Source organism: Juglans regia, chromosome 13, assembly GCF_001411555.2.
Source record: "Juglans regia cultivar Chandler chromosome 13, Walnut 2.0, whole genome shotgun sequence".
Classification (NCBI taxonomy): Eukaryota; Viridiplantae; Streptophyta; class Magnoliopsida; order Fagales; family Juglandaceae; genus Juglans; species Juglans regia.
In genome coordinates this window covers 22,690,339-22,812,428 of record NC_049913.1, presented here as the reverse complement: position 1 = coordinate 22,812,428, position 122,090 = coordinate 22,690,339, and the positions used below count along the sequence as shown (strand labels likewise).

Genomic DNA, 122,090 nt, shown 5'->3' with positions numbered 1-122,090 from the left:
GCCCCTCCGTTGGTATCAGAGCCAAGTGGCTTCTGATAGATTGATTATTTCTCTTCATTCTACTTGTTGTGTTATCAATCAAAGCTCTGCTTCGTGCCTGTTCATTCCTTCTTAATTCTTAATTTTGTTGGTGCCACCCCGTTTGCAATTGACTACCTAGGACCGTGTCTGTTAGGTTCGTTTTGTTGTGAGAGCACGTAGGGTAGGAGAGGGTACAAGGTTGGACCAAGGGTATGTGTTATGAAATGCAATAGACCCATAAGTGAGGATAGGTTTAGTTAGTGTTGAGTTTTGTTTTGATTGATTTCATTATGAATAGAATGTTTAGATCTAATTCGTCGATTAGTTCAACATGATTCAATCTTCTTTGTTCAGTGGTCCTATCCACTTTGATTGTTTTCCTGATTTAACTATTATTTTGGATGATCTTAATATTTTGAAAGTTTTGACTTTAAATATTTTAACCTCTGGTTATAAAATGGAAGAAGGTGGTAAACCTCTTGCCATTGTTTACCGAATTTATTATAGGATTTTGAAGACTAATTTGAATCCTAAGACTATTTTGAAAACTTTAGGAAATAAATATTATTTAATACTAAGTATATTATTAGTAATTTGCTATATATAAATAATTATATATTATCATTATAGTCTATAGTATTAATAGTTATTGTTAATGTAAAAATTTGTTGGTTAGGATTAGATGATTAGGATCTATTTGAATTATTGGATGAATGTAATATGTCTTTATCTTTATCTATGAATATTTGAATTCTAAGATAAGTGGTTAAATAGATAAAGGTTCAAAAGACTTTTGATCAAGATTGAATGTTTGAAAAGATAGGAGATATCAAGTGATATAGATAGAATATTCAAAAAGAAAATATCAAGCAGAAAGAAGTTCAAACTATCAAGAAGTTATCCATAACAGAAGTTGAACAGAAATCAGTTATTGCAGAGAAGAGTTATCCCGACATGTCAACAATTCTTCAGGAGACTTCTTCGCGACAGATTCTATCCGTCAACAGAAACCTATTGAAATTGGAACTCTTTCCAGATAGTTTATTTAAGGGATTCTACTGGTTAAGATTTTTAGAGATTCAGATCTTTATATTTTCTAGAGCAGTTTCCAGTGCATATTTTAGTAAGAAAATTCATTAGAGAATTTTTATACTATTTCTCTCAGAGAGTGGTATTTGAGTGTGCGAAAATTCTAGTGTTTTATCTCTTTCTTTTTAGTGCGTGCATGCTCCATGTTGGAGAATCGATTGGTCGAGTTTCAGTCACTGGAGTTTTAGGAGAAAAGCTAATGTTTGAAGATCGTTAGAGGTTATGACTGCTACTGCGGTAGAAGACAAATAGGTCATTTGTCTGGTCAAGTAAGAGTGTCAATTGACAAAGGTTTTGTAATTGAGTTTTACTTGTAATTGATTTTCAAATAATAAAATTGACTTTTCTGGGTTTGGCTGCCCCGTAGGGTTTTACCTTTAAAGAGTTCTTTAAACGGTTTTCCTTCGATACCAATCTTGGTGTTACGTACTTCGTTTATTTTATGTATTTGATTGTTTATCAAATTAATTGCATGCTTGACGACTAACCAATTTGTTCAGTGAATTGGTAGATATTCCCGCTACGTTACAGGAGTACTTGGGTAATTTCAATTATACTAATATTATATCACTATATATTATAATATACTATAATCTATATAGTATATATATAGTATATTATATATATTATATATAGGGATGTAACCGAACCGAAACCAGTAATAACGGAAGTATCAGTTTAAGAGTGTAATCGGTGCGATATCGGTTCTTCAAATATCAAAACCGGTATATACCAGTTTGGTTCTAAAATATGTCTAAAACGGAACCGAACCAGACCGGTTACACCCTTAGCGATACCTAATTGCATGGTTATGAGGTGGCTTAGTACAATAGGAGTGTGTTATATTAGCCTTGGTCTTTCTCTGTTTTCGGTTAACAAAAAGAAAGCATATATCTAATGTAAGGAAAATGACTCACTGTAGTTTTTGGGAAAACCCTGAAAAACAAGACAAGATCCGTGTGTTACATATGTGTAATGTGTAATACCTCGATACGAGGAGCTTACCAATTGTTCTTAGGCGGCGCACAGATGAGATCTAGCAACGCTTGAAAACAGTGTGTCTTGCAGTGAAAGAATACCCGGTTAATAGCAAGTGGTTGTTTGGCTATTAATATTTTTTATTTAAAAATTATTTTTTAATTATAAAATAAATCTATTATTTAAAAAAAAATTAACACGTGATATTTTATAAGGGGTCCTTCTACGTCCATACACAATATTTATATCAATTTCTGAGCAAGTATGCTCGACATTTCCAAACACTTTATGAACTTCCGAGCCTGAGGTTCCAACATGATACTGACAAATAACAGTATCGTGTTAACGTATAACTTGTTTTTATAGAAAATTTGTGTAAACATAGCATTTTTCCTTAATTAATTAGTCAGTGTAACGTTAATTAATGATAATACTATAAAATAGACATAGTGCATATTTGGGATTGCGGTGAAAAATATACCTTATAGTTTTAGGACATAGAGCTTAAGTAACAAATTCTATTATTAAAAAATTATTTACTATTTGATAACCATATGTTTAGAACACTTTCAGATTGTTACATTTGTTTGAAAGCAAATTTAAAAAGTGATTTCTGAGTTAGAAATGACGATTGTTTTATTTTTTTAAAAGATTATTACCATTACTTTAAAAGTTTGAAAGTTGTAATTATTTGAAAGTTGTATGGATGTTTTTTTAAAATTCAAATTACATTCTACATTATCCAAAAAAACGCATTTGAGAAAAAATATCAAAATGATATTTTTTTCAAATGTAATTTTTAGTTTATTTGTGATTAAAAAGTACTTTCATATGTAACATGATCCAAATAATCTAATGAATGTTTGAGATTATGGTGAGAAATATAACTTATAGATTTAGGGTTTATAGCTTATAATTTAAGTAATAAGTTATACTATTAAAAAGTTATTTACTATTTGATAACCATATATTTAAAAGACTTTCAAATACATTACATTTGTTTGGAAACAAATTAAAAAAGCGTTTTCTGATGTAGAAATGATAATTATTTAAAATTTTAAAGATTATAATCATATTTTTTAAAGTTTGAAAGTTGTAATTATCTGAAAGTTGTATAAGTATTTTCTTCCATTGATATTTTTTTAAAAATTCAACTTACGTTCCATATTATCCATATTTTTTAGCTTATTTGATAATAAAAGTGCTTTAATATGTAATTCTCAAACAATCTAATTTTTTATTAAAGAACTTTTAAAGCTATTTAAGCACCTTTTACTCATACCACAAACCCAAATAGATCCCTAATTTTTTTTATTAAAAAACTTTTAAACTATTTAAACAATTTTTAAAATTTCTAACACAACATCACCCGTAATATCCTATTTCTAACAAATGCTTTACATACGCATTAGTGCTAAAAACAATTTGTAGTGGGTGGTAGATCTCTCAAATAAGAGAAATTATATTTATCATCTTCTATACCATATACTAACATGTGATTTATGGTTTATTTATATATTTATAAAAATATATGTATTTAAATAAAATGATAAAAATCATAAATTACATGTTGGTGACATGGTGTTAGGCTTAGAGATGATAAGTACAAAGTAAGACTGTTCAACTGGGCCGGGTTTTTTCCCGGCCCGGTCCAGAACCCGGAAAACCAGGATCCGGTTCCGGGTTCCAGCCCAGATTTGATCCGGACCGGAACCCGGATTGAAAAATCCAGACCTTTCCGGCCCGGATACGGGTTACAAACCCGGGTACCGGGTCTTTACTCATCATAAGGAAAACCCCCCCCCCCCCCCCCCGGAAATCGAATCCGTCTCTGTCACTCTCTCTCTCTCGTTACGCTTGCAAGAAACCCTAAGTTCCGTGCCTCTTCGTCGCCGCGACCCCATTGTCGCCGCCGCATCTTCGTCTCCGCATCTCCGTCGCCGCCGCATCTTCGTCGCCGTGGGCCTTTCCCTAAGTCCCTGCCTCCATCGTGACCTCGTGAGTCTACTCTCTCTCTCTTTCTCTCTCTATCTCCCTCTCTCTCTCCATTGGATTTCTGGGTTTGGCTTTCCAAGAGAGATTTCTGGGTTGGATTCCTGTGATCGAGTATCTTTTGTTGAGTTTGGATTTCTGGTTTCTCCGTGTGTCTGACTTTGTTTTTATTTGAAAATTATTTGAATATCTTTTGTTGTCTAATGGATAATGCTTCCTCTTCTGCTCAAGTAGTGCTGATTGATTTCTATATTGTTGAGTTCATTGAACATAATCATGTATAAGGTGGGTTTATATGGCAGTGATCGTGTAATAATTTCTATATTATTATCTAGGGTGTGATATTATGTTACTTTCTTGTCAATGTGAGCAACTAGGAAGACACAGTTCATTTTTTCCCTTAGAAGACATTATTTATGTTTGTTTTTCCAAGCAGGTTTTCAGTTTTTAGTTTCAAAGAAACAATTTTCAGATTGTGTTACAATTCATCCTACCTACCCATTTTCATAAAACTTGATAAAAAGCACCTCCAAAACATTTTTATTGGACTGAGTTGCACCTCCAATTCATCTAACATGCTTGTAGTTTAGCAACAATTATTTTTAACAAGTATTTGATCTAAAAGAATTACAAGTTATTTGTATTATGGTATCACTCATTAGTTAGAAAGTTTAAAATGCATAAGCACATATATCCAGCAGAAATCACTCCCTAAAAAAGCCAAGTAATATACCGTAACATATCACAAACAAATGCCAAGTCATGAAAGCAAAGAAGCCAAGCAAACCAAAGGGAATGTAGTTCGCCTATATGTTCATAATAGTTCCAAAAAAACCAGATATGTGTAAAAACCAGATTAGCTTCAGAATTGCAAGGATAGGAGATTTCACATAATGTTCATGTACTCAGATATTTAAGTGCAATTTGCCTTATTGAAAAACTAAAACCAGAAAAGGAAGTTTGTAATAATAAGCATATTAAGTTAGATTATTTATTCTTCTAGAGTTTGAACCCTAAACAAATAGTTTGCTTAACAATGTAAATTGTAATAGACAGCCTCTGTTTTAGTCTGTTTTACATTGCATTTTGTGTTAATCATACGGGGGACATAAAGCAATCTGAAGACTAATAAGTTTTATGTTGACGATATTAGACACATATTACCAATTTGGGTAGTAGGGGCCTGGTGCCACTACCATATATGGAATGTTGAGATTTTTTTTGGTGGGTCAAGTCTGCTTTCTGTCAAATCCAAGGATCAATAAAATGGGTTGAAATATTTGGACTTTTATTTATTTATTTTTATTTTTTTTATCAAGAAGAAGAAGAGGAAATCTTTGAAATCTTTGGACTTGGAGCTCTTTCTATTCTGTTCTTTCATGCATATTTTGGAAGCTTTTGATTGATATCTAAATGACTAGAAAGGAAAGTTGGAGAGGAGCCATCACAATAATGCTGGCTGGGCAAGATTTGATGCCTGAGGTACGAGTCTAGCAGATGCTTAATATTGAGGTACGAGTGCATGGATGGTAACTTCTGGAATCAGGAAACTCCTTAACACGTTTTCATGTTTTGGTCATCAGTGCTTGATCCACCCTGGGGAATAAAGCCTTGGTTTGTCGCATGAATGTGGCTGTTCATATTCTTTCTTCTCCATGGGCTTTGACTTTGTACCATGGTATCAGTCTCAATTTGGTCACTATTGTTACGGAGATGTGATTTGGGAGATTTTTACTATTTTTGGTCATACTTTCTTTTATGGGTACATTGTATAAAGTTGTCAATTAGGATGTAAATACTTACCTTATATAGCATATTAGTGGTAGATAGTTTGTATGTGGTTGCTGTTTGTGGCTGCATATTTTGGGACTGTTTTGTATCTTGTGGTTGTATTTGTTTTGGAATTGTAGTCTATGTTATTTTTTATTTTGTAATGTAATGTAATGTATAAATACTAAATAATGTAATATGTAGAGAATTGCATTGTGTTGCATGCATTTTAAATATTATATTTCTTTTTCTAGGTAATTAGTTGTTTCTAAGTTTAGTAATTTCTTACATAAAATTTAGCTTTCCATTTTCATATATTTTTATTATTGTGGACAATGTTAACATACTTATTGAAAACATTTATTTTATAAGATTAAACAAATAGAGTTTGAATGTTATATCAACATTTATTTTTTGAAAAAATGTTCAAAACAAGTAGGCCTTTTTGTTAAAAAAAAAAAAAAGAAAAAAAAAACCGGGTTTAACCCGGAACCAGGAATCCGGGTTTTTAAAAACCCGGATTCATCAGGGTTTCGGCCCGGGTATGACCCGGGAAGACCCGGCCCGGGTTTGAAACCCGGGTTCCTGTCTGGGTATACCCAGTTTCCCGGGTCGGAACCCGGATGAACAGTGCTAGTACAAAGGGCTTATTTGGATAGAGAAACGATCTCATCTCATTTCATTTCATCATTATAAATTTTTCAAATTTTCGCATAAAAATATAATAAATAATTCAACTTTTTCAAATCTCAAAATAAGAAGAATATTAAAAAATAATATTATAACAATTTTTTATTTAACTCGTCTAAAATCATCTCATCTCATCTCACTATCTAAACAAACCCGGCTAGTTTGGGGAGTGAGAAGAGATGAAAATGTTGTGAATAATAGTAAGATAGTTTGTGAATAGTAGTGATATAGTTTGAGTTGAGTATTTTTTGGATTTTAAGAAATGAGTGAGAAAATTTTGAATAAAAAATATTATAAAGTTAAAATATTGTAAGAATATAGTTTCATAACATTATTTTTATTTGGAGATTTAAAAAAAATTTGTGTTAACATCATGTTTCGCACACCTTTAGGCCAAGCTTCGACAGCTCATATCTTTCGAAATGGGCCAGCAAAAGATAGGAGAGAATGCAATTAGGAGAGGACGACATTGGGGCCGGAGAGTCTCTGATGCCAAAGTTAATAAGTATTCTTGGACGTTTGTAAATAAGTGCAAGAGTTTAGGGATTAGAGAGCCTATTCTCATACCTAGGAGCTGCTATTTATACTATAAGCCTGGAGTGCAAATCGTGTCTGCCCCTATGGAGTTTGTGTCCTTCATATTGTTCCCTGTGTTAGAGTCATTTAATGCGGTATGGCTCTGATCCCACTTTTTATTGTGGCAGAGGATGGGGTAATTCATTGGGGGAGTCGTGAGGCTGATCTCGCTCTCTATTGCGGGAGGGATAAGGCAACCTTTAGGCCTACCTTTCCCTATAGTATCATGCAGGGAGGTATGTTGTTCGGACATTTCGTGACTAGACCCGCACCCGCCTGTTGACGCTCTCAAGGAAGGTAAGCTTTTGTCTTTGGGCCACACTCCACCGCTTTAAGGCAACACTTTGGCCTACCTTTCCCATTGGTATTCCGCGGGGGAGGCATATGGGGTTTAGGATAAGCTATTCGGGCTGCTGGGGGGCAAATCTCGCTCTCCATCAAGGGAGGAATAGGGTGGCCTTCGACGTAGCCCTTCCCTTTGACCCCGCATGAGGTATGTTGTTCGGGTAATTTATGTGACGCCCCCAGATTCCGTTTGGGATCGGACGGACATTTGAAGCGTCGAGACATGCAACACAAGGTTACATGCCCCCGTTCATGACATATAAGATGCAATATTTCTAACATGCATCTAGCAGTTTATGACCGGACCCGCTCCCACCTGTTGACATCGTAGGGAAGGTAAAAATTAATCCATTGATGGCTTTGTTGTTGCAGATTTTGTTAGTCGCAAAGTTTGAAGTAGACGTTTTGCACTGTCCTGAAAAAGCACATTTTTCATTAAATATCAAGAAATTACACATTTGAGAAAAAGATATTACAAGATAAAAGGGAAATGAAGTTTTCGACAAGGGAGGTTGTCGTTCGTTCTTCCTTCTGGGGTCATGCACCCCCTACTCCCTTTCGAGCCCAATAGGGCAAGTCGCAGACAAAGTCCTTCCAGGACTCCTCCAGTTGTGTCGTCTGAGGTAAGCCCACCATTCTTCTGCTTCAATTCTTAGACGTATCATTCTCTTGCCAAGACTTGTTCGCCTCGGACTTCTCCCACTCTTTGGGGAGTTGGGAACTTCATCTTGAGGCTGTAGGTCGACGTGACGGTCCACAAGTTGTTGAGGGTGGGCCTTCCAATAATGGTGTTGTATGATGACAGAATCCTTACTACCAGGAAGTCGACCATGTTGGGAGCTGTGTAAGAGCCGCTGCCAATGAGGATCGACAGAGTGATGGTTCCCACATGTTGAACCATACTTACGGTATGGGTGCTACTCGGCCACCCCTTCCACGCCCCCTGCCCCACACATGGGCTAGGGTGAGAAATTTTTTTCCGTACCTCGCCCTCATCCCTGTGGGGGCAAGTTATCCCGTCCGCTGCTCGGGGATGCGGTGGACCTCCATCCTTCCGCCCTCCCCCTACTGGACCTCCTGCTCAGTTCAGTTATCTGGACCCTAAATGACCCATATTCTATTTTTGGGCTCAAAATATGTTTTTAGGTCACTTTGGGCCCATAATTTAACTAAAAAAAGTAAATATATTTAAAAAATGAAAACAAAAAATAAAATATATAGATAGAACTATTAACTATATAAATGTAAAAAATAATTAAGGGACAAATTGTGCAAATCACGATAATGGTGGGTCGAATACACACAAAGTTATACTGCATCATATGTAGCTGTAGACGCCATCTCATGTATCATAATGACTATAACAATTAAATTTGAAATAAATACCGATTAAATAAAAATAAATAAATAAAAATTAGAAATTACAAAATGAAATTCAAGTGTCACAATTACCAGATTTAGGCTAATCACCACCCTCCTCCTCGATGTCGGCCTCCTCATGCTCAAGAACATCTGAACATAAATTGAAATTTTCTTAATCCAATTCTGCATGCAAATCAAAACCTCCAAAATGGTAGGAGCTAATGAACTCCGAAATAAATCCAATACACGCCCTCCAATGCTAAAAGCCGACTCTAATGCTACGATACTAATAGGATGGCCAAAATATTGTAGGATATCTCTCCAAAGACGGGATACTTCACGGCAATAAACTTCCACCAATTTAATATATCGAAATCTCGTGAAAATGGTAGAAGTTCCGTTGCTAAGTATATGTCTATCTCTGACTAAGCCTCTATAGAACTATGGATGAAGGGGGTCTGCTTCAACCTCTCACCCAGTCTAATCTACGTCTTTTCCAAATATTGGCTTTTGAAACTTGTGGGGGGTAGGTGTAGGTGCCGCAATATTACCACACCGCAGGACGGTAAACTCATCAAATAATCTACTAAGCGTTTCCCAAACCCTTGTTGCAATAAGCTCCGCCCATGCTTGCCCGTATACAAAGTCCAATCCAAATACCATGCCATCCACCTTAAACCGAAGGTCAAAGATGACAGCTACATATAACAAAATATTAGCCCTCCGAAAATCTCCCTAATTCTTGTTGTACTTTATCCTCACAATCAATGTCATCTCCCGCAACCTAATGTGACCACCTACAACCATGTCATCTAATTCTTTTTTTCCCATACATATTTGCCGACAGAATTGATGGGATGTAAGGTACAAAGTTCCAGATAGCATCGTTGTGACCTCGTAAAAAAGCCTAAAAAAATCTACTAAAATAGATACAATTTCTCAATCATCACTATGGGTTTCCCCAATCCCTCGTTATCATTTAAATATTTAACATATTGGATTTCTTCGTCACCCAATAATGCAAATGCCAGCTTATATTCTTGTACAGCCTCCAACATAAAAAATATTGAGTTCCATCATGTAAGCATATCAGTACAAAGGTCCTTCTTGGATGTTAGGCAAGCAGACCTTCCATCAACCTTGAATTTCTCCAACCTCGAATGAGAATATCTCACCCATCTCACAGCAATCCTAACCCGAGCAATCACGTCATGAAGATCCCTCAAACTTTCAGAGACAATAAGATTCATAATATGTGCCGCACATCTCACATGCAGACACTCACCATCCATAATTTTTTTATTTGCTTCTCTAAGATAGGTTTTCAGATGTCCCAATGCGACATCGTTAGACGAGACATTATCAATTGTGACTGTAACAACTCGGGTCAAGCTAACTCCTTTATTGCGACCTCTAAGGCCTTCCCAATTATCTCACCTTTGTGATCGATGATTTGACAAAATTTTATAATTTTCTTATACAATGTCTAATCACAATCAACAAAATACACAGTCAAAGACATATAATTAAAATTTTAGACCGATGTTCAATTATCAGTGGTAAGGCAAACAAATTGACCAACCAATTATCCTCTCAACTTCTATTTTTCAGACTAAAAATATTTTTTTACATCATTTGCCACTATGTAGCGAGAATGAATATTAAACATTGGTTCAAAGTAGTAAGACTACGCTTGGAACCATTTCTCATCAACAACTTGAAAATGTAACTCGTCCATGATGACCATCTAGCTAGGTGTCTTTTACACTCATCGAGATCTTATTTAGTATACCCCCTCAAAGTTGCACCCTCCCTACTTTCATCCGCCATTTTTTTAAGTCTAATTTCTAACCTAGAGTGGCTTTTCTCTTGTAATGATCTTAATATTAGATTTTTTTTTACATTGCTATTATAAATACACCTTTAATTGTGAGGTGTCATGTTTCCTATAGTGGCATCCATAAATTTTCTCATAGTGGTTACACTTGACTTTGGGGTTATTGAGATCACCACCCTCTAGTTTGGTGAAATGAGTCCAAACTATGGAAGCAGGTTTCTTGCTAGACTTGGGGGCAAGGCAAGGTGTCGTAGGGGTAGGAGTAGGAGTAGGAGTAAGGATAGGGGTAGGGGTACCCTGGGCTTGGAAATGGGAGTTTGCACTAGAAACTGGCGGCATATCCATGAATTCAAGCAAATAAGAAATATGAAGTTATAACAAATATAGTAACATACCAAACAATTAACATCCAAGCATTAATTATGAAAATTAACTTCCAAACGATTAAAATCCGAGCATTAACATATATGTTGAAAGTTGAAAGATGGGAGAAATGATTATGAAAATTAAGGAAATGGTATCGAGAAATTTGTCTTAAAACAGAAAGTCACTTATTTCATTATATTGATCCTCTATTCTGAGTTGAAATTTTTGAACCATATATGTATATATATATATATATATATATGTATAAATTTTGTGATAAATAAAAAATTAAAAAAAAGCAGTTCAAACATAAAAAATAAAAAAAAATGAATTTTAGAGCTGTGAATGCAATGGATATCGAGTAGGCAGTATATATATATATATATATATATATATATTTATTTATATTTATATAAGAGTCAGCTTGTATGGTTAATCTTTTTTTCTTTTTAAGCAAAGTTTTCAAACCTAATCCAAATTAAATTTAGGGTGTTCCGAAATACTCTAAATTAATTTAAGGGTTTCAATCTCTACATTAATTTAAGGTATTTCGAAACCCTAAATTAATTTAGGGGTTTCAATCTCTAAATTAATTTAGGGTTCCAATCCGAATTAATTAGCCACAAATTCACTATCAATGATTCACTATCATATATTCAATCATCAAAATTCAAAACACATCACATAATACAAATCCAAAAAAATAAAAAACACACGGACAAATTCACACACAGTCACACATCGTTCATCAATCATAAACGATTCAAAACACATACACAATCAAGTCTTCACAGCACACAATTCACAAAATCCAATCATCCATATCCGATTAAACCCCATCCCTTTTCCAATATTCATTCCATAAATCACAAAAAATAAAAACTTTAACATCGTTTCTTACCTTTGGCAACGGAGATAAAAACGGAAGGCTACGGCAATGGTGAAGTTTGCTTGTTCTTTGACGGCGATGGAGATTCGAGAGTCAGAGATGCAGAGATATATATATATATATATATACAGAAATACTTATATAGTTATATATATATAATTATATATATTATATAGGGTGGGGTGGGGTGGGGCAGGGCGGGGGTAACCCCTATCCCGCCCCTGCCCCCGCTTTGGGTGTCAAATGCAGGAGGGGCCACCCGCCCCTCGCATCAAGCAGATGGGGTAATCCGCCCCGCCATAAGGAGGCGGGGCGGGGCGGGGCAGCGGCCCCCGCTGCCCACCCCTAACTTTCGGAGAAGCCTTTCAATGGCATGAGGGCCGGTTGCAACCAAGCAACATCTATTCACATTCTAGTAAAGGCCGCCCAAAACAGGATGTCTGCAGAACTCTCATTGTCAATGAGGATTCTGCAGGTGGTGAAGTTGGCAATGAGCATAGTGACCACCAATGGGTCGTCGTGGGGGTACAAGACCCCTACCTCCTCGGCCTCTGTGAAGGAGATGATAGGGGTAGGGTCACCCCTTCGATGCTTGGTAGGATAATACTCCGCCGAGTACACCTCGTGGTACCGTGCTCGCCTGGCATGTGCTTTTCTACTCGAGGAGGAAACACCCTCACCCGTAAATCTTCCTATTATGGTTCGAATTTTCTCATGTGGAGGCCCCTCCCGTGGTGGAGAACAAGGATGAACTTTTTGTGGTTTCTGTGCCAGTGGTGGCCGCCGGGGGCTATCTTCCCTCCTATGCCAGTTGCCTCGGTCCCTACTCTTTTCTCTCGACCTTTCCCTTCTTTCTTGCTCCAGTCTCTGTGCTGAGGGATGGCGTTGTCTTTCCTGCTTCGCATATTAACTTCCCTCGCTGGGAGAAGCAATCCTCGATATTGTGTGAGGTGGACCTGTGGTATGTGCAGTAGCGGCGCATTATACCCCAATCATCCTCTCTTCGGGCAATGGAGGTGTCGGCCTCGTGGATAGTGAATGTGGGCCGGTCGAGTCAAGGTCCCGGTCCCCTTGTCAGGACTTCCTCTCGCCTCTTATCTTGGGAGCTCTTCTCCGGCTTCTTGTGGAGCTTAACTTTAGCCAGGGCTTTTGCTCTCTTTTATGCTCGCTCCAACTCCTTCCTTCTTGGCTCCGCCAACGCCAGAATAGTGTCTTCCGCGTTGATAAAGTTGTCGGCCTGGTCCATGAACTCTCGCAACATCATGGGAGTCCTCCTTACTAGCTCGACCATAATTTGGGATCGCGGCCAAACTCCTCCCAGAGGGGCTGCCAAGGTTATCTTCTCTTGTCTTGATCGTCGGTGGTTATGCGCTCATTGTTGAATATGGCTAGGTAGGACTTTAGGCTTTCGTTCTCTACTTGTTTGATGGCGAGCTGGTATGTCGCCAAAAGCCATTGCGACATGAACTGAGTTAGAAACAATTTGGCCAACTCGCCAAAGCTATCCACTAATCCAGGTTCTAGAGAGCCGAACCATATGCGTGCGGCCCCCTTCAGGGTTAGTGGAAACGCTCTGCATGCTACTTCGCCTGGGAAGCTATGCAACGTCTTATGAGCCCTAAAAGTTTCCAGATGCTAAAGAGGATCATTTCCTCCATCATATATTTCCATAGCTGGGACCCTGAACTTTGGTGGTAAGGGCATCGCCATCACCTATTGTGTGTAAGGTAGGCTAGTGCTTGTGAGCAACTGGTCCACCGTTGATGATGTATCCATCTTCCTTGCTATCTCCTCATACTTTCCTTTAAGACTACGGTGCTCGTCTACATGTTCTTATGCTCTTCCTCCTTATTCGGTCCAGCCTGTGTGTTCCAGGACCCCGCATATTCACTATCACTGGATTCTGCTCCGCCGTCTCGTTCCTGCTAAGCTTTCTGAGTTCCTTGTTTTCCTTACGAAGTGTTTGCACTTCGTCAGTTAACTTCATCACCCATTCCTCCATATTTTTTTATCTTACTTCCATGGCGTCTCTCATGTCTCTCCTGAGTTGTCCGGAACAGGTTATCGTAGACATGAGAATGATACGTAAGATTTACAAGAATCCCACAGACGACACCACTATTAATGCCGTGTTTCGCACACCTTTGGCCAAGCTCCAACAACTTAGGTCTTTTGAAATGGGCCTGCAAAAGATAGGAGAGAATGCAACTAGGAGAGACCAACCTTGGGGTCGAGGAGTTTCTGATGCCAAAGTTAGTAAGTATTTTTGGAAGTTTGTAAATAAGTGAAAGAGTTTAGGGATCAGGGAGTGATGGGCACCAAGATAGACCTAGTCTTAAAGATCTTTTGCAAGTTCCAGATGGGACAATTAGATGGTCAAAAGCCAAGAAGATCAATGAGGCAATGCAATGATTGGTGCAATCCACTTGGGACGAGTCTAGCAAGAGCTCAACATTCAAGATGAGTTTGAAGGATGAAGATCCAGTTTTGATTCATTTGATACAAGCTATCGAAGAGGGTAACAACATGACTTAAAAGTTTTGGGTACTTGAAGGCTTTCAACTTATTTAATTAATTTAAATGACTTATTTTATTAGTTCACAATAATTGAATTTATTATAAGAATGACTTAAGTATGGGCACTTATTCAAGGGCATGTTGGGAAAGTGGTTATTTTGTTGAACTAGGGTTTGAAGAAGTTATTGTAGCAGTGTGACTGTAGCTGCGTCACTATTCACTCAGGGACATTTTTTGAAGATGATGATTTATTTTGGTTAGGGTTTTAATTAAGTTTTGGTTTAAATACTCTTTGTACCTTCATTTTAAGAAGTTTTAAGAAATTTGATGAATTTATTCATTGTGAGTTGAGTTTATATCTTCTTGTTCTTAATTGAATTTTTGAACTTATCAAAGGTAAATCACAACTTTTGTGCTTTCTTCCTTGTAATCTGGGTTCTTGAGATAAGTTTTTCAACGGGTCTAGATTTTAATATTATCTAGGTTCTTGAAACGAGTTCTCAATGGGTCTAGGTTCTCCATCCATTGACTTGATTTTGACTTTCTTAGATGAGTTTTCAAATTGATTGTGGGTTCAAGGGATTCCATTCCAACAAATTCATATCAGAGAGTCTATTCTCCTAGCTGAGAGCTATTATTTATACTATAAGCCTAGGGGGACAGATCATGTCTGCCCCATGGAGTTCTCGTCTGTCGTACTGTTCCCTGTGTCAGAGTCCTTTATCGTGACATGGCTCTGTGACAGCGTTATTAATGTGGCGTGTAGCCCGGATAGTAATGCCATTAATGCGGCGTGGTTTTTCGATTTCATTTTCCCAGACAATATCTTTGGTGGTCCGTTGATGTCTTTCTGGTAAGAAGATCAAGGGTTTCTCATACATTACGCCTACTATGCAGACGACACTTGAGAGCTAAACACTATTCGAGGGACCTTCAGATCGACGAGTCTCATCCCCTACAACACCCTCCCTTCTGCAAGTTGCATCTAGAGGACCTTACCCATGGGTCGGGTTGGAAAATTTGTTTGTTTTAAGTTGAGCCTTTGATTTTAATTCCCTTAACTTTCATTCACATGCTCGTTGGCCTTAGAAGGGAAAAATCTCCTTATAATTAGAATTGTTTTTTATTTTTTTATTTAAAAATTTAAAAAAATTATAATGATTAGTTTGAAAAAATTATAATGATTAATTTAAAAATTTTATATTTAAATTATGTTTGAAAATAAGATGAGATAAAGTTAAATTAAATAAAAAATTTTGTGTCTCATACGAGGCTCCACCAAGCCCTAAGTTACATTTCCATCGGCCAAAACACACTAGTGTTTCTCGTCTGTCGAAGATACTCATCGGTAATTAAACAAGCAGACCTACTCCCTCTCCCTTCTTTGAGTTTCTCGGAAAGTCGAAGATCCACTCCCCTTCTCTTAACTTACAACCACGATGAGGAGCCTAATTTCAAGAGCTAGACTCCTCGCCGCCACCTTATCGGCCGGGGGATCAGCATCGACGTGGGCTCACCAACCGGTGCGCAGGTACAGCCTTATCCCTATGGTGATAGAGCACTCGTCGCGAGGCGAGCGCGCCTACGACATCTTCTCCCGCCTCCTCAAGGAGCGAATCGTGTGCATCAATGGCCCCATCTCCGACGACACCTCCCACGTCGTCGTCGCCCAGCTCCTCTTCCTCGAGTCCGAGAACCCCTCCAAACCTATCCACATGTACCTCAACTCCCCCGGCGGCGCCGTCACCGCAGGTCACTCGTTTCTCTATTTCCACTCTCTTCTATTTCGGACTTGATGAAAAATCCCACTCTATTATTTAAATGAGTAGCCTTGTTCAAGAGATTAAATTCGCAGACGTTCAATTACCGATGATCGTGCTAATGCGCAAGTTACCTGATTTAGGTTACATTTGATAATCCAGAAAATTGGTCGTATTGTACAATGAAATGAGAGTTTGTTTGAAATGTTAAACTTTAACAATGTGAGCTGTTTCAATGGGTCGCTTGTTGTTTTGGGAGCTAATGGCATCTCCTTCTGATGAACAAGAGGTCGTAGAGAGTGAGGTGTTTGAGTTGTATTTACCTACAAAGATGACGGGGCGTAATTTCCAAATGTATCAGTTTTATAGTGATTTGTTTGGTTTAGTAGATCCTAATGAACTGGATTTAAGAGATCCAAGCTAAATTTTCTAGGTCTCATTTTTTTCTTCGATAGAATTATACAGGTCTTGCCATTTATGATACTATGCAGTACATCCGGTCTCCAATCAATACAATTTGTTTAGGCCAAGCTGCATCGATGGCATCTCTTCTTTTATCAGCAGGGACCAAGGGTGAAAGAAGATCTCTCCCGAATGCAACAGTTATGATTCATCAGCCTTCTGGAGGATACAGTGGGCAGGCGAAGGATATGACAATTCACACAAAGCAGATTGTTCGGGTTTGGGATTCGCTAAATGCACTGTATTCAAAGCACACGGGGCAGTCGATAGAGATAATTCAGAAGAATATGGATAGAGATTACTTCATGACACCAGATGAAGCCAAGGAGTTTGGGATTATTGATGAGGTTATTGATGAAAGACCAGTGGCTTTGGTGACTGATGCTGTTGGAAATGAAGGAAAGGACAAAGGTTCAAGTAAGGATTAGAGAGTAAGAACTTGACAAGAAATATGTTGTTTTGAGATTTCTTGTTAACCTTCATTATAATAATGTGGTAGTTCTCGACTTGATTTTTTGTCTTGTTTATGAAGATTGTTAGGTTTGACAGTGCAAAGTATGACTGCTATTTGCTTGGTTTCAGTTTAAAGAAATCGTGCCTTTTTTATTAAACTTCACTCACGATTGGTGGAGTTTGCTTTTTTTATTGAAAAAAAGAAAAAAAAAAAACTGACGTATATATCAAAATTGTTGACTTGTGAAATATATGTGTGTACCAATTGAAAGTTTAAAAGGAAACATTAATCTGAACTAGATAGTCTCTGCAATTTGTTTGACACAATTGGTTTCCTTAGAAATTTCTAGTTTCTGAGCCTAAAGGGTGAGTTTTTGGTAAATGGTTTTGGAATGAAAATAGCGGCAGCTTCTTCAATTTAGTTTTTAGTTAATTTTTGTAACGTTATTGTGATTCCCACAACATGGTTAATGTTCTTTTCCTGCTTGAGTATGTTTGATCATGACCACAGGGCACATAATGCCTTTTGATTTCCTCTTCCCCTCTCCTTCTCCCCCCCTCTCATATTTTACTTTAACTTTGATTTGAGATTTTTGGCTGTGTTTTCCTTATTAAGATGAAAGCTCATCCCCCCAACCTCGGTCCCCTGGAGAAAGCATCAAGCAAATGGATTACCGAAGATAATTTGGTTAGGCAAGGATCCTTCTTGAGCTTGAATATTGGCCTCCATGCATATCTCAGGGGTTTGATGTGTGATTCCATTGACAAAGCTGGGAGGGGAGCATTTTTCTTCTGAGTGGAAGGGATTCATTCTGATGTCCACCACTGGTAGCTGGCACTTGCTGCCCATCATTTCATGTTCGTACATAATGGGTGTATGTGATTAGTTTCACAACTGTATGGACTGATTTGTTTCAACTTGTGAATATTCATTAAGCTTTGATTTTCATTAGCGGTACTTTAATGGAAATGTAACCATGAGCCAGTTGCTGTCTTGGTATTTTAGGTTTGGGAACTTGTAGATAGGAAGTTGTTGGAAATGTTTCATGATCCTAGGGCAAAAGTGTTGGCTGTTTGAGTCAACTTGTTGGCACTTATATTGGAGCCTTTACAATCCACCATAATTATCAAGTGCATTATAGAAGCTCTCATTTCATGGAGAAATGTTGAAGGAAAGTACCGTATCCAACCTCTCCCACAACCCCATTTAGATGGAATCATTACTGGGTAAAGGACCTTTTATTTTGAGATGGTCGATACTTCATATTGATATTGGATGGATGTTTGGTTTTGAGTTCTAGTTAATAAATTGAGTAGCAGAGAAAAGGGAGATTTAAGATACGCAATTCTCCACAAATTTCTCCCTGATCTTTTTTGTTCTTTTTTTTCTTTATTCAAAAGGAAGGTGCATGTTGTGAATGTATGGATTATGGTGCTAGAACATCCATCTGATCATTAAGGCTGTCATTATGGAATAGTCTCTTTTTTTCTATGGAGTGAGAGGGGGTGGGTTTTTGTTACAATCCCACATCTACTAAAAATGAGATTGGTTGATGTTTTATAAGCCCCTAGGCACCCTTCCCTTGTAAGTTGGTTTTCAAGGGTGGATTCTACCTTGTGGGTTCATAATAAATGGTATCAGAGCCATTTGTTATGGTCCCGTGTGAGCGCCGGGACCGCCATGGATGTCGGCTGTGGAGTGTGGTGGTGGTTACAATCTCACATCGACTAAGTATGGGATTTGTTGGTGGTTTATAAACCCCTAGGCACCCTTCCTTTGTAAGCTGGTTTTCAAATATGAGTTTTATCTAGTGAGTTCATAATAGTTTTAGAGAGAGAGAGAGAGAGAGAGTGGAGAATTCTTTTAGTCGGCATGTTTACATTTTTTTCACCTATAAAAGTATCCCGTCACTTATTCTTGTTTATGTTTCATCGCCGTAATTGTTGCTTGCCTTATGGAGAAATTTTAACCACTTTAGAGAACGACATTGGAGGAGGAATTGCTTGACTGCTTTGATGTAGTTATCAGCTTTGATGTAGTTATCAATATTAGAGTTGTATTTCTTCTATTCCTGAGTTTTTGTTGCAATAATTAGAGCCTACTGAGAAATTGTTGCTTTAGAGACACAGTTATATAGAAATCATGTTGCTAATGAGTTTCACTGTTGTTACTTGTTTTCATTATATTTCTCATTGAGAAACTTGCTGTTTTATAAGGTTCTGTTTAAATTCCTGTACTCCCTTTATCTTGTAAGTTAAATAATTCTAAACACTGGTCAATACACTACACTCACTGCTTTAGATTGACTTGTCTCAGAATTATTAAGTAAACTGGAGATCTGAAAGCACTTAGTTTAATGTTCAACACTCATATAGTTTCCCCATTTTTTCAGAACTTTCCAAAGCAAAAAAATAAAATAAAAAATGGAAACGTCTTTTAAATACCAAAAGGGTTTTCTATTTATTTATTTTTTTTAAAAAAATTCATCTAGTCATTTGTCTATGCTTTCATGGGGAAAAAAAAAAAAAAACACCTCATAATAAATGTTTTTCTGTTAACATTTAAAATCAATCAATGAATGTCGTAATGATAAGGATTGAACTGAATTGTGAATAAAATAATTGGAATATTTTCCCTCACCTATTTTTTAAGTGATTTCATATTGTACCTACCATCTGTCCTAAATTCTGAAAAAAAAAATTGCAATGTACATCGTTATATTGTACGTACACTCTCCATTTGGATCAAATCTTTGTAAGATCATGCTCATTCATGACCCCTTTTCGCTCGTCTTAAAGCTTTAGATCTTAATCAAATTTAGGCATACAACTTTTTTATAATCTCGGTTAAATATTACAAAATTAGTGATAGTTTAGAATTATAATTCCTACTTAATTCTTTAAAATAAAATAATGTGATAGATTACAAAAACCCTCAAACCCCCCCCCCCCCCAAAAAAAAAAAAAAAAAAAAAAAAAAAAAAAAACAAAAACAAAACAATCCATGTTGATTTTCCTATTTATGAAAAAACTAACATAATTGGCTTCGGCTTAAAAGAAAAGAACAAAATCGTTAGTCACTTCATTGACCATGGGAGGTAAAATGGAAGCAAAGAGCGAGCACCCATGGCGAGCACCGTGAAGGAGCATGAAACACACCACCTTGACTAGTATCATGAAAGGGAAAAGTGCTCACCACATAGATAAGCACCATAAGGGGTAAAAATGCTAACATCCTAGGCTTACATTGCGAGAACAAAAGTGTTCATAACCTCGCCGAGCACAATGAGAGACAAACTGCTCGCACCTCAGGTGAACCGTGATGGAACATGTAGTTGGCCACCTCAGAGAGAATCGTAAGGGAAAGTATCCGCTTGAGGAGCAAAAGTATTTGCTACCTAGGTGAGCATCATGAAGAACAAAAGTACTTGCCCTTAGGCTAGTATACTATGGATAGCAAAATTACTTTCCACCTAGACAAGTACTGAGAGAGCAAAAGTGCTAGCATTAGAAGAGCACTATGGCACTTAGCACGATGGGAGGCAAAGTGCTTCTCATACAAGCAAAAGGGTCCATCCCTTAGTTGATCTGATGCATGATGATGTTGTAGTCCATTCCTTAGTCGACTTATACCCACTGTGGCATTGTGGTCCATCTTTGAGAAAAGCTTAGACCCATGATGTTGTTGTGGGCCGATACCAACATACAGTGCAACTGTTGTCGGGGGTCTTCGCACCAGAGACCCATGGCGTTGTCGTTGGTCTAGTATTTCATAAACTTTGTGTAATTCAAATTAAATAAATTTAGAATAATCTAAAGTTGAGAATTTTAATATCACTTTTTTTATTGATATTTTATATTACCATTGAGATTTCCGAATTAAATACTTAAGGAAAAAATGTTTATATTTTTTCAACTTATAACTAAGAATTATAATTGTGTATTCTATATTGATAATTGATAAAAAATTTTGAATTACAACAAATGACATAAAAAAAATAACTTATAACTTTTCGTCACTATAATTGAAAGTTACAATTAGCTAGGGGTGTAAATCTGTTCGGTATGGGAGGAGGTTGAACCGAGACTTTTGGTCCATCATTTTCCTAGATTGGACCAGACCGATCACCCCTAGTGGAACCAAACCGAACTGTTAGCTATTGGTCCAGGCTAGTTTCAAATGGGGGTCCAATCATACAAAAAGTACGTCATTCTTGAAGTATATAAAAAAAAGGCGCATTATGTATTTTCGGCCCATTAGTACAAAAAAAACCCATAATGTTTATAATTTTGAATAATACAACTATTTAACTTTATTTGCACATTTTTTATTTAAAAATAACCTAAAAAAAGTTGTTCAAATTATCGAAATTGATAATTATACATTAGTTAATTGATATTAGTTAATTAATAATTATATATTTAATATTTTATTTTGTCAATAGTCATAGGTTAGATGAAAATGACACAATTCACTTATATAACTACTATATAAAATAATATATGTAATTTATAAAAAATATTTAAAAATATATATTTGTAGTTCGATCAGTCCGGTCTAGTTCGGGGTGAGAAAAACCCACCTCGGGACTGGACCAAAACCCATTTGGTCCTACAAATGGAGGATCTAAACCAACCAAACAAGTTTTTGATAAGGTCTGGTCTAAACCGAATGGTTTGGTCTAATCGGTTTTTTTGGTTTGGACTGAAATTTTACATCCCTACAATTACCTAATAAATAATATGCTAGTATGCCCCTCATTTTGTACCCTTATTTTGACCACTTATACATTTAATTTTTTTTAAAATTTGTTTTTGCTTCCTGATTGAGGAAATGATTAATATATTAATATTTTTATTTTTATTTTTTAAAAATGTTTAAACATGTTTAGAAAATATTTGAAATACAAAATAAAAAAAGAAAAAGTGCAATTTACACTAGGGGTACACCAAGTGGACAAATTGAGGGGGTATAGTAATACTACCCTTAGCTAAGTTTTGGTGGGACCACTTATAATTCAGAATTTTTGAACCAAATAAATTTAGATAAAATTAGCGTAGGTAATTTTCTAATCAATACTTGATAATTAGAATGACATATTTTATAAAAAAAACTGATAGTTTTGAAAATTATTGAATTATATAAACTCTGAAAATATAGAAAGTTTAATTTTGGGATTTAAATATATTTATTGATATTTGTTAAAGGAAAATATCTTAATAACTATTACTTAATCATTGCAAACACTTTCCAATAAATAGTGAGACCTACCGCTTTATCAAATCTTCATCAAAACTTAAAATTATCTCATTTCATTTTTACATTCAAATATACATATTTTTATAAATCAATTCATCTCATTTTAACTCAAACTATTTTACTATTATTTACGATAATAATAATAATAATGCTACATACAATCACATATTATTACTATTATGGATTTCTTAAGAATGAGTAATGTTACATATAATCGTAAGTGACGTAAGTATTGCGTCATCGTTTTAAAAAAAAATTAAATTTATTATTAAAAAATTAATTTTTTTTATATAAATCCTACATTTTCTTATTTTTTTTAAAAAAATTATATTATATTTATATATTTAACCACTACAAATATCACTTTTCAAAACTCATAGAAAAAAAAAAAAGTTTTTGAGCAAATGGGCTAGAAGCTCCAAAGCATCAGAACGCAAAGAAAGCCCTCAAATACTGGACATACCTAAATACCTCAAGGAAATCTCAAAAATTACCACTGCGTCCCCAACCCCAACCTCAAGCCACCCCCCTCTCCCACAAAAATCAATACTCTCTCTCTCTCTCCAACCGCCACAATCCCTCTCTCTCCCTCTCTCTACGATTCCACAGTCTCCGTCTCCGTCTTTGTTTCTTTGATTCAATAATTAAACAGTCTACGATTCTTCCGATGCCCTAGCACCTCCAGGGCCGGTGCCACTCACCTCCGGCGGCACCTCCGTTTGGGACGACTATTGGTCTTCTGGTTAAGGATTTCTCTAGATTTTCTTCGTGGGGTAAATCTCACAAATTCGATTCGATCGTGAGGGGGCACACTCTTGAATTTAGGGTTTTTGCGGCTCCAGCGAGCGCCATGGCTCCGGCGCGTAGACGCGGAGCGAACAACAAAGGCAAGGACAAGAGCCAGTTGAGTCTGGGCGATCTTGTCCTCGCAAAGGTCAAGGGCTTCCCTGCCTGGCCCGCCAAGGTCTTCATTTTTCTTCTTCCACGCTTTCTATATATCTGAATCCTGATTTTTTTCTTAATACTAGCTCTATGGATGTCAGGGTTTTTTTAGCTCTTTATTATTACCTTACTAAATTTTTCATTACTATGTTCTTTTTATATGATATTCGTTTGTGTCATGCGTTTGACTATAGCCAGTTTGTGTGAAATAGGGTTCTGTGTCCTTGGTAATGGTGCTTTTCTCTTTACGAAAAGAAGAAACCCAGTTGTTGCTGTTGTTTGCCTCTTATTTATAGTTGATAAATTGATGCAAGCTAGGCTTTAGAGGGTGTTTTACATATATGTATGTATTGACTTATTTCTGTATGTATGCATTTATATATATATATATATATGTTTATGTGTAAGTATGTTTGATGTATGTAAGCCCATATTTATTTAATGGATTTACAGATGCCATACATTGTTTGGTTATTTAGTGGTTTGGTCGGTATTTGAGGTAGATTTTATTGATTGTGTTCACAGATTAGCAGACCTGAAGACTGGAAGCTGTCACCTGACCCCAAGAAATACTTTGTCGAATTCTTTGGAACACGAGAAATGTAAGTATGCTAAACATTTATGAATGTCCTGAATTGTGCCCGACGTATGCGAGCTTTTAAAGCCACTAGTATACTGAAAGTCAACTCGACAATTTTTCATGGAAACTCTTTCAAGGCATTGGCTTAACCCTGATGGTCGTTGGCACATTAACCCTGATATATTATTGTTTGTAAACTGAACAACCTACAAACTCATTTAGAACAAACATCACTTGTCTATATGAGTAAGAAAATTTTATTAGTTGTCAATAAGACAATCTTAATACACAGTGTATACGATAGATGCACCTGGTTAGCAAGAGCAAAAAGATTCAAAAAGAAATCTGTGTTTGTTCTAGATGAAATTGTAGGTTATCTATTGTATTGTGGGATGGTTATCCAATCCATTTCTCTTTGCATGCACGTTTCTTATTTGTCTTGTTGGTTAAGTTGGCTACTGGTACTATAACTTCTTTCTTTGCCCTTTGGCTATTTTTTTTTTTTCATTCACAGAGGTTTTGTTGCCCCTCTGGATATTCAGACCTTCACTAATGAGGTTAAGAGTAAATTATTAGCCCGGTGCCAGGGTAAAACAGTTAAGTGCTTTGCTCAAGCTGTGAAGGAAATCTGTGTGGCATTTGATGAGTTGCAAAAAAAGAAATCAAGTGGTTTGGGAGATCATACTGATGGATCAGATGTTGGGCCTGATGCTCCCTCTGCTAATGGGGTAGAGGATGATGGGGGTGAGGTTGACTTAAAGGGTGAGACTGGTAAGATGACATACAAAGGAGAAACACCGAATGGGGCTGTAAGTGATTCTGGCTCGAAGTTGGACCACTGCTCACAGAGACAAGGTGGAGCTGAAAGTCAAGAAGTAAAGCCATCTGTCCCCTGTCGAGAAAATGATCATTTGTCTCTGATTATGTCTCCTCAGAAAAATAATAGAATATCTGATGGTGCAAAACCAAAGGAAGTGGTATCACCGACAACCAGTCCAGATAATTCTTTATTTCTAAAGAAAGAAGTGACTGTTGGTAAAAATGTTGAAGATGATACCTTTTGCACCAAGCAACGTGGTGAGGCACAGAAGGTATTAACAAATGGTCACAAGTCGAAGAAGATTGGTGCTTCAAAGAAGAGATGTGGGAGTGAAGTTGGACTAAACAAAACTAGCACGTCTGCTTTAACATCGTTAAAGGTTGACAGTGAGGGTCATTCTGTTGATTCCTCTGAATCACTTGAGCGATCAAAAGATGGAGTTAAGGTAAAAAATGACTCTGGTAGAAGCATGCGCGAGTTTTCTTCAAGCCCTCTCAAAGCAGATTCTGGTATCAATGCAGGAAAAAATTCGAAAGATCTGCTAAAAGCAAAAAAGCAGTTCAAGGTCGCTGATAAAATGCCGGACTCTGGTGTTGATCCAGATGAGCAGGCCAAGGAAAAACCTTCTGGCAAGGAAAAGAGGGCCCAGCATGGACATGGAAAGCCTAACCGTGGAGCAAATGATGTTTTACATCCTGCCAAAAAGTCAAAGTGCGAAGATATGGGTGATGTTGCCACTCATGGAGCACATGCTAGAAGAATTAAGAGTGACTCTCCTAGGCCAAATGCTATTGACAAGAAGGCATTGAAGACGCCAGAGTTCAAAGGCTCATTATCATGTGTCAAAGCAGAAACTAATCTGGCTTCCAGAGGCCAAAGTTGTAATTTTGGATCCAATGCTTCTGGTGATGAGGCTGCACTACCTGTAACAAAGCGTCGACGCCGAGCAATGGAGGCTATGTCCGACTCTGAGACTCTTCCTGCTGATGATAAAACAGAGAGAAAATCTGTGTCAGTGAAGAATGATGTATCATGTTCTAGTGGCATTAAGGTTACAGGAATTCAACAGCACAAAAAACGGAGAGCTGTTTGCCTTTTTGATGATGACGACGATAATGACCGCAAAACTCCGGTTCATGGTGGATCTGCTAGAAACATTAGAGCATCTTTGTATGTTTCAGATGCTACCAGGAGCAGTGAAGCACAGAATGATTGTTCTAAAGATGCTCTGCATGTCGGAGTTTCTACTGGACTTGAGGATGGCCATTCAAAAGAGTTTTCCTCTGAAGTGCAAAATGAGTCTCTGTCACCAGGTGAATGTCAAACTGATGTGAAGATGCCTGAAAAGGAAATTGCTACTCATATTTCGTGTAGTCCGAGGAAACTATACTCTGAGCAGTTGTCATCCAAGGAATCGAAGGAACAATCGTCATTGAAGGAGGCAAAATCAATGTTGATTTCCCCAAGAAAGTCTCCTCATTCAGGTCCTGTGACCAGACCAGTGGCTGAACAGCATAAAGTGGCTGAACAGCATAAAGTGGCCAAGGCTTTGATTAAAGTTTCTGCTACTGTTACTCAGAAGAAGGTTCATGCTGGGTCTGCTAAGGGTTTGGGTGTTGTTTCTAATGGCATGAATTCTTCTCAGAATCAAGAAACAACTCAAAGAAACAGACCTTCTTCAGGAGAAAGATCTAAAGCCCCTCCTAAATCAATCTCAAGGATCGGTGAATCTACTGTTTTGATTGATAATTCAGTAGAGTATGATTCTTTGCCCAGTGAAAGGTGTGTTCACTTTTATCTTGTTTTTTTTTTTTTTTTCATCTTCCTGATTAACCTGCTTATTGCTTTTTTTTTTTCCCCTTTTTTCAGAATGGAAGCTGTTAGGGAAGATAAAAGTAGTTCTCTGGCTGATTCTAAGACTCCAGAATCTGTTATGTCCATGAAGCATCTTATTGCTGCAGCACAGGCAAAAAGGAGACAAGCTCACTCTCAGAACTTCTCTCTTGGAATTTTCAGTTCTTTTGTATCTGCACCTGATGTCCCGGGAAGGAGCCCCAGTCCACCCACAGTGCAGTATCTTTTGACTGGTACTAGCAATGTGCTGCAGGAAGATTTGCAAGGATTACATTATCCCACAAATTTGGATTCTCCATTAAATCATGGTCACCAATCTCCATTGCGAAATCAATTTGACGTTGAAGAAATTGAGGAAAGAAGAGTTAGTTCAGGGCACAGGACTGCCGGAGGCTCTCTGAGTGGTGGTACTGAAGCAGCTGTGGCTCGTGATGCCTTTGAAGGGATGATAGAGACTTTGTCCAGGACTAAGGAAAGTATTGGACGTGCTACTCGTCTTGCTATTGACTGTGCAAAGTATGGAATTGCTAATGAGGTAGGTTATATAGTATGCTTATTTTTTTAATCTTTTTTTAATTGGATCATGCTAAAAGGTGTTTATTGATCTGGATTGTATATTAACTAAAACATTTCTTGAACTTGCGCATTCATTGCACTTTTTTAGTCAATGTAACCATTTTCACAATTCTTCTTGATGAGATGTAGGTCCAAGCATCTAGAGTCAATTTGTTTTATTACTAACGTGGCTTTTTTATAATGCGGGCAAAGTTTTATTTGAATTTGAAGGTGCCATTTCTGAATTCAAGTTCTCTTATGGGTCACTTGTTAAACATGTACTCCATGGTTGTTATTGCTTGGATGTGGCTAAACTAGTATGAAATTAAAAAACCCGACTTCCTTAGTTCAAAAATTCACTGTATTATGCGCCTTAACTGTAGTTTTGATCTTCTATCTATGTTTTTTTCTGACTTATAATGCATATATGGGGAATCTTTAGTTGTGGTTTTGCCTGCCACTGCTTATTTTGGTAATTTTAATTGTGTTCAGTTGTTTTTTTTTTTGGGCAACTGCTCACAGACTCTAATATGCTTCTTTAACTGGGTGATGCACCTCTCTTCCTAGTCTTTTGACATTTGGGCTTTGGCTCAAGCAGCAATTATATGGGATTGGTAGAGGTCTTACATTTCAATATCGTAAAGCAAATGGACAAAACAAGGGAGAAGAAAAATAAGAAAAATAAAAAAGCTCACTCTTTGGGTTTTTGCAACCTGTACTGTTAAGATATGTAGGCTATGCTGCTTGTTCTCCTTGTTCATTTTAATGTTCTATAGTTTATGGATGAGTTTTAATTTTGATGATATAAGGAGCAAGCAGTGGCCCTGTTTTTATGCACGAACCTTGTAAAATATGATAGGCAAATGTTCTGGAGATTATTCAGAGTTAAGGTGCCATCTAAGCGAAGTTGTAACGCCCCAATGGAAGGCCCAAACCACATGGCCTATACTCTAAAAGGACTAGTCAATGATACAATTAGAGCCCCATTGGAACCTTATAAAGAGCAAGAACTTCTCCTTCCCAAGCAATGTGGGATCCCATACACCACCTACCCTTATCCATATCATATGAGGTATCACAATCTACCCCTCTTAAATTCCCGACGTCCTCGTCGGGCCTGTCTATTGTAGATGGTACGGCTCAAGTCCCACATTTCTGGTTGGGATAGGCTCTGATACCATTTGTAGCGCCCCAATGGAAGGCCCAAACCACATGGCCTATACTCTAAAAGGACTAGTCAATGATACAATTAGAGCCCCATTGAAACCTTATAAAGAGCAAGAACTTCTCATTCCCAAGCAATGTGGGATCCCATACACCACCTACCCTTATCCATATCATATGGGGTATCACAGAAGTTGTAGCCTATTAATTGCTTAGGGTTACTATCAAGTGAGATGTTTTGTTATTTTTCTTTATTTGTTTTGTCTGAGCTTTTTTCTTGACCATGATGCTACCTGTGGAGAATATATTCTTTTTTACCAATATTATTTAGAAAGAAATTATTTAGAAGAACAATTGTTTTTTAACATAATATAATTAGGTATCAATATAACAGCATTAGGGATGATACCAATAAAAAAAAAAATAACAGCACTAGGGATGATGTTATTGGATCTTATAGTGCATGGTTGTTGTTCGGGGGTTTTTGCCACCATATTTGATATGTAGTTATCTTTTTCTTTTTAATCAATGAATGGTATGCTGGAGTGACAGAAAATAAGAACCCATTTATGTTATGAATGTGTTGGTCTTAATGACAGGATTTTGGGAGTCCCCACGTAAGGCCTTTTTATTGGTTCTATGTAGGTCGCTAGGTTAATTATCCAAGAGAATGATAGGTGATAACATTGACTGGAAGAGGTGCTATGCCTTTAGGCAAGACTTGAAAGTTTGAATTTAACATTATTTGCAGGTGGTGGAACTTCTCATACGGAAGCTGGAAACTGAGGCCAGTTTTCATCGTAAAGTCGACCTGTTCTTTCTTGTAGATTCCATTACCCAATGTTCGCATAGTCAGAAAGGTACTTATTCTTTAGAAAGGTCCCCTTTTCCATGGTTAGTCTCTCAATTTTTAGCGAGTGAATCATGGTTTCAGAGCAAGATTGTTTAGCTAGGATTGTAAATAATGTGCAGGCATTGCTGGTGCTTCATACATTCCAGCAGTTCAAGCAGCATTGCCACGTCTTCTTGGTTCTGCTGCTCCACCTGGAGCTGTTGCCCGTGAAAATCGTCGTCAGTGTCTCAAGGTAAACTTACATTGATCTGAACCCTCATGTCGCGTTCAAGTTTAATGAAGCTATATTCTTTATTAGGTTTTGCGGTTGTGGCTTGAGAGGAAAATCTTACCTGAATCTATTCTTCGGCCTTACATGGATGACATTGGGGTTTCAAACGATGATACGTCCACCGGTCTTTCGCTGAGACGTCCATCACGAGCAGAGCGAGCTGTAGATGATCCATTAAGAGAAATGGAAGGCATGCTGGTTGATGAATATGGCAGGTCTGTAATATATTTGTTTTTCAGCATTTTATGAACTCTCACTCTCCTACTTTCCTACTCTCCTTTTCATTTCTTGTTGATTGTATGATTATTAGCCTTTGAATAATGACTGCACATTGTTCGACAAGATTTGTCAGTTATTGCTGCAAGACTATGTCGTATACCATGGACATGGAGAACAGTTCTGATACTATATTACCTTCCAAATCGAATGAAGAAAAATAACAATTTAGACACTGAACTTATATAAAAAACAAATAGTTCTATATAACTATTTGTATAAACACACTGGTACCGATTGCCAAATTTAATTCCTTGGAATCTGTCTTTCACCCCCTCCCAAAAAAAGTAAGTAATAAGATGCTAAGTAATAGATAAATATGACCTGTCTTCTGTTCCGCATCTTGCTTTATTATTTTGACTTATAGAGTGCTGTGAAGTTAGTTTAGGTAAATAACATTCTGCACTTAGTTTGATAAATAACTTTCTGTGGCATTGTTGAAATGCTTATCTAGTTGTGAAACCGATAGATCTAAATGTGAGCCTACAATAGCAGTTCAACATGAGAAATGATGCAGGCAAACAAATTGAAGATTTATTGAATTTCATTGTTTTTGATAAGTAATAGAACTTCATTAAAAAATGCAAAACACACAATGTGTATACAAGAGAGTCACCTATCTAGATATTTATTGAATTTCATGATAATTGACTTTTATGATGGTGTCATTAAATTACTTATCAAAATGATGGTATCATTAATCACTTATCAAAATGATGGTATCATTAATAATTTTCTGTAGAAATTGAATTTAGTTACATGTGAACCAGCACTTGGTTATTCATCAAAAAAGATTCTAGTGTAATTTGTTGTTAATCGTATTTCCTATTCACATAATCTTGCTATCTTTTATCATTTTTAACCATATCCAAACTAAACTTGTTATAATCGTACATAGAGCGGTTAAGGAAACCTACCCGCATGTGCTTATGTGTTGGCGTTGGACTTCCTAATAACATTTTGTTTTCTCTTGGTGGTTGTATCAGTAATGCTACATTTCAGCTGCCCGGTCTATTATCTTCCCATGTATTTGAAGATGAGGAGGATGATTTTCCAAGCACTTCAGTCAAGGAAGCTGGTGATGCACTAGTAGTGGATGCCGATGCCGCACATGCATTGGAAGATTCAGAAACACATACAATTCCTCCAAATGACAGGCGCCATTGCATCTTGGAGGACGTGGATGGTGAGCTCGAAATGGAAGATGTTTCAGGACACCTGAAGGACGAAAGGCCCTCATTCATAAATGGTTCTCTTAAAATGGATTCACAACTACAGAGCTTAAATGGGACTTTGGAATTTGCTTGTAGTAATTCCACCGAGTTGCCCCCACTACCGGAGGGCTCTCCACCATTGCCTCTTGATTCTCCTCCTCCACCACCACCTTTGCCTCCTTCACCACCTCCACCACCCCCCCCATTGTCTCCATCACCCCCACCTCCACCGCCTCCCCCATCACAGCCAGCACCTCTTCAGTCACAGTTACCGCCTCCTCCCCCTCCTCCTCCTCTATCACACTCTGGTGCTCCACCATTGTTGGTTGCTCAATCTTCTTTACCAGCCCAGTCTTCATTACTCTCCCAACCCTTTTTACCACCCCAATCATCAATACAGTCTTCCCCACAGTTGGCATATCAACCACCTGTACCTCATGAATACTGCAGCACTTCTAGTGTAAGACTTTTGCTCATCATTTTCTTCCATTCTCTTGGTTATATTTGTTTGTCTATCGTATCAAATTATTTTTACTGTATACAGGGCAACCAACTTGTTCAAATGGCTGGTCATGGGGGTCATATTGATAATACACAGAGAAGTGAAATGTTTCCACAGCAGTCATCGTGTTTTACTTCAACAGGAGTCTCCAATTCTCGCGAACCATCTGGATTTAATTCTTCAAGGCAATTAGAATATGGACACAATGATATGTATTTAAATCCACAAATTTCTCAAACCAACCAACAATTTCAACAAGGTGATACCTCTTTTACACAAAGACCCATACACCCTGCCCCGCCTCACAATCAGCCCAGTCATTTTTCTTATACAAAACCGACGATTCAGCAACATGCTCAGCATTCATATCACCATCCGTATTCCTTGCCCTCCCTTCCGGATGGCCAGAGGCGATTTGTTGCTGATGAACAATGGAGGATGCCCTCGGGGGATTTCAAAACTGAACATCAGCATGGTGGGTGGATGAATGGAGAGAGAGCTCATTTGGGACCTACCTTTGGCCAGGAAGGTACTCATGCTTATTTTCTTCTTAAGTTTGTGTTTTTAGTCTTATCATTTGCAAACTCCACATTTCAAATTGAAAAGAGACTTTCTCTAAACCTTGAAAACAAACTAGTAATTTTATACCTATTTTAGACGTTCTTGTTCTGTGTGCTGTTTGAGTATGTACATGCTTTATTTCTGATGTGAGAGATAAAAATATTTACTGAATTTTATAATGGTTTTAAAGCACATTCCCATGGCAGGTTATTTTCGGCCACAGGCAAATAATATTGGTTTTCAGCGTTCAGCCCCTAATAATCTACCAGCTGGGGCTCCAATATCAGGTGACCTTCTATTTCTATAAAAACGCTGCCCATATGTTTTTTTGGAAGCAACCTTGTGTACCATAAAAAAATGCATGGGCATGGCTTGATTTTGGGTTGTACTGTGTCCTATGGAGAGGCACAGGAGATTTATTGCTATGCTGTAAATGCATGTTGCATGCATATTTTAGGTGTCAACCATTTGAAATCATCTGTTACAGGTTTGGATTCTGGTCCAAACATGTTGATCTTCTTGTAATATTTATTAAGGATAAAGCTAAAAACTACTTATAAAAAAAAAAGGATAAAGCTAAAAACTATTTATTAAGAATCTTGTAACAGTAAGAAGATTGTGCCGCCTCCCACCTCCCAAACAAAAAATAAAAGGAAATAATGAACAAAAAGGGAACTTTATTCACTTCTGTCATGGTAAGAATATTGTTAGTCTCAAAAGAATATTCAATGAGAGAGAGGAAGATAAAGAGAGGAAAGCTGTCAAGTTTGACTTTCGATTTCAGCCTTCATTCTGTGTTCCTTTTTTTTTGAATTAGGAAAGATTTTGCACGGTCATAGTGTTTTTGTATTGTTGAATAAATCAAGAGTCATGCACTTCGTTGCTTGAATTGCATACCACATATGGATGACTTCCTATATCCTTTCTCGGTATCCCTGCTAACTTGCTAATTAGAAATTAGTTTCTATCGCAGACAAAATTGTTCCTAACTAGGTGTAATCACATGTATACTTCTTGTGTACTTGGGCTATGCCTATTTCTATATCAATAAAATATCTTCTTACTTATAAAAAAAAAAAAAAAAATTATTTTGGTCTTCATTTTCACCAGGTCCTGGCGTTTCCCAGATGTTTCCATGTAGACCAGACATTTCTGCTCTTAATTGCTGGAGGCCAGCTTGATCGCCTCAAGTGAGAACAGCAGTAAGTTCTTGGTTCTTTGCAGCTGTTTTAATTAAGCCAAAATGGTTTATTGCTCTCTAAATAAAGTGGAAGGTCACCCCATATGCAGTGTGACGTGACAAATCTCTCTTTATATTAATTTTTTTTCTCTCTTTTAAAATTACATTACTGGGAAATCCTTATCATATTTTAAATAAACATTTTTTTTTTGATAAGTAAGATAAGTATTATTGACAAAAAGGCAACAACTGCCAGTTACAAAAATGTATGCCCTATTTACAAAGGCATGTTAGAAACTAGGAAATCATGAAGTTCCATGCCATTAAAGTCCACATCAATGGCCCAAGTACAAAGAGTCCTAAAAAAGAAAATTTTTAGTTCTTCCATCGATCTCTCCTTGTCTTCAAACGTCCTCTCATTTCGCTCTTGCCATAGGCACCACATGATACAAATAGGAATCATCTTCCAAATCTCTTTGATTTGATGCACACCTCGAATAAATGTCCAACACGCCAATATATCTACCACGGATTCCGGCATAACCCAAGCAAGATCCATCCTTTGAAATACCTCATTCCAGAGCGCCCTAGCTACCTCACAATGCAAGAGTAAATGATTTACCGCCTCACCTCCTCCTTTACACAAACATTTTAAATAAACATAGACGACCTTAGTCAGTTATTCTCATAAGTTTCTGCTTTAACAATTAACCAAAAACATTTAGGACTGATCAATTTGTAAATTCCTCTACTCGATTCCAGTCCGGTGAATTCAACATGGCTTATAGAAACCTTCTTTTATTTTTATTTTTATTTTGTCTGAAGGGGTGCCCTTCATTGAGCTAATTTAACTGGGATTCTCTCTCTTCCCCTCTCAGGTGATCAATTTGTCTTCTCTTCTTTGGGTGGCACCACAAGTTGCAATGGTTAATTACATAGTTCCTCAGAGTAAGATTCAGTCTCAGGAAAAAAATCCATCTACCACTTGATGGCAGTGTTTAGAACTAGTGGAGGCTCTTGGCAGGACTCTGTATATTGTAATTTTTCCTGACAAATGTATCCCGAGAACATTTGCTTCAAGTGTAGGCCCATGTTTCTGACTTGGTTAGTGCATCTGTTTCTAACTCTTGTAATTATTTGAGTATCTTGTACATAACAATCAATTTCTACACCAAATTTGAGATTGGTGAATTTATATTATTTTTCATTTCCGGCATTACTCTCTGATCTGTTCCTCCATTACATACTTGTGTGACATTCTTCTCAATTTGGATGTGTCGTTCTCAACCCTTGTTCCCTCATTCTACTTGAGATATGGGTCTTGGTGGGGGGTGGTGTTGTAAGTTACATCTGCCATTGGATTACATGGTCTCCCACCTCCATACTTGCAAAACAATGAGATGATTTGAGATTGAACACTATCTCAGCAGTAAATGTTCAAATCTTTGTCTCATTTTTTTAAAATAAAGGATTGATTTAAATAACATCTAAAGTTAAGCTTCATATGGATATGAAGTTAAGCTCCAAAAGTTTTTGTGGTGTAACATTAGCAAAAACCTGCACTTGTCAAAAAACATTAGCAAAATGTTTTTTTGATTCATAACATCAGCAAAAAGTTAAACAAACTATAAGTTGAACAGACTGTTATACAGACACACACATATACATTTGTGAGTTTGCATTTTCTAATTGGTGATGGTGGGTTGCATGAGAGCTGTAACCCTATAGAGTTCCAAAATTCTTCCCTCCCTTAAATTGTGGACTCCTTTTCTCCCTCTCTTTTAAAGTGGGGTGGGCATTTGTTGGCTACAAAGGCCAGCGACAGGTTTTCCCTGGCTGTAGTTTGTGATATCCCATGTGATAAGGATAAGGGTAGGTGGTGTATGAGATCCCACGTTGCTTGGGAATGAGAAGTTCTTGCTCTTTATAAGGTTCCAATGAGGCTCCAATTGTATCATTGACTAGTCTTTTTGGAGTATAGACCATGTGATTTGAGCCTTCTTTTGGGGTGTTACAAATGGTATCAGAGCTTCTTCCAACCAGAAATGTGGAACTTGAGCCATGCCACCTTCAACGGACAGGCCCAATGAGGACGTTGAGAATTTAAGGGAGTGAGATTGTGATACCCCAAATGATAAAGATAAGGGTAGATGGTGTATGAGATCCCACATTGTTGGGGAATGAGAAGTTCTTGCTCTTTATAGGCCTTGTGGTTTGAGCCTTACATAGTTGCTCTACAAGCAATCAATTGCTGAATTTCTATTGTATAACTTCTGATCTTTAATGCTTAGAAGGTGTGGTATTGCTCATTTATATTTGAAATTCTTGTCCCCATTTTGACCAGCAGGTTAGTAAGCAGGATTATGCTTGTTCTGCCTTACCAGGCCTGCTTAACTTGTTGTCGTCTTTCATGTTTAAAGTTGTGGTGAGGCCGCTGTTAGTTCAAGAAGTTAAGCAAGACTTTTTTTGGTGGGGCCTCTGTCATGAATGTTGTTGTGAGAGGATTGTGGTATCATTCGAACCTTCACAGATAGAAATGTGTTACATGAGTGGGGTTATGGTCTTTCCTTATGTGTTATTCGAGTCTTGTTTAGTTCATAGGTTTTTATGTGGGGCTTTTCACTTAGTCTAGTCATCAAATAGGAGTTAATCCAATTGGGACAAGGTTAAGTTAAATTGTGTGCATACATATCATAGTAAATTGAGGAAATTAGAGTTGACTAATTGGTATTTGGAGGTATGCATGCCCTTGGTTGATTTTCTGTGTCTTTCTTCTCTTTTCCCGTTAGTGTTTAATTGATTTTTTCATTACACTTTTGACACATCTATAAATATTTTCCTTAGATTTTGGATAAAATTATACTTTTTTTTTCCTCCTTTAACATTTTAGCCGGGAAATAACTCATCAGCGCAACCTGCTTCTTTGTTTTTGATAGGTAGCACAAAACCTGTTCCTTTAAGAGACCATTCCTCTTGCTTTTACTTCCCATCCTTTCGTAATTGTAGTAAATAGACAGTTATGAAAAAGTGGAGTTTTGAAAACTTTGATTATAAATGAAATGGAGATGGTTAGGGCATGCTTGGGTAATGAGATGCAACGAGAATTCTGTGAATAATAGTGAAATGGTTTGAGTTAATATGTTTTATTGGGTTTTGGGAAAGGAGAGAGAAAAATTGAATAAAAATATTATAAAGTTAAAAAATTGTTTGAATACAAATTTTAATATTATTTTTGTTTTGAAATTTGAGAAAGTTGTATTTTTTTTATTGTGTTTTGTTTGGAAGTTTGGGAAAGTTGTAATGATTAGATGAAAAAGTTGAAGATTTGAAATTGAAAAGTGTTTTGTGTTTGAGTGATGTTTGGGAAGGAAATTATAAGAAGTTTTGAGATGAGATGAGATAGTCTCCACCTTTATTCCAAGCAATTCAGTTGGCAGCTCAAGTTGAATGGATGAAACAGTGTTGTTAAAAGTGCGCTTAAGCACAAAACACCAAGGGTTAAGTGCCTCACTTACTAAAAGTGAAGTGCATTTTGAACATCGCAATTTAAGTGTGCTTTTTGCGCTTGTAGTGGTGAGCTTTAAGCAAAAAAAGCATGCTTCGTTACATTTTAATGAAAAAAGAATTTCTTCCAGTTCTTAAGCACGTGACTCTATAGCGAGGCACCAAAAGTAATAAACATATACACATGGTTTAATAAAATAAACCGGATGATTATACACTCTAGGATTGCATTGCATTGAGTATACTCCCAACATTTTTTCTGTTCTTTTGGGCATTGGCTTTTGGATGTATTTTGAATTTTTTTCCAACTATATACTTATATTTTGATTATGGCTATCAAATATCATGGTTGTGTATATTTTTTATGCCACAATTGAACTATATATATATATATATATTTATAAGAAGATAAAATTTTATTGAAACTAGTAAACAAGCATTGCCCAAGTACACAAGGAGCATACGTAAGAGTACACCTCTTACACGTTAGGAGCTAGAGAATGATACAAGAAAGTCATGAAGAGTATATAAATTTTTATGTTTGAATTTTATATAATTAGGTGATCACTTAGTTGTATGTTGCATAATACTCTAATATAGGAGTGAATATGGTAAATATATTATTATATTGCCTCTTTAACCTTTTTTTATTGTATTTTATCATTTAAAAAAATGTGCACTTTACTTCGCTTAGGCATGCACTTTGGGCCTAGGCTCTTGGTGGTTTATGCGCCTAAGTGCACCTAATGCTTTTAACAACATTGGGATGGTATCACATTTTGATTCTATAGTTGTGGAGGAGGCCCAGTGGACGGAAAGGGAGTTCGTGGAGACCGAGGTCCTTGAGGTGTTGATATCTCAACAAGGCTCCAGTTCAAGATGGGTTCTCTTTTGCCCTTTTTCAGACCTGCTGGGAGGAAGTTGGCTTGATGAATGTCTTTGGGGAGATCTACAAGCAAGGGAAGTTTGAAAAAAATCCTCAATGCCACCTTCACAACCCTCATCTCGAAGAAAGCTGGGCTGTGAAAAATGAAAATCAAGGATTTTCGGCCTATTAGTCTTGTTGGAGTTGCTTACAAGCTTATCTCCAAAGTTCTAGTTGATAAAATAAATATAGTGCTGGGAAATGTTATATTTCATACAAAATTTGCCTTTATTAGGGAGAAACAGATCCTCCTTGACCCAGTCATTGCTAGTGGGTGCCTCGACAGTAGACTTCCATCTTGGGTATCGGGCGTGCTTCATAAGGTGGACTTAGAAAAGGCATTCGATCACGTCAATTGGGACTTTTTGTTATTCCTATTATGGAGATGTGGTTTTGAAGAAAAACGGGTTGGATGGATAGTGCATGGCATCTCTCCATTGCGTTTCTTTTTGGTGCTTGTGAATGGCTCACCCCTTCAGTTTTTTTAGTAGCCCATGGCTTTGAGGCAGAGGGACCCTTTTTCTCTGCTATCGTTTATAGTTATCATGGAGTCCCTGAGCAGAATATTGGCAGCTGCTGTGGATTGTGGTTGCTGTCAGGTTTCTTGTTGCTATAGGAACCGTAATAGGTGTAAGTTTCGCACCTCTTTGATGTGGATGATAATTTGATTTTCTGTGAGGCGAACCTAGGATATTTTTGCTGCTTACAATGGGTTTTCCTTTGTTTTGAAGTTGTTTCAATTTTGAAGATTAATCTAGCCAAATGTATATTGTTTCCTATAGGACATTGCAAATATAGGCAATTTGGCCAACATTCTTTGGTGTAGAGTGGCAGCCTTACCTATGAAATACTTGGGACCAACTTTGGGGCACCATATAAAGCCAGAAAAATTAAGATGACATGCCGTTGAAGATGAAGCATAGATTGGATAAATGGATGGAATTGCTCTTACCTGTTGAAAGGTGGCCTGCTCACCTTGATCAAAAGGACTGTATCCAGTCTATCCAGTTGTTATTTGTCATTGTTCCCTATCCCACTGAGCTTGGAAAATCACGTAGAGAAGCTTTGGAGGGATTTCTTGTGGCGTGGTAATGGGAAAGTAGCCAAGTTTCATCTTTTCGGTTGGATTAAGATTCACACCAGTTCCCACAGGAGGGTTGGGAGTTGAAGTCGTTTTGGTGTTTAATTGCACCCTACCAGGAAAATGGCTAAGACACTTTGCCGTGGAAAGGAAGGCATTATAGTGTTCAATGATGGAAGTTATTGTATGGTTTGTATGGTAGTGTGTGGGGTGGATGCTCTCTCATGAAGATGGAGGGTCTTGAGATCTTGGGGCATGGAAATTCATAAGGAAGGGGTGGAGGGAAGTTCTCGTCACACTAGATTTGTGCTGGGAGATGGTGCCAAGAATAAATTTTGGTATGATTTGTGGTGATGAAATAGGGCTCTCAAGGAAACTTTGTGATGTGTACACCATTGCACGCTCTAAGATGGAGATATCTAGTGCTTTTGCTCAATGGAATATTAGCTTTATCAGAGTGGCCTGTGATTGGGAGATGGATACCTTAATCGCATTCTTTAATCTGCTATATTCCTCTAGCTTGAGAGAGGAGTTGACAAGCTTCACTGGGCCCCTGCCAAGAGAGGGATGTTTAATGCCTGGTCTTTTTATAATGCATTATCATGAAAACAATCGCTTTCCTCTGGACTAAGGTTCCCACAAGGGTTGCCTTTTTTGCTTGGACAGCCTCTCTAGGCAAGATTCTCTCCGTTGGACAAAAGGACACATTGTAGCGATTGATTTGTGCTACATATACAAGTGGAGTGGGGAGTCCATGGATCATCATTTTCATCATGAGATTGCTAGTGCTTTGTGGAGCTTAGATCATGCCTAGAAGAATATGGATCTTCGGTATTCTTAGAGAGGGTTAGGTGGCATCCCATAAATCGCAGCAGTGTTGAAAATGGTTCCTACTTGTCTCCTATGGTGTATTTAGAGGGAAAGGAACAATAGAAGTTTTGAGGATCGGACTTTGGAAAAGCTTAAAACTTTCTTCTTCAACATTCTCTTCTTTTGGACAGCTAACGTAGACTTTAACGGCCTTAATTTTTCTGATTTTCTTGCATCTGTTTAGGTGAATTTCTTGTCCTCATTCCGTGTACTTGGTTGCACCTTTTGACCCTTTCGATGAAGTCTTAGTACTTCTCAAAAAATAAATAAGCCTACAAAGTATGAACATATTATCCTAAATCTCTGGCCTTCGAGCCATAAAGTTTTTAGAACATAGCAAGCATTCAAGCATTCATAGACAGGTTATCAGATCCATCCTAAGCAAATTTTTTGGGAAGTTTATGTCTAGGGTAGCACCTAGGAGATTTGAAGCTAGCAAAAGGATTTCCATAAATTCTGAAGGATGGTTTAGAACATTTTAAATGGGGCTTAAGTAGTGTAGAAAATCCCAAATTCTGACTTATCAAAAAAAAAAAAAATCCCAAATTCCTCTGTTTTGGGCTACATATATGAAATGCAAGGTATTTTGCAAATTTAACCCTATCAAGCGTTGTTAGAAACAGACCTTGGCACTCTTAGAGCACAAAGTGCCAAGAAAAAGTGCTATCTCAACGGCACAGTTAAACTGCAGTTAAATCACATGCCTTCTGGTGAAGTGCCCTGCCCCAAAATGTGCTTTTTCTTATTTTCCACAATAGGGGTGAGGATAGTATCCTTGGGGATTGTTTTACTTACTATTTTACTGCTTTTTGATATTTTATTTTCAGGTATACCATGTAACAAGATGTGTTTGATTTTGATATTGCTTTCTTAGTTGCTTTTTATCTTGTATTGCATACAAAAATATATTTTTTAAGCAGAAGACGATAGTTGATATTGTTATATTTAAATGCCATATAAATAGATGATTGCTTGCCATTTGATGGTGATTATAATTAGGGAAATAACCCCTAGGGGTTGGCTCAAGTTATAACGGCCTTGATCTTGGGGTTTTGGTCCCCCATGTCTAAGGCTCAAACCCTTGGGTGCAAACAATTTCTAGGGGTCACACCCGGTTAGCGAATAGCCGATGATTTAACTGATCCGTGTGGTGTGCATGCGTTATACACATCCGGGGTTTCGTTGGTTTAAAAACTTGTTGCATTAGCACAGTTTCTGGGATTTTCGACATTAAAAAGAAAATTATTATCTAGAAAATTATTAAATTTAATTAGGATATGGACCCAGCATCTTGTGCAATGGTGAAGCCTTCTAACCACTTGAGTATCAGGCTAAATTTTTGTTGGAGATCAGCCACTCCCTTCAACTTCAGTTACCTTTGTTGACCATTTTGATTGTTTTTTTCCTCTTTTGTTACCATATATTATGAATTTTTCTTTTTGGAAATGTTGATACATGTTATTTGAGAAAAGTGAACATCAGGTAGACATTTGTGCTTTGCACCCTGGACTTCATGATGCCTTTGCACTTAGGCGCACCTTGAGCAACAATTTTTTTTTTGTGGCTAATAAAGGGTGGTGACATTAAAAAGAATTTAAACCCAGAAGCTACAGGATTGCATCTACTGGTATGATTATAATCTGGAGCAAGATCTTGAAATGGATTGAAATTGTGGTTCTAGATTTAAATAGAAGTTTTAAAGCTGTTCCTTATGTTATGTTTGCTTGTGTTTGTTTTTTTAAAATTTTTGTGTGGTTAGTTAATCTGTATGGGGATTTTTAAAGGAGTTGGAATGTTTTAATTGTAACAGTTGAATAGAAGCTTAGAACTGTGTCTTCGGCTGTATTTACTATATTTTTGGTCTGGCATTTCGTGGCCACAGTAATTTGGATGAGGATATTGAGGGGATTAAAATCATCAATATTTCTTAGAGTTTAATGGAAGGATAGAGTTGTCTCTTTGCTTCAATTTACTAGCATTCTAATTTGTTGATGGAGAGTTTTCTTGTAGGTCTCTTTTTTCTTGGTTGGTATAGCTGTGCTCCCTTCTCTCCTCCCCTTTCTTCTTCTCTTCTCTTCTCGTAGTGTAATGTCTTGAAGCTATTTTGATACAATGTTGCTATTTGGTTAATCCATGTTTCATACCTGTCTTTCTTTCACATCTAACTTTGCTTCAATATGAATTGGATACAGCCATCCTTATTCCCTTAAATTTACCAATTGCAAACTCTATTTTTGTATCTGATTTGAGATAAAGATGTGTGGCACAGTTGTGGAAGTAAAATGTTGTGAAAGATCCTCTCTTTTGGATGAATTGGTTCCTTTTAAGCATTTGTCCGTGGGAGTTTAGCAGGGGGATTGTTGTCTATATGACTGACGGACTGTAATTTTCATACATCTATGATATATGCTTGAAATATGGCCCACTTGGAGTCTATGAAAAGCAAAAAGAACACTGAATAAAAAATAATGGAATACTGTGATTAGATAATGATAGTGTGTTATATGCTTAGTCTTTTGTCTTAGTTAAGTTCAGAATACATGGTAACGATATATCATATTGTTACAGGTTATGCCCACCAGTTTTTGGGGTTTTTGGGTCTGATCACCCTTCAACTAATTAAAGTTTGATACATCATGGCAGGTGTAACTACTGCAAAATTTTGAGGTAAATATTTGACGTAGATTTTGGACAGGACAATTCTAATAATTAATTATCTGCTATATGAGTACACTTCTTTTGCAAGACTACTTCTACCAGTGTACAGATAGATAGTTCTCTTACATGCTCATCGTAGTTGGTGCCTTTGTTAGCCATGCCTTTTGATTTTGTGGTTTATATGTGATTTGTTTCGTTCTGTCACACCCAGCTGAGTATATTTTCTGACAATGAGTTCGATAAATGCCTTGCTTGCTCTAATAACGTTACACAAAAATTGGTTGTTGATTACTGGGCCATTCACTTCTTTATGTTATCGTCTTTCACAAAAATATTATTTACTGGGCCATTCACTTCTGTTGTTTCCTCTTTAAGAAATTTTCTTTACCATGTCTCAAGTCTCGTACAAATAAATCTTTCACGGACTGATTTTTTTTTTGTTTTTTGTTTTCTATAATCGGTGAAACACTTTACATTAAATGAATTTTAGTTCATTTTGCAAGACCTACCTTGGGGTTCAATGTTGAAAATTTTGGTCAATAACTCTGTTCTGGGCTAGGTTGAGATTGGCCCTTTGGTGGTTTTTTTTTATTTTTGGGTCCAATGGGGTGGCAAAAAATGTAATATATTTTTTAGAATTTTAATTTCATTTTTGAAATAAGAAAAAATAGTTTTGCATGTGACAAATCCCGGTGTCCCACGTGTTTTTTTGTTAATTAGGACCGACAAATCCAAAATTTGTCATAGCACAATGATGCGTTATTCATTAAAAAAAAAAAAAAAAAGAGTATAGGGCGGGGGTAATGGATCAAATTTTCTTCAAATGTTCTCATGCATTTGGAATTTCCATTGTTAAACTGACTGACGTTTCTCTTGGATGGCCTTTTTCATTTATAATAAAAGCTTCGTAAGCCTGTGCTTCTACTACAGATAGTGGGAGGTGTTGGGTGTTCTCTGAATCTCTAATGCCTCTGTGAGTGAGATATAGCTGGCCTTGGATGCCGGCCCCGGTCCTTAGACAATGAGGTATTTGTACGCTTTTTCTGCCCACTTGGTAACTTGTACAATCTCTTAGCAAAGAGAGTTCTGTTACTCATAAGATATCATGTAAATATACTGTTTATTATGAGATAAAAAAGTAGTCATAAAAATACTAAACATTTTTTAATACTAACTGATGCGGCAAAGCTTTTAGATCATCATGTGTTTAACGCGTCAGTGAGCTGGCTTGTATATATTTTGCAAGATGATATTGAGGATACCTTCTCCTCCTTGTGGCTAAAATGGTTGGATTTGATTTGTAAAGAGAACTTAATTTTTTGATTGGTTGTCTCTATTATGTGTCTCAATTGAGGATTGACAACTGGGTTTTTTTTTTTTTTTTTAAATATAACCGCAGTGTGTTTATGAACAGAATTTGTATATGCATGCCTGTGTGCCTGTTGCAATTTGCAAGCCCATTGAAGAAGAGTCTGGTTTACAAAGGAAATAATATGAAATGCAAACAAGCAGAGACATTGGTAAAAGATGTAGCAGCAATACATTAAATGATAATTGAGCCCAATCTCCAAGTTCCGATCTGAATATACAAAAGATCAAGACATAAATAATATTATGAACAATTTTTCTAACAGTCGGGAGGAGACCAAAAAAATCTAATATACATTCTCTAAAAGGAACCGTAAAAAAATGCATACAATTCTCTCGTTACAAAAAAATTTAATACATAAACGATGTGGCAGGAACGCATCTGAACCATACACACGCACATTAGCTGCTTCTTTGATCCTCCATTCTTTGCTGTTCATGTCAGTTTCCTTTAATTACAATGTAAAATCTCCCCGGGAGACGATCGATGCAACATTTGACTAAAGAACTCTCACATATTACGAGCCTGGCAACGAATGGCCCTGAAAAAAATTTATATCGACGTGAACTTAGTCAAGTGCGGCTTTGTTTCTACGCCCCGACGTAGGCTTAGGCAAGCCATCAAAAATTGGTCTTGCAATGGCTGCAGTTGAAAGAGCCTGCAAATCTGGTTTCAAACTCCACCTTGCAGTAGTCCAAATGGATGAAGAACTACTGCTGCTGTCCTGATCCTGCAAACTTGATGTGCTTGATGACTTCCTCACCCCAGAAGAGCCATCAGCAACAACAGCATCTCCCAAACCAATTGGTATGGAGTTCAACCCACCCATTTCAGCATCACTTGTTGAGGTAGTTCGGCTTGCTGCTTTGGGTCTCAAGGCTAAGCCCCCCTTTCCAGTTATTGCCAAAAACCCACCATTGTTGCTGTTATTCTCCATCAACATTTCTGGCGTGTGAGAAGTAAAGTCAGTTTCAGACTTCTGACGCCTTCTGAGAACTTTCTCACTCCATTTGTCAGAATCATCGTCCCAAGCTTCTGTGGCAGGCAGGGTGTGTGCTAGTTCACCATTCCCATCCAACAAGCTTTTAGATTTTCTGTGATGGCTCAAAGGTGGGTTGGAAAGTGGTGAAATGCTGGGAAAAGGCCCATCTTCTAAATAATGAGAGGTTCCTCTTTTGTAGACTGCCATTTCAAAACCTTCAGGTGTAGTCTTCTGATCTCTTGGTTTGAGTCCATAGTAACCTTGTAAAGAGTTCATGGCTGGAGAGACCTTCCTATGGGGGGACTCAACTCTCAGGGACTGAAATGATTCAAAAAATTCATGGTGCCTCCGCCGGGGTGGGGTGTGTTCACAACTGCTCTGTCTGCATAAGTGTCAGCATGGTCAGCTACCAAAGGGTTCACATGTTAAAAATAATTGCTATTTCTTATTCAGAAATATGTAAATGTGTAATTGATCATAAAATCTAAAGAAATATTGAAGAGAAAGTAAAGAGTTTCAAGGAAATGAACCTTATAACTAGTATGTATAGCAGATCATACAAAACATGAGTATCATGAGTATTCGTTATTACAAATACCAAATGTCATTGAACATACTACTCAAAGGATTCTTATTGAGGCACATTCATCCAAAAAAACCATTTCCCTATAGAATCAGAGATTTTAAGTGCCAGGCTGTTGCCATAAAAACAGCTGTGGTATATGGAATTGAAGCAGGATAGACTCTGGAGTAGGCTGTGTTGCCGAATCGGATGAGGATATTTAGAAATCTAATGCTATATTAGTTTCTTTACCCCTTAGAAGATTTAGTAGATGTTGTTTGATGTCTAAGGAATTTGAGGCTGTCTGGTATTAAACCGGTGTCTAGGCAAGCAAACCTAGGATTCCAAAGTAATCACACTTTTGAAGGAGAAAGTGATCACACCCTCATATTCAAGAAAAAGGTGATCACACTGTTTATAGACTATTCCCAATCCTTCTCATGAGACTCCCAAGTAAAAACTGAAAAACAATTTAAAATCTCGAGAAATTACCAGATTACACAAAATTAACTAAAACATAAGACTTCATAGGATTCCATGAATATCAAGATGCCTAATACCCCGGTCCCACAATTGAAACATGAATAACCCACAGAGTAATAGTAGGTTATAAAGGTGTCATGGGCTACGAGTCCCACATTGGTTACTTACTAGGTGAAACTGGTCTTTAGAAGTGATTCCATGGAAGTTTCAAATTAAATAGTCTTTTAAGGGTTATGGTGTAGATGTGTGGCTAGTTAGTGTTTTCCATTGATGGTTACATATGATATCTGAGCCACCTAGTAAGGTTAGTGCATGACATGGCCTTGATGAGGATTTAAGAATTTTAGGATGAAGAGTTTGTAATATCCTGTTCCCACATTCGAAATAAGGATAACCTACCTAGAGTAGGTAAGTTATAAAGGTAGTCTTGGGTGCTAAGTCCCCACATTGGCTACCTACTAGGTGAAACTAAGCTTAGTGGTTCTGGCAAAACTTCAAATTGATTACTCTTTCTGATGCTAGGTACAGATGTGATAGCGTTTTCCTAGAATCACTCATGACTTGGCACTCATGACTACTTTTATAACCTACCCACTCTACGTGGGCCATTCATATTCCCAATGTGGGATTTGGTGTCACAAGATGATTATGAAAGATTTTTCCTTTCAAGTTTGTTCTTCTGGGATCTTCTTGCTGGTTGAATCAGGAATGAGGGAGAATGAAAAATGAACTTGCCAAACAGTTGAAAAGTACGAGCAAAATGCTTTGAAGATGTACATTCTACTTACACTTAGAAAGAAAAAGCCTGCTAGCCCCATTCATACCTGTCAGGGCCCCTTGGCCTGTTCCTTTGTTAGTACACTTGTCATTTCAGCAATGAATTACAGAATAGCTATGTTGTAAACCTTCTATTAAACTTTGACCCAAGGGTTTTCTTCTGAAATGCAATTTTAAAGGCAAAAATATATGCCATATATGGGGCATGTCATCAAGGACACCAGCTTGTTTTAATGGGTATGCCCCTTGGCCTGTTCCTTTGCTTAAATATTCGTCATTTCAGCAATGAATTACAGAATAGCTATACTGTCAACCTTCTGTTAAAACTTTGACCCAATGGTTTTCTTCTGAAATGCAATTTTAAAAATATATGCCATCAAGAAGAACACCATCCTGTTTTAATGAGTGTGAAAACTGCATTCCCTACCCTCCCTCCCCCTCCTTGCCCCATCAGGTAAAACGTCAATTAACCGATTAACAAGAAAAGAATAAAGGAGTGAAAGCACAGGAGCATGTAGTGGGGAAAGGACTTTTTTATAAGTAGGAAAAGGGGACATTGTTAATAAACAATTCCGTCAAGTTACTTCTTCTGTTTTCTGATGACTTTCCCTTTTTTGTTTTCCTGGCGTGGGCAGGAGATTATTTTTTTTTTGATAAGTTAGAAATATATTAGGCACAATGTAATAGGCGAAGCCCGAGTACACAGGAAGTATACAAAAGAAACACCTAATTACATGCTAAATCTTTAAAATAACGAAGACAAGAACACGTTTACAGCCCCACCCTTGAGTACAATAGCAGAGAACCAGCTAAGTAAAGTACTCATAAAAAACTTCCAAAATGCATCCCTATTGCGTTCCCGGTCATTAAAACACCTCTCATTTCTCTCTAACCAAATGCACCACATAATACACAAAGGCATCAATTTCCATGCAGCTGCCACTTGAGAGCAAGTATGAAGTTGAAAGTTGGTCCAGCTTGCTAGACAATCAGCCACTGCTTCTGGCATAACCCAACACAGCCCAACCCTTCCAAACACACCATCCCACAGCACTTTAGCCATTTCACAATGGAGTAATAAATGGTTCACTGATTCCGCTTCTTTCTTGCACATAAAGCACCAATCCAAAACAATCATTCCGCGCTTCCTCAGATTATCTATAGTCTGAATATTCCCTATTGCTGATGTCCATACAAAAAAAGCCACCTTTGATGGAACATGGACCTTCCAAATCCTCCTCCAAGGAAAACCAGTATGGTGCTGATTTAGTATCACCTTATAAAATGACCGCACTGTAAATTTTTTAGAGGCTGTTTGTCTCCAACATAGTTGGTCCCTACCCTGTCTTCTTATCTCCATTGAGTACAACTGTCTAAAGAAGTCAGTAACCTCCTCTACTTCCCAATCCTGGGCAGATCTGGATAAGCCTACATCCCAAAGCACCTCTCCATTGGAAAAACCCATCACCTCTCAATAACCAGCGTCCCTCTTTTTTTACCCATACTTCTGTCCATTTTCCAACGAATTTTATTTTCTTCGTAATCATACCCCACAAATTCTCCTCTCCTAACCGAACAGTCATGGAGGTTGGTTCGCGGTTGTATTCAGTTGGTTTTGGGGGGGAGTGGAGATAGATGCAGAGACAGAGATAGGAGAGACATGATTGGATAACATAATTGGAAGGAAAAAACTTTGTAGGAGAAATTGAACAAAATGCTATAAAGATCGTTGATTGAAAAGAAGCCAAAGAATGGGTCTTAGAGCCTGTTTGGCACAGGAGGAGGTTTTTAATTACAGTAGGGATGTTTTCACCATGCAGTTTAAATTTTTTCAATTTCTTACCAAACATATAAAACTCTAAAAAACATCTCACTCAAAAACCTTTTCACTTCTTCAATTAAAATAACATTAAAATTAATAAAATAGTATAAAAAATGAAAAAATTTCCAGGTCTGGCCACCACCCTGTTGTGGCTCAGGACTCAAGAGTGGCCAGTTGCGCCACCCTCGGCCACCCCGAATATGTTCTATTATTATTGTTATTATCATTACTATTATTATTCTTACTATTATTATTATTATTATTATTATTTTTAATTTAAATAATAATTTAAAAAAATCACAAATTCATTATTAGAACATCACTTGCCTCAATCTAGAAGTGGGCCAAAGCAAGAGGGTATTGGCAATATAGATGATAAAGCCATGACAAAACAGACAAGTGATTGTGAGGCCGACTTCAGCCCAATCATGCTCCCCACGCATCACAACTCATGACATTGATGTGACCATCAAGAATGTGAACCATTGTGAACACCACCACGACGATAACTACTGCTACCATAGCATCATCATTGCTACCACTATGATTACACCAGTTCACCTTCCAACATGCCCTCACTCCATCCCAAACCACAGCATCACAAACGCTACCAGGAACCTCCAAAGTCACAGGAAATACCCACAAGAAACCCTTACCCTACTACCACCGCTATCATCAAATACCCTTCTGTGGTTTTACAAAATACCATCATCACGATGCCATCTTTTCAATGTTGACCTTATTGCCACGGATTTCTTACCATCAAAATAGCACACACCCACTGTATCACCACCCAATGTCAACACTAGCTCAAGTCCAGATATGTTGAAATAAAGAATTATAATTAGTGTCAAATTAATAAAATTACGTTCCTAAATATTTCCTCTCTTACATTGTCAATTGAAAGAGAGAGAGGGAGAGAGTTTATTTAGTGCCATATAACCAATATTTTTAGCAGAAGATATTTCACAAAGAGGCTGGCTGATGATTTTTTTTTTATAGGTAAGAGGCTGATAAATTTTACCTTTACAAACTAAAGGAAACTAAAGCAAAGTGCAATTAAATGACACTAAAAGGAAAGAAGGAAAAAGAAAAATATGGGTGACCATTATGAGAGTAAAGTCATATAAATTCACAAAATGGTGCATACTTTCATAAAACATCATGGAAGAGAAGTTCGGATAAGGTTCTTGAGCAATCGCGTGAGAACATTAATGAAAGTACTGAATGGAACAATGAGTGAAATGTAAATACCCGGGAGTGATGGAACCGTTTGATAAACAAGGAGATGGAGGATGCCTTCCAGGCAGTGGAATCTGGAGATACTTGAGAGCAAACATTTGGAGATCTGTAACCAAGCCATTCATCTTTTTTATGTCGGCCACCTATAAGACCAAAGAAAACAAAAATCAGCACCAAACTTAAGTAAGTTTTCTTTTTTCTTTTCCTAAAAAACAGAAAACATCATCAGTAAAAACTGGAAACAGGAGTAAACAGAAAATTCACAACATATTTTTTAAAAACTCCAAGGGCGCTACTGATAGATTTCTTTAGGTCGTGTAGTAAAAAATTCACAACATAATAAATCGCCAAAAGCTCTAACATCAATCCCCATGATTAAGGGAAAAAAAAAAGAAAAGAACATTTGGAAGTTAAGTCAAAACCGGTGTACAGTTCAAAACTGCAATTGACTATCTTGGTGCTAGGTTTATGTTATTAAAATAATTGCGCTTGTCTCCAACGTTTACCCCATTTTCCAGCTCAGTCAACAGATGCGACTCGTAATCCGTGATGATAGAATGCTCAAGTCTTCCGTGCATAAGATATGTAGCTATACAAACATCTAAAGAAGAAAATTAGCTTACAGAAAAAAGGAAAGAGAACACAGCAGCCAGCCAGTCCTGGATTCGTTCTTTTTCTTCTCTTTATTTTACCCTCGCTATATATTGCATTGACAGTTGTATAAGAATATCAGTCAGATTTTTCTCAGCCTTGACTTTATTGCTCTGTGTTCCTTATAAAGGAATAAGTCAAAATTCTGACGATATCGTAGAAGGAAACGAAAAAAATCAGTATGCATACCTCGACGCCGATGAACAATCATCAGTGTTATACAATGGATCATAAGGAATTGCATAAGTCAAAATCACAAGGAATTACTTGAGGCAAAATCAACGTTAGTCTACGAACAATTATCAGTGTTGATACAATAATTACATCCAATTACAATCAAACAGATAAATGTTAGTGTATAATGGAACAAGCATACCTCGACGCCGTACTTGATGGCGATGCCGGCGAGAGTATCCAGCTTGGATACGGGGTGTTCGATGTAACCAACAGCAGCATCGGACTTGAGCACAGATGGAGGCGAAGAGATCGGCAGAGACTCTCCATCTGTATCTCTATTGCCTTGGTTACCATACACCGTATAATTGTGGTAATTACAATTGCCATTCCTATTTTCCATCCGTATCGAACTCAATGCCAGATCGATCTCGAAACCTCTACCCGATATCAATCATCGGAAAACATACAATAATCGAATCACGTAGGGGCTGATTGCGGAGTTGGATCCGAGAATTGGAAAGGTTCGGTGCCAAAACAAAGATAAAAACCTCAGATCGGAGTATCTATTGTTCTGGATCGACGAAAAAGATGCGTACTTTTTTCCCCCCAAGAGAAAAGAATGAATGGAAGGACGGAAACTGGGTGGGTGCCCTCTCTCTCTCTCTCATTCAATTAATGGTAAATCTAAAATATTCAGTATTTATAGCGTGATCAGTTCGGTTCGGTCAACTCAAAATATAATTCAAAAATATAATTAATACGTTGAAGATTAACGACATAGACACAACTCCATATTCTTGTACATTAAAAAAAAAAAAACTTCATATTCTTGTATGTAAACCTCAATAAATTTGTAAAACAATGATATTCCTTCTTCATACATTTTTTCGACGGGTTGGAGCCCATAATACGGTTAAATGGCCCATAAATTTGTAAAACAATGATATTCCTTGTTCATACATTTTATCTATGGGTTGGAGCCCATAAATACGGTTAAATGGCCCACGATGATAGTCCGGACGTTGATACAGTGCTCGAATGCTATCCGAGAAATAAGTAGTAAGTAAAGCATATAAACTGTAAATAAATAAAGAGAGAGATTTACGTAATTCTGCATAAAAACCTACTTCAACGGGTCGTTAGAGGGTGAGATCCACTATATTCTGTGGTTTTACCGTCTCTTATGATCTCTCATAACTCTTAATACAGTGAAGAGAATAGAGTTTCTAGAAGGTTGAAGATGTCTCCCTTTTAGAGAGAGAGTCCCCCTGAGATGGTAAAGAAGCATTTCCTTGTAGAGTTATCTGATCCCCTCGTTCGTATTGTTCACTTTTACGGAGTTTTCCTTCCTTCTCTGGACTAGTTGAGTCATACTTGCCTTATATCACTTTCATCCATCAACTTTCCTTTTATCCTTGGTAATGGGCTTCCAATGGGTTGGATCTTAGTTCATTTCATAACCAACAAATGTCCATGATTATGGAGGTGACCTGCTAGCAGTGGTTATGGCGAAAGAGGCAGCCTCGGTCGCATGCGCATGCCTTGACACTTCTCGCTGAGGTAACAGGAGGCCTGCTCGACCACACTATTGTGGTAGAGGTGTATATATGCCTTATTTTTCGGAGCTTAGCCTACATGCTGCTAGGCTTGGCTGTTGTGGCAAAGGCCTATGTGTGCCACATTTGCCATGGCGAAAGGCTTGCTCGACCACGCTATTGTGGCAAAGGCGTATGTGCCTTGTTTGCTAGAGTTCAGTTTGCATGCTGCTAGGTTTGACTATTGTGGCGAAGGCGTATGTGTGCCATGTTTAGCGTGACGAGAGGTGTGCTCGACCATGCTGCTGTGGCGAAGCTGTATGTGTGCCTATTTTTTTGTGGTGAGAGGCGTGCTCGACTGCGCTATTGTGGCGAAGTTGTATGTGGGCCTTGTTTGCCGAAACATGGTCGTTAAGGTTTGTGTTAGTCTTGATAACTAAAACATGGTTGCCAAGGTCTGTGTTAGCCTTAGTCGTCGAAACATGGTCACCTAGGTCTGTGTTACCCTTGGTTGCCAAAGCTTAGCCTGCATGTTGTTAGGCTTAGCTATCTGGGTGTGGGAGGCTTCCTCGACTGCTATCACAATGAGAGGTATGCTTGACTGCTATAGCAACGAGAGGTATGCTTTCGTGGGGAAGGCATATGTGTGCATTGTTTGCCTATTTTGTAGAGGGCCCAAGTGCTTGACTCTAGGGAGGCTGACTGTTTTGAGAGTTTTTCACTAAAAAGGAAACTGGTTAGTGCAAATAAACCGATCTACGAGTTTGAGGCTTGCAAACCTGAGCCAAGTGGCTTGACGTTTGGTAAGAAATCAATTTCAATAGTGCTCAAGTATAGCTCAACCCCGTTGTTAGGATTTTTCCTCTCTTTCTTTTTTGCTAGAGTGTGGTGAGGGCTCGAGGCACCCAGGCGAGGCTCGAGGGTGGCCCTGCTTGATAATGAAGATTTGGCGCACTCGAGTGAGTGCTCTAAGGCTATTTGTTATGGCAAAGATAGAAAGCTAAGGTGCCCAAGTAGCACGGTCCTTTGTTGCTTGGGGCAAGCATCATTGCTTGGTGAGTTTTTTTGTGTCTTGAGAGATTATTCTTACTCAGGAGAGCTTCATTGCTCGGCAGGAGCGTTGTTGGTTGGGGCAACATTGTTGCTCAAGAGAACCTTATTGCTTGAGAGAGCCTTGTGTAGCTTGGGAGAGCATTGTTGCTCGGGGAGACCTTTCTTTCTTAGGGGAGACCTCCCGAGCATTGTTGCTAGGGAGGTCTTTGTTGCTCTGAAGCTTGGGGTGGGCACAACTTATCTCTTTTGTCAATTACATGTGTTTTTGTTTATTCATTCTCTTTTAGAGCCTTGGGTGAGGGCGAGTTTTAGTGCATGTTGCCTAGCTAACCGGTTGCTCGGGGGAGGGTTGGATTGCTCGCCATTTATCCGCCGTTGCTCCCCTCTTGGTTAAGCTTAAGTGCTCAAGTTGCTTTGTGTTTGGTGGGAGACTCCAATGCTAGTCTTGGTGTTCCGAGCATTGGTGGCGACTTATAGTGTTTGCCCACGGGGTGAGCAAGGTGCTTGTAGGTTGCATGCCCGCGACCCAAGTTTGTTACCTACCTTTTGATATACTCATTGACTTTCATTCTGTGTGTTTCCTTAAGAGTCTCGTAGAAAACTGAGGAACTTTATGGGGAGAACATCCAAAGTTCAGGCCAGAAATGGAGCTTCATTGCTTGCCCAAAATGCTCCTATGTGAACATATTAAGTGCCTGCCTTGCTTGCATTTGCTAATACTTGTGAGAGCAAGCTAAACGATTATAGTTGAAGCGAGCATTATGGTTGCTCATCTTGATTATTTGTCGAGCAGGCTCATTGCTCGCCCAAAACTTTCTATGCTTGGATTTGGCTAATTGCTTGCCTTCACTAATCATTGCAAGGGTGGGCTAAGCATTTGGAGTCCAGGTGAGCTTCATGGTTACTTGCCTTGAGTGTGCAGGCAAGTTCATTCCTCGCCTGAGGCTTTCTATGTGCAGGTAGGTTAAGTGCCCACCAGGCTTTTTTCCTAGGCTCGCCCAGAATGGTTCGAGCACTCGACTAGGAGGTCTGAGACTGGCGTGGTCGGTACCTGCAACGCTTTTGTCCCAGGTGAGTTGCATTGATCACCCAGGATTTTCTAAGAGATTGCTCAGGTGTTCCAAACGATGGTCTGAGATTCCCAATGAATGAATAAGCATGAATGAAGATGAAAGATGAAAGATAAAGAGAAACACCAGTCAGACTTATATGTCTTTGTCATGTAAAATAGGGGTTGCGGTGTGACTAGTTTTGAGGTGTTGTGGTGTTGGGAGCTTCTTGGATGAAGGTGCTCGGTGTGGACTGGGTTGCCTCCATGATGGACGAACAAGAAAGTTTGCTTTGCTTCGGTTGTTAATTGGAAAAAATATGTCTATCTTTGTTAGATGGTGGCTGGCTAGGTGGGTCTTGATGTCCGGTGGTGGGGAGCATGAATTGATAGCCTCTGAGTGAGATGGCAACACTGGCAATGTGAGGTAGTTGGGAGTAACAAGGGCAACGCGGGGCATCAACTTTACTCTGTTTCGAGTTCCATTAAATAAATGAGTTTAGTGGCTTTTGTTGGTTGTTTATGGTGGAGCTCCTGGGTAGTGAACGGAGTTTGTTCACGGTGGCCCTAGCTTCTTACAGTGTGTGGACCAGTCTCCAGGGGACGAGCTAGGAAACAACTGGGACTTTATTCCTCCTTTCCTGCTATAATGCTACATTGAGTGTAGCACCTCCTTTGTGTTGAACTAGGTTTGTTGGGTCATGCAATTGTTTTGAGAGTGATTTGTCGAATTTTACATATGGCGCTAAATCGTTGATACATATTTTCAATAGGGTCAGAGTCCAGCAATATGGTTGAATGGCCCATGATGATGGCTTTGACGTTGATATAGTGCTTGGATGTTATATAAGAAATAAATAGTAAATAAAACATATGTAGTGTAAATAAAAAAAGAAATATATGTGGTTCGGCATATAAGCCTATGTCCATTGGTCGTTTGGTGGCAAAATCTACTATATTATATGGTCTTATTGTCTCTCATGGCCTTTCATAGCTTTTAATTAGGGATGACAATTTGGGTTTGCGAGTTGTGTTCCTGTTTTGTTAAGTCATGAGTATTAGATTGTATGGGTCAACCCAAACACAATCCTAACACAATCCATTCAAATAACGGGTGATACAATACCCGTTTAACCCATTTAATAATTTTGGACATGACCCATTTAACCTGTTTCAACCATTTTAACTAATTTCAACATGTTCGACCTTTTTCATATAAATGGGTCGAGCTAACCCGTAATTCATTTTTTACCCAATTAATATAATTTCATATATATTACAATGGTAACTGTGAGGCAACAAATCGTGTTCGGTTTGTTGTACCCAGATGTAAATGATGAATAGTTGGTGCTATATAATATTATTTGGGAAATAACAATGACATATGGATATTTTTATTCTTAATGGACGAACCTTTTATCGCTTTAGACCTCTGGTACAATTAGCGTTTAGTCTCTAACTAAACCTCAACTTATTCTACTTCGACTTACTTTACTTACAGTGTATCCGACCCATGATTATTCACCTAGATCAGACAGTAACACTAGGTTATTGCCGACTAGTTGGCATCCCTTAGCACCACAAATCATCGCCACGCTCTTTATCGAGGAACGAGGTGCCACAATAATTATATAAAGTCATTTACAATTACAATTAGATTCATGATAAAATATTTTATTATCATTGTCCAAACCAATAATATATTAAAGAAATTAATATTTTCATAAAATAAAATTACATATTAATAAAAAATAAAAACTCAATAGTTTGAGTTATCGAATCCCCTCGTTCATAGTGGTCCCTTTCTTTTCTAGAGATTTTCTTCATTATTTGGAGTACATATTTGTCTTATATCATTTTTGTGAGTCAACTTTCCTTTTATCTCTAGTAATGGGCTTTCAATAAACTGGACCATAATTCATTTCATATCCAACAGTCCTGCAAACTACAAATTGTTTTACAAAATTGCATCTATATTATTTGAAACATTTTTCTTTATCCAAAATTTTGTCATCTCAAATCACATTTTTTAGGTATCATATTTTAATAGTTACTATTTAAGTAGTTGGTATATAAAACTATTTAAAATATATCGCATTAATAAATATGATTGATGATTACAAGATTTAGATTGAAAATAGCATTATTCTATTTTTTATATTGAAATTATAGAGAGGTTTAATACAGTAATTTGTTTTTTGTAATGTTAGAAAATGGGTAATAATACACATGTACACCCCTTTTTATACAACTATATTTTAAAGCGTTTTGCTATTCATAAGCTTCATATATCACACTCCATGATTTTTTTAATTTTTGTTTTATTTTTCTTATAACAATTGAATTCATTTACTCATCATCCATATACCACAAATTTGAAAAGAGAAAAAAATTAAAAAAAAATAACAAAAAGGATGGTGTGTGGTGTGTGAGGCTTACGAATATAATTTTTCTATTTTAAGTTGAGGATATTTCAATATATGATGTTACTTTTATAAATTATTTTATAAAAATGATTCATTTAAAATAAAACTGTTAAATGATTGTGAAAATGATTGTGTATGATTTGTGGCCAATAACGGTAAAAGACTACGGAACCAAAATTTCAAAATTGTTTATATTCGATCAAGGAATAGAAGGCTGTGAGATTTGAAGAGAATGAATCCTCAAGTTCATGACCACATATGTGGCCTACGATTATGGGATCACACGAAGCTGGTGGAGCGATGCATGATCTTAGAACAGAGCATGACGATAGGCCCACGCTGGTGATTGTCGAGATGACAGACCCCTTTGCTATATGTGTCACATGCCAAGGCATTATTCATGAGAAAGTCCAGAAACAGTTTTGCTATGTACAATCAGCGGTGGGGAATTGCCGAGTAATTAGCTGATGTGGCTTTAGCCGATATATTAAAAAAAATATGGATTTTGATTGCCCACAACCCCAGTCCATAGTAACAAATATGAACAAAGCAATTCCATTAAAGTAAGAGAAGTAGTGAAAGAGGAAGTCTGCCAACTGTGACCATCCTACCTTTCAAATCAAATGTTCAACTCCCCACTCTATCATCTCCATTAATGACCTATCTTTCTCCATTAAAGTAAGAGAAGTAGTGAAAGAGGAAGAATTGGTTTGTCGGGGGAGGATGAGAAAGGGGTGGAAGGCGGGGAAGTGAAAGGTGGGCATGGAGATCCGGACGTCATTGTCAATTTGTCACTTGAGAGCATCTTTGAGCCGCTGCAAAAGTTCTAAACAAAGGGTACAGTATCAGAAAGAAGAGGGCTAGGCCTAGATTGGAGGAAGAAAGTGGCAAAGGCATGGAAGATGACGAGGAAGCGTTGCTGCAAAAGTAACGAACAAAGGCATGCCCAAATCAAGATGGGGGAAGTGGATTTTGAGAAAGCAGAAAGATGGGAGAAAGGGGATTTCATGGGAATGAACAAAACGCAATATTAGAGAAAGGGGAAGGGGATTTCGGGAGAAGTATGAAATGCCACTGTTTCATTAATGCCACGTGGGCGGCGATTACACCACGGCAAAGGAAAATTCAAACGTGGTCACTTGTACCTTATGGAATAGAAATTTATCATTAAATCAGAAACTTAATGTCTCTACTCCAACAGGAAGGTTTGCCCTTTTGTTGATATGTTGTTGATTATTGCTTGATAAAAAAGGATAGGATAAACCCTCAAAACAAATCTATTTGTTTACCATGAGTTAATGTCATTCTTGAAATAGATTGGTTATCCCCAACATTGCCTAGATAGATCGATCTTTAAAAACATACCTTAATCGGTCTTGCTACTTTTACAAAATCCCTTAAGAGTTGGCAGTTCATGGTTAAAATTTTCTCCAAAGTCATGGTAACAAAAAGGGGGCTATAAAGCATGATTGCGGGCTCAATCATTTATTTAAGAGTTCTTCTATTCATCCTTGGGAAGTGTGGTGATGTAGGGATGATAGGTAGAATTTTTTATTTTATTTAATAAACAAAGTTCTCATTTCTGACTGAGAAGGAAAGACCCTTTACAAAGGAGATTCCTCGTTTGCAGGATTCCTTCCCAACACCAGGAGGCGTTGTTACGGATCCATCCTTGCATGAGAGTAAGTGCAGGCTTTTCAAAGCCTCTCTCCAAAGAGTAATGCTACAACAGTCGTAGAATGCGCAAACGCCATGCAGTCACTTTGAAAAAGAGTGAGATCTACTATTAAAAAATTAATTTCTTTTCATTTAGGTCCCATATTTATTCACTTTTTTCAAAACGACTACACGACGCTTATACACTCACGACTGCAAGTATCATTTCTTCTCTCCAAATGAAGAAATCTGGTCCTGAGAACTCCTGGTGTATTGACTTTGGAATTGTTTAGTTCGCTTCCCTTCCACTAAAAGGATTCTGGCACAATTTGAAAAGGGGAGCCTCTACAGGTTGTCTGCCATGCATCTTATATTACCTAGTGACTGAAGCTGATACTATCAATAAATAGAAAATAAAATAACAAAATATCAGGATAAATATAACTGTACAACAATCAATTTACAGTTTTTCTCTGTACATTGACAAATTAAACATACGCAAGGGGGGTGGGGCGGAGGGTGAACTAATAATTCTAGAAAACACCCCTATAAATTTCCCTCTTCTTTCATTTTCTTCCAAAAACAACTACCCCTAACAATTTCGCCCCTTCTACTTAAAACTAGGCAAGATTCCTTTATTTTTCGTCACCAAAGTGAGAAGATTTCACTCATCTAGAAATGTATTTACTAATGTAAACAAGTACTAACCAACAATCTACTCCCCTTTCAAAGCATCAGTTCTCATGGCCGATAAATCCTCATAACTCTTTTGACCTGGAACCGACAAAAAGGACAACTGGAAACAGCAGAAGAACATCTGCGACAAAGTATGTGGCCACAAGGAACAATTGTCATATCGACTTCGGCACTCAAACAGACACGACAAAGCCATGCTGCCTTTGCTGTCTCAGCTTCTTTTGCGGCAACATCAGCCTTTTCCTGCAATTTTGTTCCAAAACACATACCAGTAGAATTTAGCTATCATAAGATTTGATCCATCACATTGTTGTACCTATAAAAACCCACAAGTTGCTACTCCCTGATATCTTAATTGCACATCATTTTGTAAAAGATACCTGACCCTCCCTCCATCCATCGAATCATGTAATTCGATATTGGAGATTATGCCCCCTTACCAAAGTAGAGTTGAACTAGCGAATGAGAAATGATACAATTCAAAACTTCGAGTTACAAACCTGCTCAAGCAAAAGTGCTGCCTGGGACTCCTGTAGCTGTTCTTGCAAGGTTACGGCTCTCCCTAGTAGGGACTGCTGCTCCATATCCATATTGATCCCAGCTGAAGAAAGAATCTCATGAACCGCTTGCACCAATTCTGCAGCCGAGACTCTGCCATATTGAAGCTCTTTACCAGGCTGCAGCTGTCCACAAAGAAAGCCTTCAGTTTAAGGCGTGACAGCACAATGCATAGGACACTGCCGGACAATCACACAATACTGGAAAGTGCACTAGCTGTGAATGCAATAACATGAGAATGTCATGTTAAGCATTTGGCAGTTAGGAAAGTCCTATCTGAACTCCATATTCCACAATTTTTTGTTTTCAAGTACTGGAAATTCACTTGAAGGAAATGAAGAAAGAGTTCCAGTCCATGTCCCATAAAGTCTCAATGTTTTCTACAGCAATGAGTGGTTAAGAAAATATTGAAGATATACAAGAATGGTAATGAGATATTGGAAATTGACTACAGTTAACATATAGAACAAATTTAAAAATAGGTCAATAGGTAGGCCGAAAACCCAAAAAACAAACAAAAACTATCTGCAAGGTAGACACCTAAATGGAAGTCAACTTTTCCCCATTACACCACATGACTGGTAGAAATCAATGCATCCGTCCTGAACTAGAATTAAAAGAAAACAAAGACAGTGGAAGATGACAACATGGCAGAATTATCAGGACAAGTATCTTTCTTTCAAATTGCAGTACAATTTTTTCCCCAAAAGATGGAAGGAAAACAAAGCAATAAACGAACCATTAATATGTAGTAGTAACAACACAGAGGACCAAACCTGAGAAGATCTTGTTTTGTCCCCACCAGAACTTTCAGGCACCTCAACATGTATGCTGCCATCAACTGCGGGGTGAATATTATCCACAAAAGTTGCCATGGAAGCTCCATTGCCACTTGATATGCTCCTGAACGAGAAAACTTGTGAAGAAATAAGTGGCTGAGTCCGTCCTGGAGCAATTTCCACTTTGAATCTATAGAGTGCTTGGCCGGCAAATGGTCTAACATCCTCTGGTACCCTACCATATTTCAGCTTTTCTCCATTCTGAGACCGCCAAGCAACTATTTCTCCCGCATAAAAGGGCCTTAACGGGTGAAATTGTACTTGTAGAGCATCTTGAGGCAATATTTCTGCGCCTAGCACACTAGTGCTTCCATCTGTGGGTTCTCTTTTGTCAGTACAAAGCTTAAAAATGTCAATAATTGCAGTCTCGCAGCCTTCAGGACAGGAAAATAAAGATCCTATTGGTAATGGTGTTGGGGAGCCTAAAACCTGGCTCACGGCAATTGCAATAACATCAGAAACAGAAATATAGGATGGTGGTTCAGCAACTAGAAAACAGGCATTTGACTTGCTAACAAAGTAAAGAGTTCGGTGTTGGGATCCATCCTCCCATTCTGGAATAAGGGAATTCTTAGCTGCGCGTGTAATGTCTACAGAGTTTGGAAGCAGCAAAAGACGAGTATGGAGGCACTTAACAAACTGCAACTTCTCTGCAACAGATTCTAGAACAAATTGTACATTTTCTAAAGCTAGATTACGAACTGCAGGAATGTGACTCGGCATACTATTTAGAATGGTATGTACAGCACCCTGAAGTGATCTGCTTGAAAGCTTCTCCTTGATGGCTCCAAGTGGAACTGATCCAATGCATTCCATGGGCTGTAAACGCTCTCCAGGATCTAGTTCCTGAAAACAGATGCAGATTTTTCCCAGTCATCAGAAAAGCATACATTCGCCATATCCAAGTAAAACTAAAAACAAAAAAGACAAAAATAAAAATACAAGAAAAGGACTTTCAGAATGTCAAGCTACCTCTATGACTGCATCAGATAGCTTTTTGATACCGAGGACTACACATATTCTCTCTGGAAGATGAGGGTGAACGAATCTTAATCTTGAGGTCTCAATGCATTTGATATATCGGGAGCCAAAAGCATCAATATACACACAGGATTTCGCATGAACAAGTCTGCAACCATCATCTGGGATTATTGCTTCTGATTTCAAAATGGACCTATCAGACTCGACAGTCTCATCACAGACAAAATACAAAATTTCCATCACGGCACGGAGTTCATTTGGATTTAAACGTTGATATCCACAAGCTTTCTGGAGATTTAGAAGTATATGCTTTGCAGAAACAACTGATAGAACTTCCTGAAGTCCCAAGTCCTTGAGAATCTTCACAAAAGGGAGATATAAAGAAGGAAGTTCAAATGCAAATGGAGACAAGTTAATTGTCAGACGCACAAAAAGAGAGCTTGCAGTCACCAAACGTGTTCCATTTGCAGCAGGCAGAAATGCCACTTTCTGCAACTCCTTTACATCTGTGTGAAAAACAAATATACAAGAAACTCAGAATTTGTGATGATTTGTTGTTGAAAAAAAAAAAAACTGATTAGAACTTGAGCTATTTTGTGACCTGACTTTCTAAATCTGAGATTCTAATGCAAGCCGACCTATTTTTCTGATCAATGCTATACTCTCCATAGCTAAGCAAAACAAAGAATCTTGGACCAATTGGCATAAATATATGCATGAGAACGAGTTAAGAAAACTATCCTGGATGAGAAAATGAGCGCACTTCACATTGGAAACAAGATACATCAGCATTATCCCTAACCCCATCATAAAATTCTTGATTAGTAGTCAGTTGTCAATCTGATGACACATTAGAATAAACTTGGTTTGTTATGAGATCTATTTTGTGGTGATCATGTTATTATTCATGAAAGTAATTCTGCTCATACTTCTCAACAAAATAGTGTTGCTGAGCGTGAGCATCATCATTTATTGAATATTGCAAGCACATTGACATTCAATACGTAGGTAAATAAACATTTTTGGGGTGACATTGTTCTCACCAATGTTGTCCTAGTTTCTCTTTTATATCCTAATCACGCACCTTTTCCTCTTACTCCATGCCCATTTGGGTGTGTCGCCTTTGTTCATATCCTTGATTCTCATCTAGATAAGTTATCGCCCTAGACTTGTGTTTCCTTGGGTACTCTCATATTAAAAAAGGCTATCGATGTTACAGTCTTGAGTCTAGTAGATACTCTGTGAGTGTTAATGTTACCTTCTTTGAGTCCAACTCCTCCTCACCTGGTCAAATTCGGTCGAAGTGTGTGATCTGACCCCATCTCTAGTAGTGAGGGGAGTCGTTATCTTCCCCTAATCTTCTGCTACCTTTATCTTCCTCTCTTCTCCCTCCTCAATGTCTCTTCTTAATCCTACATTGCAAGTTTATCAACGATCTCAAGATTGATGCTTTGTTTCTTAAATCCCCGACATTGCATCTTCTTTGTTTGAGGTCCTTGTTCCATTCTTCTCTCCCTTAAATACCAATGATTTACCTATTGCTTTACAATGAGGTATGCGTACTTGTACTCCTATTGCTTGTTTTGTTTCCTACCATCCTATTTCCTCTTGCATTCCTGTAACACCCCATATGATAAGGATAATGGTAGGTGGTGTATGGGATCCCTGCATTGCTTGGGAAGGAGAAGTTCTTGCTTTTTATAAGGTTCTAATGGGGCTCCAATTGTATCATTGGCTAGTTCTTTTGGAGTATAGGCTATGTGGTTTAGGCCTTCCATTGCGGTGTTACAATTCCTTTGTATGTGCCCTATCGTCTATCTCCATTCTTTCATCTTATAAGTGGACTTTGGCTTCATATGGACGGAATTATATTATGATGAGAAAATGAGTACACAATCAGATTGGGAACTGCTACTCTTCCCCCAAGGGGCAAACGATTGACTGTGACAATCAGGCCACTCTGTTTATTGCTAACAATCCTGTTTTCCTTGAGTGTACCAAACACATCAAGGTTTACCATTATTTTATTCAGGATTAATTTGATGCACAAACAGATTGTCACTCTGTATGTTTGCTCCAAAGATCAACTGGGTGATATTCTCACCAAACCATTACCTTGTGCCTCCTTTCAGCAATTGTCCAAAAAGTTGGGTATGCTTGATTTAAATGCCCTAGGTTGAGGGGGTAGTGATAAAAGTTATATTTTATATTAGCTTGTTACTCTTACAGCTCAAGGATATTATTGTAATTATGTTACACAGGAGGAAGCCTCTTAGATCTCATTTGAAAGACTTATACACGTTCTTAAGCAATTACCAAATATAAATATATGGTGAAAGGACTTATACATATACAGTCCAAAACCTAGTCGTTCTCACCATCTTAAGAATAAACCAACTATAAATATGGTGAAAGGACTTGTATATGGTCAGTCCAAAAACCTTACCTTTTCACATTCTCTTTTTTTCCTCTCCTTTTTCCCACTATTTTCAAATTTACAATTCAACTTTTATAACACAGCCACACTAAACAAATTTAATTAACAAGTAATCCAGCATAAAATCAATGGCCAAAAAACAGACTATTGATATTTAAGCAATTAATTAAACAAGAAGAAAACCATTCCCTGACTAGACAATAGGGCACGGCCAAATTATGATTGTCAGGGCCTCACCTCTTTTACATCCAACAGTGAGATAATTTGTAGATCCAAATCATCCGCATAAATTTACATACCATGATGGACATAGCCTAAAGTTTGCCTAAATCAGAATGATATATCACTTTGCATGTATTTGAATGGTGAAGTGTATTGCATAGCAAGTTGGAGACAGTAAAAGAAAGATTTAGGGTCAGTTTGGCAACACAACTGTTCTCAAGTATTTTAAGATATTCTCAGATATTTTTTTCCCAAACATCAATCAAACACAAACACTTCTCAATTTCAAATCTTCAACTTTTTCATCTAATCATTACCTAAGCATTACAACTTTTCCAAACTCCCAAACAAAAAAATTATATTCAAACAATTTTTTAACTTTATAATATTTTTATTCAACTTTCTCTCCTTTCCTAAAACCCAATAAAACATCTTAACTCAAATCATTTAACTAATATTCACAAATCTACTTAGATGTTCTCAGTATCCAAATGGGCCTAGTTTATCTTATTTTACCTTATCATCTCTCGTATAAGAGGAAAAGTGCCTAAATTGTTAAAAGACCTATTACTATATGTGAAAATGGATGAAGCCTCACCAATCTTGAAGGGATACCACCCCTTCAAATCTCTTCAGTAAAAAAGAAAAAAAGAAGAAGAAGAAGATATCTACCTGAAGAAGAAAGGGAACCCCAAACCTTATCCAGATATTTCAAAACCTCACAACAGGCTTCATCAATATTCATCACTCCAGATGTAGTTGGCCAGTGAGTAAGAGTGTCTTCACCGCCATTTCTTCCGATAATCTGAAGCATACATGTATTAGCTAGACAATTCGGATCTATTGTAATCTCAGAGCAATATAGAAGGAAGTTGAGCACCAGACCTGCAAATGTTTTAGAACAGTAGAAAAACCCGGGGGGCTTTTCAGGTGGAGTGCTCCCCATGAGTACTCTGGAGGAACAACAGCTTGTTTCGAGAGAATGGGCACAGAACTCCAGGCCAGAGGCCAATCTTTTGACAGAATAGCTTCACTATATGAAGTGAGCACTCTCTTGCCACCTTTTTTGCCTCCAAAATTTGGTAAGCCCAGTTCAGCAGGTATGAATGCAGTCTTGCCAAGGAGATTACAGAAGTTGTTTCCGTAAAGCACAGCGAAGTTTGTGAAAATAGCTTCAACAACAGATCCAGCTAATGACCATATTTCCATAGAAACTTCATTCTGAGAAATGGTTATGTCCAAGTCAAACTCATCCAAATTGCCTGATTTCATGCATTCACGTCCAAGAAATTCTACTCTTTTAGCACATTCAAGTATTATATCTGCTTCAGTTGCAGTTCGAAGGCCGATTTTCCTCAAAATATGAAGCCACCCATCAGCACTGAACCTTTCTCCTGGAAACTTTTTTCTCTCACCAGAGAAAACAGATGTTAGTAAAGCATCAGTGGGATCAAACAGATCCTTGGATCTAAACAGATCTGTGGAAAACTCATCAGCATTCCTCACAAATTTAGTGTCCTTCAAAGTGTCAACCAAAGAAGAATCAACCTGAAGATCTTGCCAGTTCGTGTAAAGATAAATTAAGATATCCTCCTGTTCAGACTGAGATTTCTCCTCAAACCCAGGCAATCCAAAAGTGATCAAAATCTGTCGATCATGCAACTCAGAGATTCCAAGTGCTCTAAGTAATGAACACTCAATTGAATTTGAATAAGAAAGGCAACGCTCATCATATGGTTTAAGGAATGAATCTGAAGAGATCATACATTGATCTTCACTATGCAAGTGTGTGTATGATCCCACCACCGTTTTATATATAGGAAGGGAACGTAAGACTTCACGTTCTTCAATTCTGTAATTAGAGCCATTAGAAAATAAATCAATGGCAAAAAAGGTAAAAAGTTCATCTCGATCTGAAGTCGAAAGAGACACAACTTCAGGAAAGTAGCCAGCATGTTTAGCTGCAACAAGCTTAGAAGCAATAACTTGCCCTAAAGACTGAAAAGGAATAGGAAGACAATTGCATGGAGCAGCACAGTCCATGAAAGTTACATCATAAATGGGTATGTTACAGTTGTTCAAAAGTGACAACAAACAAGGGTATTTGGTCCTTACTACTTCAAAAGCCAAAGCATAGGATTGAACTAATCCAGGCTCAGAAGTCAGATTCATTGGTATGACAGCTGGACTTATTCCTGTAGCACCCATTTCCGAGATACCATCTTCAGTGGCCGGATCAGTTACTGGGGGTGGAATGAAGACCAAATGACGCTCCCTTACACGGCATAAGACTGGCCTACCAAGAAAGGCGGGAATTAGGGGCCAATCAGAAAATAGAGAGAGGTCTTCTGGTGGCCAACTGGAACTTTCCCAAAAGAGTCTTATCCATTCAGGGGAAGGGCCACCTTCACCACCGGAACTTGATGTTTTCTCCCAAGAAAACCAAGGAGCCATATTTGAAGCCATTACATGACTCACCCAATTGGCATGGAAAAGTTGCCTCATATGACTAGCCAGCAAGTGAACAGAGAAATTTTGTAGCTTTAACAATGTCTGAAGAGAAGGAATTGAAAAAATATCAGCCAAGATTGATCTATCTAATATCTTGAAATGGACAAACTTTGCGGCCAAGGGACTCATTAGTGCCTGCTGCTCCTTGTTTCCATACCACAATTCAGTAACCCCCAGCTTTGAGAGATGATTCGTTGCAGTTGGACATGGTAAGCCTTTGATCTCAGCAGCTATTGATAAAAGCTTCTGGTCCAAATTTCCACTGCTCCAACTACTGCTACTACCGATTATATTCCTTTGAATTAACGGCCCTCCAGTCCTACCAATATCTTCAACAACTCCCCGACCAAAATCAAATATAGCCTTCCCCAAACTTGTCATCATTTCAAGAGCATCTCCAGAGCTGGCTGCACTCTCAGCAGACAACCCTGGAAAGCTAGGCACATAAGGGACTGAAACAGAAGTAGAACTACTGCCCACAAAATTAGATGCTCTATAAGTTGAAATTGCATTAATGGGGTTAAGTGATGCATCATCTTCATTAGAACTAGACGATCCTGGGAGCTGAATATCAGACATGCAATACTCAAGGACATCAACATAAGTGTCAACAGATCGAAGAACAATAGATGTTGAAGAAACCCTGAGAAGATCTCGAACCATTTTAGGTTTAATTTCACGAACTGTAGCCCCCGTGGCTTGGATCTCAGTCACTAACTCCCATGGTACTGAAAATACCGGATAATGCTCTTTCACAAAGCTGCAAACTGTAGCTGGAAGCAAATTACCACCTACCCCATTCCCTGGTTGTGAGAGAAACATCCCCTCTTCAGCCTTAACTAAATTTCCTGAGTACAGCTGCCACACAGGAAGGTGTATAACATGAGCATAGAAAGGCTTTATTACCTGCTCTACTAGGCATCCCCAATCTGCTTTAAGCACTTCCGTTGGAACTGAAACTTTTTCATAGCTAGTTTCACCAATCAAAGTGTGCTTGCTAGACCTTGGCCAAAAGGAATAAATCCGATCTCCATAGGCCTTCAAAGACAGACTAACTGCATGACCAGCATTTGACTCAACTGAAGAACTCACAGGATCTCTCCTCAACTTTTGGATTTCCAGAATCATTTCAATGTAGGAATCACGAACACATGACATCAGTTCTCTGTTCCAAGTTTCAATTAAGTGATTTCCAGCATCGGGCTGCACTCCTAACAAAGCTTCTTGGTCTTGGTTTTTGAAAAGGAAACGACCTCCATTGTGACACACAAGGAAACATCCAAAAACAGTAACAGGGAAATCTGCCACACCAGACAAAGGAAGAGGGGACATCATTGAGCTTGTTAAATAAGTATCAGCTGGATGGCCATCTCGGGAAATATGTGCTGCAACGCCAGCAACAGGTGTCAAGTTGTATGCCAGATACCGCCTGCAATGATGAAATGATGCCATCCAACATGTGAATTCAGAGAAATCAGCAGAAGTTTTCTTGGGAAACATGGAAGGGAAGGATATATCATCACACTTGGTTACTTTTGGCTCAGTTAGAAGCTGGATCAAAGTTCAGACGGTAGAAATTTAAGAAAAGGGAAGGGGACACAAAACTGAGAGCCAGCACCATAATTTATTTAAATCTACGAACAATTTCCATAAATTATTGTTTATGATAATTTAGACCAGAAGCATACATTGTAGACATAAAGCAAAAATGTAAATCTTGGTTTCTAAGTAACTAGTTACTAAACTACTAAAAATCTCCCGAGTCAAGAAATATATCCTTCATGAAAATTTAATGACTAATAGACCGGTTATAACATCCAGAAGTAAGTTAGAAGATCATCACCACACAGAGATATGACAATATAAACACTTCCTTTATTCCCATAAAGTACATTTCCAAATCAAAGAATAAGAACATTTCCAGTCAAACAATTTACTCCAAAAAGCTTTTTTGTGAAAACTTTGGCATAAAGGTAATATCATGTCTCAAGATCGACGAGGAACATACCGCTCAGGAATAGAATGAAAAATACCAGATATTAATCAGTCATCTAATTATGCTCAGTCAAAATTTTGTTACTGAAAAAACTGTGCAAAGGGAACCAAAAATAAAAAAGCATTCATGCTTTAAGCTAGGGCACCTGCAATTCACAGTAATGAGCTAATGTTTATTGCTATAAATACGAACTTGAGAATTTTGCATTATAAACAATACAAATGCTCCCGATGAGCAAACGTCTGCCAGCAAAGAGTTAGTTAATTTCAGGGAAATCCTCTAATATATAAACGTTTTTTTTTTGGCCGAGTCCTCTAATATAGAAACACTAACATATTCTATTATATCATAAAAAAGAAATTAGTTTTAATTGTAGTTTATCGTCCCAAATCTATGGCGACATTTTCAATGTCCCCCCTAAACTACAAGTTCTAAAAATCAACATTGTAACTCGAGATTAAATAGCAATTTCCACCTCACCAACAAAAAATAATGACAAAATTAACAAATTAGTGGGCTGTTTGGGTTGCAGGTGCACTAATATGTTGAAACTAACACATTAGTTTCTATCAATTTATAATTTTCACATTAGAGTGTTTGTGAAAATGACCCTCTAGTTAGGGGAGGATAGCTATAATTAACCTAAAAACAAACATACTTTCATCTTTCAACTTTACAAGGGTAGTGGCATGTTAAAAGGAAATCTCCTATACACACTTATCTCTCCAACATACCTATCAAGTGCCATATTTCTTGTTTGCCCAGAACCGAGGCTAAGCACAACAAGCCATCGATCAACAAATCTAGTCTCTCCTTGTAAAATTATCACATCAATCACTTGCAATTTTATTGCTGCACTCGAGCTACCAAAAAGCCTTGATATTTGGAACTTCCTCCACTTCTTTTCTGAGAAAGGATTTCTCAGATGAGCAGATGATGAATCAACACAAACCGAATAGTCCAGGCATGGCTGTGGATTTCCCTCCACCCATGTTGATAATGATACCTGTTTAAATATTAAATTTATGAGACAACATTACAAGAAAATAATAAAGAAATTGTTGATAGAGATTATTAAATGATCATGACTAATTCAGCTTTCCAGATATAATGCGCACACTCCAAGAAAACATGATAAATTAGAAAAACTAATTCGGCTCCTTTGACATTTTTTTTTATAATTTTTTTTTTTTTTTTTGATAGGTAATCAAGAATTTTTATTCATAAGAAGAGAAGGCATAGCCCAAGTACACATGAAGTATACGTAAGAAGTACCTAACTAGGGTTTACAACCAAATATAGAAAATCATGGACATTTAGTCCATTAAAATCAATGACCCCCCCCCCCCTCCCCGCTCCGGCCTATAAGAACAAGGTTTTAAGAAAGAGAACTTTAAGCTCATCCATTGTCCTCTCGCGGTCCTCGTTGCTTCTATCATTTCTCTCCCGCCAAGTGTACCAACACAGACATATATGAGCCGTTTTCTAGATTGCTAACACTTGTGGATTACCTTGGAGGCATCCCCAGCTGGCTAGAAATTCCACCAGCCTTTGAGGCATGACCCATGAGAATCCAATTCCGGCAAAAAAATCATCCCACATGGTCTTGGCCACCTCACAATGTAAAAACAGGTGATCTACTGATTCCCCATTCTTCTTACACATGCAACACCAGTCCAACACCATTACACGATGTTTCCTCAGATGAGGTGTCCCATCATCAGTCAATTGTGTAACCATCTTTCTGATATATTTGGGAGAATGGAGGACTAAGTGATTCATCCGCCTTTCTATTACATTTGCATATTCTAAGAAACATATTACAAGTGCTCCGGCTTATAGGATCTTAGAAGTAGCATTTTCAATAAAATAAAAAGGTAATTTGATATCCCACTTAAACTCAAGATGTTGGCAATTGCAGCCTTATCTAATTCTCAGTTAAAAATTCCTCATTTTTATTTCTTGAAAAAAAATATATGGGAGATATTCCAAACATTTTATGTTGTACCAACAGCTACAAACATGCAATACCTTCATTATAAGTGGAACTGTTCATACCTGTACAACTGACTTCAAGAAAAGAAGTGTTCTAGATGCATGCTCCAAAAATCTGTCAGTTATCTGTTTTATTCTCTTTAATCCAATCTCCAGTCCATCTTTCAAGCATTCAGAAGACAGAGGCATGCGGATAATGGTAGCGTCTGATGATGACCATGACATATTTTGACCAATCATCATGGGGATAAATTGATCACAAAACCGCTGGGTCAAATTAGTGCCTGAAATCCCCCAGCACAAAAAAATCATTTCAAATCTTCAATTCTATTAATGCAGGACACTGACTATAAAGATCTAAAACATTAGAAAATCAACCATCCAAGAAAATTTGGGAAAAAATTGAAAGTTTTCACTCCTAGACTATCAGATCATATGTAATATCCCCTTCAATCCAAAACTGAGTGACGAGGACCCAACACAGAGCATGAAACTACTGCCAAATCGTGTCAAATTATACTTTCAACCTTTTAGTGTCCTACAAAATAGGAAAAATAGAGTATTTTTTGAGACACTTAGAAGGAAAGATTATAATTTTGCATGATCTGGTGGTGGGTGCCACAGTCATTCAAGTCATGCATCCGCAATCCATTATGTCATAATTTACCTGAGGTTTACCAAAGTTGGGATAGAAAGGAGCAATTTATCCAAAATTTAATGGAAAGAGAAGCATACTCCAGAATATTTATCTAATGGGACAAAATAAGATGCAGAAAGACAAGGCACCGCAAGTGGAAACTGCATCGGTGAAAAAGTAAGTGAAAAAAAAAATCATAACTGTTACGATTGTTGGGAACAACATAAGGGCATAGTATTTTCTACTTTGAAACAAATCATAAGACCCATCCCATGAAAAGCCCTCAACCCAAACTAGCAACAAAAACATCTTAAATAATGATTCTTCTATACTGGTAACTAAATCAAGCTTAAAGGGTTTGATGATGGCCCAAACCTCCTGAAGTTTTATCCCTTAGAAGTGCTTTTGGGTGAGATGACACTGTTAGTTTTTGACTCCTTCCGTTTCATTTCATACATTAGATTTCAGATTACTATGGGTCAATTCGTTTGCTTTTAAGTGGAATCGAAGGCTTTCAAGTTCTCAACGGAAGCATGGAGATCCTCAGTCAAACTTGTGAAGAAGAGCAGAGGGGTATCAAGGTCTGTAGTTCTGAGTTGTAGTGGTATAGGGGTGGCTGGTGGCTATGGTGGAAGCAGTGTTCCAGGCAGAGAGAGCTGGAATTCATAAAACACATGCGCGAAGGAACAAAGCTTTGTTGGCTCAACGCTGCTCCAATGTCCACAGTAGATATTTAACTCCTACTGAATATGGTGGAGGAGGTCAGCGGGGTGTTCTAGTCATTTCAGAAGGGTATGAACGTCTGGGTTGGGAGAAATTTGTTGTCGAGTTAAGCAGAGTATCTGCTCTGTTTTTCTGAAGTAATGATGATGGGTCATGGGCAAGAATCAGAATAACCCATTTGGTCATGAGAACCACCAAATGGGGCCAAAGCAAAGGCATTCATGGTGGTGAGGAGATCATTGCCGCAACCCTGAAAATGGGTCATCCTTCGATGACTCAATTTGACACTAGGGGCAGAAAAGGGGAACAAGGAAGGTGGTCTGACTCCTCTGCAGATCATGCAAGGACATATTCCAAGGCAGAAGGGGTCTGACTCCTCTAAAAACTCAAGAAGCATTTCTTGCACAAGATAGGCCCAAAACCACCCCTAACCATCTTCGGGTTCCCATCCTGAACCATACCACCTCTGTTTCTCACACTCGAAACAAAGGAAGGAGGACTGAGCTCCTTAAGAGTAACACCAAAGTTCCTCCATCCCTCTCCCTTCCTTCCTTCCGGCACCAATAGTATACCTCTCCTCTTTTCATGCCCAAATTCTGAAATGCAGATAAAATAGCAGTTGTTGTTACAACCTCTCCTCACCATTAAAACATTATTTCCCTTTCTACGAGTTCCCAGGAACTCTACAGGGCCCAAAGTAGCTGCACACTCCCTAACCATTGAACCCAACCATCCCAGGGCTTCATGGTCCAAAGAAATGTATTTCACCCCCCGGCGGCTGCTCTCAGTGATTCTCCACCACTTATCATTCTCCTTTCTGAACTCAAAAACTTTCTGATCAATAACCACCTCTCTGCACAACCCCATCGTAACCGACCAACACAATAACTCAACATGGACTAATACCCTAATCACCACAATACGTTGATGCCATTAACACAACACTACCAACAGCAAGCAGAAAAAAAACGCAAAGGAAGAAGAAATGTACGGAGAGAAAAAAAGCCTAGAAGAAAAACCCCGGTTCCTACTACTGAGAAGGGCTTACTTCCATCAGATTTTTTGCTAAAAGATACAAATTGAAACATATTGACATCTTTTTTTGATAGTTGAAAAAGCCAATGATAGTTGAATATAAACTGCTTCAAAACCCTTTGAAAATTCAGTTTAGAATGATCAAATTAATAAACAATCAGGATTTCAGCTTTCTATATTGTTTAATTGAAGCAACTTTAAAGACAGCTCAAGGACATTAGAGGACCTCAAGGCTTTTTTCTTCAATACACTTTACTATTGGATGGTTGCTCATTTATTTTTCTATAGCTTTAGACTCCAGGCTTTTCTTTTCTTTTCTACTTGGGATCTGAGGTAGACTCCCAGTGTACTTGGTCTCTTGCTCTCACCATGTCCACCGACTATTAGTCATTCTTAACAATCTCAAAATTCTTAAGTGGTCCCAAAACATTTCTCAAAAAATCCCTTGATTACCCATTTCAGATTTTCTTCCAGCAATTAACACTCAGAATATTGCTTGTGACTAACACCCTTGGCAAGTGTTTCTGACTAAAATCCTGTCACCAACAAACCAAATTACAGCCTCATGCCTTAAATTTCATCTATTTCTCCAGCTTCAGCTGAACATATTACACAAAATAATGTCACTACAGGGAAATTTATGAGAAATTTCAGTGAAAATGCTACTTCAGAAATCTATAGTTGTGTCTGGTGGCAGGAAATGCTACTTCCTATTCTTTGGAAATCTACAAGCTTTTGTGGTCACAAATCAGCAAGCCTACACACTCAAACGCGCACACAATATAAATGGACACAGACAACTTCGTTAAGTTCTATCTGGCATCAGAAAAGCCGGCTCCTCCAAGATTCTCAAAAGTGCTGTTCCCAATGAAGCTATATATCACGATACACAGTTAAGTAAAACCACAACAATTTCACTAGGAGCAACGTGCAGAATATTGAGAACAAGGAGGCCTTGCCAGGTCAACTATGAAGGAAGCAATATAGTGGGAAAGTAGTGAATCACTGGTACCTTGAATAGCGTTGAGCAACATACCTGTCAGTGAAAACATTTTTGCCGTGGGAGCACAAGTTGAAGGTACAGCTAGCACTAGACCACAAGGATCAAACATGTAGAAGTAGCCACCAGAAACAATTGAAAGGAGGTCACAGACAAAATAACAGCTAAGCAGTCCCAAACCATAATTAAGAGTATTGCCTCGTAGTCTCCATGGAGGGAGAAGCTGGAGGCTACTTACTTCCTCTCTACTCAAGCTGACCCCTTCCAAAATGGCTACTAGGGCAGGCCCTTGAAATTCACCTGTACAAGTAAACAAACAAGATTCAGAATAATGCTCCAATTTATGACAAGGCTAAAAAAAGGCCCCCACCTAACTAATAATACTAGTTTAAAACATATGCAAAAATCTTCTTTGGTTTTCTCCCAAACTTTTTCTCTCCGTACACATGCAAAAAATCACATAGAGAGGGAGTTTCTTCGTTGATACCATGGAGGTCATGGTGTAGGTTTTCTTTGGTGGTGGTTAGTGTTAGCATTTCATTCATATTAGTTTGTCATCTTGGTGATCGCGATGGGGTCTTGCAGAGAAGTAATTATTGATCATAAGTCTTTTGTGTTCAAGAAAGATAGTGTGAAGTGGTGGAGGATAACAGAGTGTAGTCGCCGTGTGGTAAAGTATATCTCTGTCGATCATGATGCTCTTTTGTGGTTGGCTTCTACGGTGAAGGATTGTGTGGGTTCAGTGGGCTCTTCTGAGTTCCTCAAAACTCATAGGAAAGGGAATCAGGTGCTTCTGGTTCAGAGGGGAAAAATCTTCCATGGCAGCTTCCTTTCCATATCGGAGTTTGGCCATGAGAAGAAGCGAGGCTTGGTAGTGGTGTCAGAAGGTTGGAAGGGGGAGGGATGGAGGAACTTCGATGATACCTTAAAAGAACTTTCTTCATCCCCTAGTGTGGGTGAGGAAGTTAGAACCAGAGGTGGCCTGGAATGGCAGAATCAGGCAGGGAACTCGAAGGAGCTTGGCAAAGGAGGTGGTCCTCCATGGCTATTCTCAACAACGTCGATGGCGCACCAGACAACTCCTCGGTCTTACAGTGAGGCTCTCCTAGGGCAGAAGGCGCTACCTTGAGCCACGAATCCTGCAGAGAAGGCAAACTTGATAGGTACCCAATCCTAGTACAAAACTACCGACGGTCGCCGACAACCTTCTTCGTGAGTCAACACAGCCACATCGGCAGGAGGATGAGGATGTTTTCGTAGAACATGATGTTGGGTCCGTGATAGACAGGGAGTGTAGGGTGTTCTCAAAGGAGCCCATCCCGACGGTGGAGGCACCCTCATCAGAGCTTGTTACATGGGTGGGTGACTAGCCTCTTGTGGATGGCGAGGCAGTGGGAGGCTCGGGGAGTTTACAGTATGCAGTGCTGGAAGCGTTAACCACAATATGCAATTTATAGTATGCAGTGGCACTTTCAGATGGCTTTGAAGAGCCGAATATAGGTGGCTTTCTAGTTGGCAGTGTCAAAGAGGCTTTGCAGTCAGTTGGTTTCTCAAATGGCTTACAAATAGTGGCCTGTGAGACAGGGGGTGATAAGAACGAGCAGGGTAGTCCTACCCCACTTTGTGTTATTCCACCTATTCCCACATCGTCGGATTGGGTGGTGAAAAAGGTGGCAGAGTTACAGGGGTTTGTGGGGATTTCTTGCGAAGGTTATGAAGAGCAATTTAAGGCCGGACCTCTTAATTGCTATTGAAGCAGGTAGACCATCGGCAATGAAGTCAGCAGCTAAAAAAGATAGAGAGCAGAAAGGATTGACATGTTCTATTAATTATGATAACAAGGAGAGTAGTAGTGGGAGGGAAAGGTTGGAGGGGGGGGGGGGAGTTGTTTATCTTTTGAAGCCTAGAATCTTATCGTGGAATGTACGGGGGATTAATGATGTAAACAAGCGACTTCGCATTAGATCCCTCATTCGTAGTTGGAAAGCTGATATTGTATGTCTTCAAGAGACTAAGCTGGGCTACTTTGACAGAAATATTATTCGAAGCTTATGGGGATGTTCTTATGTGGGGTGGAGTCATCTAGCTTATTTGGATGCCTCAGGAGGGGCGTTGCTTATGTGGGATACGAGAGTGGTGGAGTTAGTGGAGGACTGTATCGGGAATTATTCAGTGGCTGGGTCTTTCAAGAATATTGAGGATGGGTGGAAGTGGGCTCTTGCGGGTGTGTATGGTCCTAATGCAGATCGAGAAATGAGCTCTTTGTGGGAGGAACTGGCGGGTATGTATTACTTATGGGACTTACCTTGGGTTCTGTGCGGGGACTTTAATGTTGTTTGATTCCCGTGTGCGAGGTAGGGCGCTACTTATTTGACAAGGCCAATGGAAGACTTTTCAGAGTTGATTTTCAATCTAAACTTGATTGATCTTCCTTTGATTTGGGAATGTTTCACGTGGTCGAATGGTAGAGGGGGGTCAAGGTTGGATGGATTCTTAGTTTCTAAATCTTGGGAGACATTATCCGGACCTAAGCCAGAGGAGATTGCCATGGGTATACTCTGACCATTTTCCCATCTTATTAGATTGTGGGGGCATTCATGGTGGCAGGCGTTATTTCAAATTTGAGAATATGTGGCTGCAATCAATTGGTTTTGTGGAAAGGGTGAGGGATTGGTGGGCATCTTATTCTTTTCACGATACCCCTAGTTTTATTGTGGCTGGTAAACTTAAAGCCCTTAAGCTGGACCTAAAGAAGTGGAACATGGAGGTTTTTAGACACGCGGATGAACAAAAAAACCTTCGTTGGGACGAGTTACATTCCTTACAAGAAGCAATGGTAACCGAGGAGGCCACGTTGAGAAAGATTGAGGTGGTGTCTGAGTTAGAGAAGGTTTTGTTGTTGGAAGAAATTTCCTGGAGACAAAAATCAAGGATGACATGGTTGAAGGAGGGCGATAAATGTACCAAGTTTTTCCACAAAATGGAAAATTTTCACAGGCATAATAATGCGATTGAAGTGATCCAATCAGGTAACACGGTGTACCAATCCCCGGCGGATATACAAGACCATGTTGTGAACTATTATGACGATCTCCTCAAAGAGACATCAGTGCGGTGTCCTAAACTGGATGGGTTGTTCTTTGATCAGCTGGATGCCAGTGCGGCTAGTTGGTTGGAGAGATCAATTTGAGGAAGCTGAAGTGCTACAGGTGGCAAGTGGTATGTGCAGAGATAAAGCCTCGGGCCTAGATGGATTTTCTATGGCCTTCTATCAAGAGTGTTGCGACATAGTAAAGAATGACGTGATGCAGGTTTTTCATGAGTTCCATCTGTGTCACAAGTTTGAGAAGTCCCTCAATGCTACATTCATTGCCCTCATCCCGAAGATAGCAGGGGCCATTGAGTTGAAAGATTTCGTCCTATTAGTTTGGTTGGCGGGATTTATAAGATCATTTCAAAGGTATTAGCAAATCGTATGAGCTTGGTGATGGAAAAAATTATCTCCAAATCTCAAAATGCTTTTGTAAGGGGTAGGCAAATCTTGGATTCAGTTTTAATTGCAAACGAGTGTTTGGAAAGCTGGTAGAGGGATGGCACTCAAGGACTCCTTTGCAAGCTGGATATGGAAAAGGCATATGACGACGTAAGCTGGGATTTTTTGCTTTATATGTTGAGAAGATGCGGCTTTAGGGACAGGTGGTGTGAATGGATCAAACATTGTGTTTCGATCGTCTGTACTAGTTAATGGCCAACCTTGTGTTTTTTTCAGAGTTTGAGGGATTTGAGACAAGGGATGCGCTATGTCCTTTCCTCTTTGTTGTGGTCATGGAGGCCCTGAGTCGTATGATGGAGGCCGCTGTTCGAGGGGGGGGGGGTGTTTCTTGCTGGTTTTGCAGTGGATAACCCCAATAATGACACTTTATCCATCTCTCATTTATTATTTGTGGATGATACTCTTATTCTTTGCAATGCAGACAGCGGACAGATTCAAGCTCTAAGGGCTGTTCTATTGTGTTTCGAAGTTGTTTTGGGACTCAAGGTGAACTTGGGTAAGTCGGAATTGGTACCGGTGGGTGAGGTGGCAAATATCAACCTTCTAGCTGAGTTGTTGGGATGCAAAGTGGCTACTCTTCCTTTCAAATACCTCGGACTACCTTTAAGAGCTTCTTTTAAAGCAACAAATATTTGGGATGGAGTCGTAGAGAAGGTAGAGAAAAGGTTATCAGGTTGGAAGCGGCTCTATCTTTCAAAAGGAGGGAGAGTGACCCTCATTCAAAGTACCTTTTCCAATCTTTCCACGTACTTTCTTTTCTTATTTCCTACACCAGTGGGGGTGGCCAATCGGATTGAAAAGATATTTATAGCCTTTTTGTGGGGAGGCATGAGTGAGGATCATAAATTTCATCTTGTGAATTGGCAAAAAGTGTGCAGTCCGAAGGAAGTGGAAGGTTTGGGGGTGTGTAACTTGATCACTTTTAACAAAGCCCTTCTTGGGAAGTGGTTGTGGAGATTCCAGTTGGAGGGGACTTCGTTGTGGAGAATGGTTGTGGATCAGAAGTATGGTTGTGATTGGGGAGGTTGGTGTTCCAAGGAGGGTAGGGGGTCGTATGTTGTGAGTCTTTGGAAATTTATCCGAAAGGGGGGGATGGTGTTTGCAACACATTAACTTTGAGGTTGGTGAGGGTACAAGAGTTAGATTCTGGTTCGATGAATGGTGTGGTGAGAGAGCTCTTTCTTCAGCTTTTCCAGGTGTTTTCAAATTGGCTGGAAATCAGCAGGCCGTTGTCTCGCATGTGCTGTGTCGAGCTAACGCTTCAGTGCATTGGAATATGATCTTTTCAAGAAATGCGCAAGATTGAAAAGTCCAGGAGATAGCAGGTTTTTTCAGCTTGCTTTATTCCAAGAGGGTTGGTGGTAATGGGTGTGATAGAATGGTGTGGAAACCTACGGGGAGTAAAAAATTTTCTGTTAAATCCTTCTTTAAGGTGCTGTCTAATCGTCAGCCCATTGTGTTTCCATGGAAGGGTATTTGGAGAGTTCCTGTGCCTCCCAAAGTTGCTTTTTTTACTTGGACAGCAACCTTGGGTAAGATTTTGACGACTGACAACTTAAGGAAACAGGAGATGATCGTCATGGAGTGGTGTTATATGTGCAAAAACAATGGCAAATCGATTGACCATCTTCTTCTACATTGCAAGGTGGAAGGGGAGCTATGGGATGGCATAGTTCTTTTTTGATAGGTAAACAAGTATTATTATTTCAATAAAGGCAACAAAGTGCCAGTTACAAAGGTCCTTATGCCCTATCTACGTAGGCGCATTAGAAACTAAGAAATCATGAAAATTCATGCCATTGAAGTCTACAGCAATAGCCCAAGTACAAAGAGTCCTAAAAAAGAAAACTTTAAGCTCCGCCATAGATCTCTGTCTCCAAATGTCTGCTCATTGCGTTCCTTCCACAAGCACCACATGATACAATTCAGAATCATTTTTCAAACCGCTTTGATCTGTTGCACACCTCTAATAAGGGTCCAGCTTGCCAACATTTCCACCACAGATTCTGGCATCACCCACGCTAGATCCATTCTATTGAGCACCTCATACCAGAGAGACCTAGCAACCTCACAATGTAAAAGTAGATGATTCACCGACTCAACCCCACTTTTACACATGCAACACCAGTCTATAATGATTATCCTCATCTTTCTCAGATTATCTGTAGTGAGAATCTTACTTAAGGATGCTGTCCATACAAAAAAGGAAGCTTTGGGTGGAGCCTTGTTCTTCCAAAGCCTTCTCCAAGAAAACTGTGTCTCAGGTTCTTGTGTGAGAACCTTATAAAAGGATCTAACTGTGAATACCCCTCTCCCCGCAGGAGTCCACCACAAACCATCTTCCTGCTGGATATTCGGACAATAATCTACAAAACTCTCCACCTCCCAGTCTTGTGCCGCCGGGATGAAATTGATATTCCAGTGTATACTCTCACCCACTCTTCCCATAAGCTCTGCCACTATAGCATCTTTATCACTTGCAATTAGGAAAAGTAGAGGAAACAAATCTTGAAAGGCACTGTTACCATACCAAACATCCTTCCAAAATCTGATCCTAGACCCTGTACCCAGCTGAAACCGAGTATGTTGATGAAATGCCTCCCACTCTCTTCTTATATGTTTCCATAGCCCCACTCCATAGGTGCCTCTAACTTCTCTAGTACACCAACCCTCCCTTAATCCACCATACTTCTTCTCAATCACTACTTTCCATAAGGCTTCCGGTTCTTTAGTATAACGCCACAACCATTTCCCAAGCAACGCCCGATTGAACAATCTCAAGTTTCTGATACCCAAACCGCCACTGGAGATAGGACAGCAGACCTTTTCCCATTTAACTAAATGAAATTTAAATTCCTCTCCTAAACCAACCCACAGAAAATCTCTTTGTAGCTTCTCAATTCTACCAGCCACACTTGTCAATATAGGGAATAAGGATAAGAAATAGGTGGGTAGATTAGAAAGTGTACTCTTGATCAACGTAATCCGGCCCCCTTTTGACAAGTACATTCTCTTCAACCTGCCAATCTCCTTTCTATTTTTTCAATCACCGTATCCTATATCGAGCAAGTCCTCGAATTTATACCCAACGGTAGTCCCAGGTATATCATAGGAAGAGACGCTATCTTACAACCCAATATCCCTGCCAACTCTTGGACATTCTGGACTTCCCCAATCGGTACCACCTCGGATTTATCATAGTTCACTTTTAAGCCAGATACAGCTTCAAAACAAAGAAGTAACGCCTTCACAGCACGCAACTGATCAGGATTGGCCTCACACATAATAAGCGTATTATCTACAAACAATAAATGAGAAATAGTAGTAATACCTCTACTCGAGGATCCAACCTGAAAACCACTTACAAAACCATTAGCTACCAAAGCCGAGATCATCTTGCTTAGTGCCTCCATCACAAGGACAAAAAGTAGGGGAGATAGCGGATCCCCTTGTCTCAAGCCACGATAACTCGCAAAAAAACCTTATGGGCTGTCATTGATCAATACAGAGAATCTTGTCGTGGAAATACACTAGCTGATTCATGACCTCCACCTCTCTCCAAAACCACACATATCCAATAAATATAGAAGAAAATCCCAATTAACATGATCATACGCCTTCTCCATATCTAACTTGCACAGAATCCCTGAACTCCTAGCCTTCAATTTACTGTTTAAACATTCATTAGCAATAAGAACCGCATCAAGAATCTGTCTATCCTTTACAAAAGCATTTTGAGGCTTGGTAACAATCTTCCCCAACACCACACTCAACCAATTAGCTAGTACTTTAGAAATAATCTTGTAGACTCCATTCACTAGACTAATAGGCCGATAATCCGCAATCTCACTTGCCCCCACCTTTTTAGGTATTAAAGCAAGGAGAGTGGTGTTAAGACTTTTCTCAAATTTCCCAACCGAGTACAACTCCTGAAACACCTTCATAAGATCATCTTTTATCACTTCCCAACAATCTTGGAAAAACCCCATAGAGAAACCATCGGGTCCGGGGGCCTTATCTTTTACCATATTTCTTACTACATCATACACCTCGTCCTCCTCAAAAGCCCTCTCCATCCTAGCTACATCCCCCATCTCAATGGTGTCAAAAACCAACCCATCAAGAGTAGGCCTCCATCCCACCTGCTCAGTAAGGAGCTTCTCAAAGACATCAGTAACATGACCTTTGATAACTTCCTCATCCCTACACTTCATCCCCTCAATTTTCAATACCTCTATGTTATTGTTTCTTCTATGTGAGTTTGCAATGCTATGGAAAAACTTCGTACTCCGATCCCCTTTCCTTAACCATAATGCTCTTGACTTTTGACGCCAAGACATTTCTTCTTGTGAAATAATTCTCTCAAGATCTGCGACCAACACAGTTCTTTGTGATTGCTCCTCCTCAGAAAGTGGCCTCCCATCTTGAAGTCTATCCAACTCCTGAATCTCCAACCACTTGATATTCTTGTTCTCCCTTATGTCTCCAAACGACTATTTATTCCACTCCTTCAGGTCTCTTTTTAAGGCCTTCAGCTTGTTCGCAAAAATGAAACTAGGTGTACCATTGAACTGATAAGAAATCCACCATTGTTTAACTCTCTCCACATAACCTTCTGATTTCAGCCACATATTCTCGAACTTAAAGTATCGTCTCCCACTATGAATGCCTCCGCAATCTAGCAAAATAGGCCAATGATCTGAATTTAAACGTACCAAACGCTTTTGACATACCTCAGGAAAATGGCTTTCCCACTCAGGGAAAATTAAAAAGCGATTCAAGCGAGACCAAGTCTGGTTATTTGACCATGTGGCAGGGCCCCTTGCAAGAGGAAGGTCTATCAAATTCAAGTCAAAGATACACTCTGAGAACTCCACACTTGCAGGCCTCACTCTTCTTCTTCTGAAGCTTTCACTTGGAAATCTCACAACATTGAAATCACCCCCAATACACCACGGAAGATCCCACCAACTATGTACCCCTACTAGTTCATCCCACAAAAATCCTCTGTCAGCATCTAGATTTGGACCATAGACACCTGCAAAAGCCCATAAGAAATTATCGAACACACTTTTAAAGGAGCACGCTATCGTATGGGATGGCATAGTTAGTAGAGCCAGGTTGTCTTGTGTTATGCCCAAGAGTGTGGCGGAGCTCTTAGCTTGTTGGAATAGGCATCATCATAGCCCTCAACTAGCTGCGACATGGAGGATGGCTCCTTTGTGCTTATTATGGTGTATATGGATGGAAAGAAATGAGAGTTGCTTCAACAAGAAGGAGAGAGCTAGGGGGGAATTATGGAATTTTTTTGTCCTTTCTTTGGTTCAATGGCTTTCAGCTATAGTTTTAAAGGGAGGGGATGTTCATGAGTTTTTGCTTTATTTTCAGCTTTCTAGAATGTAACTAGGTGTCTCTTTTATATACTTCCTGTGTACATGGACTTTGCCTAATTTTGATCAATGAAATTTCTTACTTATAAAAAAAAAAAAAATTAAAACATACAAGACTTGTGCAAGACAATGACTTCATAAGTAAAACCACCTTTATTCCCATGAGTTGAACCTGGGTTCTAGCATGATAGGATGTTTTATAAACTAATATGCACTGTCACCTTTGCCGATCTGATGTGGCTATAATCACAGCAGCAGCCAAAACTACAGATTTCTTTTCAAGCCAAAATCTTATAGGTATGTCATTATTTTTAAGCAACCATTCCTATATCATTAACACATTTTAAGCACAAACAACCTTCAGATTTTGTATTGTTACCTAGATTGTGCTGCAGCAAAGACTGGCGAGGATGCTCCCTCTTGTCAAAGATTAGGTGTAGCTTCTTGGTCTTGCAGCAATCTGCCAACTCAAGAAGGTCAAACAACATGAAGTCATTGTTCCCATACAATGCTAAAAGCTCATTTATTCTACCATGCTCCATGCATGGTAAATCTTTAGTCATTTCTTCATCGACCAAAGAGAGGCAGCGAAGCGACTGTACGCCCAACCTGTTAGCCAGATCATTGCTGATGGTTGGATGCGTAAAATGTTTCCCAGGAAGAGTATGGTTTTCCATCCATGGTGCATCATTGTAAACAAGATCCTGCACACGCATCAGAACTCCAGAAGAATCAGGGATTAAGAGTGGAGTCTCTGATACCTCAAACAACGGTTTGTCTGAGCAACAGTCTGCAAGAGCTTCAAGGACACAGTGGACCAAACTTAAATGATCTGTGGACAGTGGGGACCCTTTCACATCATTATGCAAGCGCTGTAATACGCTACAATAATCCCAAACATCAAAACTAAGTCTCACACCTAATTCCAAAAGCAAAACCCTAAACGCTGATAATTCAGATGGAACAACATACAAATAAGGAGAGAATTTCACGGGAGAATCAAATGCAAGTGCATTTGGAGAAACAAAATCATCCCCAATCCAAACCCAGGAAACACCACTTAAAGCTGATTTTAGCACCATCAAATCCTCAGAACCAATAAATTCTTGCAATCTCAAATAAAGTGATGGCATTCCCTTTTGCAGAGCAGCATCCAATTCAGGTTCCACCGCAGACTGTAACTTAAGCTGCCCATAGAACTTGGACAGCTCAATTAACTGTGTGGATAAAACATCTATGGTTGGGGAATCCATCCAACCAAGCTTTTGTTGCAGGTGTGTTGAGTAGCATTCGCCGTCAAGTATATGCATTGAACACGACACCATCCACATCTGTGTTTTAGGTCTCACTGTGCTTGGGGCTGCTACTTGATTACTAGATTTTAACCATGGGAGTCCCTGTAAAGGTGGATCGGCAGAAATAGGACACCAAGCAATAGTCTTAATTTCAGACCAAAATTCTTCTTCCAGTTTATCCTCGATCACAACCCCGACAAATGAACTAGTGTCAAGATCATCTATACAATGGTTCTCTTCTCTCTCGTAAGAATCAACATGCATAGAATTAGCATCCATGAGACTCTTGTCATTACATAAGATGGCATCCTCCAATTCATCACAATTTCCAGCCCCATCAGTCGAGAGCTTTAATGACAGAGCATCTATACAGACAAGCAACTTCCTCCCATAACTCTGTGTCTCTGACTCCCTAGCATCTTGCATTAGAGAAACCGTTCTAGCACAATCAAGCAAACCAGCAAAGCCTAGTGTTCTTCTAAGTCCAAGGCTTACTAAAGTTTCCAAAGTTTCCATATCTGAGAATCTGTCAGAAGGGAAGAAAACTTCACTGTGCAACATCTCTCGTAGCCCAGGAACACGAGGATCATAAAGCCTGCAAAATTACCAGAGTTACAAATACATTCACATTGAATGCTTTTGTGATGCTAATATAAGAAGGGTAGCTGCCTAATTGGGTTTAATTGTGCAAATTATCATGTTCTCAATTGCAAACATTATTAGTTCCGCAAATTATGAGCAAGAACAGCAACTCAAAACAGTCTAATGAAACACATGAGAGAAAAGTAAAAATGCAAATATGGTTCCCATGTTGAATTATAAATGTACTGTTAAATTTCCCTTACTAAGAAGAATGACATCATAATCTTATGCACATTCATAAATATCAAGTAAGACTTGGGGCTGGTTTGGATTCAGAGATAAGATGAGATGGTTTTAGATGAAAGATGAAAGTTGAAAAAAATATTGTTAGAATATTATTTTTTTAATATTATTATTGTTTTGAGATTTGAAAAAGTTGAATTGAGATTTGAAAAAGTTGAAACGTTTATTATATTTTGTGTGGAAATTTGAAAAAGTTGTAATCATGAGATGGGATGAGATGAAACACTTTCCGAATCCAAACGGGGCCTTATAAAAAATAAATAAAAATCAAGTAAGAAATAAAATCTCTATAGGCATGTAGATACAGGAAGAGTGGGGAAGCCAAACATCATGAAGCTACAACAGATCACCTTCCACGGCACGCGTTAGGACAAAAGCATAGAACATAATAAGGGGGCTTGCATTAAGGGTTGCATGACCCATGCCTACGAAAAAATAAATAAATATCAACAAAAATCAGTGTCAAATAACCTAAAAAGCCACATATCATCTTTGTATAAAAAATGAATGATACATAAAAGACAAGTCATCTTAGACCTTAAATGTGCAAAACAAAAAACGTTTTTTGTAAGTTAGGATTTGTCACTGAGCAAAAAGGGTACTACCCAAATACACACGAAGTATATAAGAGACACTTAACCAGAATAATAAAAGTAAGAAGATGAAGTTCTAGAAACTAAAAATTAGAAGACACATGCCACCATCTAGTGGTAAAGAGATTAAAAAATAAAAGGCTTAAGAGTCTCTGCTACCTTAATGCCATCTTAAAAACTTCAATAATTTCTCTCTCCAAATGTACCACATTAAGGGTCAGTTTGGATCCTAAACTCATCTCAACTCATCTTATCTAATCATTACAACTTTTCCAAATTCCAACACAAAATATAATAAACAATTCAACTTTTTCAAATCTCAAAATACTAATAATATTAAAAAATAATATTCTAATAATATTTTATTCAACTTTCATCTCAACTCAATTCAACTCAACTCAGTTCAACATCCAAACGCAGCCTAAGTTGCAATCATTTTCCACAAGGCTTAACTATGATGAATGCCAAACCGACATTTCCAATACACAAAGATCCACACCACATTGAGGCATAATTCAATATAGCCCAAAACAAAAGCATCATAAGGCACTACCTACCTTGCAATGAAGCAAAAGATGATAAAAGTTTCCTCACTTCTCTTCCACAACATTAATCTATCACTATAACATGCTACTTTTTTTAAGTTAACAAAAGGTAAGAATCTCTCATTAGGCAGCCCACCCGGCAAAGAAACTACTCTAAAAAAGGAGCCTTGCTCCGCCCTATATTCATCCATGGATGCAGTTATTGCTAATGAATGTCTAGACAGTCGAATGAGAAGGGTGTTCCTGGTGTTCTTTGTAAGCTTAAATATGAAAAAGGCATTTGATCATGTGAATTGGAACTTCCATTTCTACATGCTTGGGAGCTGCAATTTTGGGGAAAGATAGTGTTCGTGAATTAGGCATTGTGTTTCTAACTTTCTACTGCTCAATTCTCGGTGTTGATTATTGGTAACCCTACTGGGCTCATGTGATCGGAGGAGGCATTGGGTCTGATGGTGGAGGCTGCTATGCCCCAAGGGGGGGTGTTGGTTCAGATTTCTCCATTGGTAATGCTATTATTGGGTCTATTACATTCAAGGCTCAAAAAAACGATTCAATTCAAACCGATTCAGCCGATTCAAATTGAATCGGTTAGAAACCGAACCGATTTTAGTGAACCTTTTGAAACGTTCACTGAACCGCTTCAATCAACCGATTTGAGGCGATTCTAGCCGATTTTAGATCGAATCTAACCAATTCAAGACTATATTTATTTTTAAGTTGTCTAACTAAATTTCTTTTTAATTTCTTGTACAAAAATACGATAAAACTAAATATATATTAACTTCATCATCATTGTATTCAATAGGAATTGAAAAAAAATTAAAAGATAAAATATGTAGTAATTATATTTTTTAGTTTTTTTTTATAAGTACGATGACAATTTTCTTGATACAAATGAAGTAGGCGAAGTCCGTATACACAGGAAGTATACAAAAGAACACCTAAAGAAGAAAGTGCCGACAATGCCAACACTATCGCCCACCAACGAAAAAAAATCCCACTAGAAAGAACCAGAAATATTTCTAAGTTATGGCTCTGAAACCATGTCAAATTGGATTGAATACCTCCTTTGTGAGGATTTCCTTTCGTTATATAGACACGAGTGTGCATGATACAAGGCTAGAATCAAGCCAAATTTACAGCAATCAAATCTGTCTACAAAAGGAAACTAGGACTATTTACATAATCTGTCTAAGTAAGGAACATGATCTGTCTAAGGAAGTATATATATACAGATTAGGAAAGCTAAATAAGGATGGTCTTGCTGTCACTAAATACATTCTAGGAACCAGAAATTAAGAACAGAAAATTATGAACACTATTTCCGTTAAGCACAATGGCTGAAAACCATAGCAATAATGTGTGTACAAAAAAGTTCAGAAGTTCCTCCATTGTACGCTCCCTATCTTCAAAGTACCGAGCATTCATTTCTATCCAAATACATCACATAATGCAAAAGGAATCATCTTTCAAACTGCCGCCACTTTGGGACAGCCTTGAATCTCCTTCCAACAAGCTATTAAATCCACCACCCTCAAAGGCATAACCCAAGCCACACCAACTCTTCTAAATATCTCATCCCATAACACTCTTGTCACCTCACAATGCAGTAATAAGTGATCCACTGATTCTCCATTCTTCTCGCACAATTAACACTAATCCATAACAATGAGATCCCACTTCCTCAAATTGTCCGTGGTCAAAATCTTCCCTAGAGACTTTGGAAGGCACACGAGACCTCCAAATACTCTTCCACGGGAAAGGAACATTACCATGTGATGATAACGTCTTGTAATACGATCTCACTGTAAACCGCTTGGTCCCATTAGGCCTCCACTGCATCCTATCCCCATGTGCCATTAGACCTCCCGTGGAATATATCAATATGCCATTGGGGGAGGTTTTTTGTCTGGATTTTCGGTGGGAAATGAGATTAATGGTTCTATCATAATTTCTCATCTCCTTTTTGCAGATGATACTCTTCTTTTTTGTGAGGCGGACCGTGGCCAGATAGTTTCAGTGGGTGTGGTGCCAAGCTTTAAGGGCACTTTTGTTATGCTTTGAAGCAATGTCGGGTCTCAAGATGAACCTTGGTAAGTCCGAGATGGTTTTGGTGGGTGTGGTGCCAAGTATCAACAGCTTGGCGAGTTTCTTGGGTTGTAAAGTGGCTTCCTTGCCTATGAAATATTTGGGTCTTCCATTGGGAGCAACATTTAAGGATAGAGCAATTTGAGATGGAGTTGTTGAGAAAGTAGAGAAAATGTTGGCTGATTGGAAACAGATGTATTTATAGAGGGGGTAAACTCACATTAATTAAGAGTACGTTATCCAACCTCCCACTTATTTATTTATCTTTATTTCCTTTGCCCATAGGGGTGGCTAATAGGATTGAGAAGTTATTTTGGGCTTTAACCAAAGAGCTCGAGATTTTTGTCGCCACGAAGTCTCATCCATCAACAACACCCTTTCTAGCTCAATTACAACTGAGCTTTTCCTCAACAATACATCCTCAGAGTTATCTCCCATCACCTCCCTACCCTTCAAAACCTGCAGCTCCTCCTCCAAGAGGGAAGTCTTCTGACTGTCGACATTCCCAAATACTTCCAAATTCCACTTCTTTAAATCATGTTTCAAAGCCTTGAGTTTACCAACAAGAATGAAACTAGGCGTGCCCATGAACTGATAAGAAGACTACCAAGATCTAACCTTATCTACAAAGCCATCAGCAGCTAACCACAAATTTTCAAACTTGAAATATCAGCCTCCCCCATGAATACCTCCACAATCCAGCAGAATAGGAAAGTGATCTGAACAAACTCGAGGCAAACGCTTTTGGCACAGCCCCGGAAAGTGAGCCTCTCACGAAGGAGAGATGAGAAACCTATCTAATCACAACCAACCCCGGCTATTGGACCACGTGAACTTGCCCCCAACAAGAAGAAGGTCTATGAGATCCAAATCAAAGATGAACTCCGAGAACTCTTCCATATCCAAGGAAGTTCGATGTTCCCCCAATCGCTCACTAGGAAAGCAGGTAATATTGAAATCTCCACACATACACCATAGCACGTCCCATAGATAATATAAATCCGCCAGCTCCTCCCACATCATTCTCCTATCACTATCCATATTTGGCCCATAAGTGCCTACATAAGCCCACTCCCACCCATCCTCTAACATTTCTAAATAATCTAGCAACTGAGAAATTCCCAATACACTCCTCAATCGACTCCACCACTCTTCTATCCCACATTAAAAGAACACCACATGAAGCTCCCAGGGAAGCCAAATAGGACCAACCTGCAAAAGGACACCCCCATAGACTACGAATGATGCTTCTATCAACAACACGTAACTTTGTTTATGCGAAGGCACTTGTTTCAATCATTAAGCCTCCACAAGTTCTGAGAGAGGATCTTAGGCTTCATGAGCAAAAAGAGCCCCCTCTCCCTTTCTTTAGTTGAACAAAAGAATTTGAAGATGAATGAGTATTTTGTATTAAATTTGTAGTTGTGCATAAAATACTACATTTTCCGTGTGCTTATAACTTAATGATCTTTATTTTCTTCGTATATGAGGCAAAAAAATGTTGACAATTGAGGTTAAACACATAAATTACATGTTTATTGAAACTATTTGGATTCATATCATATTCTTATTGAAACTAGTCAATGAATTTATACTTAATACTCTTTTATACATGATATTAAATGCTTGAATTGCATTATACATGATTTTTAATACTTTTTATCAGCATCGAAATAACTGACTCAAAATTCTTATGAATCGACCAGAGATCCATTTTTGAGAAATTCCTAGAATTGGGCGTCTGCATTATCCAGGAGTTCGATTCAATTTGTTGAATCGCCCGATTCATTGACTCATTCCTTTTCCAATTCCAAACTCGATTAGGATTTTTCAAGCCTAATTTACACTTTCGCATCTTCTTTTTGCATATGACACTCTCATTTTCTGTGATGCGGATCATGGTCAGATTCAAGCCTTAAGGGCTATGTTATTATGTTTTGAAGTTGTATTAGGCCTCAAGGTGAACCCTGGAAAGTCAGAGACGGTTTTGGTGGGGGTGGCCAACCAAATTGAGAAGTTGTTTCGTGCTTTTTTATTGGGTGGTATGGGAGAGGAAACTAAATTTCATCTTGTTAGAGTATTGGCAATGGCTTATGCATCTTCAGATTCATCTTCATATTTGCATAATATCTCTCTAAATTGATCTACATTGGATTATGCATCTTTAAAATTTTGCATAGCTATGAATAGTATTTCTTCAAAATTGAAGAAACACTATTCACTCCAAACAGTATTATACTTATTTTTCTATCTCCTACCCATTAAAATCAACTTTGTGGAATTTTTATTAAGATGATTTTGATATATGAAATTTGTATAAGTTGATGATACAAAGTATTTTTTAGTACATATTAATATTTATTGATAAAATTGGTCATTTTGATATATGAAATTGGTAATATGTAGATATATGGAATTAGTATTTTTGAGCACATGGTGCTAATTGTAAAATATATAAAAATAATAATTTTAAGAAAAAAATAATAATATTTTTTTATTATTTGGTTCAAAAATGCATAATCCAATATAAGAGTTTTTCTTGATATGCAAAATCAATCTTCAAAATATGTGATTTTGAAGATGCATATAAAGAAACCAATGCTAGTGCTCTTAGTTGGAATAAAGTTTATTCTCCTTTTTGGTTGGAGGGTTGGCAATTTGAGGATCTTTAATAAAGATTTATTGGGGAAGTGGCTATGGATATATCAATCGGAAGGAGAGTCGCTTTGGAGGGAGGTCATGGATTGGAAGTATGAAAGTGCTTGGCGGGGTTGGTGTTCTAATGAAGTTAAGGGGGTTTATGGTGTGGGTCTTCAAAAGTTCATTAAGGGCTGGGAGAGTTTTGTTAGTCATGTTAGTTATGCTATTGGAAAGGGATCAAGGATCCGTTTCTGATTTGACATTTGGTGTGGTGATTGAGCCCTCAATAGTGTGTTTCCAGCTATCTTTCGTTTGGCTTCCAATCAGTTTGTTGCTGTATCTGATTTGCTTTGTCATTCTAATGGCTTATTTCAGTGGGATATTTGCTTAAGTAGAGCTGTTCGGGATTGGGACATTGACGAAGTTTCAGCTTTCTTTAGCTTTTTATACTCTGAGGCTTGGTGGTAATGATGAGGATAGGATGTTGTGGAAGTCCAAAGAGCGTAGAAAGTTCATTGTTCGTTCATACTAGGGGATGTTTGGAAAAAAATTTCATCTCATCTCCTTCCCAAACATCATTCAAACACAAACACTTACAAACTAATCATTACAACCTTTTCAAACTAATCATTACAATTTTCTCAAACTTTCAAATAAAAAATAAAAAACAATTCAACTTTTTCAAATCCCAAAACAAAATTATATTAAAAAAATTATATTCTAACAATATTTTTATTTTCTAATATTTTTTATTCAACTTTTTCTCTTCTTTCTCAAAATCCAATAAATACTTAAGTCAAACTATCTTACTACTATTCATAAAATTATCATCTTATCTCATTCCCCAAGCATCTCCTAAGCTACTGACTTTTCAGAATAGTCCTCCTTTTCCTTGGAAGTGTATTTAGAGGTCTCACGTGCCTTCCAAATTTGCTATTTTCATTTGGACTGCCTCTCTTGGGAAAATTTTCATGTTGGATAATGTAAAGAAGCGGGGTATTATAGTTATGGATTGGTGTTTCATGTGTAAAAAGACTGTGGAAACAGTGGATCATCTACTTTTGCATTGTGAGGTGGCAAGGGCTTTGTGGGATGGCATTTTTTGTAGAATTGGCTCGGTTTGGGCAATGCCTTGAGAGTAGTTGATCTTCTTGCATGTTGGAACAGGATTCATAGTTGTTCTCAAGTAGATGCAACTTGGAAGATAGTTCCTTTGTGTCTTATGTGGTGCATTTGGATGGAAAGGAATGAGTGGTGTTTTAATGACAAGCAGTGTACTTTGGAGCAACTCTGGAATTTCTTTGTGCATGCTTTAGTGATTCACAGAGCTACTGTTCATGATTTTCTAGTGTCGCTATTTGTTTCCTAAAATGAATTTAGATGTTTTCTTTTATATACTTCTTGTGTGCATGGGTTTCTCCTATACATTCGTTTCTAATAAAATTAGTTCTTACTTATAAAAAAATATGCATAAAAAGATTGAGGAATTAGTGGATCACCTTCTGCATTGCAAAGTTGCTAGCCTTTTGTGGAACATGGTTCTTAGCCTCTTTAGAATAAATTGGGTTATGTCTTCTCAAGTGGGGAATCTCTTAACATGTTGGAAAGTGGAATTAGGTAGCCATCATTGTGCACTACTGTGGAGGATGACCTTTCCATGCTAATTGTTTGTCTTTGGAAAGAATGACTATGGTTTCAAAGATTACAAGAAATCAATGTTGGGGCTCAAGTTTTCTATATTAATACCCTCTTTCATCAGATTATGGCCCAAATAGTGTTGTTTTTTGTATTTCTTACTTGAAGAAGTTTTAGCAATTTTTCTTCTTACTAGTTAGTATATGTTACAATAAGAGTCCTTTAAATTATTATAAAGGACAATAACTTCATCCTCCCAAGTAATGTGAATCCCATTCACTGGGGTATTACAGTACTTGAACTTTATCTTGAGACCCTCTCCACCTCATATCAAGTGGACTGGGAAAACTCACCCGAACCCCTTCAAATGTTTTTTCCATAGACCAACCCCAAAGTTCCTATTAACCAAACAAGTTAAATCAAATTCATATCACAATTTCCAGTCTGAGTAAAACCCAATTCAAGACCAAACTTACAGACTCCTGGAATGTATCTAGACTCAATCTTGAAAACAAAAGAATCAATAACAAAAATGAACCCTCAAAAGGAAAGATACATCAAATTACCTCAAAATTCTTTTAATAATGGCCTCAAACAGGCCCAAAAATGTCAATTTAAAAGTGAGGAAGAATGTGGATGGAATAGATCCTTTCACTTTCTTCTAAGAAAATAGGAGAAATTGAAACTAAGAATGGAAAATTAAACGTTTACATGCAATAACTAAAGAAAGGTCATAGCTTAGTGATGAACCCACAAAAGCAAGAACGGGCACACGTGATCAGGAAATTTCTCCAACCTTATATAAAAATATGCACATCTATCATAAACTATTTTACTTATATAAAAAATCTATCATAAACTATTTTATTTATAAACTACATTCCAAACAAAATTATTCAAAAACAGAACTTAAAATTTCATTAAACAGTTCATTTTTTGAAAAACTCCCATATTGTGATACCCCATATGATAAGGATAAGAGTAGGTGGTGTATGAGATCCCACATTACTTAGGAATGAGAAATTCTTGCTCTTTATAATGCTCCAATGGAGCTCAAATTGTATCATTGGAATATAGGCAATGTGGTTTGGGCCTTCCATTAGAGCGTTACAAATGATATCAAAGCCTACCCCAACAAAAAATGTGGGACTTGAGCCGTGCCACCTACGAAAGACAGGCACGACATCCTTAAGGGGGGGAGATTGTGATACCCATATGATAAAGATAAGAGTAGGTGGTGTATGGAATACTACATTTTTTGGGAATGAGAAGTTCTTGCTCTTTATAATGTTCCAATAGGGTTCCAATTATATCATTGACTAGTCTTTTTGGAGTATAAGTCATGTGATTTAGGCCTTCCATTGGAACATTACACACATCCATATGCAACCTAACTTGCTAGCAAATGTAATAGAATATTGGTTACAAAAAACAATTAAGGATGACATGACAAAAATTAATTCAAATTCAAATCAACTAATCCTGTAAATTTTCCACAGGCATAGAGGTCTGTCTAATAGAATATTGGTTACAATACAATAAGGCCCCGTTTGGAACTTGGACTAAACTAAGATCAACTCAGTTCAGTCTAATTTTATACTGAGTCTAACATCCAAACATTCAACTCTCAAATTACTAAACTCATCTCAACTCAAAACTTCTTTACAGTAGGACTCACAACTTTTTTCAACTCAACACCTTTTTACATGCGGGACCCACAACCTTTTTCAACTTCCCATAAATACATCTAAACTCATCTTAACATCCAAACACATCTAAACTCATCCTAGGTAGACTCCACAAAACTCACTCCACTATCTCAACTCACTACTATTCATAAAGAACTTAACTCAGCTCAACATCCAAACGAGACCTAAACCAGGTGGTTCCTCATAAATGTCCAATATTGAGTGCCACTGGTTTATAAGTACATAACAAGAAAATCCACTTTAGTCAAATGTTGTTTTTTTTTAATTGCAACAGCAGCAGCAACAAGAGAATGAAAAACCATACCTGCATGGTTGTTGCCAAGATCCATTAGCTGCCAAAACAAAAGGTGTTGTGGACAGTGCAGATTTGATAGAAATGTCTTCCTCAATCAAAAGCTTCACATCATGTAGAATGGCTAAAAGAGCTTCCTGCTGTGAAACAAACTCTGGCATGCGGTTGAGCACATAATCTTTGTAGAGTTCCACCCTGGAGGGTTCTATAATCTCCAAATACCTTGTTAAAATAATTCGTTCCTTCTCTGATTCCATGCGTACAAAGTCGTCATTCAAAAGATCCTCACGTACACCATCAGGTTTAAGCAATTTGATAGGTTTACTCAAACTCACTGGCTTTCTACTTCTATATGACTCAAATATAGGTAGGTGCTTGATGATGTCAATATGCATGTTTTCAATTTTCTCTTCGGAGAACCATTTGGACTGAAGAATAAAACTTCGAAGTTCATGCAGCTCCCCTTCTGATGCATCATGAAAAAGCCCCTCTACATTCTCTGGCTTACCAGCAATTGCCAGAAATGCATTTAATACACCAGTTGCTGTTGGTGGCTGCACAAAGTTTTCCAATTGTGGATGATCTATTGGCAAGTCACGCCTCAAAAATAGACACCCTACTTTCAGCAACAAAGAGGACATGTTCTCACTCCACCCATCATCTTTAATCACATTCGAGTTTTCAACTAGTTGCAGGAGAAAATTATTCCCGGCAGGTAAAATAGGCCACTTGGAAAACACGGAAAGGTTCTCACAAGATGACTTCAGATAGCACCACAGAAGTCTTATCCATTCTAAACTTGGATGGCCTTGATGACCGGGAGTCCAAGACACCTGTTTTGCAAGCTGCCACTCTGCTGGAAGTAACTTCAGAAAGAGTTTCTCAAGCAAATGGCATGACAAAAAAGAAATATTTGAGTCCTCGCCACGGGCTATGTCACAAATCTTTTGATGAACCTCTTCTGGGATCCCACAATCTACTAGTTGATGTGGAACTAAATCCTTGAGAAGACCATACACGTCCCCCTGTGCAATATAGATTCTTTCGCCAAAACCCTTTTTGTCAATTGTTGCAAATGAACCATCAGCAAGAGGTAACAACGGCAAACCACACAGACTATCAAACTGAACAGGTACTATTAAGTCAATCAAGCAATATTCAAGGGTCAAAACCATTGCATTCCGGTCCTTAAATCCACGTTTTCTCCGAATTAACAAAGTCCTTAACAACTGCGGTGTCAGGAAATGCAATGAAGGGCAGAACTCCATGAATCTCTCTACAAGTTGCCGGGAAACAGTTACAAGAGGTAGACCAGCATCTGCTAATGCTTCTACAAGATCATGTGCCTTGTGGAAAGTGAAATCAGGAAAAATAGATTGCTTCGTTGAAATCCACTGCCCCCCTCTAGCTTTTGTAAATAATACGCGAAGACCAAAATCAGCAATAAAAGCATAGAGTTTCCGTACTACTGATGCCCAAGGTTCTAATCCTGTTGTTGTAGGCCATAATGAAAAGAATAAATCACAGGGGCCAATCTCCAATGATACTTTCTCGAGCAAACGAGCATAGGCAGGGGCAACAACATCTTCAAGGATGTATATATTCCAGTCAGAGCGTTTTTTCCCACCACCGGCCATGTCATTACCAAACCAGATGTCTCTACGATTTGACGACAACTCAAAATAGGAATTAATATGTGCAGGAAGACCAGTGCTGATTGGCAGTGGTAAAAAGCAGAAGGCACGGCCTTCAAAATCCTTCCTTTCTTGAGTGGAAGTTGTAGGAAACTGAAATAAATCAGGCCCAATTACAAAAGAATCCTCTGTCTTTGGGATGTCATTTAATTTCTTCTCAAGCTTGACAGAATGTAAATATGCAGCAACACAAGCCCACGGGACAAAATTATGAGATTTGTCGTTACATGCTGCAGAGTTGCTCTTAGCTTGCCCAGTGCCTATACATTCAGTGGTTATCCAACAGTGTGATATATCACCAGATGTACTATGCTCAGTAGTAATAATCTTTTGACATTTATATGGCAGACCACCATCGATGGATTTTCTCAGTTTCTTCAGGAACTGATCCTTATCCATTCCACTATGTCGGTTTCCATTAATAAAGCTAAACATGTCCTGTAGTGCATTGGATTCATATTCTGGTTCACTGATACAATGCCTGTCCACACGATGTATAAGCTGCATTTGATGTCCGGGTCCCTCCTTCACAAAAATAGAGATAGTTTTCACACTGCGTAGGAAAAGCAGAGAATCAGACACAACCTCGGAGAAAGAAGCAAAAAGAGACAGGACATCTTCAGGTGCATATCCTTCTTTCTTTATTTGGCTTCGAGAAGCAACAGTCTCAGACCTAAGTGGGAATCGGAATATGGTTCCAGGAAATGGATGCTGCAAATCACACCCGAAGTGCAAGTATGGAGAAAATTGATCGGGAAATTGCTCCAAGATCCTTCTACCCACAAATCTAATACGCAGGCCAGGATGCGATGGAGAGATCCCGGGCAGATTACAAGCATGAGGATCAAACATAACAATGTGTTCCCCTGAAACAAAAGTGGGAATATCTGTAAAGTGATAGACACAATTAAAACCCAGCCCAAATCTTCCAATTGCAAAAGGCTTCTCTAGTTTACTTTCTTGACCAATGCGCGAGATTGCATAAAGATCCTGAGGACTGAAAACAGAGTCATTAAAACAGTACAATGCAGGACCTTGCCAATCTGCCATTTCAGGAGAGAGAACAGAAGAAGTCCCATACTGAGTTTTATCCAAAAGAAAGGTCACCTCAGAAGCTCCTGCATCCTCTGCATTTTGCACCAGCTCAAATAGAATCCCAGGCCCATCTGCATACATTTCAAGTATATGTTTAAGCCTCGTTGTCAAGGCTTCATGCTGTCCAAAAGCTTCAGCAGCTCCAGACAAACTCAGATTCATCGAATCAGCACTCTCAGCAAGCAAGGTTCCACGGAGGGAGCAGACACCAAGTTTCTCAGCAACATCATTGGATATGTTCCCATGTACAAATTTTTGAACTGCTCTCTTCGCATTCAATGTCAGGTTTGAGGAAGCATGAAATGAACTATCAAAATCTTCTGAGCCAAGTAACCAGGGAGCATCATTATAAACCAAGTCACCGGCTGGAAATAGTCTGCCCGAAACATCGGGTAAATAGACCTTCACTTGCCGGTCACCAAAATGAGCTTCGGCCAGATGCTGCACAATCAGTATGGCTGCCCTGATTTCTGGTGCATCAAGAGGGGAGGAACCCTTTTCCGCAGCCATTCTACACAGAATATTAGCATAATCAGTGGGCTTCAAGAATTCTCGAATGCCAAGTTCTAAAAATAAATCCTTGAAAACTGCTAAATCAACGGGTATAACACGTATATAAGGAGCCAAATGAAGTGGACCATCAAGGACCACCTCATCTGAGGTTGCGAATCCATCTCCCACCCATATCCACCGACAACCTTCAAGAACAGCCTTTACAATGTCCATCTCATCAGAGCCAATCAAGCTGGTCAGAATTGAGTACATCCTCGGCATTGACAGGGCTAGTTCCTGCCTAAGAACCTGATCATTCAGTATCTCATTATTTTTTCCAAGCTCAAGTAGTTGTGCGGCAATCACACTTCCGCCTGGTGGAGAAGACCAACAAAGGCCGTGTGATAGAGCTGTGGAAGAGCATTCTCCATCCAGTATTCGCATGCTCGCAGAAACAAGCCACAAGTCTGTTTGCAACCTTACGAGCTTGGGAGGTGCAACCATGGATGACACAACAGGCCACGGTAAAGTTTGGAAAGGAGAAGAAACTAAAACTGGACACCAGCAGATCATCCGGAGATCATTCCAGAACTTATCAAGGTCAGATTTAAGGTTGCGAGGTCTAAACGAAGTCGCAGCTCGTAAGAATATTCGATTCACTGTTCCTTGATCGTCATTTGGTGGAGTAGGTAGCCACTTTATAGCATTAACTTCTAAGTAGGAAAGAAGTATTTTGGCTCTTGAATATGCTTTTTGTTGATCCTCATGCATTAATCGTTCTACCTGTCGAGCACTTTGTATAACTGTCTCAGGAGATACAGATGTTCTCAGGCCCAAACCTTGTAGCATGTCCAAAATTCCAGATTCTTGGAAAGGACCATAAGGGAAATCATCAGAGTCTTCTAGTAATGCATATAATTCGTCATTACGAGGATCATACATTCTGTCAGGACTCCTAAGAGCACCACTATGGGTTGGGACAAATTCCAAACTTCTCAAGCATTGCCTGAGAGATGAGTCCTCGACACATAATTGTGGTAGGTTTTGCAAAACAGAGAGCATGATGCTGTCACGAATTTCAGGTGGTAACTCCCCGACTCTATTGAAAACCTGCTGTCTGTAGAAAGATGCCTTCCCCATTCTCTCAATTCCATAATACCTTAACAGAATCTCTTCTTCACTAGTCAATGAGGTAATAATGAACTCGCCTCCCAAAAGGTATTCAGGGACATCTAATGGTGGTAAATATTTTCGAGGATTTTCTAGATCAGAAAATTGGATTTCTTGAGCAGATCCTCCACCATAGACTCTATAAATTGGCAGCTTCTGGCAATTTCTTATGTTAGAACCATCCATACAATCTCCAATATACCATTTTGGATCAAGAAAAAATCTACGAAGCTCATCCCTCTCTTCCACTCCCAAAATATGAAGAGTTTCCACTAAGCTGCCACCATCTGAAGAGACAACATCATAAATGGAGTCCAAAATACCAGCAGCATCACCATCACAGACATAGTGACATAAGTCTGAGTGTTCAACTCCATAGTTGGGGTTTAATATCTTGCATCCAATCGAAACAAGTATGTTTTGCATCTTAATGGAAAGCTTTACTGCGTTGATTAGTTTAGATTGTCTGGAAACTCTGTACAGATGACTAGATGTAGATGGCAAGATAGGCCAATCACCGAACAACAATAACTTCTCACACTGATTCTGAAGATATTGCCACAGTAACACAAACCATGACGAAGTCGGATGATCACAACAAGACCCTGGGTCCCAGAAAACTTTACTTTTATATTTCCAGTCAGCAGGTACAAACTTAGGGAATAACTGAAGGAAATAATGAACATTGAAAAAAACAAGATTTGACCTTGATGACTTTGCAATACCAGAGAGTCTATTCAGCACGTTGAGAGGTATATCATGATCAATTACTCTATCAGAAATACGTTGAAGTAACATGTACTCTAACTCCGTGCAGACAAAATAAGAAAGTCCTTTTGAAACTTCCGAAAATAATCCGAAATCACCATTTGCCAAAGGAACCAAAGGCAGATTATATGCATGTGTAATTACTTCAGCATCTATCACGTCTTCAAGGCAGTATTCCAACAGTACAAGCTTGTAGGATTTACTTGATGAAACAAGAGCTTTACATCCCCTAAGAAAATGGCGTACTATATCAGGAGTGACCACTTTCTGCTTAAAATCAGAAGCATCTTTAAGAAGCATATTAAACAAAGTACTGGGTAAATGTACAATAGGAAGTCCCAGCTGCACCAGAGCCTCACTGAGTTCCTTACTTTTACTAAATTCCTCGTCATGAAGAAAAGCTTCAGCTGGTGAAACCCATTTTCCTCCTCCAAGTTCTGAATACAAAACAGGGGCATTATGAATGTTTCTGTATATCTGCTTGACTAAAATGTTCCACGGCTCTTCAAAAGAACCATTGGGCCATAAGGAATAGTACATATTTGTAGGACCTAGCACCCCTTGCAAACCAAGCAGCAATTGTGTAAATGTAGGAGCCACAACATCTTCTAAAAGAAGCCTGTTCCAGATAGAACGAATTTTTCCACTTCTATCCATGTCAGCCCCATACCAAATGCCACGACGGTTTGATGACACCTCAAAGTACCCATTAACTTGGACAGTCAATCCAGTTCTTACAGGCAGTGGAAGGAAACAGAATGCCCGACCAAGCTTAAGAACATCATTCTGTTATAAATCATATTGTAACAATATGTGAATCTTTTGGTATAGTGAGAAAAATAGGAAAAAAAGATTTCAAACAGGGGAATGCATAACTAAAAGCAGCAATTTATTTGTTCAAGAGTACTCGGCAGGTCAGCCTCATAAACATGCATACAGAACAACATGAGCACTGATACAGAACAAGCAAAACAAATCTTCTAAACAAGAAGTACAACATACAAAAATTAACATTAGAAACAAATACTTGTGGGCCCAAAAAACATCAGCCTATTGAAGCATGCACTCAGCAAAAAAACCATCCATAGCTGCAAAGATTATATTAGTAGACATGAGGGAATGGATGTTCTGTTATATTTGTTGCAAAGCCCCTAGGGGTTGGCTTAACTGGTAAGGGCCTTGGTCTTTGGGTATGCTTCCTCCAGGTCTAAGGTTCAAACCCTTGGTTGCAAACAACTTCTAGGGCCCACATCCCATCGGTATATGGTTTAACTGAGTAAAAGACTAGCGTTTGCATGATCTCAGAGATTCCTTTTTTATAAATATCTATCTTGCTAAAAGTACCTACTTCCCCAACCTTAGCTTCCCATCTACCAGTATCATCATTTCAGAAAAAAGAAATAAATTTTTCAGGCCCATGATACAGTTTAGCAAAATCCGAAATCCACTGCAGCTTGTCCTCTCCGTGTCCATGAAGAGATCATTCATAACGTACACCAAGATAACCAAACTACCCAGCAATATGAAATCTCTAGCATCAGCCACTTGCTCCACAAAACAAGAAAAAACAGCACCGTTAGCACTATGTAGACAACCAAGTGGAAGGTCTAAATTTAACACCCCAACCACGAGCTTTAAAAGACCTCAGCCAAGATGTTTGATAATGGTTAGAAAGAGACTTCTGAAATCTTTCCCAAATTGTTGTTCAAATTGAATTATGAGGATCAACTCTAATCCGAAATATGAAGTCCATTAAAAGTGAGTTTTCGTAAAAAGCAATGGCTCATTTACACTACCAAACAGGATTAGCACCAACAATAAATGATTGGAAAACTTACACTTAAGCCCCATAACTACTACCTCTTTCGTAATGAGACCTCCAAAGTACCAGTTTCAGCACCTGGCACCCTAATTCTAAACTTCTGGAGCAACATGGACTCTCCATCAGCAGATCCTTGATGTATGATAGAAACTTTCGTCACATATAGCACACATCCTTTTTTAAGGACTACAATAACCAAATTTCTTTCACCTCTAATATTGCCTTTTGAGGCTTGACGTGATAGCAATTTGGTAACTTAAGGCATTAAAAATGAACGTGCATTGATCAAATATGACGTTCACCATCAAATTTAACATCCAAGGCTGACAAAGCGTGCACGCCGCAACTGAAGTTCACAGGCTCACCGAATGCTCTTTCTTGCTAAACCAAAAGCCAAATGAAAAACCTCTTAAACACTATCAAATGCATTCTAAGACAAACAGCCGTGTTTAGAACCATCTTAAACAGCTAATAACTACACTTTATATATATATATATAACATGGTCCTTTTCTTTTCGTATCTTTTCCTTTTCCTTTTTTCCCTTGCTTCTTTTACAGTTATGTAATGGCTAACTCACACACAAAGAGGAATTGAAATTATGGCCTAGGTCCCCCCACCCATTACTTCTAGGAAAAGAATATCTCATTTGGTTTCCTGTGTTTTCCCACAGTACAACATCACAAGGTTATTGCAGATGTATCAAAGAACATCCTTTAAAGTTTCACATGGCAGGCTCACCGAATGCCTCTCTTGCTAAACCAAAAGTCAAATGGAAAACCTTTATGGAAATTAAATATCCAAATTAACAGGGGCAAAAAGATACGACACGCCAGCTAATTACATCTATTTAAGATGCACTAAAAGCATTATCTACAGCTTGTAGTACCAATCTAGAGGCAATTAGATGGTAACAATGCACAGAATATATAATAGAAAGGTTTCAAAATATCCATTAAATTTGACTTTCATACTGGATAGAACAACTACTAAAAGCAACAGTGTACAATAGTTAAAGTACAGGTTGCCATATACGTGCACATGCCTATAATATCACAATTAAGATTAAAATTCATACTTTTGAGTTTAAATTGCTCAAACATATAGCGACAAAAATAGCCAAAATGTACCAAACTGAAATGCTGTGTAAGTCACTGTGCATGTTTCTGTGTGTGTGTGTGTGTGTGTGCGCGCGCGCGCGCGCATGTGAGTGAGAGAGGGAGAGAGATCGAAAGCAATGCTTGCACTATGAAAGAATTGAATACTGTAAATTACATTTGATGAATCATCTGATGTGCATGCTGCAACTGATGCCCATGGCAACAAGTTAATATCATATTCTTTGGATGCGGTAGCAGCAAAAGAACCAATCCTACTGGATGCCGAAGCCATTGTTTGCACTATATAAAAACTATCTACCCTCTTCTCAGATTGGGTTCCAATTGTGGCTTCACTCAAAAAGTCCAATGAAAAGGTATCCATCTCGTTATTAGTAAAATTTATCGATTTTGATAACCTCAGTAGTGCCTGCCGATGCCACACAGTGTCACTGTTCGCCGAACTCACGGAGCACGAATAAAGCTTCCTTGGCTCAAGTTCTCCAACATCCCACACATACATTTCGATGGACATAACATTTTTGAGGAAGAGTAGCGTGAACACTCCTTCCTCATAAAGATGAACAAACATGGAAGATATGTCATCTTCCAAGTACGCCTGCCTCGAGAGCTTACTTCTGACTCCCTGATCTGCATTCCTCAAAGGGAAACGGAATAAAGTTCCAGCGAAAGGAATTTTCATGTCACAACCAAAAGCACAATATGGAAAGAATTGGTCCTTATATAGTGAGATGGCTGACGAACTAACGTAGTCGATTCGCTTTCCAGGATTTGCCGTAGAAACCTTGGGAAGGTAAAAACCCTGAGGATCAAATAATACCACATGTTTGCCACTCACAAATGAGGGCAGATCAGTCAAATGATACACCGAGTTGAACCCAACCCTAAAAAGGCAAATTAACAAAGTAAATTCAGAAAAATAAATATTGAAATCACAGAAAACTACACCAATAAAAAACTGCAGCATGATATATACATATATACATATATACATATTATATATATGTGTAGAAGAGGAGAAAGAAAATAAATAGCAGGACTGGTTCCTTACTCCAGAAACGAACATGTTATATATCTACTTACAGCAGTAGTCTAATTAGATCATCTACCTTATGTTTGGAACTAAGAGTAATATAGAAAATTATTACATATATAATTTAGTAACTTTATGACGTTACATCAGAAATGATACAACATGATAAGATAATATACGATTATTTCATAATATTTTTTTCATTGGTAAAAATAATATTATGAAGTAATATTGGCTCAAAAAAACCAATATTATAATGGAATTGCAATCGAATTCAAATTGCCTGGACCTATCTAAGACCACAAGAATACTCACATACTTCATAAAAGGCTTAAAAGAATATGCATAAAAAATAAACAAATTTTGACAAAACTCCAATTATCAATTTTTTTTGTCACTTCCTATAATACTAATATAAAAAAAACAGGAGATGTTTGGAAAAGGAGATGCAGTGAGAGAAACTAAAGGTAAGGTTAGAGAACATTGCTTGAGGGAATGACTGCAGCCATAGAATAGAGTCTAGGACTCTAGTTTCTGCATTTAGAGTAGCTTTCAGTCTTGGAGACTTAAAGCTTTTCCTCATGAGGTTCACATATAACATTGGATTGAAAGGAGTCTTGTATGTTTTTTACATCCAGTCAATAAGTGTTTGGAATTAAAATAGTTATTAATTAGGATAACTAGTTTAAGAGTTGAAGATATCTTTATGTGCAAAAGCATATAATTACATAACATTCTACACATAACTATATTTTTCGGGTTATTTTCCTAAATACTTCGGATCTAGATATTCTAGAATTTTTCCTATTATTAATACTATTTATTGGATTTCATGTAGCCTTCAGTATACTTGCCAAACTTAAGTGTCCAAATGCAATTTAAGTCTCTACATATCTACTCAATGTACCCCAATGATTAAGATTTCTGACAGCGACTATTGAGTATCCTTGAACTTCTCTTTTCTTCTCTATTTATAACCCCTGACATACCCACTCTCTCACAACTTTTAAAATCTCAAAACCCTCTTTTTTTCCAGCATTTATCCGCTATGTAATCCTTTAAATCCAACCCAAAACATTTCAAACAGCTGTTATCAGTAAATTCCTGCAACCTGCTTTCTTCAAAAAGAAAAGGCTCCATCTTGCTCTTCTTTTGCCTCTCTAACAAATAATCAACCTGCAAAATAAAACCCCGATTCTAAACCCTTATTTTGCCCTCAATTGATGAGCTTAGACCACAAGTACCATCCATAGTTATCTCAAGAATGGGGTTCAAATTTCTATGTTGAATGATGGATTTCAGAGAAGAATTCGGAATAGAGACTAGGTACTTCTATTTGGTTGAAGAATGCAGTCCTACACCGTCCTTAGGTTTTATCCAGCATCAATTAGGTAGTTCTTATTGACAGTTCAGTTGTAGTTTTTTGTTATGTAATTGTATTGCAGAGAGCTCTAGACTGACCTCAACCCTCACTACATTGAGAAAAGAACTTCTCTTCCTCTTTTACAGACACCTCCTCCACTAATTAGAAGTTGAAAAGCTGCATGTAGATGGGGGGGGCCCCCCCGCCCCTCCCCCCCCCAAAAAAAAAAAAACAAAAAGTATCAAGATTTTTTAAGGTTTTATATATACAAAGAACTACTACTACTTTATAGCATATGAGTTTTCATACAAGTACTGAAAATTTCTCAAATAGAAGTGGGAAAGAAAAGAATATACAATCAAAATCTTCTCTTTAAGCTTCATCTCTCTACCTCTCTCTACATAACCTTAACAAAAGAAATAGGACCGGGACATATGAGACAACCTACATCGAATCTAAGAATTAGTCTAAACACCATCTGCAACCTTCTCAAAAAGGTTCATTTTCACCTTCAACAACAACATGGGTTTTATTATTTATTCTTTCGTATTTTCCATTTTTTAATTTTTATTTTACATTAGCACCCAGTGGGTCTTGAATTTCTCCTGCTAATCCAGTCATTTTCTGAACCTCTCTTTCCCACCCTATTCAGTTCAATGGACTTCTTGATTCTTGCAACTCTCAGCCCCCTTAGCTTGTCATAATCATCGTCATCAACACTTCAGCTGGTTTTGGCTTGCTCCTTGCATATGTAGGAGCCATGAAGTATACCTGATTACTCTGAAAAGGTACATAGCGAAATGAAGAATGTCCAGATCATATAAAAGTGTTGGAAGAGTTGTTTGAAAGAAACTAATTTCCCTAACAATATATATTACATTTATGAGTGTATGTAAAGAATAAATTTCCCTGGGCTATGCCTTACTCATTCAATAAAATTTTACTTTACTTATCAACAAAAAAAGAATAAACTCCCCTCTGACAATTTTCTGAATTTCTTTTTTATCACAGTGCAGGGCTCTTTATACACACACCTGGAGAGTGAACATATACACGACCCTACCGGTGAGTAGAGCCCTGTTAACCCTTGACCATTAATGTAACATAAGGGTCAAAAATTAGGGTTTAAAATTATTATTATTATTATTTTAGTAAATATTTTAACAGATCAGTTTTAAAATAGAGATTTTATTTGATTGGGTTTCTTCCACTATCAACACCCCGTATATTCCTCTGTTGGTTTCCCAAGTTTGAACAGTTTCCTAATTGGAAACCAATTCGCACATCAAAAACCCGCGCATACATAAATATATATATATTCTTGTTCCCCACGATATTCCTCCATCAACCAGCAGCATCCTTGCGGCCAGAAACCTTCCCAATGTAAATTCTAATTTTCTTCTACACAGCAGAGCCCCGTAGCCTTCCCCCGTAGCCTTCCTCACAGCAAACCAATCACCTACCTCGCTGGAAACCACCTCAGAGCACGCCGACAGTGAGCCCTCCTTCCTCCACGACGTGCATCGACGCCCAAAACCCCTCTACGTCGCTTTCTCTCCCCTGTCAATAACCAGATAGCCCCTGCGTGTTTTTGCTCAGCCCACCATCGACCACAGAGAACACCACCCACGCTGCCCAGAAACTACCTGCCAGCCAAATTCCGTCGGATCCCCACTACACTATTCTGAGGGATCCTCCAGTTGCCGCTGTCTAACTCGACTCACCTCCACCACCGCACCTCTCCTTCTCTCTCAGTAACGAGCTATGTAGTAGGATCCAAAAAGCAACGCTAAAAGGTAAGTAGTAGCATGATCATAACTTTATGTGTGCTGTAAATATTCTGCTTTGCATGAAAAATGTGATGTTTACCTATGCTACGATACAAGCCAATTCAAGGTTAGCCCCTTTTCACAAACCTCTATGAATTACAATGATATGCTTGTGAATGAGACTTTGTATGCTATGCTGATATGGATTGTTGATAGAATGGATGATATATTATGAAAATCACACGTATGCCATGTAATGTTCAAGTAATGTTTAGATCATGTTATGTCATGCCCATGCTATGCTATGTTGTGTAAGACTCATAACAATATGCCATGTTTTATGTTATGCTTCTTCTTTTTTTATGTCAAGGAACCTCTCCAAGGTAGGGCCCTTCGAACCCACCCTTGCAGAGTAAATCCCGGTCCTGTGCACCGCACCCTCGAAATATAGGAACTGGTTAAATCGCTGGCTTTTCACCAAAAGGTGTGGTCCCAAAGGATTGTTTGTACCTATGAAGTGTTGAACCTTGGACCTTGAAGGGAGTGATACCCCAAGACCAAGGCCTTCACCACTTGGGCCCAACCCAACCCCTTGGGGTTACCATGTTTTATGTTATGCAATGCACAAGAGTGTCATGCCATGTAAATTCATGAAGGCAAACATGTTCACATGCATTATGAAAGTTAGTGTGAAAACACATGAATGAGAAGCAAACTTTAAGATTGGCCTTATGTTACGGGTGGATGTGCGAGCCACGGACTCAAGCGTGGTCCACCACATGTAAGCTATGATGTTTTGAGGTGACACGGATTCAAGAGTGTTTCACCACAGGTTATGATATGCGGTGCCACGGACTCAAGAATGGTTCACCAAAGGTTACGTGATAACACTAACCCAAGCATGTTTCACTACATGTTATGATATGTTATACGGTGCCACAAACCCAAGCATGATTCACCCCATATTACGATATGTTATATACGGTCAACAACAATTGGACCAATGCACACATGTTATTATGGCCAATAAGTAAGTGAAAGACAAGATGAATAAGTTATGTACGAATGATAGGAAATGCATGGAGTCAGTCATTCATGCATCCATGTTACATGTATTGCCATGATATGTTTGATTACGCTTATGTTGCTAAAGAATGATCTATAGTTAGATGAATATTGTGACGATGTATGTAAGTTTTCAAAATTAAGCCTAATGTTAAACTAAGTTAAGTTTACAGTATGATGTGCTATTACTGGGTCTTCGACTCATTTGTTTGTTTCGTTGTTTTATGTTTAAATATCCCAGATGATGATTTCGTGGATACAAAGCAGGAGTGCCAAAAGTAGAATAAATTTCCAGAGACTTAGTGTATGATTTAGACATTTAAGCAGTGTTAGCATCACAGAGAACTAGTTTACATCATTTCTTTATGTTTCAGCTTTTATGTAATGAAAGACTGTCATGCTAAGTTAGTTTTATGGTCCAATAGATGGTGTATTTTATGTGATTGAATCTCTTTGCCAGGCATTATGTTATGAATGTACGTAGCATTCCTGACCTACGGAAAGAGTGTTACAATTAACTAGGCAGCTGCACCTGATGGCTACAAATCTCTGAAAATTCAAGCTCACTAGGATCCAAATTTCTTAGAATAAAAGGAAAACTAACTCAACATATGGACGCATACAGTAGAAACCTAAAAAGATTCTTGAAACATTTTCTAACAAACAACGAAAACAATCACTGTGTCTATAATATATATAGAAGTTGTTCTTTCATCCCACAAGTTACTTGTCAAAAAAAATATAGACACCCAACCCACATATACACGCGAGCGTGCGAGTGAAATTTAAAAAACATTACCCGAATCGGCCGGTCTTCCACGCCTGCCCGTGCTTAATACTCCCACCGATCCTGGAAATACTAACGAAATCATCCTCAGTGAAAACGGCGTCATTGTAAGCCAGAAGCGCAGGGCCCTGCCACTGCGCCAGGGTGTCAGACAAGAGCGAGTTGGAGCCGTGCAGCCGGCGGTCAAGGCAGAGGCGGACAGTTGTGGCGCCGGCATCGTCAGCGTTTTGAATGAGTTCCTTGAGCACCGTGGTCCCCTCCGGATAGTTCAACAGCACCTCCCTTATTCGACGGGTCAGGTCAACCTTTTGTCCGAAATCTTCCAGAAAGATCGACTCCGGAGTTGCCGGAGACGCCATCTTGTAAATCCTTTCCGGCGAATTAGGGGAGTATATATTACGGGAGGGGTTTAAGGTTAGACCATCGAAATGACGCGGGGATAAATTGGGGGTAAGAATGATGAGATTGGTGTGAATTTTGTGGGAAATATGATCATAGACCTTTACTTTTATGGGCGGAGGGAGAACAGACTTCGATTCGTCTGTGTGACTGTCTCTGTCTTTGTCGCTTTGTTTTCAGGTGTTATGTTTACTCTAAAACCGCTTACGTGTATGCGTGATTTAGGCTGGAATGTCGAGTTGATTTGATTTTTTTTATAAATAATAATGAATTAGGATGGTTGAGTGAATTTTGTAAAATTGATTTAAAATATATTTAAATATTAATATGAATTTAAATATATTTATTAAAAGTTAAAAAAGTTATAGATTTTATATGTAAAAATATTTTGAATTGAGATGAATTTAATAATTTAAGAATTGAGTATTTACATGTTAAACTCAATTTAAAATTAGACTGAATTGAATTGATTTCAATTGAATCTATCAACCAAACGAGACCTTAAAAAATAGAAGTCATATGATTGAAATTGTCAAATTTATTATCTCAATGCTTATAAAAAATAATAATGGTAAGTATAAAGATATAGAAATAAATAATGTAAGAAGGAGAGCTACATGATAAATATAATAAATGATAAACAAGTTTATTATTACACCAATTCCCCTGTAGAGCCTATATTTGGTCCATGGATGAGGGCGCAATCTCAAGATCCTAAAAGGCAACCTTGGTTTGAAGAAAGCTCACGAGACATGCACTATCTGAATCTCCAAGATTTACCGTCGCTAGATCAAATGAACCGTATTCCAATCTCACTCCCTCCAATTCGCATCCAAGAGCCTTGCAACAGTTCCCATGGAGGCGTGAAAAGTACTAGAACGGAAACAAAAAGAAATCCAGTAAAATATTTAGGGAAAGGCAAAGCTACAATCATTAATACTAAAGCTGGGCAATACAAAGAATTTTGTATAAAAAGTCTATTCTCGGAAAAGTCAAGTTGCAGTGGAGAAATCTACAAAGGAGATATTGTTCAAATGCAAGACAGGGACAAGGAACCATACAGCCAGTTCCTAACTCCAGGTGGCATCATCCCATCTAAACAGACAAGCAGGTCAGAGGCATTTAAGGCCTTGTTTGTTTTCCAAAAACATCTCATCTCATCTCACCTCATCGTTACAACTTTTCCAAATCTCCACGTAAAATAAAATAAACAATTCAACTTTTTCAAATCCCAAAATAATAATAATATTAAAAAATATATTCTAACAATATTTTATTCAACTTTTTAACTTTAATCTCATCTCATCTCTGAAAACAAACGGGCCCTAAGGTAAGCAGCAATTCCTTAAAAGCAAACCCTTTGCTATCTGTTACCCCGACATCCTTGCCGGCTGTGACATCCTCCATCAACCACGTGTCCAATTTGATGTCAGAAAAATCACCCATTGAATTAGAAAATTCTTATCTGACCAATCCCTTGGGCCTTGTCTCTAACCCCACGGAATACTCTCCCTAGAGCCCCTTTAATGAACCCATTGAATCTCTCGAGCCACTATCTACTGAGCCCAAAGCTGAAAACTCTTTCATTAGACAACTAATATCACATCTCAAAGAACTCAAAAGCCCATCAGATTTCCACAACCCGAGCCACAATGTTTCACTTTTGGTTAGCCCTTCGGGTAAGGCATGCTTTGCCTTTAATACCATACAGTTGAATCCAACAAATATCTTTTCCCCAAATCAGTTGATTCATCTATCACATTTGAATCCCCAATCTGATCTTTCGTTGCCCTCGGCTCAAGTCTTTCCCACACCGCAAATTACTTCCTTTGAAGTTCTTGACACAAATCTCCCACAACCAGAGTCGGTTTGCCTATCCTTACCCAAACTTGAGACTACGAAGAAGAGAAAAATCCCATTGACAGAGATGAGATTCCTCCCTTAAAAACATTGCCTGCAGAGTTCAAATAACATGAGAGATCCTCCTGCTCCAGTCACCGTTCCAGAAGAAGAAATAGCCCAACAATTTGAAGCGGATGCACCTATTCCAAAGAATAACAACCAGAAATCAAATAATGAAAGAAATCAAGGAAAGTGCAAGAAGAGGAATCCATCATCTGTGAGATATGCGCCTTACCAAATCCAGAATCTGAAAGCTATGGGTAACAAAATTCAGTCTCAAACTATGAATCTTTTCCCCTTGAATCCAATGACTGACGTGGCAGGGTCCCTACTGCCACCTAAAGATCCATGAGACTTTTGGCTTGGAATTGTCTAGGCGGCCTTGCCCGACCTCGTGCAATCAGGTCTCTCAGGGCTAATATTAGTGCTCTTAATCAGGATATTATTTTCCTTTCAGAATGTTTGTTAGTTTCTAATGACTGTGATAATATTTTGAATAGACTAGGTTATGCTTCCTATGTATTTTCCCCTCCTGCTGGTAATTGGGGGGGCCTTTTGCTTCTATATCGACCTGGTGTTGATATAGAAATTGTTCATATTTCTAGTAATATTATCTCTGTTTTGGTGTATTCGAATCCTAGTCATTTCCCGTGGATGTTAAATTTGGTCTACTGTCCTGCATCTTATCGTGAGAAGAATTCTTTTTGGGAACTCCTTTATGGTATTACTTCCTCTTTTGCAGGTTCCAATCTAGCAATAGGTGACTTTAACTTCATCCTCTCCCAGTCTGAAAAATCCGGGGGTAAACCTCTTGGAAACTCTTCAAAGCCAAAAGATCTTCATCTCTTTATGGAAAAATTAGGCCTTGTGGATCTAGGTTTTTTAGGACCAAAATTCACTTGGTCCAATAATAGATTCGGTCACCATCAGATTCGTGAGCGTCTTGATAGAGGCATTTTTAATATCTCTTGGTTAGATTTATTCCCTCAGGCAACACTCACCACCCTTCCGAGAATTACTTCTGATCATGCATCAATCCTTCTCGACACAGCTAATAAGAAGAGCCTCCCAAAATCCTTTTAAGTTTGAAGAATTTTGGTTGCGTGACCCTTCAGTCTTTGCCACCATCAAGAAAGCTTGGAACTCCCCCTTCAATGGTACTCCATCCTTCATTCTCACAAGAAAATTAAAAGCCACCAAAAAAGCTCTCAGAGATTGGAATCATAGCAGCTTTAGTCACATTCAATACAAGATTAAAGCCTTGATGTCTGAACTCCAATCCTTACAAGGATATGAAGGTCAACCTTTTTCTTATAATCTGGAAGCTGATTTGAAAGAAAACATTAATGAGCTGTTCTTAAGGGAAGAATCTCTTTGGCGGGAAAAATCAAGAGTAACCTAGCTCACTACTACTGATCTCAATACAAAATTCTTTCATGCCACCACTTCCATTAGACGTAGAAGGAATACCATTGATTGCCTCAAGCTGGGTAGGAACCATTGGACAGTCGACCCCTTTTTAATTTTCACAACAATTCAGGAGCATTACAAAAAACTTTTCTCCACCTCTCATCTCATCCATTCGGAGGAGCTTGACAATCTTTTTCCTAACAAAATCTCTGAAACTGATAATGACTTTCTTTGCAAAATTCCTGATGAAGAGGAAATCTATACCATTGTCAAAAATCTTCCTCCTACCAAAGCTCCTGGTCCTGATGGCTTTACGGGTTTGTTTTATAAAACTTTCTAGGAGATTATCAAAGTTGATCTCATCGCGGCTGTTAAAAGTTTTTTCATTCGAGGGAACTTGCTTAAAGAGCTCAATCACACAAATTTGGTCCTAATTCCCAAGGTGGATAATCCCAATGAAATCAATCAGTTCAGACCAATCAGTTTGTCCAATGTTTGCTATAAAATAATAGCAAAAATTCTTGCCAACAGGTTCAAATCCATTCTCCCCAACATTATCTCTCCTTGTCAAGCTGCCTACATCCCTGGTAGGCTCATTCATGACAATACCATCTTGGCCCAGGAGATCTTTCATAACATGAAAAAAAGAATAGGCAGGATTGGCCTCATGGCTATCAAAAAATTGACATGGCAAAAGCCTTTGATTCAATGGAATGATCATTTCTGTTGGACATTTTAAAACATGCAGGCTTTTGCTAACATTGGATCTCTTGGATCAAGGAATGTATTTCAACTGTTTCTTATTCTATCTTTATCAATGGCTCTCCTCAAGGTTACTTTTTTCAACAAGGGGTCTTCGTCAAGGTGACCCACTTTCCTCATTCCTCTTTATCTTAGGAACTGAGATCCTGTCAAGACTCCTTGCAAAAAAGGAACAACTCAATTGTATAAAAGGAATCAAAATTTCCAGAGGTGGGCCTCCTATCTCTCATCTTTTATTTGCTGATGAACTATTCCTTTTCGGAACTGCCACTACTTATAATGCTCAACACTTTTCTAATTGTCTTGAGAATTACAATAGTTGGTCCGGTCAAAGTATCAATAAGAGCAATTCTTCTCTCCATTTCAGTAAAAACACCACTCGGGTCGCCATTCAAGAAATCCAAAATATTTTCAATTTCAGAATCTCCCCTCCAAATTCCAAATATCTTGGTTTACCCCTCTCGAATGGTCCTGATCGGAAGAACTTTCTGCTTGGATTAATGGAGAGAATTCAATCCAAGCTCCAAGGTTGGAAATCAAAAATTCTTTCTCAAGCTGCAAAAAATGTCCTCATTAAAGCTGTGGCTAGCTCTATCCCTATGTAATGTCATCAACCCTGCTTCCAAAAAGTACAACAAAAAAAATGGACACTCTTTTCTGTAGATTCTGGTGGGGTTATAAGGATAATGAGAATAAGAAATTTACTCGCAAAGCCTGGAAATCCATCTGTCTTCCTAAATCCATGGGAGGCCTCGGTTTAAAAAACATGTCTCTTTTCAATTCGGCTCTTCTCTCTAAGCATGCTTGGTCCCTCATCAATGGATCATCCAGTCTCTGGAAAGAGGCTATTTCAAAAAAATATTTAGATTCCAAATCTCTACTGGAAATATCTCCCAAACCAACTGATTCTTGGTTTTGGAAAAGCCTGTTAAAGCAGAGAGATTTGCTGAAGACTGGAATTTGTTTTCAAATCAACAATGGCTCTTCCACTAAAGTCTGGTTAGACCCCTGGGTCCCTTCCATCACTGGCTATATTCCTCATCAGAATCCAAACATTCCCTTTGCACAGGATCATAGTATGACTGTCTCTGAACTCATCTTAGAAGAACCAAGACGTTAGAATACTCTTCTTCTAAGCACTTTTTTCGGAACATTCATCAAGAGAGATTCAAAAAATTCCACTGGTGAATTACAATTTTCATCATCTTCAGGACAAAATCAAATGGCTTCATCATTCCTCTGGGAAATTTTCGGTTAAGTCTGCATATGTCGCTCTGGTTAATGAAGAAAATTCTTCCTTTCCAATCAATCAGCCTTTAAACTGGAAAAATCTTTGGAAATTAAAACTGCAAGATTGGTTGAAATTATTTCTCTGGAAAGTTAACCATAATATCTTGCCCACCAAAGCCAAGATTAATTTTGTAATTCCTCTTGATGAAGAGCAAATTGTCTATCCTCTCTGTAGCATCGAAGCAGAAGATATCTCTCATCTTTTCCTCAATTACATCTATTCTAGAATCCTTGGGAGGCACTCAAAATGGCCGATTGATATATCATACTTCGCTAGGCATCCTTTTAATATCTGGATGAAAACCATTCTTAATCCTTCAGAGATCCAAAAAATTCCAGTGGAAGACACTCATCATTTTTAAATCTTTGCCACAATTGCAATGGATCATCTTTGGTTTCTTAGAAACAAAAAAGTCCACAATCTAGTCTTCATTCTCCCTTCCCCTATTGACTTTGTTGAGTCTGTTAAAAATTCATTTCACCATCACTTAGCAGCCTGGACAGAAGTTGATAATCAAAAGTCAATGAAGGCTAATAACTATCCAACTGGTTTCTTTCTCATTAAATTTGATGTGGCAGTCGGAGATCAGGGCAACACTATTGCTTCTTTGTATTGGAATGATTATGCAGAACTCATATTTGCTCTCACAGATCACATTCCCAATGTGAGTCCAAATCTTGGTGAAGCAATGGCAGCCTTGATGGTAGTATCAGAAGCAAAGAGATTGGGGATGAAAAAAATCATTCTGGAAGGTGACTCAAACACCACAATAACAGCAATTATCAATTCAACAGATGAAGAAGATTGGACCACAAGCCCTATCATTAAGGATTTAAAGCATCACCTGGCGCAGTGGGCAGCGGCAATGCAAGCCTATGGCAATATTCTCCTAATCCAAATTCCCCCCTCTTTATTGTCTTTTCATAGTGGAAAAGATCCTCCACTTTTAACTGTATAATTATGCTACTGAGAACTTAAACTCTAGCTGTTGTACTAAGGGTTCTAATTTTAATATAATCTGGTAGTAACTTGCTCATTAGAGTACGTACTATATAGAAGACATAAAGAAGAAGATATTACCAATGATAGGGAATGAATGTTTTTGGAAAAAAGGATGCCCAAGAGAAGGTTTTCTCAATGCCCTTCTCTCTTGACAAGTTTTCTTTTTATAGGCATATTAGTAGTGTATTTGATAATTGCACTTGACAAAAACAGTACAAAGTGTACAATAACATGATAATAGTTGTCAAAAGTTGTTTTGTTTTGATGCCTCGGCAAAATAGTAAAAGCTGAAAAATAATATGATAATGGTTGCTAAAAGTTGTTTGTTTTAATGTATCAGCGGAAACAGTGAAATAGTAATGATAACTATTATTGTCTTGATGTCTAGCTTGAATAATTGTACCATTTCATAATTGAAAATCTTACATCTTAGGTTTTTGTTTTAGGGCACAAGATATGGATCATAATCTGAAAAGTCCAACTCAAGTAGGTCTTGAGCATCTTGGAGTAATTGCATTGGTTGGAGAGGAAAAACTGGTGAATGGGAGGCCTCAGCTAGAGAGGCCGAGACCTGGAGATAATTGGGTCTGTTGAGAATGACTTGATAGCGGACTTTCTTCATCATAATTATTAGAAACTTTTGACATGACTTCTATTAAGTTCTTTAATTCCTTTTTACTTGTTATTGAGACTAATTGGGTCTGAAATTTGCTACGCTAAACTAAAACTTCAAGAGCTTTGATAACTTGCAAGAACATCTTGACAGCATGATCATAATTATAATTTTCCACCATTTTTTTGAGACTTGGCATGCTAAGAACTTGATATTGTTGCAAGAAGAATGTGGAGTAATGATATACTCTGATTTCATAATCCACTTTCATTTTGTGTTTTAGAAAAAATAGAAGAAGCTGAAGGCTTTTATAATAGAGGAGAATATATATAAGACAATTGTGAGAATTTGTTGTAACAATGTCATACCGATGGTAATGATCCTAACACTATATAAAGATATTGGAGTTACAGAAGGACACAATTATGTATGGGGGAGATGGTGTCCTAAAGCATAAAGATTTAACTTTTACTCAGGATTTGGAAGGCTACAATATTTTCCCTATAAAAAGTCTAGAGAGAGAAAATCAGGAAGAGAATTAGATTCTCTTTTAATATGTTTAAAATCAAAATCGAAAATATTTAATATAGCTTACTATATAGCAAATATTTATTTAGAAATTATGTTTTTCACATCTTTCATTAAAAACTCTTTTGTATATTTACAATCAATTCGAAGTAAAAAATTTTGATTTAATAAATCATCTTAAAATTTGGAAAGACAAAATGCAATGGTTAAGATTTCTTTTTTAATAGTGCTATAATTCTTTTAAGTATGATTATAACATTATGAATAAAATCGAATGATTTGGTTAGGGGTAGAAGATAAATTTTTTTTACGATTCCTTTATAACCAAGGTTAAGGGCTTCAATTTCAACAATTTTAGAAGTACAAGGAAAAATGAGTCCTAAACAAATGAGTTGTTTAACATGAGACTAGTTTGCCTTATAATATTTGTATGTTTGGATGTCCATGGAGGCAAATTCTTTTTTAATCTTTTAAATAAAAGTTACATAATAGTCTAAGAAATTAGAAAAAATCAAATACATGAGTAAGGATTTCTAAAATTCTTTGTATTTGTTGTTTATCTTTAATTTTATTTAGAAATTTATTCATATTATATAACCTTACTAATGGGTGTGATAGTGCATGGGTAAATATTATGCCTGAGAAACATATCTTAATTTGGAATAATTTATTTTTGGTGTTGAAACAACTAATCTATTTTGCTTAATTATTTGAACAAAAGTATTTAAATGTTTATAATATTGCTCTATAAATGAAGAAAAAATTAACACATCATCTATATAGACAATTGAAAAATGAGTAAACGGAGTAAACATTTTATTCATAATATTATGAAATTTAGTGGGGGGCATTTGTCAACCCAAATGGCCTGACGTTCCATTCATAATGTCCGGCAGGACTATAAAATATGTTTTATACTAAACTTTTTCATTAATTTGTATTTGTCAAAATTCGTTTTTCACGTCGAATTTGGAGAATATAGTAGCATTATAAAGACGAGATTATAAACTTTTTATTAGGGATCAGAATAATGAATTCATAAAAGTTCATCATTCATTTGAATATGGTCTAGCTTTCGTAGGGATATTTTTCTCTAAAAATTATTTGTCGTAAAGTAATTCAACTTTATGTTAGTTTCTATTCTAAAAAGCATTTGATAAACTAGAGCATATTTCTTTTTCAATTACAGTTCTGAAATTATTAATTTGTTGGAGTAATAATGAGTCTGTTAATAATTCTTCAGTTCTTTTATATTTTCTTAATTATTGTTTAAGAAATTTTATTTGTTTTTCTTTCAGGTTAATTTTATGTTTTGTTAAATAATTGATTTATTTGCTTAATGAAATTTCTTTAAAATGATTTATTTCTTATGAAAAAAATGAAAATAAAAATTTAAATTGAGTCTCTTGCTCTAATATTTTAGTAGTAATTTCATATATAACAAAGCAAGAAGTGGATTTCTTAATATAACTTTTGTATTAATAATTTAATTGGAATAAATGTGGCTTTAAAACAATTTGCATTATTACAAATATGTGTATTTGTTAATTTATAATTTATATTTAATTTTGTGCTGTTAGCCTGTGACAATATCTCTTTTGTACTTTCAAAATTTTTAGAATGTATCAATCATTCTTCAGTACAGTTTAAATCTGATCCAGAATCTAACAATGCAATTGTTGTGAAAGAACACTTTTGATTATTAAAACCTATTACTTCTGTGTAACATTTTTGGAAGTATATTCTGTTTAGAATGTTAATGAAGCTTTCCGACTCTTTATTAAGGATGATTGACGAGGAGGGTTCTCATTTTTCTTGATTAGAGATTGTAATTTATTTATCTATTTTTAATAATATGATTTCTTGTAATATTTGTTCATTAGAAACTTCAAGTATGTAGTTAGAAGTTTTGAAATGTTTAACTTCTTGTTTTATTTGATTAATTTCTTATTGTAATTCTTGTAGTGTAAGTTTTGTTTTTATTTATTTTGAATCTATTAATTGTTTCTGAGAAATTATAACATTAGGAGACAGAGGTTGTGTATATAGGTTTTATTTATTTATCAAGAGTATGTTTTAGTTTTATCAAGTATCATTTTGTTTCTTCTAAATCATTAATTTTATCCATTAGTTCTAGAATAATATATCTTCATGTTTTGATAAAATATTTAAGATGTGGTTTGGATAGTGAAATGAGATGAGAAAGTTTTAGATGAAAGTTGAATAAAATATTGTTCTAATAATATTATTATTATGAGATTTGAAAAAGTTAAATTATTTATTATATTTTGTGTGGAAATTTGGAAAAGTTTTAATGATGAGATGAGATTAAACACTTTCACTATCCAAACGGGACCTTAGTTTTGTTACATACACAATTTTCTTTATTTAAACAATAGCATATACGAGCTGCTTGTTCATCTTCTTCAAAATTTGCATAAGATGATTGGTTTGAAGGAATAGAGTCTTTTAATTGATAAATTGTAACAACCTCTCCCTAGAGATGGAATGAGCTACTACATTTCATCCGACTTTCTCTTTATATGTAAATAATATAAAACCTAACAATTAATAAAAGGGACTTTCTTATTTTTTTTCTCATAACTTCAAAACTCAAAATAAGATGTTTGTCAAAATATAAGACTGTCCTATTAGTTACACGTTAAAAACCATAACTATTTACAAAGTATGAATATTTACCATGTTTACAAAATGTTTATTTTCTCAAAATAGATAAGCCAAAATTCATCATGTTCAACAAACAATTTCACAATACCAACCAAAAACACCATTTACAAGACCCAACCCAAGGTTACTAAGCATCCATCCCTTGTCCTTGAGTGGTGTCTTGCTCTACAACTTCATTTTCATTAATACCTAGACGTTTAAAACATTAATCATAGAAGCGAGTCTAATACATAGTAAGTAGTTACATTGTATAGTTAAAATATCATACATCAACTATTCATTTCCTTTGAAAAGTCATACATGTCTAAAAGATTTCAATTAAACATTCTAAATCAATTTTCATTTTTCATTAGCAAGTACACACTATTACACCCTATGTATTAAGGTAAGTCTTTTGGACCCGATTCCTCCCATGGTCGCAGGTTGGAAATCCCTCAGTCAGGATGGCGCCCCTGAGTGCAATACAAATCGAACTGATCTGGCATTGCAATATGCCCCTCTTTGGTAGCATCATCATTTAGTTGGTAGCCATTATGTATTTTCATACATAAAACTTTCATTTCCTTTTCCTTTTCCTTTTCCTTCTCCTTTCATAAGATTTTCATTATCTTTCTTAATCCAATGAAGTATGTATTTTGTTTCATAAAAACTATGCATTTCATGCTATAACTTTACATTAAGAAAGTCACTAATTTTTAAGAAAATATCTACATGATAAATTGCATGATCTCAGTCTTGAATGTGAATGCTTTCCATCATACTTATACACACATTTATAATTAATATGATGTTTAACATGGGTTACCAAGAAAGGTTTATATATTCTATACATTTATATTTTCATTACAAAGAAAAATTTGAAGAAAAAAAATAACATTTTAGTATAAAAACATGGTGTAAGAAGCATTATCATAGCTACTTACCTACAAGCTTAACTTTTAGTTCCTCTTGCACCTTAACAAATCCTATTAAATGAAAAAGAGTAAACATATCAATTCTCACTTTGCCTTAAGTTTTCCTAACTATACTTTTAGCTAGTTCTTTACTTTGATTCCAACAAGGAAGTAAAGCATTTTCCTTAACTTCCTCTTCACTTAGACAAAGTCAACTACAAGGCAAAATCTCTATCCTTTCAACTAACTTCCATATCAAACAAGCCCACTAAGAAACCAAATCAATCCAACTTTATTCCATCATTCTCACCATTCACTTCATCAATGCATAATAATTTCATGTTATACTTACATACTTAAAGAAATTCAAGTATTATAAAGAAATTCACAAACATGTTGAATAACATGCTTGGTGTCCAATAAGGGCCTATTGAGTTTCTACATTAAAGATGGGTCATAACCATGGATTGAATGTATAGATAATACGAATTTGCTTGGAGTTGAAGGGAACAAACAAAGTCAAAATCTGGAAATTTCACCAAAATAGATCTTTGCCACCTTTTAGTAATATTGTGGAAACCAAAAAGTGCGAAGAATTAAGGCTTACTGGATGGCTGATTTTGCCCTTGTTTTTCAGTAGTTTATCACATAAATAAGTAACTTTAGTTGAGTGGAAGATAAGGTTGAAAATGAAAACGAAAATGGGCTAAAACAGATTGTATAGTAGAAAATTTCTTCACTGACTTGTACAACCAATAATTTAGTTGTATATTTGTTTCTAAACTTCCCTCCTTCAACTATAATCCCAACTACATAAACAAAGTTACTAGTGTTGAAAAAAAACTGGAAAGAAGCATGATTTATGTGTAGACATGTTATAAAAATAGCAAGGAGTTAACTAATGCTCTTGGTAAACTATAAAATTTAAAAAGAAAAATTACTAGCTTAGGTGAAGTTCTTAGTTGTTTACTTAGGTTATAAGCTAGGGAATGTAAATATTTGAGCAAAGTCACCACCTAAATAGAGGTGAGTATATCTTCTATATATTGACAATTACAATATGTATAAAAGGAAAGAATTAATTTTGTACAAATGGATCTCCTAAGATCAAGATCAATATGTCAAGCCGAGTATTAAGGAAACGTCTAAGGTAACGTATCCTTGACACCCCACGCGAGCGTTTTGAACGGACATGAAGCTTGGTACGAAAGAATTCAAAGAGAGAGCGAGAAACACTTTTGGTGAAGAGATCGGCAACCTGTAGATGAGAGGGCACATATTGAGTGCGAAGTTTGCCAGCAACAACAAGTTTCCGAAGAAAATGATAATCCAATTCAATATGTTTGGCCCGTTTGTGAGAAACGGGATTGGAGCTTAAGAAGATCGCACTTTTGTTGTCACATAAGAGAATAGGCTTTTGGGTAACGGGAACCTTGAGATCATGAAGTAGATGGGTGAGCCAAAGGAGTTCAGTGGCAGTAGTTGCAAGAGCTCTATACTCAGACTCACAGCTGGAACGGGAAACAATGGGTTGTTCTTAGCACTCCAAGAAACTATATTATCGCCAAGGTAAATGTAATAGACAAAGGTGGAACGGCTAGTATCGGGACAACCAACCCAATCAACATCAGAGTAAGCAACAAGGGCACCAGAAGCAGCAGAAGGGCGAAAAGTAAGGCCAAAGTGAAGTGTGCCATTGACATAACGTAAGATGCGCTCGACAGCAAGAAAGTGATCTGCAGTAGAGGCATGTAGAAACTTACTGACAGAGTTAACAACATGAGCAATATTAGGGCAAGTGATGGTTAGGTACTGAAGGGCACCAACTAGAGATCTATAGAGAGTGGGGTCCGAGAAAGCAGGACCATCGCCAGTCAAATGCTGAGATACGACCATAGGAGTGTGAACAGGCTTGCTGTCGAGTAACTGTGCTCTAGTCAGAATATTTCGAGCATACTTCAACTGACTGCTAAAGAGACCATCAGGAGTGGGAGTAGCTTCCAGACCAAGAAAGTAGCTGAGAGAGACCAAATCCTTGGTGGCAAACTCAGAATTGAGCTTACGAGCAAAGCTATCAAGAAAAGAAAAGTTGTTACCAGTAATGATAATATCATCAACATACAAGAGCAGATAAATAGTGTTAGACTGCTGATGAAAGACAAAGAGAGAGGTGTTTGCACAACTGTAGGAAAACCCAAGGGTGAGAAGA

The 122,090-nt window shown here is 37.9% G+C and overlaps 4 protein-coding genes across 9 annotated transcripts; 2 read left to right on the top strand and 2 right to left on the bottom strand.

Moving 5' to 3' along the window:
- The first annotated feature begins 15,717 nt into the window (after positions 1-15,717).
- Positions 15,718-17,270, top strand: LOC108988528 (ATP-dependent Clp protease proteolytic subunit 2, mitochondrial). The gene is made up of 2 exons (XM_018961813.2): positions 15,718-16,184; positions 16,658-17,270. Exons 1-2 carry the CDS (start codon positions 15,872-15,874, stop codon positions 17,080-17,082), a joined length of 738 nt encoding a protein of 245 aa, XP_018817358.1. The 5' UTR covers positions 15,718-15,871; the 3' UTR covers positions 17,083-17,270.
- Positions 17,271-22,879: 5,609 nt separating this feature from the next.
- Positions 22,880-43,500, top strand: LOC108988508 (ENHANCER OF AG-4 protein 2-like). Of its 3 annotated transcripts, none has more exons than XM_035684005.1 (14): positions 22,880-23,331; positions 23,835-23,911; positions 24,404-26,491; positions 26,579-27,098; positions 29,034-29,142; positions 29,255-29,367; positions 29,434-29,621; positions 30,669-31,356; positions 31,441-31,927; positions 32,166-32,246; positions 33,070-33,161; positions 34,018-34,243; positions 42,088-42,186; positions 43,108-43,500. In XM_035684005.1, the coding sequence occupies exons 1-11, from the start codon at positions 23,218-23,220 to the stop codon at positions 33,138-33,140; spliced, it is 4,536 nt and encodes a 1,511-aa protein (XP_035539898.1). In that variant the 5' UTR covers positions 22,880-23,217; the 3' UTR covers positions 33,141-33,161; positions 34,018-34,243; positions 42,088-42,186; positions 43,108-43,500. The 3 variants fall into 3 exon arrangements, with proteins under 3 accessions (XP_035539898.1, XP_035539897.1, XP_035539896.1); XM_035684004.1 differs by having other exon boundaries at positions 43,081-43,500; XM_035684003.1 differs by having other exon boundaries at positions 42,088-43,500.
- A 205-nt stretch (positions 43,501-43,705) lies between these two features.
- Positions 43,706-50,902, bottom strand: LOC108988524. Of its 3 annotated transcripts, XM_018961809.2 has the most exons (4): positions 50,442-50,504; positions 50,038-50,210; positions 49,427-49,557; positions 43,706-44,910 (listed from the first exon to the last, which is right to left on the bottom strand). In XM_018961809.2, the coding sequence occupies exons 3-4, from the start codon at positions 49,537-49,539 to the stop codon at positions 44,115-44,117; spliced, it is 909 nt and encodes a 302-aa protein (XP_018817354.1). In that variant the 5' UTR covers positions 49,540-49,557; positions 50,038-50,210; positions 50,442-50,504; the 3' UTR covers positions 43,706-44,114. The 3 variants fall into 3 exon arrangements, with proteins under 3 accessions (XP_018817354.1, XP_018817351.1, XP_018817352.1); XM_018961806.2 differs by lacking the exon at positions 50,038-50,210 and having other exon boundaries at positions 50,442-50,902; XM_018961807.2 differs by lacking the exons at positions 50,038-50,210; positions 50,442-50,504 and adding an exon at positions 49,921-50,031.
- Positions 50,903-58,357: 7,455 nt separating this feature from the next.
- On the bottom strand, positions 58,358-108,929 carry LOC108988506 (sacsin). 2 transcript variants are annotated; one of them, XM_018961774.2, is made up of 13 exons: positions 108,406-108,929; positions 102,534-103,260; positions 94,231-100,223; positions 82,913-84,423; positions 73,627-73,890; positions 70,259-70,479; positions 68,935-69,206; positions 64,579-67,633; positions 64,366-64,498; positions 61,026-61,540; positions 59,991-60,899; positions 59,157-59,339; positions 58,358-58,899 (listed from the first exon to the last, which is right to left on the bottom strand). In XM_018961774.2, exons 1-13 carry the CDS (start codon positions 108,750-108,752, stop codon positions 58,702-58,704), a joined length of 14,328 nt encoding a protein of 4,775 aa, XP_018817319.2. In that variant the 5' UTR covers positions 108,753-108,929; the 3' UTR covers positions 58,358-58,701. The 2 variants fall into 2 exon arrangements, with proteins under 2 accessions (XP_018817319.2, XP_018817320.2); XM_018961775.2 differs by having other exon boundaries at positions 59,157-59,333.
- Positions 108,930-122,090: the final 13,161 nt, after the last annotated feature.

Bases quoted from the DNA above. Each gene is read 5' to 3' on its own strand.
- LOC108988524 (XM_018961806.2), bottom strand. From the start codon at position 50,642: ATGGAAAATAGGAATGGCAATTGTAATTACCACAATTATACGGTGTAT. The intron at 49,558-50,441 runs GTATGCTTGTTC...TTGGTCTTATAG, and splicing joins CCATCAAGTACGGCGTCGAG to GTGGCCGACATAAAAAAGAT. The intron at 44,911-49,426 runs GTATTTACATTT...ACACTTATGCAG, and splicing joins AACGGTTCCATCACTCCCGG to ACAGAGCAGTTGTGAACACA.
- LOC108988508 (XM_035684005.1), top strand. From the start codon at position 23,218: ATGGCTCCGGCGCGTAGACGCGGAGCGAACAACAAAGGCAAGGACAAG. The intron at 26,492-26,578 runs GTGTGTTCACTT...CCCTTTTTTCAG, and splicing joins GATTCTTTGCCCAGTGAAAG to AATGGAAGCTGTTAGGGAAG. The intron at 27,099-29,033 runs GTAGGTTATATA...CATTATTTGCAG, and splicing joins AGTATGGAATTGCTAATGAG to GTGGTGGAACTTCTCATACG.
- LOC108988528 (XM_018961813.2), top strand. From the start codon at position 15,872: ATGAGGAGCCTAATTTCAAGAGCTAGACTCCTCGCCGCCACCTTATCG. The intron at 16,185-16,657 runs GTCACTCGTTTC...AGAATTATACAG, and splicing joins CGGCGGCGCCGTCACCGCAG to GTCTTGCCATTTATGATACT.
- LOC108988506 (XM_018961774.2), bottom strand. From the start codon at position 108,752: ATGGCGTCTCCGGCAACTCCGGAGTCGATCTTTCTGGAAGATTTCGGA. The intron at 103,261-108,405 runs GTAATGTTTTTT...TTGCCTTTTTAG, and splicing joins TGGAAGACCGGCCGATTCGG to GGTTGGGTTCAACTCGGTGT. The intron at 64,499-64,578 runs GTCTGGTGCTCA...TGTATGCTTCAG, and splicing joins CTGTTCTAAAACATTTGCAG to ATTATCGGAAGAAATGGCGG.